Source organism: Podarcis tiliguerta (genome assembly GCF_965153285.1).
Source record: "Podarcis tiliguerta genome assembly, chromosome: 8".
In the NCBI taxonomy this organism is placed as follows: domain Eukaryota; kingdom Metazoa; phylum Chordata; class Lepidosauria; order Squamata; family Lacertidae; genus Podarcis; species Podarcis tiliguerta.
The window spans coordinates 33782550-33904445 of record NC_139541.1 but is presented as its reverse complement, the minus strand read 5'-3'; the positions used below and the strand labels follow the sequence as shown (position 1 = coordinate 33904445).

General features: G+C 43.9%; 2 protein-coding genes and 2 long non-coding RNA genes across 23 annotated transcripts; 3 read left to right on the top strand and 1 right to left on the bottom strand.

The window, feature by feature from the left end:
* Positions 1-2710: 2710 nt before the first annotated feature.
* Positions 2711-11629, bottom strand: LOC310685023. Its single transcript, XR_014515028.1, has 3 exons — positions 11264-11629; positions 7575-9409; positions 2711-7447 (listed from the first exon to the last, which is right to left on the bottom strand). It is a non-coding gene; the product is annotated as an uncharacterized lncRNA (long non-coding RNA).
* A 1461-nt stretch (positions 11630-13090) lies between these two features.
* On the top strand, positions 13091-15822 carry LOC310685022. The gene is made up of 3 exons (XR_014515027.1): positions 13091-13344; positions 14348-14461; positions 15653-15822. It is a non-coding gene; the product is annotated as an uncharacterized lncRNA (long non-coding RNA).
* Positions 15823-24230: 8408 nt separating this feature from the next.
* Positions 24231-40291, top strand: WFDC1 (WAP four-disulfide core domain 1). Its single transcript, XM_083456555.1, has 6 exons — positions 24231-24775; positions 34540-34735; positions 35741-35824; positions 37370-37510; positions 38190-38231; positions 39577-40291. Exons 1-6 carry the CDS (start codon positions 24650-24652, stop codon positions 39633-39635), a joined length of 648 nt encoding a protein of 215 aa, XP_083312681.1. The 5' UTR covers positions 24231-24649; the 3' UTR covers positions 39636-40291.
* Positions 40292-46584: 6293 nt separating this feature from the next.
* Positions 46585-81013, top strand: CYLD (CYLD lysine 63 deubiquitinase). 20 transcript variants are annotated; one of them, XR_014514693.1, is made up of 18 exons: positions 46585-46698; positions 52238-52924; positions 53651-53818; positions 55174-55279; positions 58206-58301; positions 60063-60179; positions 62160-62539; positions 64684-64849; positions 65909-66050; positions 67637-67759; positions 68378-68469; positions 69744-69810; positions 71266-71398; positions 71492-71600; positions 73204-73322; positions 73503-73719; positions 74926-76539; positions 76841-81013. XR_014514693.1 is itself a non-coding variant. In XM_083454591.1 (17 exons), the coding sequence occupies exons 2-17, from the start codon at positions 52451-52453 to the stop codon at positions 75108-75110; spliced, it is 2694 nt and encodes an 897-aa protein (XP_083310717.1). In that variant the 5' UTR covers positions 46585-46698; positions 52238-52450; the 3' UTR covers positions 75111-81013. The 20 variants fall into 20 exon arrangements, 12 of the variants coding, with proteins under 12 accessions (XP_083310717.1, XP_083310723.1, XP_083310720.1 ...); XR_014514694.1 differs by having other exon boundaries at positions 53651-53953; XR_014514695.1 differs by having other exon boundaries at positions 46624-46786; positions 53651-53953.
* The last annotated feature ends 40883 nt before the right edge of the window (positions 81014-121896 follow it).

Here is a 121896-nt window from a genome sequence, read left to right as displayed (position 1 = left end):
ACCTGCACCTGCTGCGTCCCTAGGGGCGGTTCACACTGCCCTTCGGGGCACCGCCCCAGGTGCCTGAGAGACTTCCTCCGCCCCTGGTCCTGTAAACACAGAGAGAAAGAAAACAATTCTGGAGTAAATTAAATATTGTCAGCTGTAATGCAGAACCTGGACAGGAAAGTTCCCACTTGTCTGAAGAAGAACAAAGGTAGCCACATACTCGCTCCTTTGTTCTCAGATTATAGCTCCAAGGTTACCTCTCTCATCTTGAAGTCCAAGAGAAAAAATGTGAGGAGGAGGATGCAACCTAAGATGTATCATTCTAACATGAAAGAGTTAGGGAGATCAGCTCAAGAAGTTAAACAGGGAGAGTCTGAAGGTCTTAACTCTTTGTCTGTTTTAACCCATGAAAAACCCCTCTTCTACAAGCTAAGTTACGCCCCAAATTCCAACGTGTTGCCATCACACCTATCAGAAGCATAGTTTGTTCAAAATTCATCAACATCTGTTGGAATCCTTCAGAATATAGGATAGTGCTTCTGCAACCAGGACAGATTCAGGTCACCTACATGTACCCTCAGTTGTTCACCCTAACCTCACCCTTTTATAGGGCTTTTAAAGGAAAGAAGCTGTAAATAATTTGTTATTTGCCCCTGTATTTCCAAGAAAATCAGTTACGGTTATATTCAAGTCTGATGGAGGAGAGCCATTGGGTGGTATTCACTGCTAGAGTAGACCTGCTTAAGTTCAGTGACATGACAAATTTAGGGCCATTCATTTCAGTGGGTCTGCTTTGAGCAGGACTTAGTTTGATACAATACACTAAATTCAAATTTAAAACTAACAGAGGAAAGAAGAGCAGCACATACAAAACAGTTTGGTTCTGTTTTTAAACCAGTAACTCAAAAACACATTTATATACTCTCTGCCTCTCTTTTCCTTGCTGCCCTTGTTGATATCTGGGGACCAATTTTTCCCCATTTTGTCAAATTGTTTTCTAATGCTTCTTATGGCTCCTGAGTAGATTATGGCTTTGAGCTTGGGAAATCTCTTTCAGAGCTCTCCGCGCGCCTGACATGGACTCAGTCAATTTAATCAGAATCTGTCTTCTTCTTTCTCCCCCCTCCCCCACCCCGGCAACTTTCTCCATTCACACGCTCTTCTCCCAGAAGTGGTTCGCTGCCCCCTTGCCCTGCACTGTATCTTTAAGGAGAAAAGTTATGTGATGTATCCTTGGAAGGTGGCAGGAGGCACGGGTGGTGCTGTGGTCTAAACCACTGAGCCTCTTGGGCTTGCTGATCAGAAGGTCGGCAGTTCAAATCCACACAATGGGGTGGATCTGTCCCAGCTCCTGGCAACCTAGCAGTTTGAAAGCATACCAGTGCAAGCAGATGAATAGGTACTGTGCGGCAGGAAGATAAACGGCATTTCTGTGTGCTCTGGTTTCAGTCACGGTGTTCTGTTGCACCAAAAGCGCTTTAGTCATGCTGTCTACATGACCCGGAAAGCTGTATGCAGATGAATGCCAGCTCTCTCAGCCTGAAAGCGAGATGAGCACCACACCCCATAGTCAATTTCAACTGGACTTAACTGTCCAGGGGTCCTTTACCTTTACCTTGGAAGGTTATCAACAAAGTGACAAAATTCCCACTAGTCTGGAAAAAGAACAAGGAAGAATTTCAATTCAGTTCACACTGAAAGCAAACCTCCCTAATTCACACTTTCTGGAAGAATGCACAAACCAGAATACAGCCTTTCCCCAAAATTTGCTCTTCTTTTAATTTTGCTATGCAGTTCTCCCACCAAATAAAATGTGCATACAAGTTCATAGTTCCAGTGAAAATAAGGGGAACTCAGATCAGTTGAAAAACTGTTGGATGAATTACGTAAGAAAAATGAAATTCGGATCTAATCAATGGAGTCATTTGTTTTGATTACAGGTTACAAAAAGCAATGAACAGTGTAAAAGAAAAAAAATAGTATTTACCGTATTTTTCGTCCCATAGGACGCTCCGTCCCATAGGACGCACCTACTTTTTTGGGGGGGAAATAAAGGAAAAAATTTTTTCCCTTTATTTCCCCCCCAAAACCAGGTTGGGGAACAGTGGGATGGCGGCGCTGCGCCTCCCCGCTGTCCCCCGAGCTTGTGGGGCTGGCCGATGTCTGCCCGGCGCGAGGGCGCTCTGCTTCAGGGCGCCCCATGCGCCGGGCGGCAGGCTGCCGCCCGCAAGCCTTGCGCGCCGGGGGGAGTTCTCCCCCGGCGCGCAAGGCTTGCTGACACTTGCGCGGAGCACGGGGCGTCCTCCGAAGGGCGCCCCGTGTTCCGCGCTGCAGGCTGCCGCCCGCAAGCCTTGCGCGCGGGGGGGAGTTCTCCCCCGGTGCGCAAGGCTTGCTGACGCTTGCGCGGAGCACGGGGCGTCCTCCGAAGGGCGCCCCGTGCTCCGCGCTGCAGGCTGCCGCCCGCAAGCCTTGCGCGCCCAGGGGAACTCCCCCCAGGTGCGCAAGGCTTGCGGATAGCTTCCTGGAGCCTGGAGAGCAAGAGGTGTCGGTGCGCACGGACGCCTCTCACTCTCCAGGCTTCCGCGAAAACCTGCATTCGCCCCATAGGACGCACACACATTTCCCCTTCATTTTTGGAGGGGAAAAAGTGCGTCTTATAGGGCGAAAAATACGGTAATAATATAGTAGAACAAATATTATGTTAGACAGAAGATTCTTTTTTCACTTAAGATTTTTATTAATTTTTTGTAGCTTTAACTAATTACAGTAAATTAGACAGAAGATTATTTACCCTTCATGACTGAGCAGGGATTTGAACGTGGATCTCCCAGGTCTGCTCTAGCCACTACACCAGGCTGGCTCATGCTGGAAAAAAATGTTTTCAGCAGCTGCCCAAAAGAGGACCGTGTCAATAGTGGGTGCTGCCACACTAAAAGACTGATGTCTTACAAATGCAGAAAGTAGTTGACATTTAGTGCGCTACATAAAGGTTAGCCTTGAAACCATTCTCCAGAGTATTTCAGCCTAAGCATAATAAAAACACTGCCTCTACATACTTTTAAAAATGGAAAGGGGCATATCTTACATTTCAAATGTGTGTTTTATGTTTTAAAAATCATGCAGAATTCATGCAATTTTGATGTGCCTCTTTCAAAAATAAAAATAAAAATCAGCTCCAAACAGCACAGATTAGAGCTATGAATGAGGGCCAGGAAGATTGAGCTGGAACTGAATTAAGCCACCCAGACCATCCCTATTTCCCTGTAACCTAGAAAAATGCAGATCCTGAGCAAATGTCCTCCTCCCACCTCATCAAGCCGCCTTACAAACTCTCGTCTACCGCTTTCAATCTGGCACCTCCAAAATTAGACTGCGTGTTCTTTCAGAAATGGGACCAGATCTTCTTTTCCATACTGCAGAAGCCTCTCTCACACTTTTTGGAAAAGGAGATCTGAAATGAAATACTTCTCCCTCTTTCCAATCAGATATACATATGCTTCTATCCAAATGCTTTATTTATTGCAGCCTGGTGCTTTCCGTTCAATGTGTCAATGCTGGTCAAGAACTCCAAAAGACAGGACTTCTGTCTACACAGCCACCTTTTATATGGCACTATTCAAAAATAAAATAAACGTCTCATGTGAATGTGCAATGATGGATATTAAAAGCTACATGTCAGGCTGCTTATTCTTTTTTTAAGGATCAAATGTGTTTTACTGTAATGTAATTTTACCTTACTTTTAAAGTTTTCTCCTGGGCCACAGCTATGCTTATTTAGAGAAATAAGGGAAATCAAAAAGTTTGGTTCGATGGCCGCTCTTGGAACACTTTGAGGAAAACTTGTTGGAGTCACAGAAGTGACCTGGGGTAACCTGTAGATGGCAACAGACCAAGAAAAAATGGCATAGCTGGTTTTAAAATGACCTGTCTTGCAGGAATTAGCTGGTGAAGCTTTTTACAAGGATGAATGCTGTCGGCTGCTAATTGCTACAGAAGCTAAGAGAAAAGTTGACAAGCCTAGCCAGGCAGAGGATGGTGAGTAGCAAGCTAGAAATACATTCATTAAGAGAGAAAGGGTGGTCAGCAGCAAGAACAAGAGAGGGGGAGGGGGGAGAGAAATTAGCTTTAAACAAATAGAACCTGCAACAAAACGTTGCAGAAAGGAACGTGCCCATTGCCAGAACACTCCACTGCCCAGGAGTACCAACTTGGACCCGTGACCATGGGTGCCCAGGGCCGTGGGTGCCATGCAGTGTGCATGGCCCTGGCATCAAAATTTATGGGTGCCCAGTCCCTTCATGGGGAATTGTGTGGGTGCTCGGGTACCCAGGTCCCCTGGGAGTTGGCACCTATACCATTGCCCCTCCCTTGGTTTTCTAGTCCTCTACTCTCAACAAGGTCCCCTTTCCTTCTACTGAAAGGTTGGGGGTGGGGTGGGGAGGGGAGCAGGGGCTTGATTTCTAAACACCTCCCTGTTGCATACCGATGGCGACATCTCAGCTACATCAGCAACAGCACTCAAATCCTGCACGTTGGAGACAGAGGGAATGCTTTCAAAGCTTTTGCAATTGTATATGGGAAAAGGCTGTGGCCAATCAAGACTCAAAGACTTAATTCTCAATGAGGTAGGAAGCCTGTCCCTTTAAAATGTACCACTTTGGATTGCAAGGCTTGGGGGGCGGGGCGGGCAGCCCCACATAGCATGATCCATAATAAAAGATTCTAGGAGATGTAGTAGGAACCTGTGGAGAGAACCATATTTGCCACCCATGGCCTACATAAGAAAAGCCTAACTGCTGGATTAGGCCAAAGGCCCGTCTAGTCCTATTTTTCAGTGTGTCCAACCAGATGCCCTTGGGGAGCCTGCAAGCAGGACCTGAGCGCAACAGCACTCTCCCCACTTGTGAATCCCAGCAACTTATATTCAGATTCATACTTTCTCCAACAGTGGAAGTGGATCCTAGCCTGGCCATCACGGCTAGTTGCCAACAATACCCTTATTCTCTTTCAAAGCCATCCAAGTTGGTGGCTGTAACTACCTCTTATGGGAGTAAATTCCATATAGTTCAACCATGCACAGTGTGAAGAAGTATCTCCCTTTTGTATGTCCTAATTTTTCCAACATTCAGCTCTGGGTTCTAGTATTATAAGAGATGCTGTTATGTACTGAGCTGAATCCTAGAACAATAGGATCCAGAATGCAGCAGTCTGGTTGGTCCGCAGGAGCCACCCAATCCAGCTCCAGGTGGAAGTGAATCAGCGACCTGATTGGCCTGCAGGAGCAGCCAATCAGGCTTCTGGAGGAGGTGAATCCACAACCTGATTGGCCTACATTAGCAGACGGAATTAGCCAATCATGCTGGGCCCATTGTGTAAATAATGTATATATAGCTAGAAGTTTCATTCTTTACTACTATGAGCTGAATAAAGAGCATGAAATTCACACTCGATTCTGAGTATATTTCAGATGCCTTTTTAAGGTGAGATGACCAGGACTGTACACAATATTCCAAGTGTGGTTGCACCATAGATTTGTATAACAGCATTATGCCGCTGACAGTTTTATTATGAATTCTAGCATGGAACTGACCTTTTACACAGCTGCTGCACACTGGGTTTTCAGTGCATGAAATCCATTGCAGGTAGCCTGATTTCAACAGATAAATCTCGCAATTCACTGTGCATATCCATATTTGAAGGTTAGGGGGGGTAATGTGTGGTGTCACTGCCCTCCACGCATGGATCAGGCTGAAGAACCGTTCAAGTTAGCTGTAGAAACTGAACCAATTGAAACAACAAAGACTCTTCTCTTGGAGATCAATAGTTTGCAATCCTTGAGATTGAACTCAGATGCTGATTATAGGAACTGGTGCCCTCTTGTGGAATTCCCACAGGAAATCACCAGGTTTAAATGTGCTGAATGGGATTGGACTAGAGCTTAAATGAAGGCTGCCTCTTGTCCTGATAGTATTCATTTGCTAGTCTAAGCAATGCTGACACTCAGCAGACGAGGACACACTACCCACAACTGAACTTCCTAAAATGCAATTCTAATCGGTCAACAACAGAAGAGGCACATTTTCTCCAGTACTATCCCAGACGTCTACAGCTCAGAAAAGCCACAATGAAAAGGCAACAGGGTATCCTTCCCAAACCTAGTGCCCTCAAGATATTTAAGACTACAACTTCGATCAGCCTGGTCAACATGGCCAATGGTCAGGGGTGATGAGAGTTGTAGTCCGACAACAACTGGAAGATGCTAGGTTGGGTAGCAGTAGAGGCTGCAGTTGAGATTAAATCTATTTCATCATTCCAGATTAGGTTTGAGGAAAGCCAATGGTTGTATTCTAAGTCCTCCTCAGAGTAGACCCATTGAAATAAATGGATCTGAGTTAATCATGTAAAATGTGTGTCCTTTGAGTAAGACTAGCATTGAATACAACCCAATATTTTTCCATGTGCTGATGTTTATTTGCGGCCCCTCCATATTTAGTGCTGAGAAACCAAATAATTTTCCTAAGGTACTGATCTCTCTTGGAGGGCAATGATTTTACTTGGGTCCTGCTTCTGGCCTTCCTGTGGGACACCTGGTTCTCCACTGTGAGGACAGCCTGCTGGGCTGAATGGGCCTTTGGTCTGATCCGACAGGGCATTTCTTACGTTCTTATGGTTTTCAGCTGGGGACCCCAAGTGAGTTTGACGTGCATTTGCTCTTGATAACTAGCCCTGCTGTGTTTATGCCTCCACTCATTTCCCTTTGATTACATTTCTCATTGCCGTGTGTGAGCCCTGTTGTTAATTTGTAATCTTATGTAAAGTGCCATATGGGAAGTGATTTAACTTCCAACTCAATCGGAAATGAGAAGCCTAAGTCTGGTTTCTGTTTCACTCGTCTGCAAATCAGTTTCGCAGGCATGCTCTGCACACCGCCATGGCCTCCTCAAATTCTTCATGACCCTGGCAACCATTTGAGGGGTTGAATTTAAATGCACTGTAGTGAGTCAGACAGACAGCTATCTTGGATCAATAGACAAAGCAGAACCTGTAGGCTAGAGTCTAGCTGTGTGTTGTGAATCTTTATACAAGAATAGGGTTGCCATGTGAGGAACATCCCAGACCCTGAGATTTCCAAACCTAAGACCTAGGGGCAGTCCCTGGAGATGTCATAGGGTTGCCCTAGCTCAGAACTTTCCAAACTGTTTGTCGCAACACGTTAGTGTGTCAGCTACAGTGTGTAGGTGTGCTGCGCAAACACTCCCCGCACTCCTCCTGGAGCTGGAAAGAGACTAGTTTTACCTCCACTTTGCTAGTAAAACTGAATTCCTGATGCATGTTAAAAAGTGTGTCACCAACATGAAAAGTCTGTAAAACTCTCCCTGGCTTATGGCCCAAGTGGAGGCCCCGGAGACAGAGGTTAATTGGGAGAGGGGAGCAGAGGAAGGCAGACCCCACCAAAGTTCTGTGCTATTATCTGTAGCCAGCTCCCATTAGGTTGAAGTTTGTGAACTGCATGCACAGTCTTCTTAATATTTTATTATTATTATTATTATTATTATTATTATTATTATTATTATTATCACTATCACTCTCACCCACCGAGAGAGTCAAGGCCTCCACCTGCAACTTGGATGCATAAGACTGTGGTCTAACATTCTTCTTTCCAACGGTCTCTAGGTCATGTGTGATCTCATCCACAGTTTTGCTGTTCCTCCATTCAACCGGTCCCTTTCTCACATACTACACAATCTTCTGTTGGTGGGCATCCGTCTATCTTGGGAGACTATGAAGGAGTGCACCTTTGAGGGTGAAATCAAGTCACTGGAGAGTTACAGCGCTTGGTGTGGCTGTAGAGGCCAATACAGGAAAGACCTGTTCTGTTGCAACTGGGGCAGATGAATGCATCCAGTTGTGCTGGTACATGGTACATCTGAGCAGTCATTCTTCCTCTGCTCATTGCTGTGGCTACATGACCTGACTGATTGTCTCCAGATACTGTGGTCATCTGCAAGGGATTCTCACACATAGGGTTTAACGTTGCCAACCTTTATGTCACATTTGCAAACATATTTGTAGCACAGAATTGGTCTCTTATACGGATACATACACAGACAAAAGGCTGTCTCTTGCAGAGAATGAGCACTGCTCTGGATAGAATTTGCTGATGCTCAGCAAAATGTACGTAATCACTCTGGTGGGAACTGGAAATACAAAACCACATCATTGTCATTCCTGCCAGCAAGGAAGTCCTTCCGCACACTGTTCCTCACCTTTATTAGGACTGATTCGTAAAATATTAATGGTTTCATCGGAACAAAAAAAAAATCTCCTGGGGAAAATGAGTCAATTAGTACTCTATGTATCATTTCCACCATGAGGTAGAAATATTTCATCCTGAGCACCCAGGCACTGTGAATTAACTATGAGCTGTCCCCTTCAGTGCAACCCAGATTCTCTTCTCCCTCTGGGAAATGGGAGGACAAAACTGCTGCAGGTTCATGTTAAGAGGCCTGCCAGGGAATTGTATAAACACTCGTCATAATAAACTAGCTCCTGGTAGAGCCTGAATTCATTTTACAGACAACACACTGCACAACACCAGTTCACTGATGTAAAGTTCTCCCTTTCTTTCTTTTTTACCATTCTCCTTTAATAGGTGAGGGGGGGGAATTAAAATTTGAAAATTAGCAAAGGGAAAATAACATTGGCAACAGAATTTGGGGACTGTTGGTTTTTGTTTTTGTTTTGTTTTTTTAAAGCACAGAATATAACATACGCAGCTGTTTGGCCTAGTTCCTGGGACCAGCTGCTGAGATGCTTGTTTGAAGGTCAGGGCTATCCCAAATTCCTGAAGTGTTTATAAGTGAGGGCTGAAGTCCAGCTGCAGCCAAGAAGGCTGAATTGCTGTGACAGAAGGCCATTGGTTCCAGATGCCTTCTACCAAGTCAGATACACTAAGAGCAACAGTAACTTCCATCAAAACTGGATTATTACAACCATGGGCTGATTTGCTGCCTCACAGAGTTTCTGTGCTAGTATGCTGCAGTGCTTTGAAGAATACTTTCAGTATGCTAGATAAATATGCTAACTATACAAGTACTGTATGCATTCTTTGGCATTGCTAAACTTAAACAACAGCTAAATGGTCTGCTTCCACAAGAGGGAGCTACAATCTAATTTTATTTATCATCAAAAAATGAGTTTTCAGAGGAAACACTGTGCTTAATTTCTAACAGAAGACATCTCATGGCTCAAATGCATTTAGAAGCCATGGATTAAACCTAAAGACTTTTGTTTTAGTTAGTGGTAAGAGGAGGGTTCACCGCACATGCTCAGATGCCCTCTTCTGAATCATATTCTGCATCACTACAGAAAAGAGGTTGTGAATCTAATAGTAGTTTAGCTTAGGACGGACCGTAAACCTCTCTGAAGAGAATTTCGGTCTGAATTTGGGAAGGAGTGAGGAAAGAGAACAAGGGTGAAGGGAAGGGAATTTCTTCTTAAATTTGTGTCTGGTAAGTGGTTGATAAAAGAATATTTATGGTCTGCCTTTTCTGGACAAAACCTTCTCAAGACCCTTTGAGAAGATTCAAATTTAACTTGGTACTGTAGACTGGTTTCCTACCTTCCAGAGTTGCCAGAGCTCAGGGACACATCATGCAATGCATAGTGAAACTATGGAACTCGCTCCCACAGAAGGTACTAATAGCCACCAACCTGGATGGTTTTAAAAGACAATTAGAAAAATTCTGAGAGGACTGTTGTTGTAAGCCAAAAATAGCTTATCTCCTGAGTTTATGTCAATAAAAAAGTCAGAAGCACGAGTAGCTGGGAGTCCAACGTTTATTGCAAAGCAATAGGTTACAGTCGGATAGTTCTGCAAAACTGCAACCCCACCCAGTGGTCCAGGTGGTGATATTTAGAACATTTCAAGCAAAGCATTTCAATGTTCACCAATCATATACATCATTACCTAATTTCATGTTTTACACATACGCAATAACTCTGGCAATTTATGCTGATTCAGGTTTGATTCTCACCATGTTTTGTTACATTGTGGTACTGTGCAAATTGGGAATCTGTGTTACTTGTAGCCATTTGCACAAAGTAGCAACTTACATTCTGGCTTTGAGTCGTATCTTTGTGATTCACACATTAGCTGTATTTCTGCCCCAGTTGGGGTGGGGGCGGCAACTTGCAAAATCATCAGTTTCATAAAGCAACAGGTTACCATAACTTCTCTATTAGAAGCACACTCAAGCATTTCCAGGGGTACAGATTCTCACATTTATTGTGGCCCTTTGGTTTGTTATGTAGGGATACTCATTCCTAAGTTCTTTTTCCTCCCCAGTGAAGTAGGAGGTCAGCTGGCTGTCCTGTATAATGATCTGAGGCACAAGAGATCGGCTGAAGCGTCCTTGATAGGAGGTACCCAAACATGGAAAACCCAGGAATGGCCCCCCACTCATATCATTAAAGAATATGGCCCAGCCACTTGGCGTCAGGATGGTATGCAAGGGTACCCCAGTATAAGTCTTGAATCGCCTTATCCGCATCCAAGCAAGTGTAGAGATAATTACCAATTGCACAGCTCCCAAATGAAATAGGCCATCTATCAAAATACAATGGCCCTAGATTATCTGCTGTCTGAAGAAGTAAGTATGTGCAGAAAAATAAATCTGACCGTTTGCTGTCTGAAAATTGATGACCGTGAGCATTGACTTTCAGTTTGACACCATCTCAGTCTGCAGCCTAGGAGAAGACGAGGACATACTTCTGAGTGTCCCAGCACCATTGGGTGCTGCTGAGCCCAGTGGCATTTTGCCGGAGGGCTTCAGCCAGGAAGAACTCCAGGTCCAGCTAGCTTCTGCCCTGCAGAGCTGGAAGAAAGAGGTCCGCAGCAAGACTCTTCAGAAGTTTTCAGGCCTCCTGTTGGAAGCAAATAAACACCCTTCTGTAGAGCTTCTAGAATCCATCCTGGGCAAGATGGTGGCAGTCCTGGGTCTCTGTGTGCTAGAGCCAGATGCCGGCTGTGATCATGAGACAGCAGAGACACTCTGCAACCTCCTGCCTGTCATGCGGTGCAAGGAAGCCATGCTGAAGGAAACAACCTGGGGCTGGGAGGCAATCCTTAGGGCTTGGTGGATCCTTAACCCAGCTGGAGGACCTTCCCCAGAGTTATTCCTGCATGCTCTTCCTGCATGCTCTTCCCATGGTCTTTGGTGCCTACCTGCCTCCAGAGCAGCTCCTGGAGGCAGTGTGTTACCTGACCAGGGACCTTGCGGTCAAGGGCATTTTCATGCCACTGAAAATCCATGCCCTGCTCCATCAATTTTTGGACAAATTCAGTGGGAAAGCTGTGCAGGTCGAGCTGCTGCTGGAAGCCTTTCTCCAAAACCCCAAGCGGCCCTCCATGGAGCAGCGGAAAGTGGCACTCTTTGGCTTTTCTGTGTTGGCAAAGCAGTGCCCGGAGAGCATGGTGGGATACCAGCTCCAGTTCCCTTTGAGTGACAGTGGCAAGATCTGGTGGTCTTTAGCTCTGTGGATCGCCCTCACTTGATCCATCTGCTGAAGGGCCACCTTCAAGGAGTCCACCACCACACTATCAATGGCTATTTAGCCAGGATGAATATGCTGTGCCTCCAGTAAAGGTAAAGGGACCCCTCACCTTTAGGTCCAGTTGTGGCCGACTCTGGGGTTGCAGCACTCATCTCACTTTATTGGCCGAGGGAGCCAGTGTACAGCTTCTGGGTCATGTGGCCAGCATGACTAAGCTGCTTCTGGCGAACTAGAACCGGAGTGGTACCTTGCACTTTTGACGTGCTTTCGAACTGCTGGGTTGGCAGGAGCAGGGACCAAGCAACAGGAGCTCACACTGTCATGGGGATTCGAACCGCTGACCTTCTGATCAGCAAGTCCTAGGCTCTGTGGTTAAAACCACAGTGGTTAAACCCACTGTGGTTAAACCCACAGTGCCACCCGTGTCCTGTGCATCCAGTAAATGCTGCTAAATACCTGTTGCTGTAAACCACAGGAGGGGAGAGTGCTTGGATCCTGCTGGAGGGTTTCTCACAGGCACTTGGTTGGCCACTGTGAGAAGATGCTGGTTTGATGGACCATTGGCCTGATCCCGCAGGCTCTCCTTATGATCCATGCGACGGTCATCTCCAGGCTTGACTACTGTAATTCGCTCTACGCAAGGCTGCCCTTGAAGCTGTCCCAGAAACTCCAGCGGGTACAGAATGCTGCAGCAAGGCTCCTCACGGGGTCTCTGCCATGGGAGCATATTCACCCAGTGCTTTTCAAGCTGCACTGGCTCCCGGTAGAGTACAGGGTCAGATTTAAGGTGCTGCTTTTGACCTTTAAAGCCCTTCGTGGCCTAGGACCCTCGTACCTACGGGACCGCCTCTCCTGGTATGCCCCACGGAGAGCCTCAAGGTCCATAAATAACAACACCCTAGTGGTCCCAGGCCCTAAGGAAGTTAGATTGGCTTCAACCAGAGCCAGGGCCTTTTCAACTCTGGCTCTGGCCTTGTGGAACGCTCTGCCTCATGAGACCAGGGCCCTGCATTAATAATAATAATAATAATAAGTATTATTATTATTATTATTATTATTATTATTATTATTATGTTCTTACATTCCTGGAGGGTGTTGAGCAGGTCTGATGATGTGGGAATTAGACTCTAGTTTCCATTTGCTATGGAATGCGGAAGATAGCCCTAGCTCATTTGACCCTTTAATTAGTTCTCTTTTCCCCTCCTATAAAAAACTATGCAAGACACGCTCTTTGAAAGTTTAAAGAACTATTCAATTCAATTCAAAATCCTTTATTAGGCATAGCACACCGCACATTAACATACAAACATCGTATATAGACTGTATAAAATACGGGCTCAGTGAACACAATTTATTCCAGTCCTAATCTTAACTCCAAAAAATAAATCAATGTACATATTAGTTTAAAGAACTAATAACTTGTACTTGCAGATGCAGATTAAAAACACAAAGCAGGTAGATGTTTCTTAAATATGTCTTACATAGGTTAAACTCTCTCTGAGGCAGACAGCGGCACAACACAGCGCACCTGCTGCTCTAACTGTTAAGACTGTTCTCCTAACTGCCATAACTGTACCAACTGCCACAACTGCCTCAGATATATGACATCGCAGAGTTCTATAGTTCTTGCAATTGAGCCTTTACTTATGCATTTTGGATGCTAGCATCCTACAGCTGAGGAATGAGGAGGGATGGCTGTCTGAGAGTGCCAAGGGCCAAATGGATAGGACTTGAGGGCCACATCTGGCCCATTGCTCTGCGAGGCCACAACTGTGTATTAAAGTCTGTATTTGTTCACCGGTGAGTTTTTTAGACCTGGTTGCTGTTAGCATTTCAACCGGAGCCTGCCAAGGATCTGGCAGCTCCTCACTTGAAGCCTGGCCTGTGTTTTCTTACCACCTGGCCAATCTAACCCTGCTCAGTCATGTGGAGTGGCAGTGCACAGGGCGGAGCGGAGCCTTCCAGTTTACATCTTGTTTAGTCTGTTCCTTCAGCTCTGCCGCTTAGCCTTCCTTGATGGATGCCTTGTTCCCAGCAGACTCCACCGTGCCTAATTGGAAGACCTCGCAACAGGCACGCAACAGAGAAAGAAATTGACAAGGCAGCCGAGCATCAGAGTAATGAGCCTACGGGACTGTAGCCGGCTCATGAGAAGTCGGGATAAGGAATGAGTGCGAGCGAGTTTTAGAAAATTATAACAGAGATTTTGAAAAATCACATCCCTATCTCAAAGCCATATACCAAAGGACTGCATGTTTTAAACAATCAAATCAAATACACATGATTGTTATGGTTTTGGTTTTTTTAAAAACCCTATTACACATATAAAAACAATTGCATATACAGTATAAAACAATTTAAAAACATAATCCATTCCAGAAAACCATTCAACTTCTGAAACATTTGAAAGCCAAGGTGTAAAGGGCGGTCAGCAAATTTACAGAGAAAATTGAGAAAAATACAGTGGTACCTCAGCGGAAGCCTTTTGACTTCTGAGACACATTCAAAAATGGAAGCATTTACTTCTGGGTTTTTGGCGTTCGAGTTCCAAAACGTTCAGCAACAGAGGTGTTCAAAACCCGAGGTACCACTGTATATTTACAGTGTTTGGGTGCAACTCAGTTTCTTGAGAGGGGCTTGCATGGAGGAGAGGACTGTTGATGGTTACTAGCCATCATGGCTAGGCTCTGCCTCCACAGTCAGAGGCAGGGATGACTCTTAATGTCTCTGAATGCCAGTTGCTGGGAACCACAGGTTAGGAGAGAACCGCCACCCTCAGGTCCTGCTTGCAAGCTTCTCATAGGTATCTGGTTGGCCACTGCAAGAACAGCACTCTGGGCTAGATGAGTTTTTGGCAGGATCACGCAAAATCTCCGTATGTTCTTATTGGCATAGATATTGAAACTCTAGCAAGCAGGTTTGTTATCACTCTTCTTCTTTTTTTAAAAAAAAGCAACAACCAACATATATCAAGCTGAGTTGAAACCCTCAATTATGGTAGGAAATTTTGCAATGATACGGTTCAGACATTTACTGACCTCCTGGCCCCTGAGCTGCTGTAAGGTCCTGTCTGAGATGTTTGCCTGTTGATTGATGCATTTCCACACAAAAGCTGAGGTTACAGGGAGGGCAATGGAAAGAGAGGCCTCCACACACAACCTTCCACTCCATCCCTTGCACTAAAAACAGATGACATTTGGTTGCAGCTTTCTAGCTGCTGCCGCCTTTCTAATTCATCACCTTGATGTGCCAAAGCATTTCCCTGACTGCCCTTCCCTTTAAATTCCTCCTTGAGTCCCACTTCTCTTTTAGAGAAGTCTTCCCTGGCCTCACCTTCCATTCCTCTCCTTTCCAGGTTCTCCACACACAGTGCAATCCTGTGCAAATCTACTCCAGAAGCCATATTGCGATAAACGGGAGGGTGAGCTAAGTGTGTACGAGATTGCAGTCTAACTTGCTCTCGTCTTCAACCTTCTACTGTTAATATTCCATCAGTTTTGGACTCAGCTGCTTTGTATTTGCTAGTGGGCTGTTAAACATTAAATGCATCATTAGCCTATAGAAGCATTAACATAAACCCATTTCCTACTTTCCAGAAAGGAAATAATATCCTTTTGTCCACAGTTTTAAATGTGGAAGCGGGGGTTGGGTGGGAGCTATTGGTTTGGTTTGTTCTGTTATTCTTATTACATATTTTGTGTTTCTTATCTCGTATTTTTATGCTGTGAACCATCCTAAGATCTTTGGATGAAGGTATACAAAATTAAAAAATAAATGTAGGTCTGCTGCACCTGTTGTACTTCTGGCTGCCAGGCATACTGGAGCTCTGCTGCACAGGGGCGGAAGAGGTGTTTGTTCAGTCTGCATGCTAAAGTGAACCAGTCTTATTTGCCTGTCCTGGGTTTAATTGAAATGCACCCCTGAATGGATTGCACACAGCTCCAAACTCTGCAATATAGTTTCAGGGTGTTGTGTTTTTTATGTATTGAAAAGCATTTCCAGTATTTGAAAATGCCAAGTATTTGAGGCAAATAATGCATGAAAATGAAAACAAAATGGATACAATTTAAACGTGCATTTTTCATGTTGTTGTTTTTTAAAAAAATAGGAACAGAACAGTCCTATGATTGAGCACATGAGAAACTGACATGGAAATGGGCTGATCCGCCAATTACTGCTGCTGGGAGGTAGGGGGTTGGAGTGGAAAATCTACCACCACCCAATTACATACATAAAATAAAAACATAATATTTGCTGTCATTAACAGCATTGCTGGAATGTCCTTGGCTTTTTAATTATTCTAAAGGCAAGCAGTTCTGCACATTTGCTCCCTCCTCTGTTTTCCAACCACAGCCATGAAAGGTTTGCTTCCTAAATTATGCATACTGTGGGTGCAGTCAGGAGCGATTAAGGGCACTGGGCAATCTCCCCCACCACCTTCCTTTCTTTTTTTTTAAAAAAAAAGGGGAGGGGGAAGCTTTCCTGGGGAATCAATGCTTGCTAATCTTTAGAAAATTACTCTAACAAGCTCCAGGCCTGAACAGCTGGAGTCTAGCTCACTGGCCTCTGAAAGCACGCACAGGCCATTAGCAGAACAGGACTTTAATGAACCAAAAAATCTGTCCCAAGCCATGGCTTTCAGGCTTCTGCATCTGACATTCTGATTAAATGTCAAGCAGCCAAAGAGGAAAAGATAAGCAATGCTCTGGGCTCAGGCAAGAGGCAGCGCAGCAGACTTCAGAAATCAACAGGTACCAGACTATCTCTAACCCCAACCCAACAGTCAACAAGGGAGGGATGGGGGACACCAGAATTGCTTTCTGGGATAGAGACCCTCCAGACTGTGGGTTGTATGCAGGGGTCCATGGGACATCTCCACCTGACCCCCAGCCTTCCCTCCTCACACGAGTGGTTTCTTGCACATTAGATAGATGATATAGATGATATAGAGATAGAGATATACTTATTACATTTATATTCTACCTTGTCTCCAAGGAGCGCAAGGTGGTGTATGTGATTCTCCCCCATGTTTTTCCTCACAACAACCCTGTGAGGTAGGTTAAGCAATGATTCTTTGACATCAACTTCGTTGGACTGGTCATGTTGTGCGGATGCCTGATTATCGTCTTCCCAAGCAGCTACTCTATTCCGAACTTAAAAATGGAAAGTGTAATGCTGGTTGTCAACAAAAGAGGTTTAAAGACTCTCTCATGGCAAATCTAAAATAAATGTAGTAGAAACATCGACAACTGGGAAACACTGGCCTATGAGCGTTCCAATTGGAGAACAGCCTTTACCAAAACAAGCTCAAATTCAGGACGAAAGGAAGAAATGTCCTAAGAAGAAGGCACGCTTGGCAAACCCTCACCGTGATCAACTCCCACCCGGAGGCCCCACTGTGGAAGGACGTGTAGATTCAGAATTGGCCTCCACAGTCACTTACGGACTCACGGTTAAAAGCATGTTCATGGAAGACAATCTTACTTGGCTATGAGTGATTGCCAAAGAAGAAGATGTGATTCTCCCCCACCTTTTTCCTCACAACAACCCTGTGAGGTAGGTTAGGCTGAGAGAAGGTGATTGGCCCAAGGTTATCAAGAAAGCTTCATGACCAAGTGGGGACTAGAAGCCCAGATTCTCAATTTTTAGTTCAACACTCTAACTCCTACACCACTTGGGCTTTCTCTAACCCACTACATCACACTGCCAAAGAGGACACATTTTGCTGATGTGCATGTGTAGGTGCAAATTTAGAAATATTTGCTCTAACTGAAATAGAAGTACAGTATATATCTCCATTGTGGGGAAGGTGATGACCAGCTGAGCTATTTGCCAGTTCAGTCTGCTTCTCAGCTGCTACCTGTTTCTTTATTTGTTTATCGAAATTTATATACCACTTTATTACATTCAAGACGTTAAGCAAGTTTTACAAAAGTATAAAATAAAACATTACAATTCTTGACTGAAAAACCCCCAGTTAAAAACATGTACTTAAGAGATAAAACACATATAACTTCTACATATCTGGAGAGGTGTGCCTAAACAAAAATGTTTTAAGCAGGCGCTGAAAAGAGTGCAGCAAAGGCACCTGGTTGGAATCAAAAGGCAAAGGTGCTACCACACTAAAAGATGGATTTCTTACAAGCACGGAATGCCTATTATGTGGTAACTGCAAAAGTGCTAGTTCCTCAGATCAAAGCAGTTGAGTGGGCATATATGGAATAAGGTGATCCTGCAAGTAAACTGGACCCAAACTGCTTATATACCAACAGTAACACTTTGGAATTGACCTAGTAGCAAATGAACCAGTGCAGATCTCTGAGCAGAGTTCTTACATGTAGACAGCGTCTCACTCCTGTCAGCAGCATTCTGCACTAACTGCAGCTTCCAGGTCAGGTGCAAGGGAAGCCCCACACAGAGAGCATTGCAGCAATCCAGCCTTGAAGTCAGTGACTCCCATGTGGTCAAGCTCTCCTGGTCCAGGAATAGCCGTAGCTTTAGCACCAGGTGCAGCTGGTATAAAGCACGCTATTGATGAGTGATTTCAAGGCTCCTGCTCTCTGTGCTTTGGGCTGTATGTTTGGGCTTTGGGCTTAAGTCATGTTTAGAGTAAACTCGTTGAAATTAATGGATATGATGACCAACTTTTGTCATTAAAGCAGGCTTTGATGGGACAGTCCTTCAAATAGAGAGCTCCTATAATGAACTGTTCTCTGTAAAGCAGGACATTATCACCCGAGAGAGAGAGATTTTGCTTTAAAGCCATATCTGAAAGAATTTGTGTTCCTTGGCTTGCACAATTTCCATATGGAGTCTTTTCTCAGAGGGCTTTTAGGAATCCTGCCCTCTCAAGCTGTGGTCACTTCACAGTCTTTATACTTGGCAGTATAGATGGAAAAGAAAGAAACAAAGCACGCACACAATCTTGGGTTTGATTTTGGGGTGGTGGTGATATAAGGTTTAGTTGTCTAATCTCTCAAAGAAGTTCTGGCAGAAGGTAAGGCCTCCCCCTGTCACTCTGGCAGCCAGCTCAGCTGCCCTAGATTGAGAATTATGTTTTCATGTTTGGAAGCAACTCCACAGCCATAGCAGCAACACAATTTTTACACCCACCATGCATACATACAGCAAAGAAAAAGGAGGGGGAGGAGGTATTTGAAGAATTTGCAAAATATACGTCTACTGGCCATAAGCCATGACAGCTAAAACAATATGCCTTGCAAAAAAAGCAAGGTTGCCAAATGATCTGCGGAGAAATGCTCTGGCCTGCTCCTGTGCTTTTGACAGTGGTTTGATCTGTCAATATCTGCAAATGACGCTTTTTGCAGCACAAACGTCACTTGTATCCTTGACTAACAGCTGGACATTAAGCCAATGTTAAAGGCTCAGCTGCAGAGGGTGGCTGAAATGTTGATAACCTTACCACAAACCAGGGGCAAAACTAGGCTTTATTTCACCCAGGTCAGAGACCCAGTTTGGCATTCACCCATGTACATTTCTGTACACACACACACACACACAGGCTGGGAGCCTCAGTGGTGGCCCTCTGGAGGCTTCACCCAGGGCAAAAAAAAAAACCTGGATAGTCCTGCCCCATCCCATAGCTACGGCTCTGCTCAAAGGATGAATGCCAGAAGTAAAAGGTGTATTGCATTCAGGAGTCCTGGCAACCCATCCACATTCAATTCCCCTGTTAGGCCCTAAGAAAGTTGTCTCAGGCCTGTGTTGGGAGTCCTGCTAGGAAACTGTATAAAGCCTTGCAGATAAAAACCTTCCATAGTTTAACAATGTGCTGTTTGAATATGTACTGTCTTTTATCTGCCCTGACTCTTCCAGCATTCAGCTTCCTTGGATGTCCACAAGCTCTAATGTTCTGAGAGAGGAGAAAAACTTTTCCCTATCCACTTTCTCCATGCCATACATAATTTTATAAGCTTCTATCATGTCTCTTCTTGCTCAACCAGAAGGCATGAGGCAGGTCACATTTGACAGGAGATATTGAACTTGATGGAACTCTTGATCTGAGCCAGCAGTGCCCTTGCATTGTTTTGAGGAACCTGCTTGTCTCCAGAATGAGCAGAAGGCTCCACCCAGCACAGACAGTGTTTCATCTGGAGCTCTTGGAAATTCCCATCTGCCAGTTTTATGACTTTCCAGACCTGGTCTCCAGCAGTAGCCTGACTATAACCAACACTATAAATCAACTAAATACACACAGGGAACTCATTCTTTCAGCAGAAACCATTCTTAAGATAGAGAGTAAATTCAGTTTACTTACTGCTTAGAAAATCCCAGAGGCCCAGATCTTCTCTTCCTGACAGTTCAAAACATACCTCAGCAGCTGCAGTGTGTCAAATGTTAGGCTGTGCACTGCATTGAGCTTTAATGTTCATGCATGCAAATTAACATGTATGCACAGGGCCGGATTTTTGGTGGACTACAACTCCCATTATCTAGCAGGATGGCTAGCAGGACCAGTGATCAGGGATGATGGGAGTTGTAGTCCAGCAATATCTGGGGACCCAAGGTTGAGAAAGGCTGCCTGGGCCTGGGGGGCAGGGAGCTGTGCCTGTTAAATGGCCATGAAACCGATGTTAGTTTATAGAGTTTATATGCAGAAGAAGAAATTAACTTTAGTTACCGTAAATGGCGCCTTGCGTAGAGCAAGCATCTAGTTGAAAGGCTTTCAGAGTCAGACTGACTTTGTATAAAATAAGAAAGCTTCTATTTATTAAAGGAAGTACATTATTGAAAGGAAAGAGTTCTATCCTAATTAATTATCTAATTGGACAAACAAAAATGCCATGCTTGCCTCTTTGTTTTCAAAAGATAGATCCACAGAAAAGTGTGAGAGAAGGAGTAGGAAGCTGAAACAGGATGCAGCCTAAGATGTATCAGTCTAAACATCAAAGAGAGAAATCAGCATAGGTACAGGGACAGTCTGGGAAACTGTCTTACACAATCTGTCTTAACCCATGCAAAACTCTCAGTTGGACTCTGTGGTGTAGATATGCTCTTACTGTCTCAATCTGTCTCCCTTATTGTCAAATAAATTCTGGGTGATTATATTACCCATGCATGGAGTAAACAGAAAAATTCCAAAGTTAATTCTAAATTTAGATAAGTTGAAATGTTTGCCTGTAAGCATCTTTAAAAGGAAAGGAATCAGGCATGTGTTGGTGACAAATGTTTAAAAACATGTGCATTGATAAAGCTTGGCTGAGTGCTCTGTAGTGGATAAAATTCACATGGCGTGAGACTAGAGGAATGAATGGCTAAATGGAGAGGCTGGAGTTTGCGTTCCTATTGTGGGTTTTTATAAATGAGGATATGGGGTGCTTCCAGGCCGTCACTATGTTGCTGATTTGGAGCTGTTGTGGAACAAACTCTCAAAAGATCATAGAACCTCCCTGCAGATGCATAAAGAGTAGCTAATCATTAAATAGCCAACATTATACAATGTCTCTGCACATGGTTCAGGGGAGATGCTCAAAAGACAAGTCATCTGCAACAACCCTCAATCACATGTTGGCAATTTCAAGTTGCACAATTCCCAGAGTGGTTTAACAATCAGTTCCCTCTTCCCAAGGAACCTTGGGAACTGTAGTTCTTTGAGTGGAATACGGGTGTCCTAATGGCTCTCAGCACCCTTAACAAACTACCCTTCCCAGAATTCTTTGAGGCAAGCCATGATTGTTTAAAGTGGCATGTTATGGCTTTGAATGTGCCTACTGTGTCAAGAACTTGGTGCAGAGCACACCCATGAGAAAATGCCTGTTTGCAGGGACACTTAGGAAGAACGCCAACAGAACTAACTAAATATGCAACAGTACTAAGATTATTCAGTTTTACTGTGTTTATCTTGGTTATTTTTATTGGTTATATTTTATTGGTACTGCCATTCATTCATTGGTTTATTTCTATGCTGTTTTGTCGAAAGGCTCCCAAGGCAGTAGACAGAATAACACAATATTATCACAAGAAAATTACAGCAGATACAAATGCAAGAGTACAATAAATCAATAAAAAATGTAAAATAACAAAACAACAACAACCCAGAAGCACCATCTACCACACTTAATACATTCATGAGCTTCATATGTGCTCACAAGTGGGGTGTGTTCATCCAAGTGCTGTGTGCTTGCTTGTTTGTTACTACTATATTTTCTGTTGAAATATATTTGTTAGTCACCCTGGGCTCCCTTTTGTGAGGAAAGGTGGGATATAAATTTGTGGAAAGAAGTAAGCAAATAAAAAAAAAATTATGGTGGTAATTACGTGGAATGTTTGAAAATTTCTTCCTGAAGACTCCTTAAGCTTTTTTGCTAAGATAGAAATATTAGCGAAACAACAATGTTGTTAAAAAAAAAAAATGGGATGCCTTCAGAGATGCATTGGCCAGCCTTGGCAGGAGTGGAACGTGGCGGTGAGGACATTTTCATAATGCTCTGAGGAAATGGAGGGCAGGAAGGAAGATGAGAAGATGGATGAGGCACCTAACTCCAAGGCAGGCTTTGCTTCCATTGAGTAATTCCATGGTTGGACATGACCTCTGGACCCTTGGATGCCCTCAGAGCAAAACCCTCGACAGGTGTCATTGACAGAACGCTTTTGTCTTCCATTCGGGGTGATCGACTGCAGTGAAGTTCCCATTCCTGACAGGACCAGGCTTCTTGTGTGACTTGCTACCGTTGGGTCAGTGGTGTACTGTACTGTACCACCAATGCCATTTTCCACATAGGTTATTTGAGGTATGCGGTTTTTAATGTTTCAGCACAGACGTTTCAGAACACTGGGCTGTATACCTTAGTGGTATCCTTGTTCCATTGGTGAATACCAATAGAATAGGGTTGCTCAAGAGAATGCATAAGCAAGTCGCTGGTAACTTTGCTGCAAAATAGATTGCACAATCTCTTACACAATGGGCTTCCACATATTATATGGAAGCTACATATTATATGTATTATGCATGTTAGGTGCATATTACAGTGGTACCTCGGGTTACTAACACTTCAGGTTACAAACACTTCAGGTTACAGACTCTGTTAACCCAGAAGTAGTACCTTGGGTTAAGAACTTTACCTCAGGATGAGATGAGGATGCGGCGGCAGCAGAAGGCCCTATTAGCTAAAGTGGTACCTCAGGTTAAGAACAGTTTCAGGTTAAGAACGGACCTCCGGAACGAATTAAGTATGTAACCAGAGGTACCACTGTATATGTAGCAGCAGGACAAAGAGCCAGAAATCCTTGTTACTCTTATCTATCTTTCTGTAGTTTTCCCCTTCTCTCTCTCTCTCTCTCTCGGTCTCTCCTTTTCTTGTTCTTCCTACTTTCTGACTTTGTGCATCCAGCAATACAGTAAGAAGGATGAGTGCTGGCTTACCCCACTAAAAAATGAGCATCACAGTAGAGGCTAACTACCAAAGGCCTGGGTGTCTTAGCCTGATTCCTAAAAACTGACAATGATGGCACGGGGTGCGTTTCACTGGGGAGGGCATTCCACAAACGCAAGGCCAACACTGAAAAAGCCTGTTCTCATATGTTGACCCTCTGCATCTCCCTTGGCTGAGGCACACAGAGAAGGGACTCTGATGAAGGCCGCAGGGTCTGGGCTAGTTCATGTGGGGAGAAGTGGTCCTTGAGGTATTCGGGCCTCAACTGCATAAGGCTTTGAATAATTGAATAAGCCCCAAGCAGCCATTCCACAAGGAGTCTTTTTACTGCTTGACATCTGTCCTTGCTCCCTTCCTGGCAGCCCAAAGGGAAAACAAGCTCATTGGCTGGCTCTAGTCTGGTGTTCTTGGGGTTTGGGGGGGGGGGCTTTAAATCCTTCCTTCTACTTTTGAGACAGCTTCCTCTTTTCAGCAGAATAATGCATTGCCCTATTCGACATCTTTGTGCTAATTTAACCCACTAGGCACTTTCTGGGTTTATGGGAATACCTCCTTAATAAGACACATATGGCTTAATTCGTTCACTGCACGGCTGCATAAGTAGAGACAGGCAAGGGCTCTAAACTTTTCAGTCTGGTCCTACTACACATTTACTGAGGAGCATCACTGACTTTTCGCCAAGAGTGGTGGTGGTGGGGTAACTCTGTGTCTGGGCTGTGCCATTGCAGACCACATGTGACGGGGTTGAGACAGAGGAGAACTTGGAGTCAGGTCACATTTGAAGGTGAACCTAGCTAATCTGCATTTTCTGAAACAATGCATGGACCAAAATGCAGGCACCCTTTGAAATCTTGACTTCTCTGAGTTTTTGCAATGCTGTTCTCCCCCCCCCCCAAGTGATGTGTTCAAAAATGCATGTACTAGGGTAAAAATGCATATACATCCATGAAAAACAACATCCAAAAATGCATGATCCTAGAGGGAATCGCTTTGCAAAACAGGTATATTCGAAGATATGTGCATGTTAGGAGAAAAATGCAGAAAAATGCTTATGAATTTTATTGAGGACTTTAAAAAAGATCCATTAGAAAACAGATGCAGAGAACCAAACACAAGATTGGAAAAATGAGAAACTGATCGAAAGAGAAATTGACTACACTAGTCATGGTGAGGAGCCTTGCCATGGGAAGACTTGAGAGATTTTGCTTGCGCTTGCCCTGCCTATTCCTTGGAGACCTTTAAAAAACAAAAAACAAATTCGGCTAACCCCCCCCCCCATTCCCTCCTTACAGCAGCTGTCATCTGATCCTCTCGTTCTCTCTAGCTTTGAATGGGCCTCTCTCTCTCTAGGAGTGCCAGATGTTGAAACAAAGGTCTAAAAATAATCTTTCCATCTTTTCAGGGAGGTGGGGGGCACAGCCGTTGGAGCAGCTGCGAGATCGGACAACCTGATCAAACTTGGAAGCACGAAACTTCTCCGACAACGTTCTCAGTCGCACCCAGAGCTCCTACAGCCTTCTTTTAGGACTAATAGCTGTGTGGGCTTGCATGCAAGGGGCTGGCTGAGCTGGACTTTTGCCTGACCAAAACCAACCTCCTCTTTCTGCTCGAAAGAAATCTGAAGCCAGCCTCGTCCTTGCTGAATTTGGAGTCGGGGAGTTGTTAATTGTTCACGGTGTAAGGAGAAGAGACTGGTCTGTGCGTTTGTCAGAATGGGGTGCAGACAGCATTTCTTGGTGGTCACTTTGTGCTTGACGCTTCTCCTATCCCCACATTGCTGCTGTGGAAAAAAGCGCTGGAGAAGAGCCTCACACCTGAAGCTGGCAGAGAAATACGATGTAAGTAGATTTGGCTTGGAAGGTGGAGGGCAGGGAAACCAGAGGTGCGGGGGGGGGGGCATAGTCTAGTGGTAGAATATGCAGAAGGGCCCATGTTTAATCCTTGGCTTTTCCGCCTGAAACCCTTGAGAGCCACTGCCAGCCCGTGTAAACAGTACTGAGCTAGATGGACTTAGTGCGCTGACTTAGTTCAAGGCAGCTTCCTGTGTCCTGAAGAAGTGTGTTGCATTTGGGGATGGATAATGCATTGGGTCTTCCTTAAAGGAAAAACCAGAGGTGCACAAGCAAAAGAAATGGGGTATCTTTAGAGGTTACCCTGTCATATGCAGAGTAGATCAATGGATTTGGGTCTATGCTATGAGTATTATTTGCCAGGAAATAACTCCCCCCCCCTTTAAAAATCTTGTAAACCACCCCCGTTTCAGTTTCGGCAGCTCTCCTCTCTGCAAATAAGTGAATAAAGGGGAGAAATAATCTATAACACAGGGCTAAATAACCAAGAACCAGAAGTTTGATTGGGAGTATGCAGACAGGGAGTAAACTCACACCCTAAAGGTCCCTATTCAATTCTAAGGGACACATAAGACATTATTGGTCCCTTAGAATTATTATTTATAACCTGCCTTTCATAAAGAGGATCTCAGCACAGGGTAGAAGATACAGATTCCACAAAATTACGCTCTGCCTCTACTTTCAGTGGCAGTAATACTTTATGAATGCTTGTTGCTGGGAACCTCAGATGTTTGTGAGTTTCCCACAGGCATCTGGTTGGCCACTGTGAGAACAGGATGCTGGACTAGAGGGACCATTGGCCTGATCCAGCAGGGCTCGTGTGTTCTTACATAAAAATAGCCACAAATCATTTTTAAAGTCTAAGATGGCAACCTTACCCTTTTTACCTGGGACTAAACCCCATTAAATTCAATGGGCTCTAGATACATAGAGCAGCTGATTTTACTTTCAATAACATTTAAAAACAGCGATAATTAAGAGGGACATATGTTTATAATTTTACTAAAAAGCCAGGAAATTATATGAGCAGAGCAGATTCAATGCAGCCATATAAGTGAAAATAAAGTGTGAGGTCAGATGTTGTCTTGAAATGGAATACTGTACACATTTCTTTAAATTTATTAGGGGTTTGCCTTCTCTGATGATTTCTTGTTTGTTTAATTGGGAATGCTTATATGAAGCATTGATTCTTTTGTGCCTGCGTGTGTGATCAATTGTTTTCAAATTATTGAATTCTTTGGGTTGACTGCATCCCTAGTATTTCTCCTCTATGAATCTGTGCTTTTGATGTGACACTAATACGGATGTCTTGATCATTACATTAACTGAATGAGTATTTATGTATGCTAGGCTGGTCTGACTGCCAGTTAGATGCTGGAATAGATGGGCCTTTAGATGGACCCCAGAAGGGCTCTTCTTACTTTTGGTCTTGTCTTCTGGTGTATATATATTATTCTTATTTTAAAATTGGAGAGAGGGCTCCTGAAGTGACTCTTTTATTTCCTTTGTTTCTAACCCACCTTTCCTCCAAGAATCCATGGTTCTTCCCCTGCTTGCCATTTCATCCACAAACAAGCCTGCAAGGCAGGTTAGAGTGCCGGACTGTGATTGGCCCAAGACCAGCTAGTTTCATGGCCCAGTGGGGATTTGAACCCTGGTCTCCCAGCTTCTGATCTGACACTCTAACTTGCCATCTTCTCTCTCTTCTCTTGTATTCTGGAGATCTCTCTGGATTGGTGTGTGTGTGTGTGCGCGTGCGTGTGTTTAGGAAGCTTGCTGTTACTTGCCTCTCCTCTTCCAAAGATGCCTTCATGGTATTTGCACTTTGGGCAAGCTGCCAATCATGCGATATGCTGAGCTGGCAAGGTTCATGATTCCTCTCCCTTGCTGCCCACCCTCCTGCATGTTGAAGGACCACTGTCTTTCAATATACCCCGAGGACAAATGTAGACAGGTCTTCTCCAGAGGGTGGGACTTGGTTTCAGTGTAGGAGATAAGCAGGCCCCATAGTATGAAAACTGCAGGGTGGGACATGATGGTTGATTTATATGCCCTTTTTTGACCCAAAGGTCTCCAGAGCAGCACATTAATGCAAAAACAGAAACAAACAAAACAAAAATGCAATGACAGTGCAAGCCTAACTGAGTCTACTTAGAAGTAAATCCCATTGAATTCCATGGGGTTTACTCCAGGAAAGTGCGGCTAGACTTGTAACCTAAAGTCAATTATCAGACGCACATAACAATACATCAGCTCCAAGCATGACATGCACACACCCACATCTGACTCCCAGAAGTGGGAGGACTCATAGCCACATTCATCTGGATCCATGGCGGAGCCCTTTCTGTCATTGCTTGCATCAAAGCAGCAAGAGCACTGGAGGTTTCTATGCCTGCAACAGAGAGGCTTGAGAAGATGGGCTTAACCTTAGGGAACATTCATCCATCTAGCTCATAATTCTGGCCCTGACTAGCCAGGCTTTGATATTGCAGAGAGAGGCAGGATAATGACCACAGAGTTGAAAGAAAGTGGCTGGGTGGAGAGAGCCAAACCTAGGATGGGCCTCATCTGCACCATCCCCCCCCCCCCAAATCATGCCACTTTCACCTGTCATGGCTTCCCACAAAGAATCTTGGGAACCATTGTTTGTTAAGGGTGCTGAGAGCTATTAGGAGAACCCATTTGCCCCCACAAAGTTGCAATTGTTTGAGTTCCCTGGGACTAGGGAGTGGTTGCTAAACCACTCTGGGAGCTGAGGGGAATAGGGATGCATGGGTCCTGGTTGTGGGTTTCTCTCAGGCACCCAGTTAGCCACTATGAGAACTGAACACTGTATTAGATGGGCCACTGGCCTGATCCAATAGGCTCTTGTGTTTTTATGTGCATGTCTACATGGCTGGTAAAGAACAGGTGTGTTGCCATAGAGACAACTGGGTGGTGATGCTTTCTTAGGAGATGGGTAGCCCTCCATCCTCCACACTCTCAGCTGGCTGGAACCTAGCTTTTAGTCTGGCTAGAGCTGAAAGCTAGAAAGAGATGCAAAGGTTTGCCTTGCTGTGTGTGCTTAATCCACAACTATGGCTTTGGGATACCAAACTTAATGGGGAAGCATGATATGATGGAGTGTTACTGCTGCCTTTCCATCTTGTGCTCAGGTTCTCTCTCTCTCTCTGTGTGTGTGTATATATATATACACACACACACACACACACACACACACACACACATATATGACACCAGAGACTTCATTGGCCTTCAGTCTAAGGAAACTGAGCCCTTAGGGCAGTGATGACCAAACTTCTTGGCTCTCCAGCTGTTTTGGGACTACTACGCCCATCATCCCTAGCTAACAGGACCAATGGTCAGGGATGATGGGCATTGTAGTCCCAAAACAGCTGGAGGGCCAAGTTTGGCCATCACTGCCTTAGGGTCTCTTGGTGCTAACAGATTGGGGTGTGTGCAGTGATATATACTGACAGGAGCAGAGCTTTTTTTCCTTAAAAAGTGTTTAGGGGTACTCTCATTTTGACTCAAGAAAATCACCATTTTATACATAGTTCAAATTGGGGGAAATAAATACAGTAAATGGACAAAAGTACAAAGATTCACAAAATGTTTAGGGGTATGCATACCCCTGCACTCCCCCCCCCCCAGAAAAAAAGCAGCACTGGACAGGAGCCAAGTGGTATTGGGTGGGGTTGAGCGTCTTCAGAGAGGAAATCTACTGTAGGTCAGGTGGAAGTCAAAAGGGCCTCAAGTATTGTTTGAGGTTGAAAAGACGAGGCGTTTTAATCGCCGTTTCCTTGAAAGCTCATTTCCTATTATTGTTAGCAGGAACTCTCTAGGATTACTAAGAACGGAAAGTGATCAAAAGGCAGCAGAGAGGGCTCTCCTTGAAAAAGGAAGGCGTTGAAAGGGGTGATTTCAGGGGGACTTAGGTCAGGAAATTGATTAGTTTTAAAGTCCACTCATAAATTAGATTGGAAGGGAAGGGAGTTGTTATTAGTAGACAGGTTCTGCACAATTTTGCTTCTATGTGGTCCATTAGGTCAAGAACAGACACACTCAGGTCTGAAACACACTTATTCAGAAATAGGTGGGAGAATCTGCCAGTTTCCATTTCTCAGGTCCCCTCGCCCACCCCCACCCTGGAAAAAGAATAATCAAAAACATCTAAATTTCAGTTATCTGAATTTCCCTATCAGTTTGTGATTTATTTATTTTTAAAAGGTCCTCTCAAAAATTCACCAGCATTTTAATGATCAATCCTCCTAACAGACATGCTTCTGTATGAAATTTTGTCTAATATGCATGCATTTTGGCAAGTGCTTTTCTCTAATATCCATTTCTGTAAGTTGTTTTCATTATTATATGGATTTTTATGCACTCTTTTCTCTACAATGTGCATTTTTGCACACGACTCGGGTGGAGAACTGCACTGCAAATTCAGAAATGTGCAAATAAAGGATGGCTGTGTTTTGGGAGCTGGGAATTAAGTGGGTTCATGCTGAAATGCAAGTCAACAGGTCCCAATGGCTTCAATACGTTATTACTAAGAATACGGTCGGGTAGCTTTTTTAAATTAATAATCCAACAAGAATGATGTAGAGAGTTACTATGAATTTAGATACATGCAGATAACATGGATCAGAAAGCATTGCACGAACCATCATCTGTTCTACAGATGTGTTGATGGCTCCTTTTGTTTAGTTCCCCCGCCCTGCCTGAAACTTTGAGTTCACTTCTTCAAATGAATTTCATTGGAACTCAACATCACACTATTTTGATCATTCTGTTGAAATGCTTTTATAAATGCATATACCTTTCCATTCCATCCTCCCCCAAAACCCCACATTACACACCCACCCACACCCACACATCCCATTTCATTTGGAGAAGAAAGAGTCAGAAGGCCCACTTTCAACTCAAAACTCAACCATGGGTTCACCTAGAGGCCTCTTTTCTAAAACATGAACTCTGTCTGCATGGGTGAACACATGGGAGTTTCTGGTGCTACCTGGAGCAAAGAATTCCTGATCCATGTGTTAACCATAATGAAGCAAAGCAATTTGTCAAACAGTGACCCCCTAGTGGCAGAATGCAGCAATAACCTTCTTATGCTGGGAGAAACCATACAGAGTGACACCTACTGGCAGAACATGGTATTAGCCCTCCTATGATAAAGTCAGAGGTGGAAATGAGGGCGCTTACCTCCAGATTTATTAATGATAAGGAATGGAAGAAACCTAACTGGTACCAGAAGAGCAGACAGATTGAAGGTATTCAATACAAAGGAGCAATCCTGGGAGAAACTGAGAAACGATTAAAATTGCAACAGATTATTCCAGAGACTGCAGGGACCTACAATAAGCTAGAAGTGAACAGACAGTCATCTTCTAGAGGTGTTGTTTGCATACTGGAACAATGGGGCTTTGTCTCATAAACATAATGGCAATCAGATATAGTTTGTCAACATCATTTATATCATGTACTATGATAAAAATAGAGCTTGGTGTGTCAGTGGATTTTGTGTGTGTGTGTGTGTGTAGCTGCATAATCTCAGCCCAGAGGGATGACACAGTGGAACAGGAACAATGTTAACAGTATGGTAATACATGACAATTAGGCTCGGTGCCCAAACCCTCCAGGATATGTTCTTTCCAGCTTACCTGTCATCCAGGTGCTACTGAACTGGAAAAGACCCCAGATGTTCTTAGATTAAAAGGATCTGTGAGCAAAAGTGGGTGTACCAGGAGGCAAAAATGAAATACCTGCCTCGGGGGTGTGGGGCAAGGAGCTGGTTGCCATTAAGGTGGGAGATGGAGAGGCTAGACACAAGAGACACAGTCTAGATCATTTGCACACACACACACACACACTCACAATCACAATCACACACCCCCTTCCCACATAAAAGTGTTGCCTCCCCACCCCCAACCATTATTTGTCCATTAATAGGATAAGAAATTGCATCAGAAAAGTATCAAAGGGAAGACAGCATTGCAAAGGGCCACAGGTGAGTGGAAAGTCATCTTTTTTGCATGCAGAAGGTCTTAGGTTTAATCCTCAGCATTTCAAGGTAGGGCTGAGAGAGACCCCTGTTGAAACCCTGGACAACTGTCAGTGTGGAAAATACTGAGCTAAATGGGCAGGTGTTCTGGCTCTGTATAAGGCAGCTTCCTGCATTCCTGTTGCATTGAAATGCTAATTGGTGGGCCTCTGGGGTTTTGTTGCTCTTAAGGTAGCCAAGGTGTGTTTGTGAGTATGCTTTTTTCCTAGCAGTCTGCACTCTGCGCTCTTCCTCGACACATCCAAACAAACAAACAAACAAACAAGCCATGTCATTCTTAAACAAGGGCAGCCCAGATTTTTTAAGGCTCAGTAGGGAGTGACCCCTGGCTCCTTTTGATCAACGAGAGCCACCTCAGGTATGTCAGGTATCTCAAATATCTCAGGTACGCTTTTTGTATTTGACTAGAACTGGTTTGGGGGGAGATAGTGACTGCTGGGCATATGAGACATGGTGGGGGCAGGAGGGGATCAAGGCCTGTCATCACAGAGAAGAGACAATTAACTTCATTTGTGATATAAACTTGCATGAACTTCTTCTAGGCTCAGCATCTGACTCTGCTGTCTGCTTTCAGAATCCACACCACACCAATACTTTTATCCAATTTTAAAAAGTGGGGGGGGGGGTTGCAAAGAGTTTGTGCCCCCTGCAAAAAGTTTATTAGGACTATTAAATGTTCTTCTTGTTAAACAAATGCACTTCATTTCCACGAGATGTGGGAACGACTGTTAACTTTGATGACTTAAATAGCACTGGAGTCGACACATTCCTGGAAGATTAGTCTATGAATGGCTATGAGCCATGATTGTTACAGAGGCAAAAGATCTAGAAATGTCTTGGCAAATTTTCAAATGAAAGGGTGGCTTCCATAACCACAACCTAAAGAGACTCAAAAAATTCAGGCAGCTGTGCTGATTTCTATCTTTATACCCCACAAAAAAGGACAGATCATAGCATAAAATTCAGATTATTACAATCAGCTTACAGTCCCAGATCAGGGAAATGGACTACCTCAGAAGGTAGTGCACTCTCCTTCACTGGAGGTTTTTAAACAGGTTTGATTGTCATCTGTCGGGGATTCCTTAGTTGTGATTCCTGCATTACAGAAGTTGGGCTGGATGACTCTGGGTGTCCCTTCCAACTCTGCGATTCTATGAGGGGTGAGAAATATTTTCTGGCCGGCAGGCCAGATCTTCATCTCTCCACCCTCAGAGGCCCAATCTGACAGGTGGGTGGGGCTGCCCACCTCTCAGTCACCAGGCATCGTAGTGATGTCAGGTGATGCAATACTTGAAAGCCCTGACTTTTGACACCCCAGAGCACAGTGTGGGGCTGTTTGAAGGCCCTTTTGCAAACAGCCCCATGCTGTTTTTTGAACTGCTAGGTTTTTTTAGGTTTAAGGCGTTGGATCTACACTGATCTGTTTATATCTAGTATAGTTCTAACAACGCTATTGTTCTAAAACGTCACAGGGCATACTTGTAAAATGAAGTGTTTCTTACCTTTTTTTTTTTTTTTTTTAATGAAAAAGCTGTTTCCCTGCTGCCGGTTGCTGGTTGCTCTGTGGTGCCTTCAGTTGTCACATTTCAATAACGCATTATGAAGGTTAAAAGTCCTGGGTCCATATGGTTATCAAAACCATTCCTTAACCCTTCTTTAACTTTAAAAACCATGGGTGTAGGTTCACCCCAAGGCTGCAAGTGCCCTTTCCATTAGCACAGGCTTTCTCAACCTTGGGTCCCCATATGTTGTTGGACTACAACTCCCATCATCCCTAACCTGGCTAGCTAGGGATGATGGGAGTTGTAGTCCAACAACTTCTGGAGAAGTTGGGAAAGGCTGTGATACAGGAGGGAAGCAGCACCCTGTAGGAATGAACTCTCTGCTCATCAGCTGGTAGGTGGGGGCTTCAAACCTGCTGGCTGCACTGTTCTACCTTGCCAGCCTGTTCCCCGCACAGAATGCACAGACAAATCAGATCTTACCAGGATTCAACCTCCTCCTGTGACATCAGCTGAATGGCCTTTATGGAGCAATCTGGACTCCCTGGTGAGCCAAGATTGGCCCTGGGGCTGGATTTCACCTCCTCTGGAGTAGATAATCATGGCATAAAAATAAATACACCCTGGAAAACACTTTGAGATATAACAAAATCTTCAACCGGCTGATGTGCAACTTTAGCTTTCGAATAGAGGTGCAAACAATCTTTCACTAGAAACAAAATGCATCCCACACCACCCACATGGAGATTTAAAAGGGTGTACCAAGGTGTGACAAAGGAAGAAGGAAGTGTCAGTTTAAAATGTAGCAAAGTGTAATGGGAGGATTACGAAAAGTTTTTGAAAGCGCAATACATGTTAATGGATGGCCCCCTAAATTAAGGGCTCTTCATAGCTATTATCGCTGCCAGCTATCGCCATCTGCTGGACCATCTGAGTAATGCAGACAACCCCCAAAATCTTAATGGCTGAAGTTAAGGCTGCATAGTTTATTGGGGGGGAAATATATATTTACACTTCTAATTAAAATGTTTAACAACATCTCAGTTACATTCAGTTGATGGTTTGGAAGTAGTTGCAGGGGAGAAACATGTAAAATCCTGAACTGGGAAGTTTCTACCTTGGATAATTATCTTCAAAAATTAGGAATCCCCCCCCCCCTCTGTTTTACAGTCCTCTGTTTGAAGGAGTCCTCTATTTTAAGGGTTGTTTGGTCCAAGTCTGGTTGAAAGATAAAACTCGCTAAGAAGAGAGAACAGGAGCCATACAGCTCACCTGGACAGAGTCGTCCCTACTTTGGAGAGATGTATTATATTTCTGTTTAAACTATAGTCATTATTTTTAAATTCATATACATTAACCAGGACATGTAGTGCAAATCTGTGTCCTCTTTTATCTTTCTTTATTGGCAATACCTAAGGAGCCACCCTACCCCCTCCTCCAAAAGTGCCCCCCTTTTAAAGTAAAAAATAAAAAATAAAGCATGGTGTTTGAACATGAATTATGAGACTCAGTGTGGCTTCCCTGGACTTTCTAGAACTGAAATTATTTTGGAACCAAAAACATATATCAGAATTCCATGATTAATGTGCAACATAAAATACTGATACATTTTGTTCTAAGGCCACCTCCATACCGCCCGCATTTTGCAGGAGGGATTCAAGAATATACTAGGAAAATTGAGTTTGTGAATGAATGTGTTCTGTCATCCAAACACAAGAAATCCACTTAAACAAAAATCAACAATGGGCTCTTGAAGGTGGGAAAGTGATGGGGAAATGCATTGAAAAATGTGGAATGAAAAAATGATGAACAGGAAGCTGTATTACCACCCCCACAAGCAAATCAGGATGAGTGCGCAATAGATGATGTCCCCATAATAGTGCCCACCGGGACTGGCAAGTTGGAAAGGAGGAAGATCAACAGTAGGTGGCGCCAGAGCCAATGCTAGCCAAAGCCAATGAGAGGCAGAGCCAACTGATTCTAATTTTGAGACTAGGGAGGAGGAAGTTAGCAGGCAGTGCCAACCCCTTGGACTGCTTGTAAGTATGAAATCAGACAGGTGAGGAGTGGCTGGGGGCAGAATGAGACTGTTGGGGCAGTGCCCTATTTCCCCCAAGTACTCCCCGCAAACAATCAGAATAAATGCTCAATAAAGACTGGATATGTTCTATCTCTTTTAGGACTACGAGTACCCCCTTCATTCCCATGGAACGCCTTACCAGAAGAACGACCGCTGCCCCCCTCCACCACAGACCCTGCCTGACCGAGCGTGTGAGGTGCCCAGCTGTCGCTCGGACTCCGAGTGCGAGAGACACAAGCGCTGCTGCTACAATGGGTGCATCTATGCTTGCCTGGAGTCGGTGCCCCCACCTCCAGGTATGCCAGCCCATAATATGTCGTGCTGGATCAGATGAGGGGTGAGAGAGAGAAAGGGTGTTATTGATCTCTAGCGTAAAATATTCGATCAGAGGAATACATAGAGGTCTGCCTTTGGCAGATCGAAATATGGTAAGTGCTGCTTCCAGGTTCAGCTGCACGGTATCAGATGTTGCGTGTTAAGGCTGAATTCCCACAGCAGTTTATTCCGTTTCCCCAGTGTTTCCCCAACTGTTAATTCCCACTTTATATTTGACCCTGGGATAGCTCAGTGTGGTGCTAATGATGCCAAGGTTGCAGGTTTGATCTCTGTAAGAAGCAGCTGCATATTCCTGCATTGCAGGGGGTTGGACTAGATGATTGTCAGGGTCCCTTCCAACTTTGTGATTCTATGATCTATGAGATTTCAAATGACAAAAGTCACTTCTGGAAATCTAGCAGAACATAGTGGAAGCTTATCACTCAGTTCTGTGTTAATTACTTCAAGAAAATATCCATTTGGAAGCCCATTAACCCAGAAAACCATGGGAGTAAAGGCCTTTTCTGTTTTTTTCATTGGGGGAATAATGGGGGAACAGAAGCACGCATGTGCTGAAAGGGTGTGGGAGAAGCCATGTTGTCCAATGGTGTGTGTCAACGTTGTTCGTCACCATGTGAATGACATTTAGCATGACCTGCAGGTATATTGATCAAAAAGCCACAGTTCCCCAATGCTACAGGTACTGCCATATGAAAGCAACGTTAGAAACCAGAACAGAAGCACTAGCATTGTAATCAGGAAAACTAGTGCAATGTTCTGCATGTCTGAATGCAGCCAAGGAGGAAAATACCACCACCATCCCCCTGCTTATGAACTTCCTTGGAGTATCCATCTGCCCACTGTCAATTGACAGATTACTGATTGGCATCAACCAATGATGCATCATAGCAAAGCAATCCTTGAGTTCTTCTATTCACTTTTCAGTGTTCTCATTCTCCATAACAATGTCTGGTTTCTTGGAACAGTTTTGGATTGGTTGGTTCAGCCCAAGCCACGCTGGCTGGGTGGAAATGGCTGGCTTCTCGATGGACCAGAAGAAGTTTTACAAGGTGAGAAAAATGTGTGCATCATTTGGAAGGTGTCAGAATATTGATACTGCTCTACAAATATGTTTCCCAATTTAGTTGTAGCATTGTAGGATGGGTGAGGATTCTGGTAAAATGGTCAGACCAGTCTCTTTCTTAAGGACTCGAGATAGGCCTGCAAAGTATTTATTCGCATGTCTAAACAGTACAAATACTACTAGCTAGAGCAGGCATCCCCAAACTTGGCTCTCCAGCTGTTTTGGAACTACAGTTCCCATCATCCCTGACCACTGCTCCTGTTAGCTAGGGATGATGGCAGTTGTAGTCCCAAAACAGCTGGCGGGTTGAGTTTAGGGATGCCTGTGCTAGAGATACTTCCAGGAGACAGGGCTTCTCCCCTCACCTGTCTGGAGGTGATGCAAAAAACAAGTGTAAGACAACAGACCTGAGCTGGTCTTGACCAGAGCTAGGAAGACACAGAGGTCCAGCTTTGCTCTCTGTGCTGAACCCCAAGCTATGGCTTTGGGGCACAGACACCCCCCCCCCCCCCGCAAGAAACCTAATGGAGAAGCAAAATCTGTTAGAATTTTAATACTACGAGCTCTTCCATCTTATGCCCAGCTTGTGCATATGTGTAAACAAATAAAAATATACCACCATCTCTGGTGACCTTCATTCCAAGGAAACCTAAACTGCCCTATGTGCTGGAACCCCTGAAATCTCCACTTGGAGAGTGGAGTGTGTGTAACAATAGGAAGTTGCCTCCCATCCAGACCAGTAATGTCTACTCTGACTGGCAGCGGCTTTCCAGAGTCTCAGGCAAAGACTCTGTCTGTTCTCTGGTCCTTTTAAGTGGAGACACTCTGACACTGTGTGAGGGTTCTCTGCTATGGCTCCCCAGAGAAAGGCAGCAAAAGCTAACTTAACCTGGTCTCTTTTCTAGCAAGATTCTGTCTCTCTCCCTCTCTGATGTTGCCAGCTGATCATGAAAAACTGAACTGGCATGCTTTTGTGCTTTTAAGCACACTTCAGTATGCAGAAATCATCTCACAAAACTTTTCACAGCACAGAGAGAAATGTGCTCACCTGCTAATGCCCGCACACCAAGCAGCTGTTAAAAAGCAGAAAAGGCTGGAGCAGGATGAAAGCTGGCAACCTTGTACTCTTGGGCCAAGGCTTTGGACTTCCTTTGGAAAAGCTACTTTAATTCCCATAGCCTAATAGAGATGAAAAATCAGGGTTATCTAATGACTAGGAAAAATGCCCCCCCCCCAAGCCAATTGATTTGCAACTGTCCCGGGTAGAGATCTGAGTTCAAGGCTCAAGGGAGGAACATTGAAAAACATAGTGGGCCAATAACTGAGCAGAGAGGTTTTGTGGGCACATAACTGCATCCATGTCATGTTCTTGTCACCTTTGGGCTGAGAAGGCAACCAGCAAACCAAGCCAGCAGGGAGCTCCCTTGAGCATGGCTTGATCAACTCAGCAGCCTCAACACGCTAAGCCAGATGGACCTTTGGCCTGGACTGGTGGGGACCTTCTCATGTTCTCCTATGACTCTTTCCTTAGCCGAAGCATGCAGCACCACAGAAGATGGAGACGAACCTCTGCACTGCCCAACAGGATATGAATGCCACATCATTAATCCTGGCAACGCCGCTGAGGGCATTCCTAACAGGGGCCAGTGTATCAAGCTTCGTGGGAACTCTGGTAGGTCTACACCTTCTGGGGATCACATGCCCTTGACCTTCTGAGGGTCAAGAGATGGAACAACCACAAATGTGACTCTTGTGTACAGCAGGGTACATTTCTGCCACACACAAATCAGAGGTTTCTATGCATGCACCTCTCCGTTTTGGCAAGTAGGATGGAAGACACATTCCAGCAAAAGTGCTTGAGAAGAGCACAAATGGGGGGTGGGGTGCCACATGGCCTGAGGTTCCCCACCTCTGGTCCATATACATAATGTACGAGTCAATGCTGGTCTGTTCTGATTCTTATGTACTTCTGGCTTCCAGACACTAGGTGTGACTGTAAGTGTTCTGCAGATCACTGAGAAGGAAAAGCCAACATGGTGCCCTTCAGATTTTTTGGGACTGCAGCTTCCATCATTCCCAGCCTGCATGACCAATATTCAGGGATATTGGGAGTTGTGGTCCACAACTTCTGGAGTCCACTGCATTGGCTACACACTGGTATAGAGGAAACTGGGTAAGCTCCCTATAATGTCCAGAGTTCAGATTTGTTACTGTCTCATTTCTAAAGGGCTGTGCAACATAATGGTTTCAGCAAAGTCAGGAGAACATCCAGCCAGCATGTTGTGGTCAATGCAAGATAGTCATTCCAATTTTACTATCTGGAGCTCATTTTCATTTGTTTTTCTCCCCAGATGGGTGGAATCTAAGGCCTAAATATTACAAGGAATATTTTGGTAAGACTCCACCATTGCGATTTGGATCATGACAAATTCAGCTTAAATGCATATTGCTGTTTGTTTGTTTGTTTGTTTGCTTGCTTGCTTGTTTGCTTGCTTGCTTGTTTATATATTGCTTTTTTGGTCCTGAAAAGTGCCCCCAAAGTGGGTTACAATAGAATAATTAATGCACAATAAAAGTCAGTTTAAACACACACACACATATAACCAAGAGCAGAATGAACTAACTCAGACATATTAGCAATCATCCAATGGTCCACTTGAACCACCATGAATTTCTTCCTAGGATTCCAAGCCAGTTGCTGGAAACTACAAGCGGGGAGAGGGCTGCTGCTTTTGGGGTTCCCAAAGACTGGGCCCTATGAGAACAGGTTGTTGGCCTAGGTTGGCCTTTGGCCTGATCCAGCAGGCTCTTCTTCATGCATTGCATGGTTAAACTATGGAACTCATTCCAGGGGAGGCAGCGGTGGCCACTAACTTGGATGGCTTTAAATGAGGATTAGAAAAAATTATGCAGGAGAGGTCTATCATTGGCTATTAGTCATGGTAGCTACGCTCTGCCTCCACAGAGGGAGGCAGCAATGCTTCTGAATACCAGTTGCTGGAAACCACAGGCAAAGAGTGCTCAAAGAGAGTCTCTTGTGCTCAAATTCTGCTTGCAGGTTGCCCACAGGCATTTGGATAGCCACTGTGAGAACAGGATGCTGGACTACATAGGCCATTGGCCTGATCCAACAGGGCTCTACATATGTAAACAGCTGCTATTCTCTTCCTATCCCACTGTCCTGCCCATGAAGCAGGTCTTCACCTTGTAATTCTATAACCCCATTACACCATCAGGAGTTCAGCCTACACTTAAGTAGGACCTTGGCAGAGACACATGCCTGTCTGGCATGTTCCCTCCCTCCTGGTCAATCGTTCGGGAGCTTCATAAGCTTTCTTCTGCCGGAACATCACAGTGACACTGGCACACTTAGGGATCCGCAGAGTTTGTGCATCATGCATGTGACAGACCTCAGCAACTCAGTATGTTGGCTAATCTACTTTATTTACATATAAACACACATGGAGCACTGCAACATGGCTCCCTCTCTCTCTAGCATCAGACAGCAAAGAGAAAAAGGACAATAGTCCCGCTTAATGGAACACAGTAACACAAACATCCTGTCTTCGTCACTTCCCACACTGTGGAGTCAAAACATATACCGTCATGTGATAGACAAAAATCCCATGACTGCAATCATGGAGAGGTAATTCTAAAATACACCATGATATTCTTGAATGGATTCACATTCTTAAATGTTCGTGTTTAACATCTATTCTGCCCATTGTTGTTTTACAGGAGGTAGTTCCAATAACGTGGTGGGCTACGTCAAACAACAGCAGAAACACCTTGGTTAACTCCGGCAAAGCCTTCAGGGGGATTCTCTCAATAAATGGGGACACGGCATGAAAATGCGCGACGATGCCTCTGCTTTCTGCTGCAGCTCTCAGGTCTTCCCCACAATCTAAGATCCAGAACAAAACAAAACAACATGGCACCTTTGAGATGTCGTTGCATTAAAGCTCCCATCAAACCCCAGGTAGCCTGCTCAGCGGCCAAGGACCATGGGAGTCATATCCCAACATCTTATTGAGGGCACTGCATTAGATACCCCTGTCCTGAATTCCTGGTGGTGCCCTAACATTGTTAGACTCCAACTCCCATCAGCCCTGGCCAGCATGGCCAATAGTCAAGGAAGATGGCAGCTGTAGTCCAAGTACATCTGGAGGGTCCATCACTTTGGCTACCGCTGGCCCCGACCAGTGATAAGACTCAGATAGGAAACCATGTCTTGTAGAGAAATGCTGAATAAACACAGATCTTAACTCCTAGTTACCTTGATCACACTTTCACCTGTCACTTTGCACTGCGTTCTTAAAAGCCACTGTATTCTTCTCTGTGTTTTCTGAGCTTGACTTTTCGCTATCATTCATATTTTGATAATAGAATTTCTGATTGGCAGTAACGTCTTCTCATTTGCACACACAAAATAAATGCATCTTGTCCAGTGAAACTGCCTTGTCTATTTATTTCTGTTGGTGTAGTTCAAATGGAGCGGCCCTGTATGATATAGGAGAACAGATTTCCGTCCCCCTGCCCTTGCCCAGATGCCAACTGCTTTGGAAATACAGCTAATCTGCACATGCCAAGTGTATTATCACCATTCCTTCTATTTCCAGTGTCCAGACTGTGATGGCAATATAGGAACAGGTGGTATGGTGTTATGGACTAGGACTAAGAGACCAGGGTTCAAATTCTGCTCACAGGGTGGTCCAGTCGTTGTCTCTCAGCTGAACAGGGTTGTGAAGAAAGGATGGGGAGAGGGAGGTCTTGAGCTCCTTGTGGGGAAAGGTAGGGCAATAAATGTTAAAATAAATGCAAATAAGATCAGCAGCATTTGCACAGAAGAAAGAAGTTATCAGCAAGCTTCTGGAAATTCCAGATTTATGCAAACATACATATAACCTTTAGGAAAGGTTGGGGGCAGCAACAATAGCCCAATGAGGACTGAGCATGCTCGGTAGCCTCCATGCTGATGGACTGTTGGAGCAGGGCAATGAAAAATGGTGGAGAAATGGAATGGAATGGAAGGATGAAATCCTGAACAGCATCATGCCCCACTGCCACATTTTGTGTCGATGACCTGTTTGCAAATTCAATCCATTTGTATGCAGATGATTCATTTATAAATGAGGTGGATGTCAAGCACCCACTTTGCTTTCTCCCAGCTCCTGCCAACCTAGCAGTCTGAAAGCATACCAGTGCACGTAGATAAATAGAGACCGCTGTGGTAGGAAGGTAAACAGCATTTCCGTGAGCTCTGGCTTCCATCACTGTGTTCTGATGCACCAGAAGCGGTTTAGTCATGCTGGCCACATGACCCAGTAAGCTGTCTGTGGACAAATGTCGGCTCCCTCGGCCTGCAAGCAGAGATGAGCACCACACCCCATTGTCGAATTTGACTGAACTTGACTGTGCAGGGATCCTTTACCTTTTCCCCAACCAAGGACCCTCCAGTGGTGGCTGGTGCCCACTGAGGCTGGTAGGGTGGCAGGCAGGGAGCTGAACAGTAGATGGCACCAGAACAAATGAGAGGCAGTTTTGTTTCCATCCTCCCTGCTGAGTTCTATGAGGGCAATACTGAGACTAGAAGGAGGAGGAAGCTGACAGGTAGTGGTGCCTCTCAGATTGGGTGTAAGTAAAAAGGCAGACAGGGGGAGCTGCCCAAGGACCCACTGCTCACTGATGGCTAGGGTGGCTGTGTGCCCTACTTTGCAGAGGACACTCCTCCGTGGGAAGACATCTCTGTTTGGAGGGCTGTTTGATGCTGGGTACATTTAAAGATAAGCCTAAGAAAAAAGGGCTGCAGCTCAGCAGTAGAGCTGCCAGTCAGTGTAGACAACACTGAACTAGATGGACCAACGTTCTGATTCAGTATAAAGGCAGCTTTCTGCTTTTCTTCTAAGGGAAGACAGAAGCTTGGCAGGATCAATGCTGGATAAAGTTTCCTACAGAAACCTTTCAGGACGATATTTTATGACCCATTCTGCGGCATGCCTCATCATTTTATGGAATGACTTTACCTCCTTAGAGAATCTTCTCTTCTGTGCCCAGAGGGAAAACGCCTTTTGTGCAGACATAAAGGAAAATGAGGGGCAGTGACCTTTCCCTTGCCTCCTGCAGCTCAGAAAACCTGGTGAAGTCTTGTGGCATCTTGTTCAGGTTCTTAACTAGGAATGCAACCTGGTTTAGCCAATGAATCGATCAAATATGTTTGCAATCAACTAAAAATTACAAGGACCATTTATTAAATCTGTTAGATGGTTGTTATGCAAAAAGGTCTCCAAGAGTTGTACACAATGAAACACACAATTACCAGAAACACGTGCAATTCATAAAAATAAATGAATCCCAAAGCAACCTCCAATTAATGGCTACTAGCCAACCTAGCAGTTCGAAAGCACATCAAAGTGCAAGTAGATAAATAGGTACCACTCCAGCGGGAAGGTAAATGGCGTTTCTGTATGCTGCTCTGGTTCACCAGAAGCGGCTTAGTCATGCTGGCCACATGACCTGGAAGCCATGCGCCGGCTCCCTCGGCCAATAAAGCGAGATGAGCGCCACAACCCCAGAGTCAGTCACGACTGGACCTAATGGTCAGGGGTCCCTTTACCTTTACGCTCTACCTCTGCCCATTCCTCAGTCCAATGGACACATAAATTGCTGGAGAAAGGAGAGTTGCTTTATCCTATGTAGTGAGAGTGTAAAGGCAGCCCACACTCCTTGTGTCTCACCCAGATCCCAGAATCATAGAATCATAGAGTTGGAATAGACCACAAGGGCCATCAAGTCCAACCCCCTGCCAAGAGCATGCTGGTCTCCTACAACTCTGATCCTAAACTTCCAGCAGCATGAATGCCAAGCGTCTAACCCCAAGGTTGGCAATCACACACACTTCAACGCTTCAATCAGGAAATGTTATTAAAAATTAAAAAAAAAATACGAGGAAAAGCAGGAAAAAGTTCAGAATACAAAATAGGCCAAAGAATTGCAGCTCTAAAAATCTACTAATGCTAGCCCATTTACTATACCCTTGTTGGTCTGGTTTACTCTCAAGGAAGCTGTGAGGATAGTCAGCTTCTTACAAAGTCCATTCTGGATCCCTGATGGTGGTGGGAAAGGCAGCTATGAATTTTTTCAGGATCCAGACTCAGTTGCTCAGGTCCCTCACGTTTCTCAGGTAGGCATCTAAAGTTCCCTTTTTTCTTTGAAGAGGATGCCTGAAAGATACGTGACAGCTTAACTTGGAGGACATCAAATTCCTGTGTGACAGTAACCACAGCCTTTTCCTCTCTGACATTTTCCCTCTCCCTCTTTCTGTTAAGTGAGTAAAATACCTGCTTTCTCCTGAAACAACATTCTGCTACCATCTAGTGACAAAATGTTGTAAACGCAGCCTCTTTTTACCTACTGCTGTTGCCCTGTGACCCATTACTGTAAAGTGAAGTGGTACCTCGGGTTAAGTACTTAATTCGTTCCAAGGTCTGTTCTTAACTTGAAACTATTCTTAACCTGAAGCACCACTTTAGCTAATGGGGTCTCCCGCTGCTGTCGCGCTGCCAGAGCACGATTTCTGTTCTCATCCTGAAGCAAAGTTCTTAACCCGAGGTACTATTTCTGGGTTAGTGGAGTCTGTAACCTGAAGTGTATGTAACCTGAAGCATATGTAACCAGAGGTACCACTGTATCACAAAATTGCTTTCTCTGTTTACACGCTGCTGCCACCTGGTGGTACAGCCTCTTTTTACCCACAGCTGCCATCTGGTGGCATAATACTGCAAACTGCAGCCTCTTTCTACATGCTGCTGCCAGTTGGTGCTTGCTGGACAGGTTTCCCAAAAATGTGGCCCATCAACCAGGACTTCAAATAATGAGCAAAAATGTGACCCATGATTTTGTTTGTTTTTCAGCTCCTGCCCAGGCGGGTCACATTTTCACTCATTTTTCAGAGTCCTCACCCATGAGTCATAGATTTTTGGAGGAGTTTATTGCTGTTTTTTTTGTTTGATCTCAACACCTTTGCTCTTTCTATTTTTATTGTGTAAGTTGCTTTGAGACACCTAATAAATATTTATTTTTATTATTTGGGTTGGGTTTTTTAATTGTAGCAATGCAATTGCTATTAATCACTTCCCTGCTCCGCTCACATAACTGCAATGGAAGACCACGGAGAGCTACACACTTGACTCAGCAAGGATTTCTGCCTGAGAGCCAGTAAAGCACACTTCAATGGTCAAAAAGTGGTATATTTAACTGCTAGTGATTAAGTGTCCAAGCCTGGATTTAAAGTGTCCCACTAGGACTGTACTTACCAGTTAATAGGTAGGGGTTTCAAATCTACTCTGCTCTCACCTTGAAAATCAACATGGCTGTAGCTGAACTAAAAAGGTAACAGTATCTAGGGTTGCCATACATCTGGAATTTCCTAGACATAGCTGGTATTCAGCCCTCGTAAATGGGTATCCTGGTGGAAAATCAGTGAATGTCCAGGAAAATCCGGACGTATGGCAGCCCATGCATGATGGAAGTGTTGAAAGACCATGACGGAAGATGAACAACGAAAAGCTCAATAACTTTTATGCCCAGATTTCCGCTCTTTGAAATATGGAATAAAACTCATTATTTCAAATCTAAGTTGCATTGACCCACCTAGTCTTGCGAGCTGTTCATTATGTCAAAGATAGAAATACTTCATCCAACATGCTTTCCTAGGAGTAAAATTCGCAGAACCCAGTGGGGCTGCTGTTCTGAGTAAACATGCAGAAGATTGTGCTTCTCAGGGATATTTTAAACTGCGATTTAATCAACCTAAAGTAGGGTGAAGGGGAACTAGGGGCCTAGGGGCCAAAGGCACCCCTCCGGGCCTCTCTAGGTGACACCCCTCCTATTGCGACGGTCAGCAGGACATAGAGACCTAGGAAACATAGGGAGCCAGACCATTGGTTCATTGAACTGAAGTCTCTTCTAGACAATCTGTTTACTGAAAAATTGCCCTGATTTGCTTGCACAAAGTTCTCGGGGAGGTTAGGCAGCACCAGCTATTTTGCAAGCATTCATCCTGATTTGTTTAGATCACATTTGTGTTAAGCAAATATCATCCCACACTTTCCAGTACATCTTTCCATCACTTTCCTTATTGCAAAAGTCATTTTTTAAAAAAATAGGGGAAGCAGGTTTGTTGTGTAAGGAGAGCTCAAAATCAACTCCAGTTGCACAATGTGAACTTGCTGGTATGTGATTGAATGCCATCCGCAGAACAGCAGCAGTCTGAAAATGCCCTCAGTACTGGGACTTCCAGAAGCAGCTTTCTGGGGTTCACATAGGAGTCTTTTCCCAGTCCTACCTGGAGATGCCAAGAACTGATTTTTTTTCCATGCAAAACATTTCTTGAGAGACAGCTGTTCATTTGCATATAGGAAGCTGCCTTATAGCGTGTTACACCATTGCTCTTCTGTTTTTATTTTTCTGTTACAGAATTGTACACAAATCATAAAACACGACATTGACAGAAAATGGATCACTGGGGTGGGGATAAAATACTAAACAGTAAACCACTTCAGTGGATTCCTCAATAAATCAACTCTGAAAGCGCAAGATAATAAGAGTGAACTAAAGAGCATTGCCTGCTTATTTACACCATATTGCAATGTCAGTTGTAGGAAATTCTCATCCATGTGTTGTTTCATCTGTATATTTAACGAAATCATACCATACAGTGTAAAAATTATATTGTTTTTTCTCTCCCCTTGCCACCTCCAGTTTTTGCGACAACTTTTCCATTATGGCTGTTTGCTGGAACAGTGAACAATATTAATTGCAAGGTTTTCCAAGTTCTGGCTATCCCTATTCTAGCTGAAGTTAATAAATGTGCCTTACTCCATTGTTCTCTCCAGCTCAATACGGTCAGCAGTGACTGGCAGTGGATTTCCTGGGTTTTAAGACACTGTTTTCTCTCAGACTCACCTGGCAATCTCTAGTATGGGACCTGGGATCTTCTGCATGCAAAGCAGATCCTCAGCCATTCAGCTACAGCCCTTTGCAGTGTGTCACATTGTCTAGGGTTGAGAGATGGGCTGTGGGGAGGAAACCTGGGCATGCAGCGGCATGACAAACCAAGTTATTCGTTTTTTGTTCTTTTAACTCTCATTATTAGGCTACTTGGCTCGTTCTTTTAAAGTACTATGTTCAGATGTAAAGAGTATTAAATGCTTAAAAAGAGTATCTGCAAACTTCTTTTTTAAATCAATCTCTCTGCTTTTTTTTCCTTTTAAAGTTTGGAACTGGAACAAATAAATAGCAATCCGTTTTCCTGCCTGTCCATCAAGAAACCAGCAGTAAGTCCGGGGGGGGGGGGGAACGGTACAGACGGAACCCACCAGCCATGCCCTTTACGTACTGAAAGGCTTTTTATGTCTCCATACTGCAGCCAATCGCTAGCGGGGGCTAGGCCACACTTTATCCAATTAAAACCCATCCTCGGCTCCCCACTCCCCACCCCCGCCACTCTGACAACGACTAATGGCAAAGGGACGTAGGCGGGAGCACGGATGATTCAGCCAATTTAACCAGCGCATCTCTCCTCTTATAGGTGGGAGAGGTGCACCCGCCTTCTTCCCAAACAACCACTGAGCAGGCAGGAACCCGCCGACTCAGCCAATCCGCGGGGGCTCTTTGGTTTTATTTATTTATTTTGCTGCGCCTGTAACCAAGCTTGGCCTTGGAAATTCCCTCCGTCGGCGGAGAGCAAGGGGCGGGGGTTGGCTTGGGCCAGGCAGCCAATAGGCAGGAAGAACCGGCGGCGAGCGGCCAGGAGGCGGGAGGGAGAGCTGGAATGGCAGCATCAGCGGTGGCAAGAGCAGGGTAGGGTGCGCGCCTTGAAGCCGCTGCCTGCGCCTCTGAGGGGACGAGGATGGGGAAGGCGAGGAGGTGGAGGAGGCGGAGGCGGCGGGTGAGGAGGAACCCCTGAGGCGGCGGCGGGGAGACGGGAGGGGCAGCGGCGGCCGCTGCGGCCTGAGCCGCGAGGAAGCAGCAGGAGGATGGTAATGCCGGCAGCGCCGCTGGGCCGGAGGCGGAGCAGGGGTTGGGGTGGCGGCGGCGGCGGCGGCGGCGGCGGGGAGACGATTGCAGCCTCTTCTGGGGTGGGGCTCCGGCGGCGAGTAGCATTCGCGGAGAAGGAACGTAATGGAGCGCCCATTGCGGGTCCCGGGAGGGAGGGAATACCTGCGCTGCCTCCCCCTTCATATTTCCTTTCGCTTTCTGTATTATCCTTATTATTCTTAGTTACGGGCCAATGTTGGTCCTACTCAGCGTAGGCGCATTGGACGCGGCTGGCAGAGGGGCTGGCGGACTCCCGCTCTGGACCAGCCTCTGAGCTTGAATTTTAGCCAAGTGCAAATGTTTACCCGTGATGCTGTTGATGATGACCATAAAATTATTATTGGCTTAGCTAGACGGTCTTAATCCTACTTGGCCTAGCACTAGACCATAAATGGCCATGGTAGGCATAGCAGGTTCATTGATTTCAGGGAGTCTTCTCTGGAATAGAGAGTGGTTGGGTACATATACTGTACAGTGCTGGCCATTATTGTTATTTTATTGTTAACAGTATAAAATCATCATTGGATGTAGACTAGCCTAGTTTTACTCAGAAGGAGGCCCATTGAAGTAAGTGGCCATGACTGCCTTAAAGGGTAAAGGGACACCTGACCATTATGTCCAGTCGTGACCGACTCTGGGGTTTATCGCTTTATTGGCCGAGGGAGCTGGCGTACAGCTTCTGGGTCATGTGTCCAGCATGACTAAGCCGCTTCTGGCGAACCAGAGCAGCGCACGGAAACGCCATTTACCTTCCCGCCGGAGTGGTACCTATTTATCTACTTGCACTTTGACATGCTTTCGAACTGCTAGGTTGGCAGGAGCAGGGACCGAGCAACGGGAGCTCACTCCGTTGCGGGGATTTGAACCGCCGACCTTCTGATCTGCAAGTCCTAGGCTCTGTGGTTTAACCCACAGCACCACCTGCATCTCTATGACTGCCTTAGGTTTGTTAATTTCAGTGGGTCCATTCTGAGCTGGAATTGAATAGTTGGGTGTGGATATTATATATTACAATCAAATTATTATTGCTTGTAGACTATCTTAGTCCTGTTCAGACTTGTCCCGTTGAAGTAAGTGGTCATGGCATAGGTTCATTAATGTCAGTGAGTCTACTCTGAGCTAGAACTTGGATACAAATACTACCTATCATTCTCACCATAATTGGTTATAGACAATTCTAGTCTTATTCAGAGCAGATCCATTGAAGTAAAATGGACATGGCTGACAAGTTTATTAATTTCAGTGGATCTGCTCTGAATAAGAACATAGTTGGATACAAATACTACTCACTATTATTAAGTAATTAATATTGGTTATAGACAATCCTTCTTCTACTCAGCCTAAACCCATGGAAGAAAATGACCACCAGTGGCATGAAAATTTAGTTGGATACCTCAACTCCCACTTCCCTTCCGTAGTGTTGAATTTTTAAAAATTGTATTGTATTTAGCATATTAGCTGGCCGCCATGTCAACAAAGGCCTCTGAGTGGTTCACACAGGCTTCAGGCAATGTACAATTATAGCATTAAAATGCTAAACTCAGTTTTAATTGGAGGCGTCTTCAGGGCATGCCATGCACACTGATGTTGCTGCTTCATGATCATTGTAGTAGTAGTAATAGTATTGGCAACAAATATTTGTTTCTGTTCTTACTTGATTTTTATTTGGGGGAAGTAGTTTCTTATTTTTTCTTATGTAGTTTGGCAAATGTGTTATTATTTTCATGTGCTTTTTGGGGGGAGTGGGTATTTTTCATCAGTCTTCTACAGTTTTTAGTTATCTTACTTTGGTGATTCTTTTACATTTAATTCTGATATCAACTGCCAAACAGCTTTTTCGATACAGCATGCATAGTTAACTTGTTCCAAGGGGGTAGCCATGTTTGTGTGTGTTGCAGAAAGCCCACAAAATTGAGTCCTTTTTCACTTCAAAAGTCTGACATACTTGTTGTGGCAGAAGCTTTTGTGGACTGGTCCGGATCCCTCTTTCTAAGATGTGTGAATTGTTTGCCTGATTTATTTATTTAGTTTGCATTTATATCCCACCTTTGCTACAAGGAATTCTCCATTCTATCAGCACAACAACCCTGTGAGGTAGGTTAAGTCATGGCTGAGTGAGGATTTGAACCCTGGACGTCCAGGTTCTAGTCCAGCACTCTAGAGCAGGTATAGCCAATATGGTGCCCTTCAGATGTTGTTGGGCTACAACTACCATCAGCCCCACCAATCTGACTAAGGGTGAGGAATGTTGGGAGTTGCTGTCCATCATGTTGAGAGATGCAGACAGATGCTGCAAAGGAGTGTTTAACAATGTGCCCCAAAGGTCAAGAAATTCATTGGGTACAGAGACTGTGTACCATTTCTACACAGAAATCAAACATGTACAATCACAGTAACCATTTCCCACAGAAATATCTGGCCGCAACATATTCCTACCTTTGATGCTGTGTTATGGCCAGATCCTGGCATGTTGCACTATTGCACTATCACTGTGCTTCTCCTATGCTTTGCATAGAAGTACCACAGACAGTACAAATTTTGAATATTATAGCCTATGGGGCTGTGTGTTTCCATCCTTTCCAAAGGCGTGCGCCTATGTATATGTGCATGCATGTTATACATTTACTGATAATGATACTTCATTGGATACACAAAGTGAGTTATGCTGCTATACTACAGTGGTGCCTTAGTGTTACAGCTCGGGCTGGGGAGACCTGGGCTCTGATTTTGCCCTCAGCTGAAGAGCTGACCTTGAGACTGAGCATCTTTCATGCCAACCTACCTCACGGGATAAAATGGACAGGTGGCCATGTTTGTTGCCTTGAGTTCTTTGGGGTGGGGAGAAAGAAAGGTTATAAATGTAGCTAAAAAAAATAAATAGCCAAAGTGTATGCCACACAGTAAATTTTCAAGGAAATAAGAGTCTGAGGAATTATATCCCACAAGGTGTGGTGATGGCTTGCCTAAGTGGTTATTTTTTAAAATAAACAAATAAAAATAGAATTAGGCATATTTATGGAGGAGGAGGGTAGATTTATAACTGGCTGTTAGCTGTAGTAGCTAAATAGAGCCTCCATGTTCAAAGGTTGTTTACCTCTGTATACCAATTGTGATACTAATAAATAAAATGAGGGAGGGCTATTGCTTTCATGCTCTTGTTGTCAAGTTGCTCTCTGGGTAATGTATGATGTAGCATAAGAGAACAACGAAACCACAGTACAATTAAACATGATACCAAAAATAAACGGAATAAAAATCATAACATTGTAAAGCCTGCATAAACATCAAATTGCCAGCAAACAAAACAACCCCAGGTTATTAAAATGTAACTTTGCTGTGCACTCCCAAATACCTGCTGAAATAAACTTTCATCAGTTTCATAAAACTAACATTAGGGCTGGTCTGCTAAACTTATATAAGGGAGAAAAATCTATAGTGAAGGTGCATCTGCCAAAAAGCCTCATTCATACCCCACCCCCTGTCACTTGTGGATTTTTATTTTTTTAAAAAAGCTCTTCTAACATACAAGACAAGGGCGATAAATAAAGAGTCTACTGTACTCATTAAACCACTTCATCATCAATATGAGCTGCCCATATGTCCTAAATGCTCCCCAAACGATGAGAGAGAGCAAGTCATAGGTCAGAGGCAGAGCACACACTTTGCATTCAGAAGACCCAAGGTTCGTCACCTGGTGCAGCTGGGGAATATTTCTGTCTTAAACACTGGATAGCTGTGGCCAGTCAGTTTACAGCACTGATGGGGGAACTTTAGCCCTCCAGATGTTACTGATCTACAACTCCCATCAGCACCAGTAAGCATGACCATGCTTGCTAGGGATGATGAGAGTTGTCGTTCAGCAACATGGGGGGGGGGGGGCGGGGCGCCGGCACAGGTTCCCCATTTTTTGTACAGACAATATTGAGTTAGATGGAACAGTGGTAAAGGGCAGTCTCCCTGTTCAGAAAGAAACACACAGTTGAGTAGTATTTCTGCTCTAGATTTTCTCTGTTTCTTGTGTCAAAAGATTAAGAACTGTCTTGCTGTATCAGACCATAATTAAGCATCCTCCTTCCAACAGCAGCCCCACCAGATTCTTCTGGGTCAATCAGAAGCACAGTGATGACCTTTCCTCATCATTTGTTCTCATCCTGCAGCCTTCAGTGCAGTATCATTTAACCACCATGGCAAATAGGTGTTAATACGTTTGAGGGTGCAACTTTCCCTCATATAGCTTGCTTTAGGTGTGTACATAAAAAATAACCACCCAGGGACATTTTTTGGGGAAGGAGCAAGTTGAAGGGCCAAATTTGACAGGTGGATGGAGCCACCCACTTGTCAGTCACCAAACACCATAGTGACAGCAGGTGATGCTGCCCTTTGAAACCCTGACTGTTAGGACTTCAAAGCAAAGCATGGGGTAATTGAAAGCACTTTTGCAAACAGCCCCGCACAGCATGGGAAGAGTCGCATAGACGAACTGAGCAGTTAAATAAGCGTGTGTATATTATTTATACGTGGTAGTGTTTGTTTAATGGTCTTGTAAGTTGGGGGTGGGGATTCAAACCTCCCTTGATTCTCATCTTAGAGGATCCTTTTACAGCCAGTTTAGCTGGAAGGCACCTATAAAGAACTTTGGTGCCCTTTTCAATCTCTAATAGTTAAGTATTTCGTCTCTGATTTATTTTGTTCTGTGCTTCTTTGGGAAACATGACATACTAAGAACAACTTTTGACTCAATCTGAGGATGACTATTGAGTACATTGCCACCAAGCTATTTCTGGAAATGGTTAATCCACTTGCTGCTTTTGTGAAACTGTATTGTGAATTTCTTTTGTGTGCAAAAAAAAAATTGAGCTGTACTTGTGAACTTGCATTGTAGTCCTCTGTGCGGTGATATATTTCTTGTTGTCTGTCTCTTTCCAAAACAATAAGCAAATGAATCCTGTATATTGGGTTCATTCTTCTTAAAAATGGGGAAACTATTCTAGTCTGCAGTAGCAAAGCAGAAACAGGTGTGCACTTGTTCAAGTTTTAAATAAGGATTATATAGACCAGATATCTCCAGTCACAGTGAAGGTGAGGCTGCAAATATAGCATTAGCTCAGTTTTATTATGCAGATGAAATCTTCAGCATGACCTTTGTGGCTACCCAAGTATCTCTCTCTTGCCAGCTGGTTGCTGTCATAGATCTATAAAAACCTGTGTTGTTTCTTTTGAAAGTGGTTTGTTTTCTTTTGCTTTGTTCTTACTATGACATCCTTCAGCTGCCACTGATACTATCTTTTATTTTTGTGTCCAGGTCATCCGTTCTGGATTTAGCTCATTAGGACATGGATGAAGAATCATTAACTCACTATGGGAAATCGAACAGGGGCCTTTTAGTAGGAGCATCTAATTCCTTGGCAGTTATGTTGGCAACTTGGCTTTCTTGAACGTTTCTTCTTTGTACTCATACAAAGCTTGAACCATATTGAATCTAGGTTTGTGGAGTTAAAAAAAAAAAAAAGGCAGCATGTCCTATTGGGAAGAGCGTATATTTTATTTGCTTCTCCAGGAATGCAGCATTGTAGACAAACAGACTCAAAAACTGTTGAAAGTACCCAAGGGAAGCATTGGCCAGTTCGTTCAAGACCGTTCTTCAGGAGGACACACCAGAAGCAACCCTTCGTCAAAAAGCAAAAAATTGCAGATAGGAATCAAGATTTTGGAGCAGCCCCATGTGGTCCTCTTCGTGGAAGAAAAAGAAGTTGTTGATATAGATGAGAAACGAGCAGAACTGCTGTTGGCAATTACCAATTGTGAGGAGAGATACAGTATATTTAAAAGTAAAGGTAGACTGAGCAAGGGTCTGCACATTGATGTTGGCTCACCAGTGAAAGTACAGCTGCGATTAGGTGATGAGAAATATCCTGGAGTTGTTCGCTTCAGAGGACCATTAATACAAGAAAGATCACTCTCTGGGATATTTTTTGGAGTGGAGCTTCTGGTAAGTTTTCTTCTTCCAAGGCTTTATGCATTGGGTCAAACAGACGCTGTGTGTTGCTGTAGAAACATTCTGAAAAGGTGCATAGTACGAGTCTTTTTACTTAGTATAAAGGTAAAGGTAAAGGTACCCCTGCCCGTACGGGCCAGTCTTGACAGACTCTAGGGTTGTGCGCCCATCTCACTCAAAGAGGCCGGGGGCCAGCGCTGTCCGAAGACACTTCCGGGTCACGTGGCCAGCGTGACATCGCTGCTCTGGCGAGCCAGAGCCGCACACGGAAACGCCGTTTACCTTCCTGCTAGTAAGCGGTCCCTATTTATCTACTTGCACCCGAGAGTGCTTTTGAACTGCTAGGTTGGCAGGCGCTGGGACCGAACAACGGGAGCGCACCCCGCCGCGGGGATTCGAACCGCCGACCTTTCGATCGGCAAGCCCTCGGCGCTGAGGCTTTAACCCACAGCGCCACCCGCATCCCTTTTACTTAGTATATTTGTATCCTATTTCTCCTCTGAGGAGCAGAGGCCAAAGTATATTGATCCCCACACCATTTTATCCTCTCAACTAACTTGTGAGGTAGGTTGGGCTCAGAGTGTTGAGCAACCATCCTAAGATCTGGATGAACCTCATGACCAGGCATAGGTTTCAACCTCGGTCTCCCCGAAGACCAACATTTTAATTACTCCTATGACAGTTCTTAATGATCTATGTTTTTTTCTCCTGCAAACCTAGGAAGAAGGCCGTGGTCAGGGTTTTACTGATGGACAGTACCAAGGCAAACAGCTGTTCAGATGTGACGAGGACTGTGGAGTGTTTGTTGCACTAGACAAACTAGAGCTGATGGAAGATGATGACAATGAGCTGGAGAATGACTATGCAGCTCCAGTTGACTCAATGCAGGTAGAACTTCCTCCTTTGGAGCTCAACTCCAGGGTTTCTGTGAAGATAGGAAAGAATATAGAGTATGGGACAGTTATATTCTGTGATGTCTTACCAGGAAACGAGAGTTTAGGATACGTTGTTGGAGTGGACATGGTAAGAAATTAACCTGATTCTTAACTTTTTGCATGTGTGTTAAATAGAAGTACATGCAATAGTGGTGGGGAGAGATGGAATATTGGCAAGCTACTTATGGCTCTCGATTGCTATGTATAATTGCCACCCAGCAGCTTTTTTTAGCATTGGGTAAAAATGTATTGAGTTAGGCTTGGGAACAGCCACTTGCCTGATCGTGCATGGCAAGAAATAATCTCCTCCAGGGGATCAGATGGTGCAGCTTTACTAAAGTTTTATTTCTGCCTTGCTGAGCCATAAATGATTGCCCATGTGTATCCACATTAGGCAGGCTAGTAAATTTATGGTATGCGCTAGTAACTTATGTGGGCTTATTTACAGGGCCTTACTAAATCTTACCTGACACTAGCCAGGCAAAATACCCATTTTCTTGCTTCTAATGACCAGCCTGCTTTGCTAAATAATGTTCCAGGGTTGGCACTACTGATCTTTTATAGTTTTACTCTGAAAATACAGCCACGTCAATTTTTGCCTGCAAGGAAAATGCGAGGCTCTGGCGTAATGTAATTCTGTATGTCGAGTGCAATTCTCAAGCACTACAGTAACATATGCTGATCCTCGTCTTTCTCCTACTTGTGTTTTGAAACCAGAAGACTTACTGAGGCTTGAAATAAAGAGAATGAAACTGAACTATTACACCCTTAGAATATTAGTAGGCATTAAACATGAAAAAAATTGCACCTTAATGTACTTGTTCACCCTTGCTCTTTAAGGAGGTAGGCAAGTCTTCCCAGTGCTGGAAGCTGCCTCTTAATGCCAGAGAGATGAAATATATCCTTCAGGCATGAAAGCCATTTATGTACCTGTTGTGAATGGCTTCAGTTGTGAAACTTCTGTGCTGCTGACAAACTTTGCTTGGCTTTTCTCCCACCACTTGGGAGGAGTGTTTTTTGCTTTTGTTTCAATGTTGCCATCATCAGTGTATTAGTGTCTGTGGCACATTTGTAACCAAACAACATTGCAGAATGCAATCTGTTTCTCTAAATGTGGAAGACGAAATGACAACACTACAAGTGTGACACTTGAAATGTTGTTGCAGAGCAAGTGTTTGCATTTCTTGTGAAAGCTCGTGCTTCCTGTCTGGGCTGCATGTAGCCAAGAACTTTAATTGAACCATGTAGATGGTTTCTTGAGTATCTTCACTTGGGCAACGTGTAATAGTGTTTTAAAACGATTTTTAGGATAATCCAATTGGAAATTGGGATGGAAGATACAATGGACAACAGCTCTGCAGTTTTGCAAGTGTTGAAAGCACACTTCTCTTGCATATCAATGATGTTATCCCAGGTACAATTTGTATATTTTGTCTATAAAAATGAAAAGTGAGCAAACCCCAGTTCTTAGCACACATCCTTGTGTCTAATCATAGTTTTAGTGTTGCTCAGGATTCAATCATTTTGCTTTAGTCTTAAACATATCTGGGAGTGGGGTGGGGACTCCACTAAACTATTGATTGGTTATATTATTGCTTTGCTGCCTTGTCTTGCTTTATTTCTGGATATGCTCCTGTGACTCCTACATGCTTCTATATAGACATCTCCCTTCTTTCCCTCTCACTATGATGTGCCATAGTAACATAGTGCTGTATTTTGGCATTGGTGGTTCCTTGGCCCTTTCCTGGTGTTAGAATTTGAAGGTTGAAGGCTTATGGTCACTGCAATGTGGCTCTGGGTTTTCTCAGTTGATGAATTTTACTGCTGTATTGTAGTACAGTCATACCTCGGGTTACAGCTGCTTCAGGTTGTGTTTTTTCGGGTTACAGACCGGCAAAACCCGGAAGTACCAGAATGGGTTACTTCCGGGTTTTAGCGGTCGCGCATGCACAGAAGCGCTAAATCGCACTATGTGCAGAAGTGCCGAATCGCAGCCTGCGCACAGATGTGGGTTGCGAACGTGCATCCCGCACGGATCACGTTCGCAACCCGAGCGTCCACTGTATTGTTTGTGGTAGGGAAAAGGCAAAACCGTTCTTATTTGCCGCTAATAACTGAGTCTACATAATTACTTGTCTCCCAGTCAGTATTTTAAAGGCCCTACATAGATAGTGAAAAATATCACATAAATGCCTTTCCAGGTGGTTCTGCATTTTTCATGCAGTAATATTTGCTTAATCAGAAGGGGACTGTGCACTGGATTGTTTTCTTACACTTTCTTCAAAGGAATATGTTCCAGCGATGCCCACATATGCTCCAACAAAAGAATTGGCACTTGTGAGCAGTGCTTGGAGCCACAGGCAATCTGTTCTTTCTTCCCTGTTATTAGAGTGCTGCATTTTCTGTTCAGAAGCTCTTGCTGCATGGTCACTTCTATGCTGCATATGGGGCTACAATATGGAAGCTTTTGCTGCTTGGCTTTTTGGCTGTGTGGCAGGGTTAACAAATGCCCTCCCTGAACAGGGAGAGATTTGGTGGTTTGCCCAGTCAGGATCTACTAAGTTGAACCACAGGGAGGAATAAGCATAATGCTAGTTTGTTGGACAGATCTTGTTTTGACCCTTGCACTAAACAGAAAAAGTCATGGCTAGGCTGCCGGGGTGGCTAGAATTTTGTACAGCAGTCTTGTGAGATGATGGTGTCAGAAATCTAGAGTTTCACCAGGGAAAGGGGAATTGTAATTGGAATTTAAAAGGGAGGCCAGGCTGCTGTCCGAGGAGAGTTTCTTTCCTGCAGCAGGAAGTTCCAGGTGCAACTAATGCTGTTACATTTGAGCTAATACCGCTTTGAGTTAACTGAGATGGATGGGTCCAGTGGCGTAGCGTGGGGGGTGCAGGGGGAGCCGGCCTCACTGGGCGCAACATCTGGGGGGGGGGCGCTCGCACTCGCAGCTCTCTGCCCCTACTAAAATCTACGGGTTAGGGGGCGCAAATTACTTGCCTTGCCCCGGGTGCTGACAACCCACGCTACGCCACTGGATGGGTCACTGCAATGTATTACTCAAGGGATAGGATGCAGCAGGATCTGTGATGTACAGTACATGAACTTTAGAGAACATGAGAGCAAATATTAACTTGGAAACAACACACTCTTCAAAGTGGTTTTTTAAAAAATGAAATAGGACTTTTAATTGTAAGGAAGATGCTATAGACAGATTGCCATTTTAAGCATAATTGGCATATTGTACAAACTTGAGGCAGTGCTTTGCTCCTGCTACTTCTTTCTTAAAGAAACCTACTAGGACATTTTTTCTTGAAGGATCAGTTTTTCAAAAAGATGCTTTCTTCACTGTCTGGCTAGAGATGAGCTCCAGTGAAAGTAACTGAAGTGTTTTAATAGAGTTATTCCACAGGGGCAACTTGGTTAAAATGCAATTGAACAGCTATATTCCGATTATGAAACATGAAGACACATTTCATTTGAACTCTTTAGTGAATACATGGCATGGTTAAAAATCCTCAGATGTTATGCAGAGTAAATGGCAATCTTCTGTGGGTATGATAACCATACTATTTTGGTGAGGAGTCTAATTTAGCAAAAAGCACAATATTTTCTATTTGAATTACTGCTTTTTTATGCATGCCTAGCTTTCATCTCCTCAATCTTTTTCTTATTGTTGTTGCTGCTGCTGTTCAATCACATCTCCAGCAAAAAGATTTTTTTAAAAAAAGTTTCAGTGATGGGGGCTTTTTATCTTTTTTTAAGTTTGATAAGTATTTGCTTCTTCCAAACCACGTATGAAGCAAATAAACTTACCATAACATGAAGCCAGTGATCACTTTGGAATTTTTCTTTGGCTGCATTATTTCTCAATACAGCATTTTACAAGGTTCACCATAATTGATTGGTGCAGTGTGGGAGGAAACATATTCTAAAACTTCTGTGAGAGCAAATCCAGCTTTTTTGCTTCAGTGTCAGTAAAACGGAGCTGTGCCCTGAGATTTTGGAAGAAAAAAAAAGGCTAGGCTAGATGTCCCATTGTGTTTTAAAAAGTATATATTAATAGCTATAGTCATCCTTATTTAACAGTTTTGTATGGGTCCCAAGGGAGGCTACCTTCCATATTATGGTTTCTACTTATGTGAGTGTTCCTGCAACTGATTAGTTTTGTCCAAGTGACTATCTGAAAGAAATTCTGGATTTCACAAGTATTACTGTGACTTGCTTTATATCCTAAAGGTGCGTCTATTTTGTACTAAACTGATGCTTTAAAGCTAAAGCTATCTATACTATGTACTGTGTGGTGGTGTAAGATATCTTAACCTTCTACTCTATTTTAGAGGCTGTGTCTCAAGACAGGAGACCTCCCAAACTTGCCTTTACATCTAGAAGTGGCTGTGACAAAGGATTCAATCATAGTAAGCCAAAGTCTACAGGTACTTTTACTCAACTACTATTTAGCAAAGTGCCAGGTATTTCTACTGTCCTTGTACATGAGAATTGCAACATGCAGTCCCTTGGAGTTGTGGGTTCAGAGGTGGGTTTCCACAGAACTGATCCCACATGTTTTGTAGAACAGTGGCTCCCCAATAAGTGGAATGTGTAACAAGATACTACATTCGCTTGCATAGTTAGCGTACAAAGGAGGTTAGATTGTACATCTTGTGAAACATTTCTGAGGATTTTCCTGTCTTGCACTTGTTTTGTAAAACTGTGGGAGGGATTTCTCTTCCCCCAGACTGAGTGCACGAATAGCCTACACATGGCTATGGAAGTAGAATTTTTTGCTTGGTTTCAGTTGGCTCTGACCACAGTGACATATGCCTTAGTTACATATTGTTTGTATTACTGTAACACGCTACCTGTGACTGCCTTTAAAGAGTGTTCAGAAATCAGCTGATTCAGAATGCTGCAGCTCAGCCTGTTGACCAGGGCTGGGTATAGGGAGCATGTAATTCCCATGCTACAACAATTTTGCTGGTTACTTGACTGTTTCCTGGTCACAATACACAGTGCTCGTTGCTACATATAAAGCCCTACTTGACTTGGGGACCAGATACCTGAAAGACCGTATTTTCCTATTCAAGCATGCCTGGTGTTTTTTTTTAGATCTTTGGTAGAGGTCCCTCTTCCTGTCTTACCAACATCTTAAGCACGTCCGTTGGTAACTCAAGAGAGTGCTACCTTGGTGATTGCTTCTAGACTCTGGAATTCTTTGCCAAGGGAGTCCTGACTAGCCCGTCTCTGATGACCTTGTGCTGGGAAGCAAATACACTTTTATTCAGACATAACATTTAGCCTCATAAGTTGACTGTTATAGCTAAGGTAAAAGTTGCAGTTTGGGCAACTGGCTGTTGTGTGTGTTGGTTTTAAGGGATGTTTTTAAGCTTTGTATTTTTTCTTTTAGTCACCTTCAGCATCTTTTGATGGAAAGGTGAAATATTAATTTAACAAATAAAGATAATAAACGGATAAAGCACTTTGTTCCATTGCTCTGGAAAGCATTAAAAGTGGTTATTACTGCAATTTGCAGCCTGTTAAAGGCTAACAAATGTATTATGGCAGGAACTTATGTGGGCTAGAGTCCATTTCATCAAATGTGTGAACCTTATGGAGGAATCAACAGAAGCTGATCCATTAAGAAATGTGTTCATCCCATTGCAGCAAAAAAACCCACAAAACCTTGTAGCATCTTAAAGACAGCTACTTCTCTAAGAGCAGAAAGGTCAAGTAATTCTAACCTAAAGTGGCCAATTAAATCCTCCATGTACGTTCCTTTGGAAGTAAACATTCTGAAGTGAAAGCTCCATATTTTTGAATTGTTCCTGCAAGTAATAAAGGGAACAGAGTTCCACTGAATAGGAGATGGAGGAGGTTAAAGAGGTACAGTTAATTGTTTGCAACTTGAAAGGTTCTCTATGTGTAGCTTGAAAATGCAAGCTGAGAACATTAACAATATGGGTGCCAAGGGGGTTATACCTTTGTTGCAGAGATTGGACCAGATGATTGGCAGGTTTCTTTCTTAAAGTTGTACAAGTTAGACTCTGGTAATGACATTTTTACAGACCCTACTCTTAATAAGCTTAGCAGGAAGACTTGGTTTAAAGGACTGTAAGGCTTGTTTTTTTCCATAATGCAGCATTTTTTATGTTTTTTTCCTCCCCTTTGTCTCCTTTATGACATGGTTTGTGTCTTAGGTGCACTCTCAGACCCTGGAAATAGAAACAGATCAGAAATTTTCTACACTTTAAATGGCTCTTCAGTAGATTCCCAACCACAGATGAAATCAAAAAACACATGGTGTATTGATGAAGGTAATGAGAGACTAGACATTAAGTTTGATCACAGGCGTAATAACAAATTATATGATGATTAAATATACTGCCTTCAGATTATTCTGGCCACATTTTGTGTGTACTCCCTAACAAAAGACTTTTTAAAGGGCTTACTTCAGTTGAGATGTGTATTATTATCCTGTGTAGTGGCCAGAATCCAAAGAGCTACTTAAGCTCACATGAGGGGGCTTGGTGCTAGCCCAGGGGAATTTATTTTACTGTCTCATTTGCACAGCTGACCCCTATACAAACTGCTTTTGAAAATTGCCCTCTTTTTCTGAAGCAGTTTGCTATGGTTGGGGGCTCTGAGAAAAATGAGTGGGCTCACAATGTTAGTTTTCCTTCTTTGGATCCTGGCCTAAGTTTATTGAATAACTCAAGGCATTTTACTTGGCACATCTCACATAGTAACTTGAGCTTTTCAGCCATAATAGATAATTCCTTAGGCTACATTCTGTGCACATTTGAGCCTAGTCTTCTTATTAGACCAGCTGGACTGTAGGCACAGGATGCAAGATGCTTATAAATAGTAACTTACCACTATCTCAGCTTGTGATCTCATATGCTGAGCATTGACTCATGATTTATTTACATATCTTCAGGTAGTGTTGGTGACTTTATTATTTGGAACCTCTGAGTTGACAGGTCCTGCCTTTGCTAGAATTAGGTTGGGGTGCAAACTTACATTTTTGAATTACAGACTTTTCCATTACAGAGTGGCAGCATTCAGGTTTTTTTCAGACACAGGACCCAGCTAAGTCAACATGCATCATGAAATTCAGTTTAAATCTTTCTGTTGTATATGTTTTCCCCAGTTCCTTCATTTTCTTTTTCTGAGAACATTTACACTGCACACATTCTAGGTTTGCTTCTCCCCAGGGAACTTTGGGAATTGTAATTTGGGGATGGAGGAAAGAGAACAGTATTTTCTAAGTGAATTCTTGTTAGCTGTGCTGAATTACAATTCCTAATGTTTTAAGCCACAACAGTTAAGCTAGTAGTGTGTAACCAGGGTAAATCTGTAGTACAAATGCATTGTTTTCCATCTCTCCGCATATGGGATTGTAGTTAATGAGTTGCCCAATAGTCTTCTTTAATAATAATAAACTGCCAACACAAATGCAGAATGCACCCTGGAAGTTACATTTTGAAGAATACAGAACAGTGGTCTCCACACTTTCTACGTTCAGGGAACCCTTTCCGTGCCAGCTTGTCTCCTGAAGAACCCATCTGCCACAGGAACCCTGTGCACTGGAGAGGAAACTAGAGGAAAGCTTTATAGGGTGTACATACAGTTTGTACAGAGCAAAGGCCAAACTTGTATGGTACTTCTGATGCCTGCATGAACTGAAAGCATGCAAGAACCCCAACAAACACAAACATTCAGTGCAGGTTGGGATCAACGCAGAAGACTGGTAGCAAGAACACCAGTTTCATAGAATTTAGTAGAAAAACCACTCCTTTAGTTGTAATTAAAGTAACATCCTTACATTGCAGCTAAACGTTCATCAGTTTTGTTGACTGGCAAATTAAAGAAAAATCTGATGTCCTTCTGATCTTTCTGCTTCCTCTGAAGATTTCTGTCAGAGTAAGAGCATAGATATGCACTTGGAAGTAGGTCTCATTATGTCCAATGGGGCTTACTCCCATAAATGTGTGTATAGGATTGTAGCCTGAGTCTCTTCGTTCTCTCCCCCATCCCTCCCTTGGAAAAATGATGGGGAAAATGCCTGTCCCTTGTTACCTCATCTCGCTTGGCTTTTTCTGAGCAATTGCCAGAGTATGCTGTTTTAAATATAAGTAGGTCATTCTTTCAGAATAGAATCTAGTGCAAGAGAGAGATGCCATGCATATTTTACTCCTTTTGTGTAGAAAGCACACAGCATTAGTTCAGACACTTAGTAAATATTATTCTAATTCATATGCTTATTTACTGTTTTTCTAAAAACAATTCAACAGTTGCTGAAGATTCTGCAAAGTCCCTTAACGACTCCTCTACTGGGTTTGGGCACTCTTCGCCGCCGCTGCAGCCTCCCCCAACGAACACTTTATCTGCCGAAAACAGATTCCATTCCCTGCCTTTCAGTCTGACTAAGATGTCCAGCGGCAGCAATGCTATTGGACACAGTCCGCTCTCTTTATCTGTACAGTCGGTTATTGGAGAGGGGAACGCAGGGGCCACCCAGGAGAGCACACCGCCGATGGTAGCGCCCATCAACATGCATGGGCTAGAAGCAGGTTCCTTGGCGGAAGTAAAAGAGAACCCACCTTTCTACGGAGTAATCCGTTGGATTGGGCAGCCTCCGGGAGTCAACGAAGTGCTAGCGGGGCTTGAACTGGTAAATAACGTTCGTTTCAAAAGTTTGCCACTCCTGCCCATTTTATGTCTGGCTACTTCTTCTTTTCTTTTAAGAAACACCTGAGCCCTATTCAGGTGTTCTCCCCTCTGCGCAGTTACCATCACATAGCGATTGGGAGAGCAGGGCGTGCTTCTTGTATCGCAGTCACCACTTCCACAGTCCTCCAGATCATAGTTCTAAACTGCATGTGGAGCCCTCATGAACAGAAACATCTCCCTGCTGCAGAGGCTTGGGGGCTGTTGGCAGAGTGGGGTGGGACACAGAAGCACTCCCCTTAAAAAGGTTGGTAATTGCGTGGGGAGGGGGACGACACCTGCAGAGGGCTCTTGTTCTGCTGAACTTTGTAGTTCAAACTTGTGGCATCAGTAGAATCTGATTCTTAGCAGTGTGAAAAGTTGTAGCGTGGTTCACAGCACAGATTTACCTTGCCCCACTTACCTCTTCAAATAGATGTTCAGTTTACCTCTTGCCTTCCTTGACAGAGGCAAGTAACAATTGTGTTTCCAGGCAAGCAGAAAAGTGGCAGAATTGCACCTCTCCTTTCCGTGCTGCCCCTTTGGCTTTGACTGGAAAGAGTAGCATGGAGATACTGTATCCAGGTCAGTTGCAGTGATAAAGAGGTGAATGAGCAGCTGGAATAGTATGGATCCAGTGTGTATGTGTGTACATACACTCAGTGATTCCATGACTATTTGAAAAGCTGAGATTCTTGCCTTGTTTAATGGCCTTGAACCTGGAGTTGTCTGACCTTTTCTGTTCATGTGGCAAGACAGTCTCAAAGGAAGTGCTTTCTGCCAGGAATTCTAGGTTAAAGAACTGCATTTTAAAAACTTTTCTACTTGAGGGATCCCTTTCCACATCAACATTGAACCCCTTGCATGCTGCAGAAGCTTCTGGGAAAAGGCACTCAAGAAGTGTATGTGCAGGGTACTGGTGAGATCTGTTGGGCCTTGCTGCCATCCTGCATCCGCTGGGCATGTTATAAGGCACACTTGCCGAGTCCCCTCTGTAGCTTTATATTGCTGGGGAATATAAGCAAGCTGTTTTCCAGAGAAGCCTCTCTGCCATTATTGGACCTTCTCCTTCCTGAAACTGTTTGAAAGCCACTAAATACCAGCAGGATGATAGTATTTTAGATGCAGGATACACTCACAATGTAAAACTTGTTTAATTATCGTAGTTTACATGTACTCAGTATCTGCTTTCTCCCTGTAAAGAAGCAAATTACAACAGGAAATGTAAACTGGTGTTGAAACCTGTTGCTTGTATATGTATTGCTATATTAGCTAGTAAGCTATTTTCTTAGCAAGTGGCAAAAAAACTTTTGGGCATAATGAATTGATGTTGACATTAGAGAGAGATTGTACTGCACAGCATCCTTAAAATCATTGCACTTAAGAATTAATAGCATGCATGCTCAACTCCCGCATGGCTAAACAAATGATGGTACCTTTGCATACAGTAATTCCCCATGGAACTTGCTGTGGGCTGATGTGTTTTGTGGGAGGGAAGCAGAACAATCCATCATCACACTTGGGGAAAATTTGGGGTGGTGAAAAATAGAATGCACTCATATTTTCATTTTCCCCTATCACCTACAATGGGCTAGCAGACTAAAAATGAAAGTTTTGAGCTATTTATTCAAAAGGTACGCAAAGCACTTGGATTTGCTCTCTCCAAATGCCTATGTTGAGCTGTCCATGAGTTTTGAGTGTTTAGATAGGTGGTCTCTTTCTCCGTTGACTTAGGTTTTCCCCACCAAAATAGTTTTACAATTGTAAATAGAATTTTCAGAGAAGATGGCACTGCTTAATGTGGCTTTTAGCATGATGTTGCTGTGGCTTAATCAGGTCAACCCTTTAGAGCTGATATGGCAGACTTGGCACACACAGTGCAACCTTGTCAAACACTGCTGTTGCTTGACTGCCATTTCTTTTGGCCGTTTGTCGGCAGAGGCTCTTGGGGAGACTGGACGATGCTTACAGGATTGCACCCAGATCATGGCTTCATAGCCAAAAAACTATTAGGTGCTTCAAATATGATACTAAGGAATAGCTTCCAAGGTGCTGCATGTGTTAGTTTTTCCATTAAGGCAGGTAAGTCTGCCTGTTTGCCTTTTCCAGGAAGACGAATGTGCAGGCTGTACTGATGGAACATTTAAAGGAACTCGATACTTTACCTGTGCACCCAAGAAGGCTCTCTTCGTTAAGTTGAAGAGCTGCAGGCCAGATTCCAGATTTGCTTCATTGCAGCCTGTGTCCAACCAGATTGAACGCTGCAACTCCTTAGGTATTGCTCTTTTCTTTCCCTCTGTTTCGTATTTCTATCTAGCCATGTAAAATTAAGTCTCTCTCGATTAGGAGTAGATTTAATACATTTCCATATCAATTTATTTATAGTTACCACCTTCAAAAGGTTTTTTAAAAACAAAACAAAACCTAGTTCAAATGGGTAACAAATGAAAAACTCTTGAACAAGCAGATTATTGTTTTATTGTTTACTAAATTCCCATCCTGCCCTTCATCCTGAAGGAGCCCAGGACGGTAACAATAGCTCCAGCATCCGGGCAGGCTGATGTGGGGAAAAGCGCTCTGTCAGGTATTTCGGACCCAAGTCAAGTAGGGCTTTATATGTCTGTGTTGAACACTGGGCTCAGTAGCAAATTGGCAACCAGTAGACTTTATTAAGTAAGAAAAGACTGTAAAAGAAATGCTAGTTTTCATGCTGTTGCTTCCTACACTTAAGGCATCTGCAGTATATTTGAAATTAGTGTCAGTTATAGCTAGTATTTGGAAGGATCAGCACGAAGATGGCCTCTGTGGTTTTAGATCCTTGTTTTTTATGGATACTGAAGATGAAAAGTACTACAGGCTTGGGACACTTGAGCTTTTTGACATGTATGAACTGTCCTCCTTAACTTCACCCTAGCATCTTCAGTGTTGGTTTGTTATTGCTAGCAGGTTACCTTTGTTCTGTGTTGGAAGAAGTTATTTTCATGATGCACAGCCCCCTGCCCTGTCCGAGGGCAAAAAAGTCTGGCGGGGGGAGGCACTTGAGAAAATTGCAAGAACGTCCAGATGCAAAGGGAGGCAGGATGATCAGATATGGCTTGGTTGTGTATGTGGGAGAAATTAAACCGCCAAAGCCAAGGGAGTGAGGTGGTGAAGGAGGAGCAGGTAGCTACTTCTATGCAAGCCATACCAGTCAAAGAACCCCTGAGGCCTCACCATCTGCTTCTCAGTTCCTCCAAGGACAAACACTGCCACTTCATTCTCCCTTGCTGCTGCAACTCTTGGATCCACGAAGGAGTTTGAGTCCCTTACTTACTCTCAACCTTTTGTCTTTAAGCTTTTGGGGGTTACCTAAGTGAAGTGGTTGAAGAAAACACTCCCCCCAAAATGGAAAAAGAAGGTCTAGAAACAATGATTGGAAAGAAGAAAGGAATTCAGGGTCACTATAACTCCTGCTATCTGGATTCCACCTTGTTCTGGTAAGTAAGGAGCTGTCCTTTGAACGCCTAGATGAGGGGAAAGGACATGAGTGCACAACAAACAGCGCAAATATTTCAGATGAAAGTTCAGTAGAGTGACAGCCGTCTATTGTGCTTCGCTGTGCAATGAATGGAGTTCACTGAAAGTAGCTTGACCTGGAAAGGTGAGGAATTCAGTGTGGGTGATTTTCTCAGTGAAGCCATTTCCTGATGCTTTAATCTTGATCTGCTGTGTCAGATTTCTTTTTGGGGAGGCTGGGAAGCACCTCACTGCCTCTTGCATGGCTGGATGAGTGGATGAGGAGGAGGAAGTAGTGGCAGGTGAAGGTCCATGGGGAAGGTTGTGAATGGATCAAATGAGGTGACACTACTGGGGTTCTGCTGTGGCCTTGTCCACAGTATGGGATGTAACACGACCAGCCTCTGTATTTATATTGCACTTACAGAATACCTAGCTCTTTGTGATAGATGGCCATTACAGTGGAGTCTGAAGTAGCCAGAAATTGCAAAATTAACTCTGATTTGTTGTGCTTCCTTGGCACAGCAAACACACCTGTCTCAATAACGCAAAAATACATGTTTACAAAAAACAAGCAAACATGAGAGTAGCAATAGCAGCCAGGCAAAAAAGCACACCATCTACATTACCAGTTGGAGAGCACCTGATCCTTCCCTGTCATTGTCTCACTGTCTTCTACAGCAAGGATGGGGAACCTGTGGCCCTCCAGAGGTTGTTGGACTACAACTCCCATCAGCCCTGGTCCTTATGGCCAGTGGTCACAGATGATGGGAGTTCATCAGCATCCAGGGGCTGCAGATTCCTCATCCCTGTGCTACTGGCTTAAAACTTTCCATAGGGTTTAGAGTTCTTCCCCTCCACTTTCATGTAGGGTGGTAGTAGCAGAGCCACATCTGCTTGCTAGATCACATAAAATTGTGATGTAGCAGCCAGCCCCTTAACCAGCTGTTCTCTCCAGGAAGTAGATGACTGTGAGTTCTCTGCCATAAAACTGTCAATAAATAAACATAAAAATAAAGGAAAAACCCTCTCTGAAGGCTCTCATTTCATTGTATGACAGTCGTATTGAGTATCATAATCTCTTGAGAGTGGGATTGCACTTCTGGCTGCTGTTTGACAGCTTTGGCTGAATCTCACCCTGGCAGCAAGCTTGCATTTTCCCCTCGAGAAACTGGGAGGGATGGTATGCTTCTGATGTCTTTCAATCAAAATTGGCTAACTTCATCTTTCCTCCTTCTAGTCTGCTCCTTATTCTACTTGCTGCTCCTTTTAATATTTGATGGTAGAGTTCACATTCTGTATACTATGCAAAGTGGCTCAAACTTCCTTTGTAAAGTGTAAGGTAGTATGCATAGTAGCCTCAGCTTTTGGCAAGACTGGAACAATTCCCTGCCAAAACTCAGATCCTCTTGCTGGCAGTAAGGAATAGTTCTAGTTTCTTCTGTTAGTAGCAGCAGTCCATAGTGGCAATGCAAGAGTGAGATGCCCTTCACAAGCACCTCAGCTTTAGGGTATCCTCTATTGCTGCTGTGTTTCCAGATTGAAATTAGCTTCTCCCCTCTTTCAGCCTGTTTGCATTCAGCTCTGTTTTGGACACAGTCTTGCTCAGACCAAAAGAGAAAAATGATGTAGAATATTACAGTGAAACTCAAGAGCTTCTGCGGACAGAGATAGTCAATCCTCTCAGAATGTAAGTACGGGCAAATGAATTGTTTCAAAATTTTCAATAGTTTTCAAAATGTATTCCTTGCTTACCATTTCTAGTCTTCCCTGTACAATGTATAGATAGGTGAAGAGCCGAGTGTATTATTGGCAAATATAGGCAGATGGTGAAGGCTTAGATATGTGGCCTGCACCCTAGAGCGTGATCCAGAATCCTATGTAACATGCGGGTATTTCTTTGGCAGAATTCCTTGAAAGCAGAAAGTTTGGAAACGACTTTGAGAAAATGAAAGGGCCCTTTGTTTTCATTCCTAGAAGAGCAGTTGGAAGAATGTTGCATATATTCAGAATATGTATGGAGGCTTTGAAACAAGCTGGCTCTGAGTATAGCTGCATTGCCCTCAATTCAGAAAACCGATATACTTCTTCAAAATGTGGGGCTCAGAAACTGAGAGCCCATTATTAGGTTACCTTAGCATTTTCTTTGTTGCTTGTTCTCATTCTGCTCTACTAATGTGTGAAACAAGGAAGTTTTATAGTTACCCATTCTGCCAGTTCTGTGTATCCCCATGTGCCTTAAAGCTCCATATCCCTCTGAGGTTCACCATTACTCTCTCTCCTCAGACTCTTCATCTTTTTATTCTAGATATGGATATGTGTGTGCAACAAAAATAATGAAGCTGAGGAAAATCCTGGAAAAAGTGGAAGCAGCTTCAGGGTTTACCTCTGAAGAGAAAGGTAACTTGATTTATTTCTTTTTATTTAAGAAGTTTATATACTGCTTTTCATTGTATATCCCAAAGTGGATTACCAAAAATAAAACACAATTTTATTTGAGCTTTACCAAACTCTATAGCATTGGTGAGGGAAAGGGAGTGAATAGGGATGGGTGTTTCGGTTACAAACTGAAAGTTCTGAATTGTGAGTGATACTGAGAGAGATGGTTCTGAGCTGGTGCCAAAGTTATTAGTGACTGTCAGAACGTTACTATTTATCAGCAAAAAATCTGAAATACCACCCATTTCAGAGTTAGATCAGAAAAGTTTGAAACATGATGCTCCTGACTAAATTAATGTATTTTTCCAGGAGCTATTATAGAAAGCAAGCGGATACGTTTATGTAAATATGCTTCTATATATTTATTATGCTTTAGAACAGTCTCCAAGATCAGGAAGCGGTGGATCCAACAAAGTGCAAGGATTTCCATTTGCTCAACAGAACTTCTCATTCCTCTCCTCCCTGCTGTCTGACGCTACCTCCAATCTGTTCTGGAGGTTCCCCAGTCCTCCAGAGCTGGTTTGGGATTGGTGCAGGGGGCATGTGGGAAGAGGAGGGGGAGGTTCCATTGCGCAGTCCTTGTGCTTATGGAATGACCTGATTGGATACAACCCAATCTGTTTCCGCCCTCAAAGTTTTAGTTTAACTCTCTTGTGCTCTGATACTCTGCTTATACTATATTTCTGGCTATATGGCTTTTTAAGAGCATATTTTAGAGACAATCCACTACATGTTTTGGAAAGTTGTTTGTTAGCTATGCATTTGGACACGTCTTAAGATATTGCAACAAAAGTTCCTGAAATCATTTGGATACCATTGGGTGCCATTTTGAATATTTTGAAATGGCACTTATTTCAACCAGTGATTTCATAACAGCTGGGGTTTTTTCTGCTTAGAATTCCTGAGTGATGTTGGGTATGAGGTGGCTAATGCTTAATATAGCTAGGTTAATGTACTATATTCTTTTTTGTGCGCATAATAATGTCATTAGAATATTGGAGAGTTTCAGCTAAGTTTGTATTTTTTTTTTAGAATGATAATGGAGAAATTGAGTCTTGATAATCTTGACTATTTAACTGTTTTTATAAATCCTTTTGTATTCAACCGTTTATAAAATATGCTCCCTGCTCTTTTCCAGTTTGGTTAAAATGATTTTTTATGTGAACATTTATTTTAAAATTATTTGGGTCTTACATATTAGTCTTTGTTTGATATACAACTCTCTTTTCCCCCAGATCCTGAAGAATTCTTGAATATTTTGTTTCATCATATTTTGAGAGTAGAGCCACTGTTAAAAATAAGGTAAAATATTCCTCTGCTTAAGTCATGTTTCAAAATGAAGTTTCGGACTTCCAGGAACATGAGCGTTCAGAGAATGTTTGGTTGAATTCAAACCTGCTTTTTTGGAGGTATAAAATTCTAGAAGTTTGACTGCATTCAAGACATTGATTTATGATGGAAATGCTGTGAAAACTGAGTTGAGCTTAATCCTTTGCCTGGTGATCATAGGCAACAAGGAACTTTACACAGGCAAGTGGGTTACAGGATGCCGGGTGGGGGGCAGGACTAAGCACTCTGCCCCTCCTTCTGGCAGCCCCCTGCATTTCCATGACTGCCTTGTCTACACCCCACGTAAAATCACAGCCTACATATTTAGTTTGCTATTAAAAAAATAACAAAACCCACCACCAGCCCCTCCTATCACTAAAAGCAGACTAGTAAAAAAGAGGGGGGCATCTAGTAACTAGTGGTCTTCAGTGTATGGGCCTTTAGTTGTGTATCTCTTTAGATTTTGTACTACTGTTTATGACATTGAGGATCCCCCCCCACACACACCTCTGTTCCAAAAATTGCTATGATTTTGGGAAGGGTGTCTGTGTGTTGTACTGTATACAATCCAGTTTTTTATACATGTTCACACTGGGCCAAAAATTTAGCTCTGCCTAATAAGCACACAAAGTTGCTCACCTGATAAACTAGTAGCTTGAATTTCCCCTGCATTGAATTCCTGATTGGCTATGACTACCAGGCAAGTTAGTAAATATAAAGCAGTTTTAGTTTCATCCTTGTCATATTGAGTGTTTGGGATGCCCGCACAAGCTCTCATATCCATTCCTTCTTCACAGTCATGCAAACTTTCCCTTCCCCGGCTCTCCCTTGTTAAGTATTAAATATGATTCAGCAGTACATCTGCTTGGGTACAAATGACCCTTGTTAAACAGCGGTTACAATCTGTATAACTGAACATTCATTTCAGAATTATGGGAGTCAACATTACTGTATTCGTTTTGTTATGAATGGTCTTAATTGATACATAATAGTGAAAGCGCTGTCAAAAAACACTGAAACCCAGGTAATCCAACAGGTATTTCTATATCTCTTAGTTGGAACTTCATAGCTGACAAACCGGTGGTAATCTGTTGAGAGGATTTAAACACTGTCTTGAACACCCATGTAGGAAAAGAAGGTTGGATTAAGACTAAATTAGTTGAACTTGGATCCCACAATGTGACAAATCATGACTTAAATCCAGTTGAAAACAATGGGACTTGAGATCAGCTAACATAATCTGGATCCAGCTCTGTTTTTTAAAATAGCCTTACAAAATGCTTACTCTTTCCCAAAGTTATTTTTTAGTTTTTGTAACAGAACACATTTGTCCAAATGGATGAAAGAATAGTTAAATGTCCTCTTGTTCATCATTAAGCCTTATCATTTTTTATCAAAATCTGTTTTGAAAATACTCTCTTTTCTTAGATCAGCTGGTCAAAAGGTTCAAGACTGCTACTTCTATCAGATTTTTATGGACAAGAATGAGAAGGTTGGAGTTCCTACAATTCAGCAGCTACTGGAATGGTCTTTTATCAACAGCAACTTGAAATTTGCAGAGGTTTGGAGGATATTATTTGCTTTCATAAAATTTTTACCCATTGGATATATAATTTCACTAAAACAGCCGCATTTTTTTCTTGGCTCTTGCTAGGCACCCTCATGTCTGATTATTCAGATGCCTCGATTTGGAAAGGACTTCAAAATGTTCAACAAAATCTTTCCATCACTGGAATTAAATATCACAGACCTACTGGAAGACAGTGAGCATAAAAGATTGTTCATGACACTATGGCTGATCATAGAGTATTTAGAAATAGTTTTATTTCTTCTGGTATTTGGTGGTGTTTGGCTACTGCACAGACTGGTGGTGCTATGAGCCACGTGAATCATATTTTATTTGGCATATTTTATTTCCGTTAACAGAAATTTTGTCTAACATTCTGCTCACAAAATATTAGGAGAACAGCATATTGGTGGTTGACTGTGGACAGGCTTTAGGGGTGGTCCAGCCTTGACCACAATGCCTTCTGCCTTCATTCTCTTTTTGTCAGGATAGATGACGTTTATATACATACAAAACTGGACCCATTTTTCCAGACCTTGTTTATTACACTGGTAGTCTTACCCGCCATCAGGAAACTTGGAACATATACAGCAGGACTGGTGAATCTGTGGTTCTCCTGATACTGCTGGCCTCTAAACTCCCATTAACCCCTGGACAATAAACAGGGATGCTGGCTATAATTTATTATCCACTCTCCGCCCTAAGGTTCTGGGTTGCAACCATTAAAGCACAACATGAAAAAAACAGTTTAAAACAACTTAAAATCACAAAAATAAGGTGGGTTCTAAAGATATGCACCTCAAAAACACGTAGAGTTTTTTTTCTACAGTCAAGTTGTATATAAAGTTTATGAAATAAAACAAGTGTCAAAAGGCAGCATAAAGTGCTGTTTATTCAGCATTCACCAAAAGCTATATAATGAAGATGCCATTTGTGGGGTGGAAGTATCACGACTTAGGGGCAGCCACTGATAATACCTTTTCTTGGGCTGCCACCTACCCCCCCCTCTTTCAAGCTTTTGGGAGTGGTCAAATGACCAATAGGGTCTCTCCGCTGATCTTAACACCTGATTGGGTCTGTAGGAAATGGTAGTCCTGCAACATCTAGAAAGTCACAAGTACTTCACTCTAGGTGTGTATGGAGTTCCCTGGCAGTCTCCCATCCTGTCCATTCTGCTAAGTTTCAGAGGTACTTTGGGGGCCTTCAGGTTCTTCTTCTTCTCCATCAGCTTATCAATTGTTAAATAGAAGAAGAACTCAGCTTAATTTCTGTGTGTAGCCCTTTGGAAAAGTATTTTCTTTTTCTCATCAAAATTATGAATGGAAGCATTCTATCCATTTTGTTCACCTTCCCTCAACCAACCATGAGGGTTGGTGTGTTTTTTGCATGAATTTAAAACTGAAGGAATTCTTTATGGCTTGTGTCTGTAGAGTAGAGATTTATTTCACTGATGCATTTCTTTTATAAACGTTCATGAATGAAATATATGTGCTATAAACAGGGCTGTTGCTTTTCTTTTTGCTTCAGTCTTGGAGAAATCACTCCATTGTTGGAGTGTAGGAGTGTCGCCTTGTTCGGTTTCAACAGTATATCAAACTGTGTTAAGTCTTTCACCCAATTTTTGTACACAAAATCATGATTTGCTATAAAAAGCACCCCTCCCCCCCTGTTTATATTAAGGCATGCCTATGTTGTCTTAACATGTTCATGCTGACTAACACAGCTTTGAAGGGATGGCTGCTTCCACCTGCTTCCACTGTTCATACACAATTTTGATAGTTTCATCTTGCTAAATACAGCTCCTAGGCAGTGCCGTATCTGTGGAGGACTTGCAATGTATGAATGCCGAGAATGCTACGAGGATACCGACATTTCTGCTGGGAAGATCAAGCAGTTTTGCAAAACCTGCAACACTCAGGTAAGTTACTCTTTCAGAATGTCTTGGGACTGGTGTCTGCTCAGAGCTCAGCGCCAGGAATCTCTCCAGGGGCAGTGGGTGCCTTCTCAGAGAACTGTGAGATTTGGTTTCCTTTGAAAAACAGTAAGGCAGAAGATGACCTTGCAAAAAACGTATTCTAACCCTCCTTGTCAATTACAGGTTCACCTTCATCCCAAAAGGCAGAGTCATAAATTCAATCCAGTGTCTCTCCCTAAAGATCTACCAGACTGGGATTGGAGACACGGCTGCATACCTTGTCAGAAGATGGAGTTATTTGCCGTTCTTTGTATAGAGACAAGCCACTATGTGGCTTTCGTTAAATACGGCAAGGGAGACTCTGCTTGGCTCTTCTTTGACAGCATGGCTGATCGGGATGGTACGTCTGTTCAATTGGCCTCATTTCCTTCCCTGGGGTTCATGTAACTTTGAGTAACCTTAACCGTAACCTCGGAAATACACTTTCTCCAAAAGGTTTCCACAATTTTGGCCACTAGTGTAAATTGAATTAAACTTAACGTAGTGAACCTTCTCTGTTTAATAATATGAATGAGCAGTGTTAATAGCAACCCAGAATATAGTAAAAATAAGCTTGAAATAGAGTAGTGAGTGTCAAGACTAGAGCTAGGGAGACTCACCTTCAAATCCCACTCTGCCATGGAGCTCAGTGGGTGACCTTGAACCTGGCACTCGCCTACCAATCCTACCTCACAGGGCTCTTGTGAAGAGACAAGAGAGGGCAAAAGTACATATACCACCCTGAGCCTTTGGGAAGAAATGTAGGGTAGAAATGTGATAAATGAATGGATACTGGATGTCAGATCTTTGAGTCCAGCATAAGACATGCACAGAATATGTGCCCTTTATAAGAGCTTACCTTCAGATATAAAACTCTTTTTTAAAAAATCCAGTAACTGGAAAAATGACAATTATAATAGGTGGAATATACACAGAAGGGCAGTTTGTATACTACGAATGTCTCCTGAGTGGATGCAGCACATCTCTTCACCCGGCAACCTTCCCTTCCAGTGAAGAAGCATTTGTTTACAGGGGAGATTTTTTTAAAACAGCCACAATCTTCTCTTGCTAATCTGTTGATCCGGGGTTGCCACTGCTCCCTGCTCTCAGTGCCTCCACATGCTTAAATGTTGAGCTTGCTTCTCTCTCTTTAGCTCTAAGATAGGGAGGCTGTGGCCCTCCAGCTATTGTTGGACTCTCAATGCCTGTCATCCCCAGTCACCAGTAGGCAGGGTTAATGGGAGTTGTAAGTCTGGAGGGCTACAGGTTGCCCACCCCAATTCAGTCCTATCCATTGTCTTCATTCCTTCATTCCCTGGTCATGCGGAGTGGGGACCTGAAGTTGAGAATTGGCATTTAAATAGATTTATAATTGAATGTCAAACTGATTTACAACTTTTTTTAAAAAAATGACATGGTGGAGATTTAACTGGCATCAAGGAGAACTCATGCTCCTTACCATTGCACACCAATGGGAGGCTATAGTCTCAGGACTGCATAGTTGGTAATGAATTGTGTCCCCCCACCCCCTTGAATTAACCTGTCTGCCCTCTCCTTCTCTCAAAAGGAGGACAGAATGGCTTTAATATCCCTCAAGTGACTCCATGCCCAGAAGTTGGCGAGTACCTGAAAATGTCCCTTGAGGAATTGCATTCGCTGGACTCCAGAAGAATTCAAGGCTGTGCACGAAGGCTACTTTGTGACGCTTATATGTGCATGTATCAGAGCCCAACCATGAGCTTGTACAAGTGAAAAGCTGTCGTCTGGAAGAAGGGAAGCAGCTTCCCAGCAACTTGACTGTGGCCCAAGAAGATTCAGCAGGACTGTCGGCGCACTTGCTCGTGCATCTGTTGCCGGCAATGGATGCTTCAAAGGGGGTGGAAAGCAAACGTCTATGGCAAAAGAAGTGCATATTTTAAAGAAGGGGTGGAAAAAACCTTACAATGCAATGTTCTGTTGCTAAAGTACTTAATAAGCATTTTGCACTCTAGGAAGTGCGTGTGTGTGCGTGTGCGTGTAGGGTTTTTCTAAAAAAATAAAAGAAGTCTAAATGAAGCTATTAAAATGTTTAGGCTGCAATTTCAGAGGAGTTGTGTACATGGAGTGAAGTTTTATGTGTTTCAAAATTGCCTTGTGGAATTTTCTGCATAGACCTCATCCAGGGAACCACAAAGCCTAAGGGAGAGGACTGTATTAATATGTGTGTTTTCTCCAGCATTGTATAGGTTGTACAGTCAAGGCACTTCACCTCTGTAATACACTGGATGCTGGCCTGAATCTTGGCACTGAGGCTTTTGTTTTGCTTATTTTGACCTGGTATAAGTTAAATCACAACAGGAACAAAACATCTTTATTGTGTTGAATGAGTGTGCAAAACGCATTAGCTGTCTGTTTCCTCCATTGTATTCCCCTGGACCAAGAATGCTCAGTGTTCCCTTTGTAGCTAATGGTTGCCTGCTGGAAAACGGCGAAGATTAAGCTGGTGTAAATGTTTTGTAGCTACAAGTTGGTGTTTAGACTAATTCCCATAGCTGGAAGCATTTCGGTATTTTCCTTTATCCACACAACTCACTCAGTCTATTCTGTGAACTGGATGGTGTTTGCAGGATCATCTCTGAGCAGGTTGTGTGGATGACTCATTCTGATGTCATGCTTCCATAATGGGTGCACCCACATAAAATTCTTCTGAAAGGTATTTCCATTACATTGGCACTGTGTTCAAGCTTGACTTTCAGTGGAAGTTTGCTTTTAAAAACTGCTTCTTATACTCTGGCATTCTCCTACGTTTGGAAAACTCCTTAGCAAACTTCCCGCATGTTTGCTTTCATGAATTTTCTAATCCCCCTGCCCTGACACTGCCCAGTCACTTGGAACTTCTGACTCCAGTGTAGTTTTACTTCTGAGAGTCAAAGACCATCCTATGACTTGCAGCTGTGATTGGTAAAAAGAAGGTGGCAAAGTTGATTTAGAAAGGTTCAAAAACAGCAGGGATGTTAAAGAGCTAACCTTTTTAAAGTATCTTTTTCTAGTGTGTGTGTGTGTGTGTGTGTGTGTGTGAAAATCAAATCTAGGTCACATAAGGAATTCAGCCGTGTAGTATATGCACACCGCAGTCTTTCTTTGAGGGGAAACAATGTCTCCACTGCCCACTATGCTAAGGCATTACTGGTGAGGAAGTTCTGTTGCTGTGGTTTTCCCTACGGTTGGTGTGATTGCCAATCAAGGTAGTACAGAATAATAGGCTGGGGCAGCCAACCTGGTGTCCTTCAGGTGCTGTTGGACTGCAACATCACCTGTCACCATCGGCCAGGCTGGTTGGGGCTGATGGGAATCCTGATAACAGTTGAGGTCCACCATGTTGGCTACCCCAAAAATAGTCTTTTGTCCTTATTCTGCTTTCCTGTATGGGACTATCAGGTGCACCTTGCTTGTGAGGTGGATTTGACAGTATTTTATTTGAGAGTGTGATACATACCTTCAAGTTGTTGGGATAAAATATCCTCTCCAGGCACCCATGCATAATATTAAGGTTCAAGGCACAAGGCGGCATCCTTGACAGTATGTTCAGCTTTTTGCCTCAGGAAACATCATTGGCTCAGAAGTCTGTAGTCTATAAAATGGAAGCTGATGCTTTAGACTGAATTTATTTTCTTTCCTTTTTTTAGGAGATGACTTACACATTTATTATATTAAAAGGATCAAGTAAGGTCTGTGTGTAGTCAAACCATTTGAGTTGCTGCTCAGTACATATGAAAAGTTACTTGTTGCTTTCAAGTATCTTGTAGTGTATTTAATATTTTTATGAACTGTTGAGTCTAATAGTTCTCTGCAGTGGGAAAAATATCTCCTGTTGTAGTTGCCTTAAGTATTTCGTTTTTAAAAAGAGCAGCTAAATGCACATCCAGTACGAACAAAATTTGAATGTGGCAAGGAGAAATTGTAGTGTCTCTTTTTTTCTTTTTTAGCTTGGGGTGGGTGAATGGGTAGATACGTGAATTGTCTTAGGTCAGGTTGCTGATTAGAAATGGGAGAGAGTAAGACACACTTAGGGTTGCTTTGGATGAATTTTTGCTGCAGTGCAGGCTTGCACCCACACACCTGGTTGCCTCATAAGCATCCAAGCCTGCTAAACACTCACACTTGGGATGCAGTATATGCATCATCTACATAGGACTAAATTCCACTTGGTTTGGGATGCGAACTGTGTATTAAGTCGCATAAAATGAAATGTGTTGGTTCACTTTTAAGTTGCCACTTTGTTTTGCTGCAATATAGCAGAGGTGGCAAAAGCCCCTGGAGCTATGTAGTGAAATGGCTGGGACTCCTACCCAGCCCCCAATACCTGCCACCGGCTTTCTCAACCCCATGACTACTCCTGCCACTTATTTTTTCCCTAGTCCGCAACTGTCTCACAACTTCTTTCCTGCTACTTTGGAAGTGGCTGCTGTTTCCTCATTGGCTGCAACCCTCTGGGTGAGGGCATAAAGGAGGATGAGGCAAGTCTTCATCTTGAATAAGACTTTTTTAAAAAAAAAAGTTCAGTTTTAAATTGCACTCAATTTACAGACAGTGGCTCTTAATTTGGAAGTAAAAAAGACCTACAGGCAAGTAACGGTACAGGCTCAGCAGCAGACACAGGGCTCAGGCATCATGATCCAGGAGTAGGATTCAGAAGTGACAAAAGTTGCCCTAAGCTTTTGAAGATGAGGAGTGATTTGTTCCCTTAAATGCAGAGTTTTCAAGTTCCTGCTCCGTTGGGGCGGTCATCTCTCACCCCACCTGCAAAGGGGGCACCTGGTTCTGACCAGGAAAGGCTGCACCTTCCTGTTCGGATGTTGTTCAGTCCTCACCACCTCTTGTTCAGCCTCCCCCCCCCCCCCCCCGCAATAATCAAAGCCTTCCTCTGCCTCTACTGAGACTTCATGCACCAGCTAGCATCCCTGCTCCCCGTTCCAAAGCAACTGAGATCAGAGTGGGAAGGGGATATCTTCCCTCTTTTGGCCCAAGTTCCCCAATTCCTCTCTCCCCCTGCCCCCGTCTCTTCCACTTTGCCTGATCCTGACTCTATATAGTACCCAAGCTTTTTGAAAGCTGCTGTATTCTTTAGTGCTATTTTGGTAACCCTAATACAGATTTTGGGATATTTCTTATAGGCCAACACCGCTACCGTTTATACTTAAACATTTTCTAGTGTTTGTTCTCATTCATTTAGAACGAGATTGCACCATTCCCCCTTTTGCATCTATGCTGCTGTTATCTGTAAACTATTAACTGTGGCCCTAAGGTTTGTGTGTGTCCTTCCCAGCTTCCCTGAAGATACCCAAACAGTTTGCAAAACTACTGTTTCCAATAGTGAGAGAAATTGATTGACTTATAGAAATCTCATTTTATACACTTTCCACTGTATTCACAATGCTTAGGGCAGCTGACAGTAAATCTAAATAATTTAAAACAGTGCAGCAAAGAAAACCACCTTTGGCAAATGTTTTCTTGGAGGTCGTTCTTACTTGCTGCAGGCTGTTGAGCAGGTAGCCTATGCTAGAGGCATGTGTGAATAGGGCCTGGCACAACACTGCTTCCTGGTCTCGCATCAATTGCCGTAGTTTTCCGGTCTTAAATCTGAGGCCAGACATAAAATTGAATCATGGTGAGACAATGGTAAAATGTTAACTGACAAAAGTGAAGTGGATAAAGCATTTTAGAGCAGAAATGTATTGGATACATACTTTAGGCATCTCTCTGATGATTCATATTTTTGAGGGAGGGAGAACTTTCCACTGCAAAAGTACACAGGGTTTGTTCCTGAGACTTGTGGATGCAACAAGCTACAGATTTAAATGCATGTTACAACTGTACAGGTCAAACACCTTTCATAAACCTTTGGGAAGGAGATTAAACTATATGTGGGGGTGGGCTGTTGTTTTTTTGCAGTGGAGGAACTGTGACCTTAAATTGTCCAACTTTCTGGAAATCTTTTAAGTTTGATCCTGTTTATAAAATTCAGACTACTTATGCTGCAGCCACACATAATGGTTTGCCCGGTTAGCCCCTTGATGCAAAGCAAACAAAACTTCCTTAGGAGGGATTGCTTTAGATCAAGGGTAACCTGGCCTTCGCCAGTGCTTTAAGGACCTGTGTTTGCTTTCAGGTATACTGCTCTGGGACATTGGACGGAGCTGAGAACTGCTCCCCTTCTCCCCTGTTCTGTTGCAAAACACCTTCCCAAGTCTGCTTTGCAATGGAGAGGAGATTACCTTGCCAGATATTACCTGTGGCTTGCCATAGTTTGGCTTTTGCAAAATATGTATGGGCCACTTGCAGGAAACAATCGGGGGCTTGGCTGCCCCATTTATCCCACCCCACCTCACATGGTCTGTGAAAGGAGTAAAAGACCCCTTCTTTTGAACCTTTGAAAAACACCCTCTTCTTCATTTGTAGCATTTTCTGGTTCTGTTGCTCGTAATCCTGGTGTTTTGATACTTGTGTTCTGAATGTTGTTGTGGCAATCTTTCCCACTTTGCTTTTGTGGCTTCTGTTACTTGACTCTATGAGAAGCCTTAAATATTTAAAATAAGACCCTTGTGGAAATGTGCAAGAGGATGAGAGACGCGGTTGAGGTGGCTAAGTCACTGCTTATGATCATGTAACTTGTGGAGCTTCTGCTCCTGCTCCTGCTCCACTGGCTGGGTAGTTGGTGGGGAGTAGCAAAATCGAACGTATCTGTACTTTAGGGGCCTTGTTCCTTATGCCTTTCTTATTTTAAACTCAATGAAGCATCGAGAGCTGGCATTGTGTACAGTGATACAGCATGCATCCCAATACTTGGGCTGCCTCCATTGAAAAGTGCTGTGTGTGTGTGTTGAGGTGGTGTATATAATAAGCCCTGTTTTTTGTGGTGGTTTTTGATCTGTGGTGGTGGTTTTCCCATCTTCAAATCATCATCACTTGCTGTTGCAGTTCCTCCCTAGCAGTTATGCATCTGTGAACTCTCCCTTCTGATTGTGATGTGAAGTAGAGAAGAAGAAGAAAAAAAAGTAGCATCATCTTTACATATCTCATCCCCTCAAAAACAACTAAACAAAATCCTCACACGCACCCTGGTTTCCTTCCTCTTTTGTATTGCGCATTGTAGTTTTGGCATTCTGAAACTGTCCTTTTAATCCTCTCATGTCAACTGTACAAAGGTGAACATTTAAACACTCGCATATACAGAACGAAATGTCTACGGATGTGGAATCATTTTGTTTCTAGGTCGTGTTTCAGGTTTTCCCGCAGACGTTGCAACGTTAGCATGGTGCCCAAACCCTGGTGTCATGCTCCCAGGGCTGAGATGGTTACAGAAGAGCTGCGTTTGTGTGAACGTGAAGGTGGAACTTTTTTTTTTTTCTTCAGACTGTCTCTCTTGAGGTTTTGGGTTTTATTTATTCCGCAGTTGTAACAAAGCGTGTTTTGCATTGGCCTGCACAATTCCTGGTGTTTTTGTTAAATAAACATCCTGTGCTCGAGTGCAGTCATCTCCTCGGTAGATTGTCTCCACCAAGAGCTTAGAGAAGTGTTTTATATCGGGTTGCTGTAATTAAGCCTTAATTTCCCAGAGAAGAGACTGTACCATATCCTATTTCTGTATTAATATTTATTAAAACTTATCATTTTTATGGCTGTCTAAATTACTTGGGGGAGCTTTGAAAGGCACTTGATCCTTGCAAGGGGTTTATTCTGTGGTGTTTACATGATCTTCATTGGGTGGTTTGTACATGGCAGAGGGGCAGAAGGGGGAAAAATGTGATAATGTATAGCACAGATGGGGAGTCCTGGGGCCTTCCTGAGGTTCCCCATTCTTCTTTGACTTTTGGCATTGATCACTTGGGCTTACGGAAGTTGGCATCTAGTAATACTGAAGGACCACAGGTTTCCCATCTGATGCATAACTTCATCAGTCTTGAGACCCAAAAGTTTGCACATGTGACTCTTCCTGTGTGGAGTCCCACGTTTGAAATGTGCTCTAGCCTCTGTGCATTGGGTATAGCATGTTAAGGGACTACCTTGCACCAATCCTTCCCTCAACCCACACCTTGGCTCTGGTATTTTGTAATTTTATTTAAAATACGTTTAGCTGTGGAACCATTGTTTCATTATATATCTTGAACTTGGAATGGCAAAACTTCTGTTTTTCAGTTTTGCCACCAGCTAGCTTCTGGCTGAAATACATGCATCAGGTGCCATCTTGTGGCGAAAAGACACAACTGCTGCCTGCTTCCCTTCTCTGCTGAGATGCTCCGTGAAATGCAACTAATTTGCATTAATTTTTCTTAAGTGCCAATTAATTTGTTCACATTATCCCAGTTATTTTACATACTCAAGCTGAACAGTAGTTATAATTGCTTATATATATTTTAAGCATGTTTAAATAAGGTTTTAATGTGTATGAGTTAATCACATTTTAATCCCATGCTTTCCTACCCTGGAGCATAGGGTTGCATAGTGGGGGGGGGGGGGGGGCTAGCTCATATTATCTTCATAACAGTTGTGCAGAGAGACAGAGCGATAGAAGTAGAGTCCCGCTGTATCAAACCACAGGCCTTAAGTAGATCCATGTGCAGTCCACTTCTTGAACCAGGGTTCTGGGGCATAAACTGGATGCATAACTCTAGTGGACCTCCATAGCACAACCCAGTTCCTGCCTAAAGAATGAAACTTGCTATAAGCGCTGAACAATGCTTGCAGCAAGTCTGGCAGGGAAAGGTTGCCACGCGGGCCAGTGGATGCTTCACCTGACGTTCTGATGCTCTCAGGTGATTGACAGGTGGCTGAATCCAAGAGTCAGAGAACAGGGGGATCTGGCCTGTCAGCTGGCTCCAACTCCCCACCTCTTGTTGAAGCATGGATGATTTAATATGGGCATGGAGGGAGGTGGGATGTACTTGGGATTAATCTGGATCACGGTGCTTCCCATACCTTAAATGTGGTTTACAGAGTTTTGCAGTTTTGTGCAAGAGCTTGTGGGAAGCAAAGCTTGCCTCTGCAGAGGGGCATCCTTTGAACTTGATGGTTCCATCTCCATCCAGAGATTTTGTCTGTTGCCCACCAACAGATCGATTAATTGGCACAACTCAGAAAACTACCTAAGCTCCTCTGGATTTTGAAATGTAGTTCTCAGACCATAACATGGAGGGGCGGGGTGTGCAAAACAGTGGGGGAGGGGAGTGTGTGCAAAAATGTGGGTTGTTTTTTTTAGAATAACACATATAAATATGCCCTAGAAAGGTGCACAAATGCTTAAATGAGCATACAGTATTAGGAGAGATGTGCACAAAAGTGGGTGTGAATTTTTCATGGTGATTTTTAATGTCTTGAAAATGGGATGAACCGAAGAGGTATTGCAGTTTTTTTGGTAAGGCATTCTCCTTCCTGGCTTGTGCAAAACTATCCCGTGAGTTTTGTAGGACCTTGTTTGAGCCTGAAATGGCTTCATCCAGACCTAATGTTCTTTTCACTATTCCATGGACCTCTTACTTCATTTTGGTCAACAGCAGCTGAACAAAGATAGGAGGACCAACACCCCATAATTCTCGCTGGATCTCTTGTATTTCAAAACACAGGACTGGGAGTCCCAAATATTGGCTGTTTACAACTCTCCCCTACCCCCCACAAATGCCATTACTTGGCTCAACTTCAGAAATTTCCTGGGTTGTTTTGTTTTGTTTCTAAGAGATCCTAGAAAAGCACCGGCTAGCTTTTGAACTCTGTGATTATTTAAAATAGGCCAATTTTGGGTGGGGGTGGGAATCCTTTTGATGTGAGCTATATTGAAGAGTTGGGCTTCAGGCCAGCTGCAGGTTTCAAACAGTTCTTTAAACAGGAAAATTGGGACACTGCTTTTCCTTAACAAGACCTGCAGCGACAAAGCAAAATGTTAAAGAGAGTAGATTTACAGGTACATTCACCCATTCTCTTCTGCCGGGTGCCAGGGACCCTCAAAGAGCGGGGAAGAGGAGGCTAGAGTCTCCCTAAGGTGACTTAGTGCGGCAATGGGTGAAATTTTACCACCATGTTCAAGCATAGGAGCAGCAGGCCGAAGGACCACTGGTGCAACTTCCCACATCCAGCAATAGAGAGCAAATTTTGATTTGTGGGGCAGGAGAAACCTTCCAAACAACAAGCAAAAATCCTGTGTGGATGGCCTTCAAACCTGCCATTGCCTTTATGAAAAACTGGCGTATTACCAGCTGTGTTTCTATATAAAATGCAACCTAACCTACCTTAAAATTGGGTTTTGCTCCACAAGCTTTTTTTTTTTTTGGGGGGGGGGGAGTCTTGTGGAGTGATGACTGACTTTTCAGGCAGCACCATTTAAACAACCCCCTTGGCCAGACAAGTGACAATTATTTTTGGAAGCTGGCACCTGATAGAGCTTTCCCTAAGGAGTCAGAACTCAACCATCAGTTGCATGAACTTGAAAGAGACTCATTGCTGCAACAGACTTGTACCGGTGATCCGTAGCTGGTGCTTTGTAGCATTCATTGTTTGGGATTCTGTATAGGTTTGCTTTAAATAAACAGCATTTCCTCCCAAACCAATACAAAATCCCAAATACCACAAATGCTGTGAACCACCGACTATGCAGAAACTGGCTGTTTATCAATAATCCAAAGAGTCTCAAGTTCATGCAGCTGATTATACCGTTAGTGTAATACAGAAGCCGTTTGTATATATTTGAGTCTCTCTCTTCATTGTGGTGGATTTTAATCTGCCTGCGGCAGCAAAGAAAATACCGAGCCCGTCTTGCGGCTTGGCATTTTGGTTTCTGCGGACCCAGTTATGGAAGTATTCCGAGGCTCTGCAGTCATTGGCTGGCCCAGGCTCACTGGGCGCTCTGTGTCCCCTGCTCAATGGACATTGACAGAAACATTTGCTTGCTCTCCGAGTGTCTGGCAGACAGGAGCGCTGGGATGGTAGCCAGCTGGCAGTGATTCTCCTCCTTAAGACTCGAGAAAGTTGGCTAATTAGCCAAAGGAAGGGCTTTGAAGAAGTAGCAAAGGAGACGGAGGGAGCTTGCTCAAGATGAGGGTGTAAGGACATGAAGTCGCTTCATGCTGGATCAGACATTTGCTCCACCGGATGCTCTTGTTTGTGGTTGCTCTCCAGGTTGTCATGAGTCCTGCAGAGATGTCCTGGAGAGAAAGGTCAGATCCTGAAGAGACGTGGGAGGAGATTGTGGAATTTGGGACTGGATAGACATGGAGAAGGTCCTAGAAGGTTGGGGAGGTGAAATCAGGGCTTCAGGAAACTTCAGAGCTGGAGGAGAAAGCCAGTGATCAAAGGGAGGGACCACAAGGTGTTCTGCCCCTGTGTTATTGGACCCCTGCCCCTGGTCAGGCATCTCTTACAGTAGAGGCACTAGCCTTCCCCTTTTGGGGTGGTGACTGGGAGTAAGAAACTGAACTGGTACTGAGGACACCAACAAACTTCACAGGCCCAGCCCACTTAAAGGAGTGCCTGACTGCTTGCCTAGTCCTGCGACCTAAGTCGTTTGCTGTGTGAAGAGCTGTGCCCATCCCATTCTTCGAGAGGAAGAGGAATTGCTGTATCAAATTGCAGCTGCTGCATCTTCTTCCTTTGGCTTTCTTTCCGAACTTGGATCTGTTTTGGTCATCTCTCAGGGAAGAGCCATAGCTCAGTAGTAGAGCATCAGCTCTGCACTCAGAAGGACCCAGGTTCAATTCCTGGCATCTGTAGGTAGGGCTGGGAGAGAACCCAGCCAGAAATCCTGGCAAGCTGCTGCCAGTCAGTGTAGACAATACTGAGCTAGATGGGCCAGTGGTTTGACTCTGAATAAGGCTATGTCTTATGTTCACTCAATCTTTTTCCTTCTTTTTTAATGACAGTTGTGCCTGCCCTATTTTTTGTGTTGACTGCTGCACATCTGTGAAGCAAACTGGAAGCTTACAGTGCATGGATTGGTCCTCAGACACAGTCTCTGCAAATGCCTTTGACCTTCCAAAAGTTGCAGTTTGCCATCCTTCCTGAGGTTGATGGGAGTTGTAGTTCAGTAACATCTAGAGGGCTAAAGGTTCCTCACACCTGCTGTCAGGCAAGCTATGAGGGTTGCGTGAGATGATCATTTATGAACCTCTGAGTATACAAGTAATTAAAACCTAGTGTATATTAATGCGCAGAGCGTGTGTCAATTCAATTCATAGCCAATTACACTAGAGCTGAAAGAGTATTAGCCCAAATTGAAAGGGAAATCATTTTATTGAAACAGAAGGCTGAAGATATGCGGTCTTGGTCGTGAAAACAAGAACGGGCCTATAATGAAGTTGCAGCAGTGGTGACTCTCGATGGCCACACATCGAACCTCATTTGTACCTGCTGTGATAATATTGATTTTCCTGCAATTATTTGACAGTCATGCCTTTTTTGTGTAGCTCTTCCATTATTGCATGTTCCTACTGAGAGGGGTGCCTGCTGAACTTCTGTCTGTGATGCACCTTTTAAAAAGCAGGGGTGCTCTGCCAGGAAAATAGGTTTTCTATTTTCTATTTTCTATTTTTCTATTTTTGCATGGTTTGTATAACTTAGGTTTTCCATTCTTTTGTTGCCTGATGTAATCAGGATTGTATGCCCTTAATGCAGGGATAGCCAAGATGATGCTGTCTAGATCTTCTAGGCCTACAGCTGCCACCATCCCTGACCAATGGCTGTGCTGCCATAGCCTCATGGGAGCTGTAGTCCAGCAACATCTGTAGGGTACCTAATTGGCTATCCCTGATTTAATCTGTTAGGAAGCAGGAGGAAGGAACTCACTCAAGTGTGCTGCATGCAGAAAGTCCCAGGTTTATTCCTTGGTGGAGCAGGGACAGCCCTCTGCTAGAAATCAGGGCACACACTTACTAACTGCAGTTGCATCTAGCATACCCTCCAACATTTCTCCGATGAATGGCCTTCTGATATTTGGGGGACTGCAAGGAGACAGATACCTGCAGGATGCATTGGGTGTGTAAGGGGTGAGGCAGTCTCTCATGTAGCAGGTATGTCAAGACTGCTGTTAGTCAGAGTGGATCATACCTTGCTAGATAGACCGACAGCTTGGCTTGGTGTAAGGTGACTTCTCAAATAAATTTTTGACCAAAGTTCCATCTGTATGGAAATTAAAGGTGAGTAAATTTAAGAAGGCAGAAACTACATAAACATAGATTTACATGTGCAAGGTCTTCTTGTAAATGAGCTGGCAGATGGGAGCCTTAACTTACCCAAATGTATCCCAAAAAGCTACCTTGGGGTTGATGCTCTGCGCCATTTTCTGCTGTTATATATTGCTCTTGCTTTTGGGGGAGAACATCTGCTCTGCATGCATAAACTCTCAGGTTCAATCCCAGGTGCTGTGCTTGAAAAAATACTGGGGGGGGGGGGGCGCTGTGGTGTGAAATCGCATGAGATCACGGCAACCAAAATGGCCACTATGCTCTTGCGATAGAAAAGCGGGAACATAAAATTTAGAATTGGAACCTGTGGAGGAAAGGAAGGAGGTCTCAAGGTTTGAAAGAACCCCCTTTTTTAATGTGTGAAAATGTTATGTTTATGGTGTATAACCTTTATGCAAAACTAATAAAAAATTATAAAATAATGAAAAAATGAAAAGGGGGGACATGGTGTCTCAGATTTTGGCTTCAAAGTGTTGGAACCTATGCCATTGGACATGATGGCTGGGGCTGGTGGGAGTTGTCGTCCAAAATATCTGGAGGGCTCCAGGTTGGGAAAGGCTGATCCAGTTCATTTATTTGCAGCAGGGATAATGAGGCTTTCTTGCCACATTCCTTTCTGGGGACCATGTGCCGGTGGCGGGTGGGACCAGAGGCAACAGTGGGTGGAGCAATGAATGTAAAGCTCATCTCTGTGCAGTAGTGGAGTGTCTACATACATTCGCATACCCCTCTCAAGGGCCAGCCCACCCAGGAGGCAATGTGGGGCGACTGCCTCAGGCAGCAGGGGCAGCAGATCCTGGTGTAGATTATTATTCTCCCCGTTGTTCCTGATGTAGATCTTCATTCACCCCTCCTTCCCTGGTGGGAAGGGAGACGCCATTTTGTGGTTTGCTTCAGGTGCCAAAATGTCTTGGTCCGCCCCTCTCTCTCTCCATCCTCCATCCAGGTGTGAAAGGGGCATTATCAAAGTTGTGAGTGCCTCACAAATGCACTCATGGCGGATGTGAAGTGAGGCCAGTAAGAAGGGGAAGGCGTGGTCCTGAAGTGAATCTCAAAGGCCTAATAGAGAGACCTGAAGAGAATCATTTGGCCCCTGAGCCTGAGATTCCCCATCCCTTGTCTAAAGTAACTAGCAGGGCCTCTGCACAGTTTCAGACAGCTTTTCTTGGAGGTGTTGGGTATTGAACCTGGGATCTTCTGCATGCAAAGCAGATTCTCTGCCACTGAGCTACAGCCCTCCCCCATCTCCATTTGAAGCACTGGCTTTAGCTGTATAAAAGACACTTATGCCGGCCATTTGGACTCACCATGCCTATCATCGACTGGATTCTCTGTGCTGTTTTGATCTCAAGCCTATGGAAGCAATTTGCAAAGGTACCTCTATTCCCAGCTCTCAATTACAATAAATTAGTGAATAAGTGGCGCATAATGCTGCATTTAAATGTATAATGATATGGGCAGCAGCAGCTATTAATCAATGCAGAGCAATATGCCCAAAGGTGGATAAACTCTTCCTCCCTACCCCCTTCTTGCAAGCCAGGTGATGATCTCTCAAGGACGGCGAAGCCAAGCAGCTGTTGTACATGTAAATGAACTCGCATGTCATATGGGTGCTACCCATAATACTCTTCTCCAGGCCACATTATCGCATCCATATCGGTTCTTCCACGCTTTCTTTTCTCCCTGAATAATCAAGATGCAGGAATTGGTAATTGATTGCCTTCAAAAGGCAGATCCCTTGGAGTGAGTTATTCCCTCAGAGTCTTCCACCCAACTCACGTTAGTAGATTTGCATAACTCCATTCTTGTACGACAGTTGTGGTGAGAGGCTGGAAAGGTAGCAAGACTAGGAAAGATGACAGCAATGGGATTATTTATTTAGTCACATGTATGAGTTGCTTCCCTGCTTCTCCCTTCTAAAAAAAGTCACCTAAATTGACTTACAAAACTTTTAAACTAAATATAAAAACCAAAACAAAATGAGAACCCAAAATTGGATCATTACATGCATGAAAATGTGGGGCAATATGAATTCAAGTTATTGCAAGCAATGTTGGAAGGAATTGCTTGAGAATGCAGGTGCAGAAAATGGAAAAAGAAAAGAAATGTAGTTGCATATTTTTAACTTTACATCCTGCCCTTTGTCAGGAGACCACGGGGCAGTTTACAACGTAGACCATAATAAACAATGTGACATAATTATGTAATGCAATGCAAAGAACAGCAAAATAATTTTATGGATATGATTCAAAAAAATAAGCCACACATAGTAATAGATAATACATAATGGTACATCATCCATAATGAGCAATACATGCTGAGCCACATATCAAACCATGCACATTGTCAACCTAGCAATAACCTCCACAACTCAAACCCTTCTGAAATACAGAGCCTCATAATGCATTGCCTACCCATCTCAAGCACAGCTATAAAACATAATACATATCTGAAAACGAGAGCCTTCTGAAGAATGAGAGAGTTGCAAAATCAGCAGCGGTGTGCCTGAAGGGCAGGAATGGTGTACACAAATCTGTACCAAAACTAGTTTTTCCTAAGTTTCAGCCAACATCTACACTTAAGCCCGTTAGGTCTAATCCTGTTCAAAGGGAGGGGGAGAGGAAAAGTGAAGCCAAACATTGTGGCTTCCCTAGCAGATATTTGCACTAGAGAAATCCTGGCTCTCACTCATGTTTGCCCAGAGGTTCCACTGGCTTCAGTGCATTCTGTCATAAATGTGCTTAGAATTGCAGCCTTGGCCATTGTGCTGTATCTGCTCTCAAGATGTGCGTAAGGATGCTAAGGGGAAAAAATAAGTGAGATGCTGAGTACAGTTTTAGCCCAGTTTAGAACTCTGATGGAACTTCTGCCCCACATCTGCACTCTCTGGCTGGGACTGTCTCAGCAGCAGAGTGAGATGGTAGAGTCCTTAGTTTGTACAGCAGGCCGTACCATTTCAGACTGCAAGTAGGGAAATATATTTTTTTTTAATGTTCCACATCAGGTTGGGGTGGGGAGCACTTCAGGAAGGATGTGCTAATCTCTAATGTGCTAATTTCCTACCTCCATGGAGTTGTTGTTGTTGTTGTTGTTTTTAAGCATTCGAAAATGGTGCCACTACCACCACCTGCCGTCCTGAAGTGGTACAGCCTCCTCTCCATCCCCAGCACTCTACCACATTGTTCTGCAGCACATCTAAATCTGGACTGTGATGGAATTTCGAGGCAGAGCGCATCAGGTGCAGAGGAATGAAACCATTACGCGGGGGAAGGGGAGGCGGAAGCCGCCCTCGGTTCAAAGTAAAGAGAACTATGATAAATAGATCTGTGCATATTTCTTTACCCTCATTCCTCACTTGCCAAGTCGGATGCTATTTTCATTAGGTCATGTTACCCAGCCGTGTCATTTTATGCCAAGCTGCCGTATATCACGACTGGGAGGTAGAGGTGCTTGTAGTCGGACACGAATGAGCTTGTAATGGTCCATCTGCTTTGATTTTATTTAGTGATCCCTCAAGGGCTGGGAGCTGGAGTGAGAATAACAATGCTGCAGCCCATCTGCTATTGTAGTATCAGCCCCAGTTTGAATTATCACATGTTCTGAGTGGCTGGCATATGCTGTCACATAAAGCTACAAGGAAGTGTTGCTCTCCAGCTGTTGTGTTGACATACTTTTGAGCCAGCCATTAACTTCAGCTCAATAACCGGGCTGGTGGGGCGGGGGAGGAACAAAGGGGGAACCGCCGCTAAAAGTTGGTTATTATTTCTTAAGGATTGCAATGCGAGGCGTTCGAGAACTAACGACTGTGTGGTTTCTCTTGTTTCTAACGGATGGTGTCAAACCGATGAATGAATGAAAAGGATGGGTCACCTGGTTCGACTGGCTGTAGGTGTGCTGATCGAGGTGATCACCTTCCTGTGAGGTGTTTGAAAATGGGCGGTGCTTTCAACAGCCAATGGCTGAAGTCCAAGGTTTGCATCTCCAGTTCCATGTATTTGGTCAAGGTCTGGAGGAAGAGGACGAGATTGCATTGGCTGGGCCCTGCTCCAAATGTCCTGGTCCTCTACTAAATGCTTGGAGCTGAAGGCATGACTTGAGATGGGCTGGATTCCACATTGGGAGCTGTGTGAGTTCATGGTCCCCGGTAGTGAGATTGTGCCTGGTGCATAGAGACTGGGAACAGAGCCCGTTTGTGGGATCCTACACCTCCTAGCGCAAGAGTCGCCAACCTTTTGAGGGCCAATGGACATATTTGCAAACAGAAGAAACTGGCCGCTCACTGCAACCAAGCACACATGTTCAATTGACTACAATAGAAAACTTCCCTCAAACCTGTAACTGGCCCACCTATAGTTGCCTCTAGGAGAGTTGCTTCTAGGAGAATATCTTCGAAAGGAAAAACACATGCTCAACTGATTTTCCTCTTCATTCATATTCTGCCTTTCCAAACTAGGCTCAAAGTAGCTCACAAAAGCATTAAGCAAATCAGCACTCAGGTGTATGAGTGGACCCCTGCAAAGTGAATGGACTGGAAATGGACTGTTCCTTCCTCCCCTCCTCACTTTGAAGATGCGCATTTTGCTAGTAAGATGTTAGTATGAGCTTTGGGGCTTAACATCTTTGGAAACCCTGTAAAAGGTGCCGAAACACTGAACCAGGTGGCCTTCTAGCCCGCTCCAGTCTCCCAATTTAGGGATTACTATCTTCCAGGAGGTTGTCTTGCAACAGTCCAGGAACAAACAAATGTACGTAAAGATACCAGTTTTGAAACAAATAACTTAAGTCACTTTGACTATTTAGCACTTACCTTGATTTGCTTGTAAAAGGATTATACAACGTTGCAACCATCAGTTGCCATCCCACATTGCCCAGTGCATTTCTTCATCACTTTTGTGACTGCAAAAACTCAGATTATTTTTGGAAGTGGGTTTTGTTGCCCTGAATTTCCCAGTTGGGCATTGGATTCCACCTGCAAAAAAGTAACAGTCTGAAAGTGCCCTTAAAGGACGGTAGTTTCCTAAACACCGCTACTAGTGATGTGCTTGCTACTAGCAACATGCTTTTCCTTCTTTAAGCCCTAGAGTTCTCAGTTGCAGGCCTCGCAGCCAACCAGCCATTTGTTACTTTACTTATTTATCTGCATCTATTGGCATGTCAAGATGCGACGCTCCTGCTACATGTGGGCCAAGCCTTTGAATCCTTAAATATGACTTATACTTGCGTTTGCGCTGCAAGACAATGGAGATGAGTTCATGTTGGCGTGTTGCAATTTGAGAGGTTTATGTTTCTTATTGTGTCCCAAGACCTGTGGGTACCAGCTGCCTTTGGGGCTGTTCCCGTATTCTGATCCCCTGGCTAGCATATGAATTGTTGATTAGATTCTCTTTGATTCAGTTGATTACCATGAATAATAGGGCAAGAAATGCTGTCAGCATTTTGACTTTAACTATAACTGTTACAATTAATTATGGGTTTAATTAGCATGCATGTCTGGCAGCAGCGAATATAACACTTCATAGTTAACAGATGACCCTGCAGCTGTACCAGCATGTATGATAGGGGCCCCCAGGACAGACAGAAAGAGTTATTAATAAATGGCTCCTATTGTTTGATGTCCTTATTTATACAAATTAGCAGGCACTACATAATCAACTTAAACTGTATAATTTATAATAATTGATTTCATTTTGACTGACCACCGGTCAGTCTCTGGAAGAAAAATGGCCCTATTAGGATAAGTTTAATCCTAAACATAGCTAATGAATCCTATTACTTTAAGGTCATATTTGAAGCTTTTGTTAATTGTCAGAACCATTTTAAATTGATTAGAGTTAAATTAAATCAATGTAATGTTTAGAAAAAACAATATTTCTAATGGATGAGGCCGAGCTGACCTCGAATAAACATATATATCAACCGATTTCAGCGAATGAGAAGGCTAACAGCTGGGCTCATAATTCACAATTGTCTATAATATGGGAAATGTCACTATCTCGGCAATTAATTATGTCAGGTTATAAATCTGTTGCTTACCGTTAACCATTTGCCAGTTGGGAAGGTTGACAGTCCTTGTAGCAAACGGATGATGTGTTATGACCCACACCTTGCTCAAACTTTACTCAAGAGAAATTTAAAACACACAGGGGTTTTGTTTTGTTTTTATAGAGCAAAGCCCCGGACTCCGCAATCTATTTTCCTGAAACATATTTCCCAAGCCAATAAGCAGCAGAATAAGGCAAGCCTGAGTACCATGTCATCAACTGTGGCCTTCCATGGTGTGAGAACCCAGCAGGTATCAGAGCATAGGAAGCTGCCTTATGCTGAGCCAGACCATTGCTCCATCTAGCTCAGTATTGTCTATGCTGACCAGCAGTGGCTCTCCAGGATTTCAGATACCTGGCCCTATCTGGAGATGCCAGGGGTTGAACCTGGGACCTTCTGCATGCAAAGCAGATGCTCCACCATTGAGCCATGGCTCTTCTTAAGTGGGGAAGGTGGCAAAGCTTCTCTAAGGGCCAGCCAAAGACATTGTGCCACTGGAGGTGAAGGACAGAGGCGCCATCTTCTCGGGATGATTGAGGGGGCCCAACGTGGCATCCTGATGTTGTGCACGCAATGTCATGAGGAACCAGGAGGTAGAGCCAAATGCCCTCTGAACATTGAGGGGGCCAGCATGGGGGGGGGGCACAAAAGAACCTCAGCCCTTAGCAGGCACTACATAATCAACTTAAACTGTATAATTTATAATATTGGCACCTCCATAGGAGTTGGCACCTATGGCGAAGGAAGAGGTGCACCTCCCTTTTATCCATGCATAGAAGCTGAGTAGATGGGCAGTTGAACGTAACATCAACACTGTTAATGGGCCAAGGTCCTCCACCATACTTGAGGGCAGCAGACTACTTTAAGGGGTGAAAGGCAGGCCATGTGGCCATTCTCAACTTGTGTGGAATGGACCTCCTGAAAATATGGGAATTGCAGGTTGCCCTCTCCTGTGATTAGTTGCTTTATCTAGGCGATGTGGAACTCTGTTAGGTATCCTGGTCCCAAACTGTGTTGAGCTTTGTACACCAATACCAGAACCTTGAACTGAGCCCAGTACAAGGTGATCTTGAAAATACCCTGGTGCTAGCCTCTTTTACATTGAAACTTCCTGCAATGGCTCCAACTTCTTTAAAATGTCTGTGTTTTTCTGAACCCCTGCAGCCCCTTTAATCCCCACAACCCAACCTGCAAAGAATCCACCAAACTCATCAAAAGTGTTGCTCAAGTTGTATCTATCATAAGTCAAACACCTCACGTTCCAGAAACTGATGTATTTAAAAAAAACACACAAATGCCTCTCCTCTTCAAGATCACAGATACGTTATTACAGTACTGGTCTCATACACAACAGTCTTGCATGTCAATCCACCCCCACTTTAACCTTACTAGAGTGGTCCTTGTGTTAATTATAGTAACTCCACACCACGATATTAAAGTGTTGGATTCTCAAACATATTCTTATTTATTTTAGGCCTCTTGTTTTTTTCTCCCTCTCCCAGGTAATGAAATGTCAGAACCCTACTTTTTCTGGTTTTGTAGTATGTTGATCAAAGTGACCTTTGCTTGGCAAGCAGACACAAATCAATATCACGCGCCCGCAACGTTTGACAGAGAAAGGTGCAACATATAATAAATGACAATCACTGACGAGGGGAGCAAGAAAATACCTGCCAACTTCAGTTCATACCGGCAATTTTCAGACAATGCCGCATGTTATGTTCAAAGCGAAATTCATTTGTCCATCTAATAACAGAGATGGGGAGATATTAAAGGCCTCGGTTTTGTTAAAGAAATGTTTCATCTCACGGTAATAATTCAGGGACCAGCCAGGGTCTGAGTCACTGACGTGCAGGTAAAGTTATTACGTTTTGAAAAGCAGTGGAGAGTAGCAATTTTCCTCCGGGTAAAGGGAAAGCAAACTTTTGTTCAGCGAACCAAATTCAACAGACAGTTCCCAGACCATTTGTGCCCCTGCTCCCCCATCTGCACAAACAGGCCAGTTAAGTCCTACTAAAATTACAATCCTAACTAAGTCTACTCAGAAGTAAGTCCCATTGAGTTAAATTGGGTTTATTACCAGGTAGGTGGGATTAGGATTTCAAGTTAGTGTATGCCCTACCCCCTCCAGATGTCCATTTTATTATGCATTATTTTTGTTCATGGTGGTAAGGGTAATTTTTAAAATGTTTACAAATGCAATATAGAAGTGGCACAACTTATTTATTTTTGCATGGATTTAGAAACTGAGTTGTAAAGGTAATGAACTTCTGCCTCTGCTGACACCCTCTTGTGTTTGGGACGATGTGCTACTCCTTTCCCCCCCTTCCTTTCCCTCCCTTTACTCCCCAATCAGCTACAGCTACAGCTAAATCCAAGGTACCTGAATTATTTTCTGTGGGGCAGCAAACATTTATCTACAAGGGTGTAGACCAGGGCTGAGGTATCCTGTGGCCCTCCAGATGTTATTGGGCTCAAAACTCCCATCAGTCCCCAGCCAGCAGGGCCAATAGTCAAGGATGATGGAAGTTGGACTCCAAGAGTTGGAGCCAGCCAGAGCTGGATCTGCAATGGTTGCTGCATTAACTTACCTGAAGATCTGTCCACAAAAAGGAAGCCACAAGTGTCAATGCAATGGATCATAAAATCACAGAACAGTAGAATTGGAAGGGACCCTGAGGGTCATCTAGTCCAACCCCCAGCAATGCAGGAATGTCAACTAAAACATCCATGACAGATGGCCACCCAGCCTCTGGTTAGAAACCTCCAGTGAAGGAGAACCCACCACCTTTTGAGGGAGTCCGTTTCATGGTCGAACAGATGTTTAGCAGGAATCTCCTGTCTAGTAACTTGAATCCATTGGTCCAGGTCCTACCTTCCATAGCAGGAGAAGAGAAGCTTGCTTCATCTTCAACGCGACAGCCCTTTTAGATATTGTGGAGTTGTTTATTTATTTCATAAAAGTTACACACAGCTTGACTGTAAACAAAAAAATCTTGAAATGGTTTGCAAAGAGAACGAAACAATTCAATTAAAACAAAACAAAAAACCCAGTTAAAAACAACTATTTAAAACATTTTTTGCACCACTGGTCGAAGTGGGTGCAAAAACTAATGGAATATGCCGAATTAGACAAATTAACAGAAAGAATGAGGCACAGGTTGAATCAAACCTTTACTACAAAATGGGATGTATTTAAGAGATACCTTAAAGAGCATTGTAACAGTATGAAATCCGTGACAGCTTTTGAATAGCTACCATGTAGTATTACATGGATTAAGTGATGAAGATAAACTATTAATAATATTTTACCTCTGACGACTGATACGATTGTGCACTATGTAAATACTTGTTTAAACCATGTATGGAGAAGACGGGAAGTTGATTCGATGCTTAGAAGACCTAGCTTAAAATGTATTAGACAGTGACAAACTTTTACGTTATTTATGTTATTTGATTTTGTGTTTGTCGTTATAGGTTCAATAAAGCATTGGGGGGGAAATCATTTTTTTAAAAAAATTTAAATTTTAAAAATTTTAAAAAACCAAAAACAGATGAAATACACACCAACCTTCTATATGTCTGGGTAGGCTTGTCTAAAGGTGCACTTGTCTGATTTCAATAGGCAGGGAGTTCCACAGTGTAGATGCTCCCATACTAAAAGACTGATGTCATACGAATGTGGGATGACTATTATATGTTGCACCCGTCTCTGTTTCACAGATTGAAGTGGTTGAGTAGAGTAAGCTGATCTTGCAGGTGAACTTGAGTGAGGGACCAGGTCTGCTCTTGTCACCCGCAGTGAAATACTCTGGTAGTGCTTGTCAACTTGAGATGTGTTATTTATGCACAACTGGCAACTTATTCACATGATTTCTGGGTGTCCAGAATCTATAGCTGCTCTACTCTGATCACGTAGGTTAGTTTACGTAAAGTCCATTAGGGCCACCTTGATCTAGGGCAGTTTTAAAAACCAAAGCAACACGCAGCCCTGTTTCCTTCTCCCAAACATCTGCTCGACTGATAGACAGTGCAGAGTGCATCTTGTTCTACCTGAGATCACCTGGGGTGTGCACCGCAGCTTGCACAGCATATGGCTGTGCTTATGACATCAATAGCAGAGACTGAATAATGCAATTCTTTTCCGCAGTCATCTTTTATTACTATCATAGGTCCGTCTAGCTCTCTTTGTTTCTCTCGGCCTCCTGTAGATCCTGCCCCTCCCCCCCCTTATTAATTATATTGACAGCATGATTGAATTAGCCAGTGGGCTTTGCCAAGAGATACCAGATTGCTAGCAGTTAAGGGCCTTTTCCACAAGAGATGATAACTTCCTATTGTTGTTTTTAAAAATTTACCCCATCTCTGTAAATCTAAAGAGCCACATGGTTCAAAAACAATGCGCATTTTTTTATGCTGCCCTGTGCTGCAAAACCACAAAGTTGTGTCTGGGTAGCCCACATTCTTCTACCTTGTGTACATCATGCAAACGAAGGATCTCTGCCTCTAACTTTTCTCTCTCTCTCATTTTGCACAACTTATACTCCAGATTTGATTAAGCTGCACAATTTTTGACTAATGTGCTAGTCAAGAAGATTGGTAAGAAGCTATATCCACCACTGAATCTCTGCCCTTTGATCAATTCATATTGTCATTAGCAGACATTAATCACATGCTTCCAAGTACATCTTTGCAATCATAAGGACTAGGAACTTACCATTTTAAAAGAAAAGAGAGCTGACATTTTTAGGTAATTCTGCAGCTAATGCCACTACAGCTTTTCTCTGTGTGCGTTTTACATTCCAGTTTCCCTCTCCTTATCTAAAGCCAGGGTGGGGAAGCCTGTGGCCTTTCAGATGTTGGGATCCAACCTCCATCAGCCCCTGCCAGCATGGCCAATGGCCAAGGATGAAAGGAGTTGGAGTCCAGCAACTTCTACTTTGCTGCTCCTGGTCTAAAGCAGGCTCTCTATTCCATTTATGTGCTTGAAAGAACTTCAAAGGCTGTTTCCAAGTGAATTTGTTTCCTGGGTTCCTGATCTATTCTTTCTGACGAAGGTGGTTAGACTTAAAAAGAAAATGTCGCTGGGGCTGGAGATGTGTCATCAGGAAAACATGAAAAGAACAGGTGGGCCGCAGGAAGAGGCAGAGAAGACGCTCTTTCTCAGAGCCTTCATTGACCAAGGAACTAGAGGTAAACTGACTCCATGGCTGAGGATGGAACTCATTCTGTCTTTGCACAGGTGTTTTGCTTTATTTCATTAGAGGTAATATTGTCTTTGGAAATATCAGAGCCATTCTGTTAGAAATTATGGAGAGAATTAATTTTGGAAGCCAAGATGGAAAGAATAAAAATAATAAGAGTAATAAAAATAGGGCGGGAGAGGGGGGCAAGAGGATTTGAATTACTGAGCTGGTGCATTAGTAACGTCACTGAGATTTGCCTCTATTTTGATGCCTCCCGCATCTTTGTGCATCTGAATGTCTTTAAAAACAGCTTGCTTGATATCAATTATCCTGATGTCAAATCAATTGTTTATGACACTCTCATGTCCGGAGGGTGGGTTTCATTTCTCCATTCTGGGATGATGGATTGTGACTTTTAAAAAGAAGAAGAAAAGGCTTGTTTTAATTGGGACTACTGATCATAAATGCCGCTGTTTTGCCATTTTCTCTTATGCACCTAAAAAAAGAAGTTTGTTTTAGACTTTTAGATTACAGACTTCCTGATGGCGGAAAGGCGCTGTGAATTAATGCAGCAAAACATCAGCGAGTCTATAAGAACATAAGAAGATTCTACTGAATCAGGCCAATGGCCCATCTAGTCCAGCATCCTGTTCTCACAGTGGCTGACCAGATGCCTGTAGGAAACGCATAAGCAGGACCCAGGCACAAGAGCCCTCTCCCTTCCTGAGCTTTCCAGCAAGTGGTATTCAGAGGCAGAGGATAGCTTTCATCATAGCCTTATGTTCCATGAATTTGGCCTATCCTCTCTAAGTTTCAAACTAATCCTGAAAGATGACGAGAGGGAGAGTTCGTATCTATGTACCTCTCTGCGGCAGAGAGGACATTTCTTCTTCTCATTATTAGGGATAATGACTGGTGTTCCTCACTGGCTTCCTTAGCCAATCCAAAGTCAAAGATTCCAAATCTTTTAAAAGAGGTGCACTCTCAGCCCCCATTTCTTTCTTTCTTTTCTTCTGCATGTGACATTAATGCAGCTGGGCCTTGTGTCAATCATATGGTATTGACTCTCTGACTTGTAAACAAAGACACAAGACAATTACAGGTTCAATAATATCATTGGCTCTGCCAAGGCTTGCCAATTATTCTTTATGGCTCAAAAGACAAAGACTTGCCCCGCAATAAAAAGGGGCTGTGCTAAGTAAATGAATCCATTTAGAGTCAAAGATGACAATAAGGGGAGAGAAATTAAGGCAAAGGGAAAGGCAGCTTTAAGATCAGAATAAATATGTGTTGTTCTGTTTTAAAAGAAAGCAATACTCCCTTCCTCTATGCTGCTTACTGGGTGTTTCTGTGTAAGATGCTGCCCTTTGGCCTAGCCCTGCCTCACAAGGCCGTTGTGAAGACAAAATAAGTTGATAATTTTTAGAGTGCTCTGTAGTCCAAAAGTCACTTTTGGAAAGAGGAAGAATGGTGGGTGAAGTAGGACTAACATCTAACCAGAGCCCACTCCCACAGGAGGCACTGATGGCTGCCAACATGGATAGTTTTAAAGGGGAACTGGACATTCTGGGAGAATAATGCTATCATTGGCTATTAGCCATGATGGCTATGCTCTGCCTCCATAGCCCAAGGCAGTAATACTTCTGAATACCACTGGCTGGAAGCCACCCAGGAAGAGGGAGTGCTCTTGCATTCATGTCCTGCTTGTGGGTTTCCCACAGGCATCTGGTTGGCCACTATGAGAAGAGGATGCTGGACTAGAGGGGCCATTGGCCTGATCCGGCAGGCTCTTCTCATGTTCTTATTGGCTGTGCAGGAATGTTGGATAGTGCCCCAAGCAGCTCTCTACAACTGCCAATTGCGGACTCCTTGGGGCAGGGATGTGTACATTTTTGGTTGTTGCTCTAAAAGCACTGCACACATGGACAGTGCTGCATCAAACACCATCGTTTTAGCAGATCCGTTTATGAATTCAAATGCTATGATGGAGCTATTGCAGATCTGCAATGTATGGATATGGGTTTTTTTCTCCTCTCCTCTCCCCACCCCCTTCTGGAAAGCATGTGATTTTTATGTGCAGTTTCCCTCCTCCCTGCATGTTTTAAACAAATTGCACAGCTGAATAGCTTTTCTTAAAAACTGGACATTCACCAGAAAGTTTGGCAGCAGAGACAATTAAGCTTTCTTCTTTTAACAATGCAGTGACTGACTGGCACATTTGAAATGCAAGCGAATTTTTTTCCCCTCTTTGTTCCTCTCTTCGCCCTTTGAGCTGATAAACAGGAACAATGGGAAACAGCTGGGACAGGGAAGCGTTTGAGTTTTAGATTTCCAAAGCCAGCAAGAAATATGCGTGCCAGATCGCATCTTCTGCCTTGGGGGTAGTCTACAATTGGGTTGCTGGGTTTTTTTTGGGGGGGGGGGTTGAAGTGGGGGAGGAGGAAGAAATACTATCCATATTTTTTAATCGAACATTACATATTTATTAATGTGCAGCTGTCCCATTGTTGTGTGCGATTGTTACACCCTCCACACCCATCGGATGTGGTGCGTTGTGTCCATCAGGCAAACACAGCTCTATAGCTGAGATTCATCTCTAAGAAACAGAGAGCTGGTCCGACTAGAGCATCCGACGGCAAAATGGCTCTTTTGGTATTATTTGAGACACGTGACGTGGGAGCCAGCTGAAGTCCATGCTATTTTCAAGTCCATTTTGGTGCACCTGTGATGTGGCAGACAAAACTGCATCTTCTCTACACCCCAATTTTGCAATCCAGACAGAAAAAAATGCATGCAGTTCTTGGAAAAAATATGTGTGTGTGTTCTAAGCAAAGCAAAATGACAAAGATCAGTTAAATTCAATCTCCGTCCCTTTTATTCAGATGAAACTTTCAGCAGCGCTTTGCTGGTAGTAGCAAAGGTTTGGCTGTTCATTAGTTGTGGGGTTTGGCCTTGTCAATTTCCATTGACTGTTGACTAAAAGGCTCACTTTATCATCATTTGTCTGCCACAGAGACGCTCTTTTATTCTGCCTTGATTCCTCTCGGGCCGCAGCTGTCATAACTTCATTGGCTTTATAGGGGCGAGTCCTGTTTCACGAGCCCCCTCGGTAATTGCCTAATAGACTTCGTTCGCCTTTTAATATTTGTTATGCTATGTGGAAAGCTGCTGACATGGAAGTGCACGGAGGGGAGGGGTATGCAGACCTCTTCGCTTCGTGCATCTCAAGCTTTCCTGCCTAACACGAAGGCAGAGGCAAGGGGGCAGTGCTTTTGCAAGGGAGAATCTGTGGGCAGCAGAGGGTTGCTTAATGCCTATGGTGGCTGGGGCCCAGTGGAAGGGATAATAGGGTGGAAGGCAGGGAGACCAGCAGTTGTGGGAGGCAAAGTTAACAGATTCTAGTGCCCATCCCCTGTCCCTGTGGAGATCCTCAAGGGCAACAGAGAGGCAGTGCTGCCTCCTCCTGGACTGGATGGAGGTAAGAAGGCAGGCAGGTTACTGCAGGCTGAGGTGGGTGGGGCTGTGCCCCATCCATCCTGATGGATCAGTCACCACTGCTTAATGCCTTCCCCACCTGTTGCTTCATTACCTGCAATATCTCTTCCTGGGCTGCTCAGTTAGGGATGGGAGAGAAAATCGATTCTGTCCTCACTTAAAGGTAAAATTGCTTATTGTTTCAGAAAATGTGAATTAGGTAAACTGAAATGCAGCCATCCCTTGAAATTCACACACTTCTGAAATTTGTAATGCTGTTCTCCAGATAGATAACGTGGACAAATATATGTATCCTATGGTAAAGTGTGCACAGAAATGCACCTATGTGTGAAAACAACATGCAAACAAATTGCATTCTGTTAGGAGGGATTGCGTTGCAAAAAAATATACGTGTTACCAAAGTTGCGTACAAAAATATGAGTCTTGGGAGAAATTCGCACAATGTGGAAATGTGGAGAACTGAACTAAAATTTGAAAGAATGGAAACGGGGGGAGCCAAAGGGGACAGATATGCTCATCCCTAGCTGTTCTCCACCTCTTGGGCTTCCCAGAATCTCAGATCCTGGCTGAGGTTTGTGGGGTGGGGAAGTGGCCAAGTAGAAGCATTTTGAAGCTTGGAAGTTAAGCCTCATTCCTGTTGCCTATCTGCTTGTTCCTTGTTAATGCAGGAGCCAAAGGTCAAGGCTGGATCCAGGAGAACCGTGGCCAGTTAGGGTTAACAACATTGTCTCTGAGCACTGCCCTGTCTATGTATGAACCTGTGTCTTGCAGTTGTCAGTCTTGTTTGGATGTCCATTTGGACGTATGGACTGCTTATATATCAATATAGATGTTTAATGTTAGGGTTGATGGGTTACTCTTATTCTTCACACCAGCTGCTGTTCTTTCTTTCTGTTAGATCTGCGTTTAAAAGAAATCAAAGAAAGAAAGAAAGAAATAGAGAAAAGCTGGAAGTGACACCTACATTTCTGGCTTGTTCCACAACACATAGCTTAAACTATGGAACCTCTTTCGGCAGGAGGTAGTGATAGCCATCAGTTTCAATGGCTTTAAAAGAGGATTGAGCAAACCCATGGAGGAGAAGGCTATCAATGGCTACCAGCCATGGTGGCAGCATACTGCCTACATTGTAAGAGGCATTTGAAAGCCACTTGCTAGGCATCACAAGTGGGGAGAGTGCTGTTGTACTTGGGTCCTGCTTGTGGGCTTCCAATGGGCATTTGTTTGGCTACAGTGAGAACAAAGTGCTGAGCTAGATGGGGTCTTCTCCTGATCCACCAAGGCCCTTCTTTCCTTAGTTCCTGCCACGCTTCAGTCTGCTTCCCATGGCCCAGCCAAGCCCAGGTTTCTCAGTGTCAAAGGAACGCTGTGATTTCCCGCTCACACAAACCATCCCCAGGCCTACTGCAGCATCACTTACCGTAAAAACCAGATTATGACATTCCTCCCCAGTCACAATTCATCCCATGTGAAAACAGCTGGAGCCTGCATACAATGGAGTCCACATGCCATGTTGTTAGCAGCTTTACCCCGAGACACCTTTGCCATTTATAATCTTTATTTTTTAAAGGATGCTGTATAATGTGCCACTGTAGCCAAAAGGAGTATATCAGGAGACAGCCCTGAATGGAGAGAGCTTTAAAAATATATAAAAATTATATTGGTCTGCACAGAATCCTCTTTTCAGGGAACTGTTTGAAGGGGGTGAGGGAACTTTTACAGACAGATGATGCATTAAAAAACACCCCTATTAAATTAAGGTTACGGTCTGAAGGGAAACCCACAATAAAGACATACTTTGTGACTGGATCCCCATATTCATGGGAGGAGATTGCCAGCAGGGACTGGGTATGTAGAGGTGGGAAGTGAGGAGCTTTGGAGTAGAGGTGGCTTGGGGGCTGAAGTTCATTGAACATGGGTCCTAGGGGCAGCTTCCTGAGCTTGCCTGGCAGCTGATCTGATCTGAGTGTCACTGAGGGAATGGGTACATGCAACTTTCCCCCTCCACCATGGTGGGCGATCTCAGACTCAGAGGCCAAAGACCCTATCTATTTGGCCCTGACATTCTCCCCAGTATGGAGGACAGTGATTCTGATAACATTTTTTTTTTTGGGGGGGGGGTATGGACACTTCTTTACCCCCAAGCCTTGAAAGAAGCAACAGCAAACATCCTGAGAAGGAATTGTTCAGTATGGTTACAATCAGACTCCTTTCACTAGTCCATGTGCAGACTAAATATTATTATTATTATTATTATTATTATTATTATTATTATTATTATTACCCCACCCATCTGGCTGAGTTTCCCTAGGTAAATGAGACCACATTGTCCAAACTTGCTTGCCCCAATAGCATTGATAAAAGTATAGGAGCTACAGTGTGTGTGGTGTGTTTGAGATTTTCATTCAGAATGCTGGCACCTGCTTTATACTGAGTCAGATCACTGGTTCATCTAGATTTGTATTGTCTGCACTGACAGGCAAGAGCTCTCTAGGGCTTAAGGCAAGGGTCTCTCCAAAGTCTACCTGGAGATGCGATTCAGGATTGAATCTCTACCATTGAGTTACACCAAGCACACTTGCATACATGGCTAGAACCAGTAGATTCTGGACCCAAAATTTAACACTCAGGCTGGTAGATGCTTTCAAGCGGCATAGAATAATATGCTTTTTTCAGCCCCCCCCTTTTTTTTGCAGCAAAGATAGCCAGAGACTGCCAGGCAGTTTTATGGAGTCCTAAATCTTCATTCAGAGCCCCTTTGCATCTCCAAATGAAGATTTAAAGTGCAATAAAAACTTGGTGGCGATGCTTGGCATGGCTGTGTGCTAATCAAAGAAGAGACAAGAAGAGAGTTCACCTTACGAGGAACATAATCACCAGTCAAACTTTCATTTTCCACGTCTAGTTAGTTGGCTTTGCATTCACTTTTTAGTGCCAATACTGAAGCAGATTTAGGGCCTTATCCTGGCTTTACGTGCAAACAATTTAAAATTGATGAGAGGGGAGGGTGGGGGAAAGAGGGGGGCAGTTTCATACTTCGGGTTCAGTTGTGGTACAAAATGAAAGAAACTCTGCTTCTGGGAAGAAGAGATGCAAAGAGTGTCCACGCATGCTGGCAAAGCACTTTCCGTGCCCGTCTCCCCAATCACAGCCAGTTTCCAGGTGGGGCTGGGGACATGCCCCATTTGAAACCCCAGAGAGCTGCTCCCAGTCAATGCTGAACTAGATGGACCAGTGGTCTGACTCCGTGTAAGGTACCTTGCTGTGATTTCCTAGGCAAGGGCCAAAGCTCATGGGCAGAACATCTGCTTTGCATGAAGAAGGTTCCAGGGTAAATCCCCAGCATCTCCAGCTGGGGCTGGGGGGAGGGGGTGCTCTGTCTGAAACTCTGGAGAGCTGCTTCTTGTGATCCAGAGCTGACTGTGAGGACTCAGAGCTGACTGCAGAAGATAGGGAGACCCTTGTGGCTGAGGTGGTTGTCTAAGAACTCCCAGAGGAACATCCCAGACCACCAGGGCCTACAGGGCCAGAGCATGAAGCCTCACAGGAACCTCCCCCTGAGCTGAAAGAACCAGCTGCCTCCCACCGCACATCACCAGTCTGGCAGCAGCGGGAGTACACCAGCAAGGGAGGCTATGAAATGAAGGAGGAGCGATCTTCTTCAGGCCAGAGGGTTGGCCCTTTAAGGCTCCAAGGTTCTCTCAAGTGGTGGAGCCTGCAGGAGAAAAGGCCTCAGTCTGATCCCAACTTGGTTGTAGCAAGTTGCTCACTTGGAGCTGTCCATGGTTCATCTGCAGGGTCTCCAGCCCTGCCTCTTTCCACAATCATACCAAAACGTGACACTACTAGTCGGTGTAGACAGTTTCTAAGGTAAGTGGACCAATGGTTTGACTCAGCCTAAGTCAGCTTCCTGCGCTTCTGTTTCATGCCCTAAACTTCAGAGAATACGTTTCATAACATACAGCCCGTGTTTTTATGATCCGTATCTAAAATGCACAGTGCTCCATACTTTGAAGGAACTTTTGTGCAAAATTAGAATGGTGGCTCTGAGACATTGGCAGAGAAAGGGGGTTGCCCCGGGTGTCATCCTTGAAGGGGTGACATTGCCGCGCTGCCATCCTGGGATGATTGCTGCGGGTGGCGGCGCCCCCATGCTTGCCCCACCCCAGGTGCACAGCATGTGTGCCATTCCAGGTGCTGGAGCAGCTAACTCCACCTCTGCTCTGAGATGCAACCGTCCCAGAGAAAATAGTCTGAAAATAGCCTGTCAGTGGTGATGGACACAGGTGCCCTGGCAGCTGCCCCAAGATGCTGAGTGCCAATGCCAGGCTTGCAGACAGATGCCTGCAGATGAGATCAACACGCCAGCAAGTTCATGCAGAGAAAACAGTCCTTTAGGTAAGAAGGGGAAGAGGAAGAAAAGGTCCAAAGCAGGGGTGAAGAACCTGTGCCCCTCCTGGTGTTGTTGGACTCCAACTCCCATCAGCCTCAGCTGGCATGGCCCAACAGCCAACAGTATCTCTAGAGAGCTGCAGGTTCTCCAGTCCTGGCCTAAACCTTGGAAGGCCACGCAGCTGGATAGAACACTTATCATTTGGAAATAACTTTTGGGGGAAGAGAAGGGGCTCTATATTGTTGGTTACCTAGTCAGAAACGTCTCCCCAAGCAACCTCATAATGAAAAAGCTAACTCTTATACACTGGAATTATGATCATATCCTTTTAGTGTTTTCAGGGAACTTCTTAAAAAAACCACCCTTCTCTACAAATTTTTTTCTGCAATGTTTTCCATTTTTCCTTTTTTGAGTGAGTAAGAGGAACCTATACCTGCACATCAGCTGTCCCTGGTTTTCAAGGTTATACAGATAGGAATAAGGCGTTTACTCCTAATCTGCATACTGTTGCATTGAGGATGCAAACACAGTCCTTTTCGTCGTAGCCTAGATGACGATAAGGTCTTAAGTCTGCTGAGTTTCCTGTGTTCGTGCTTGTATTTATCATACGATTTCCTTAAGTCAAGGATGAATATGTAAATTCCCTTCCCCTTGCCACTGCCTTGCTTTCGACGTAAGTGGACGCCACGCTTGCGCCGCGGCAACCCCGAGCCTCCCAAAATTGATTAATATTTGTTTTCAAAATGACACGGCGGTGATGTATGGATCCTTTTACAACTTAAATTAATACTTTAAAGAGATGAATGGTCTCTACAGAGAATGTGAAAGTTCAAGCTGGGTAAATTTGCATATTTATATTACAGCCAACTGATAATAATTGTTGAAACAGAATGTAATGTGGTTCGTTTTTCATTTTAATCTGGTTGTACTCAAACACAGGACCTCATTAACTTCCCACAACTAATACAGCACTATCAGCCCCGGTAAAACAGGTTTGCCTTGAATTTATGAATTTCAAAGACCGTTTTTCATCAGTGTTACGACACTTGGGTCGGTCACTGGCCCTTGTGCTTGTCGAGTGCATCTTTGCCACAGGGAAGCTGAAGTTACTGAAATCCAACACTGGGGAATCCTGGGGCCAGAGAACCTGGGATGACTTTTCCACATCTGTGAACTTGCCAGGATAGCTCCAGCCGCTGGCTGAGGCTGATGGGAGATGTAGTCCAAGACTGGAGGACACCAGGTTGGCAAACACTCATCTAGCCTTTTTACTTGGGTTGAAAGGAAGAAAAGTGAGCAGGCAGTATTCTACCCAATTGCTCAGTAAGCAGTAATGTGATCCAGTAACTTTTAAACTTATTCAGGTCTTATAATGTTGATGTTCTGGTGGTTCCATGACTAGTGAAGTTCCCTGTCCATAAAACCTCTGGCTTTCCACAGCAACCTCCTAGGAAAGGATTTAGTACACAGACTTCCTGTTCTTGCCTTGCCACAGAAAGAATATCAACCGCTACCTTCCCTGTTGGAATGCCAGATATTCCTGGATTGCAACTCCCATCATCTGTTGCTGTCTGGAGCAGAAAAGCAGACAGGAGCACAACATGGTACAGGCATTCCTGCCATCAGCGGTCCCATCAGTGGGCTGGGGGTGGGGAAGGCACCTATGTACATCAGCCCCTGCCACACTCACGGAGATGTTTGCACCTCTCCACTGCTCAGAATGGGATGTGAGGGTGGGTGTCCAATCACGGCATCCTGTGGGCATGTTTAAGTTGGCATGTTTATGTAGGAGAGGTGGAACCAGTGCAAACTGGAACTGAGCAGGAAGAGCAAGCAGCCTCTTGCACATTGTTTATTTTTTCAGGGGTTATTTCCTGAGACCGTTCGCATGTGTCATAGGTCAGAGTGCTGGTAGGTACATAGGTGGATGTGGCTGATTTTAACAAACTTTTGATGGGTTCTTTACTGAGACCTTTTGTGAGCAACCTCTGAACTAGAAGCATCGGGGAGGCAACTCTTTGAGAAAGGAACACACATCAAAACATATGTGCATATATAATATTTACTCTGAGAAGCTGTCAGAGGGTTGTTCTTCCTCCCTTTTCCATAGGCCACTCCACTGTGATACGCTGGAGAGCATCCGCATGCTCCTCCCAGCCCTCTCTTCCTGTCTTTGCCGAATCAATCAATAGGTACACTTAGGAAACCTGTTATGGCATGTCGTGCATCATGGATTTTGATCATATCAATCATAATTGGGTTTGATGTAATCCATCTGACTTTCACTACGCCAGGGTCAGCGGGGGATGCGATGCCTCTCTTCACATCAATTACCGCGTGGAGCAAGGAGGCTGGCGAGCAATTCCCTTTGATAGTTTCCAGCTATAAATAATTGTGTAGCGCCGGTAGTTAAGCTGGCTCTTGGGCACAATACAGTATCATGAATTTTCATTTACTTTCTCTTGGAAGCTTTTAGGCCCAGTGGTTGGGAATGGGGAAGTTTTATGGTTTTGTATCAATCCTTGCCGTTAAATATGGTTTATTTTCATGCTTGCTCTTCCTGTCATTGCAGTAGCCCTGGTTAAACTGGCCCTGAGTTGTAGCCTGAGCTGTAAAAGCACAAAGTATGTCACCATGTGAAGCTGATGGACAGAACGTGGAGAAAAAAAACCTCAAGCATAAACGTATAGAGCCCAGAGTAAGGGAATATTAGGGCTCAAACCCAAAGGCCTCTCCATCTGGCACTTGGAACTTTCCTCCAGATCTTGGAAGGCCCCTTAGCAAAGCACCTTCCATGGTCCCCCCCTACCTCAGTGAGCCTACCTCCTCATTTCAGTAGGTCCAGGTGGCCCTGGCAGTGGGCCTCTTGCTGAGCATGGGCCTTGGCCCATTTGTAACCATGCCAACCCTTAACCCTTGTTCCTGAGAGTCATGGCTGATTGTTGGCCTGCTGGTAAACATAGTTTCAGATCCCCCTAGACACAACATTCACTGGCTTGGTTTATGCAGCTGCAATGACTTCTGGGAAGAAACAGGAAAGCCTCATCTGAAATTATGTAGTGATGTCCCCACAGTTATACTTCTGGGCTCAGAAACACTGAGTCTTGTAGGGCTTGTAATACTTGTCCTAACTACAGTATTAAGCAGGTATTAATGATCCCCTTGTCACCCATTTCTTCCCTGGCTCAGATTTTCATCAAAGCTGTGGGGAAATGCCCTTCCACTGATATTTTGCTTCACTGTGCTCCCTTCCAACTCACCCACTGAGCCCTTTCCCATTCAACCCTGCCTACCAATGGCATGTGCATCACAGCAAGCCACAGAGAACTGTTCCCTCCCTCCTCTTCTCTCCAGTCAAAGAAGCTGTTGGGAGATGTTATTCCCCACCCCAAAATGGCTACAGACGGCTCAGGGACAGCTGATGTTATGCCCTCCAGATGTTGTTGGACCACAAATCCTATCATCCCTGATCATTGTTCATGATGGTTGTGGCTGATGGAAGTTGGAGTCCAATGCCATCTGGAGTGCACCATGTTAGCCTAAGGTAGGTATTTGACAAATTATATCATACCCTTACAGAAACAATGCACAAACCAAAACACAGCTGTCATTCAAAATTCACAGTTCTCTGAATTCTGCAATGTAGTTCTCAGGACAAATAATGTGCACAGAAGTGCAGAAACTAGGGAGAAGTGGCATGAAAATGCCTGCCTTAGTGAAAACAGTATATAATATGCATAATATTAGGAAAATGGGTTTTGCAAAATACAAGCATATTGGACAGCATTGCATTAAAAAAAGTGTTTGTTGGGAGAGATCTGCATTAAAATGTTGGTGAATTTTCATGAAGACTTAAAATAAAACTGATGTGGAAATATGAAGAACTGGTGAAAGGTAAAGAGTGGAAAGAGGAGAAATGGAGAGAACACATTTGCCCACCCATACCAGCCTCAGACCTGCCTGCCTTCCTGCCCCCACTTGACTTGATTCCAAGTATTGATTGATAAGGCATGATCCTAGCCCTTGGAGGTGTGAAGGGCATATGCAGGGGCAACAATACAGAGTGGGGATAATGCAGATTGATGAAGTCAGGGCTTCCAGACAACCCTGCCTACATAGCAAGCATAATGCAGATCACACCTACCCCATGTCATGTCTCACCCACCCCACAAATAAATCCTTTGGAACACAAGAGGAACCCTGCTGGATCAGGCCAGTGGCCCATCTAGTCCGTCATCCTGCTCTCACAGTGGCCAACCAGGTGCCTGTGGAAACCCACAGACAGGACTCTAGCATTCTCCCCTCCTGTGGCTTCCAGCAACTGGTGTTGCTGCCTTCAACCGTGGAGGCAGAGCATAGCCATCATGGCTAGCAGCCATGGAAGAGGGACAGGGAAACAGAGTCAAGCAAGGTCACAGGGCAACCCCACTAAGGTTTTAGCAGGAGATTTGTTTCACTGCACAATTCAGGCTGTGCACTCCACGAATGTCTTCAGAACCTTCCTTTGCAGAAACACTCGCTTTGCTCTAGATTTGCTTGCCCCACTTTTGCAGTCAGTTTATTTTGCTACTTACAAGTGGGGAGCAGAGCAGAGGGGAGGAGGAGAAATACAGTTACTGTATTTCAATCTTGCCTGCTTATGAAATCTCCCCCCCCCCCCACTTTTGTACAGCTTGTCATGTTTATTGAGCTCCACATCTGTGCTTGTGGATATTAACACCGACCTAAGGCAATTGTTCCATGCCTCATTTAGCATATAACACATACCTGTTGTTAAAGCAATGCTCAGCTGCCAGGTAAAGTGAAGAACAACCAGCTCCCTAAGCTTTTGCATAGGTACGAATACTTGAGTTAGTGAGTCGTGATGGCCAACTGATATTCTGAGGACCTGGACCATCAACATGCTCTAGAGATAGCCAACGTGCTGCCCTCCAGATATTGATGGATTACTGCTGCCAACATCCCTGGCCACTGGAAGTTGTAATCTAAGATCATCTCGAGGGCACCATATCGACAATTTCTGCCCTATCTTGCTAGGGTCAGAGCTAAAACAAATGCAGCAAGGAGGATTAAAAGAAACTGCCTACATAACTCACTGATGTCCCTTTGTAAACAAGGGCTCAGTCACACTATATGTTTAAAGGCCTATGATGCCACTTTAAATAGTCATGTCTTCCCCCAAAGAATCCTGGGAGCTGTAGCTTGTTAAGAGTGCTGAGAGTTGTTAGGAAATCCTCATTTCTCCAAAATAGTCTCCTTTTCCATAGGAAAAGACCATACATTTAGCAAGTTAAAAATGGTTTACTTGCAAACTCTCCAAAGGTCAGATTCATGTGTGATTCTATACAGTCAGAAATGTTGCACATGCAGTAAAACTTAGTTTAGTTCCAAAGTGATGAAAGTTCCAAAGTGGTTGAAAGCATAGGAACTCAAGAGAGGTTTGTAAGCGCCATGTGGTCTGAGCTGGAGCAACCAGCTCAAACCTCTTTGCATGCTGAACTTCTCAGGTGGGCTGAGGGAGGGAACAAATACTTTATTACCTAGTTCCTCCCAAGATGAGGGGAAGTGGACTTAGCTAAGCTTGGCAGGACAGCTTACTCTATGGTGTTAACCCCTTCACACATTAATTAGTCTTTAGTATATTGATTATATGAGGCTGGTTATCCTGGAAGAGCAATGAATGTGAAGTCTGCCATAATGTAGGCTAGGTTCTATACATACTCACACCTCCCCTTTGTGTCCTTCTTCCAGACAAGCAAGAGGCATTATCAAAATTCAAGGACACAGTCCTGTCAGCTAAAAGCACTCAAGGAGGGTGTGAAGTCTGGTGTGTGGCTGAGGAGGGTGTGTGTAGAGGCTGCTCAGTCCTCTTGTTGGCTTGCTCACCTCAAAGGGGAAGTGTAGAGCTTCTTCAAAGGGAACTTTTGCAAAGGGCTTTAGCCCCTGCCCATCAGCTGATGAGTGTGGATTAAATCCTGCTCCATTTGTTGTGCAATCCTGTTGCCTCCTGGAAACAGGATGTGCAGCCAATGCAGCGTTAAATCCTGCCCTCCTGCCCATCATCTGATGTCCCCAGTGATGTCAGCTGATAAGTAGGCGGGTGTGTTTGGGAAAAATGGCCTCATGGGCCAAACTGTACTGGCTCTGTGGCAATGATGGAGAACCTGTGGCCTTCCAGATATTGTTGGATGGCAGCTCCCATTACCCCTCAGCAATGGACATGCTTCTTGTGGCTGATGGGAGTTGTAGTCCAACAACTTCTGGAGGGTCACAACAAGTTCTTCATCCCTGTTCTAAGGGGGAGTGCAGCCCCTTCCAAAACAAGCTGGACATCCCTCAGCTGAGCAGACAAACCCCTAGCTAACTGTATCTCCATTTTGCCTAGATTAAGACACAACCTACTAGTCTCATCTGTTCCATTACTGCACCCGGGTATGGTTCAGTCCTGGAACAAGTTTCTCATGTGATCTGCTGCTATTTGTGCAGACTGACCCTAAAGCAGATCCCAAATGGCTGTCTACCTCTAAGTACCAAGTGCTGCCTACTTTTTCATTACGGATGTTCTCCTTTTAGCGATCATGCCCCATGCCATTTCAATACCTCTTGTGTTTATCTCTTGAATAAATCATAATGGAGGGCCAGTTTGAAGATCTGTCTGGGAGGCCTGGTGCCATCCCCTTCCATATTCATCAGCAATCTCTCTCCCCCCCCCCCCCAATTTTCCTTTTTAAAAAATCTTTTCTTCCGCTACCAGGCAAATCTTGCAAACTGTCATAAGGAACAAATAATCGCTTTTCCTCTCCCCCCTTGCTTTAAAATGAAACAAAGGGCCCCCCGAGCTGTGCTCTTTGTATAATAGTTAACATTGTCGCTAGTAATCAATTTATTTCACTGGTAGGGACAGTAGCCTCATGGCAAGTCAAAGACCTTTGGAAAACGGTACATCTGTGCCTGTTATTTAAGCATACGCAGACACAAAAGGGTGGAATACATTAGAAAACAAAAAATATGTCAGCTTACAGAATGGATCCATTGTTATCTCTGCCACAGAGGGGTTTGAGACATGGCATATGACACTAGATGTTCTCTCCTTGTTTGCCAGTCTCTGTAATAAAGTATTTGATGAAAACGCTGTAATTGATACCCAGAAGACGCGGGCATTAGCTACCCCTTCTCTCCCTCTCTTTCTCTGGTGACGCCAACCATGTCTGAGTCAAAACATTATTTCTATCAATATCAAGAACCTCAAAGCAGGATCGATAGAATCCTGTTCTAATGCCGTGGCTTTAACGGCAGCTCTTTGATGCGCTGCGAGATCAATGCTTGTTCGCCTGTGATGCGATGGGATCTGAAAAAAAATAATGCAGGCTTGCGTTGGAGAAGTAAAGACCCTTGGAGATGGGAGGTGTTAGCACCCACCATTTTGGGGCAGCTGCTAGAGGGCCACCATCAACCCTTCCCATAGGCTGTCATTTAATTTCCCCTCCCTCAGCCTGTGGCTCTAAGCATTGCTGGGTGGCCAACATTTAGATTTCCCACAATGTTCAGGGGTAACTATACATCATAGCAAGCTGCCATATCAAGACAGACCATCGGTCCATCTGGCTCAATATACTGACTGGCAGCAACTCTACAGGGTTTCACGTTTCTTGGATGAGATCAAGGAATGCATCCTTGAGGGGAAGACACCTAGATTTCTCCACAGCCAGTGCATGGTATCTTGTGCGAGAAACAGACTCTTCAGAAAGACTCCAAGGACATGTCTACACTATTATGGGTTCTATACCAGTTGAACACTCATGGCTTTCCACAGAGGCCCAGGACAATTAAGATACTGCTTATGTATATTTAGACAAAACTCTAAGCTGTTAAAGTTCACTTCTCCATGTCAGTCACTGTTCCCAGAGCCCTCAGGGGTAAAGGCATAATTCTTTGAGCAATCTGTATCTGTTGTGGAGATCAGCAGGTTGGGTTTGCTTGCAACTTCTCTTTACCGCTAATGGAGGTTCCCAACTTCTCTATAGACCCCCCCCCCAACTTTTGCTTGTAGTTGTTGCACTCGTTGAGTGAGTCCCATCATGTCACCTTCACCTTTCTTTTTTAATTACTTTCTACAGCTGGACTCGTTGTTAAAGCTGAAATTATGAGAGAGAGAGGAGAGAGAGTTAGAGAGAGTTGGGTGACACGTGTTTGGAATGCGGCTCCATATGCCCTTGTCAGGTTGTAATAGCGTCATTGCTTTTTGCGGGATGTCGGGGCTCTCTGAGGTCTAGGTGGAACCAGTAAAGGAGGTGGGGGAAATGATACAAACCGCGTCTGCTAACACAGTGATGGGTCCAATTTTTCACTGTCAAAGGCAAGTGTGTTTTCTTATTAAGCAGGCATGTTATAAGTGGAAGATTTGCAAGAACATGCTGCACTCCAAGTTGCCATTCGGAAAACTATCTTCATATTGAAAGCAGGCACCGAATCCTATCCTCACGGGGATCTTTAAAGCTCCAGATCTGTGATTAATCTCGTTGGCCAATGCGTGTCATATAAATGTTGTCAAAAGCTCAGCATGGATCTGGCTGTAAAAATGCCTGCCTCTTATTAAAAAAGAATAATAATAATAATATGGAGGAAGAGGAATGGGGTGAAAAGATGACGTTAACGCTGTGTCATTCAACACACTATTCACTTTTATTTCTTGGTCTCTCTCCCCTGGCCCCTCCAGTTCCACCCCTTAGCCTGGTACAGTAATTTAGTTATTTGGTTGTTTTTTTCTTCACATGGATTTTCACATCAAGTGAGCTACATTGGAAATTGTCAGAGGAGTCTTTTGTGGGATTGTTTACTTAGCTTAGGGTTAGAATCAAGGACCAGCATGCTTAGGTATCTGCCTAGGACATAAACGCAGCAGAGGGCTCACTGACTAGGGATGGGCATATTTGTCCATTTCAGTTTGTCTTAGTTTCTCACCCCCCCCCCATTCTTAAACCCTGTTCTGCATGTTTCCACATCAGTTTGTGAATTTCTTTTGAAATTTGCCAACATTTTAAGTGTCTTTGTAGGCAATTTTGCCTCATTCATACATTTCTGCAAAGCAGTGTCTCCTAACATGGGTTCTTGTGGAACAGATCTTGACAAACCTAATCATTTTCCAGGACAAACTGGAGAATTGTTTAGATCTGACCTCCCCTGCAAACTCCCCTCTCAGTTCTGAAATTAGGACTTTTCATGTTTCCAGTGACTCAGCATGGAAGAGGAGGGTGACAAAACTTGAACTCGCTGACTCTGCTTATTGTTGTCTCTCTTGCCACCTACCTCTGGCCTCCTTGCCTTCTGCTCCACCAGTCTAAAGGACACTAACCACCACTGTGCTCTCTGTCTTTGCTTAATGTGTCAGAGAGGTGAGATTTCCTGGTGCAAAAGGAGGGCAAATGGTGGGTTATGAAGGCATACAGCTGTCTTATTCTCACTAAATGAAAAGATGGCATCATATGTTTTTGTTGAGTCGGGGAGAGTGGAAAATATGTGCTTAGCTAATATGTGCCATAAAAGCTATCTGACTTTTAATGAGATATTTTTATGGCTCTCAGGTAATGTTTTACCTGTGTCCCATCACACTTTGTTGGATACAAAGAGTGAAAGAATCCCAGCCCTCTGAAGACAAGGTAGTTGAATTGTTTGCTGGATTGTTATACATGTTTGTTTATTATCTTCTTTTGATTAGTTTTTCCAGAATATTACAGGCATCTCTTTATGAATGGGGTGGGGAATGAAGGGGAGTGAATAATCTACAATACAAATACCCATTTTAAAGCAAAAATACAATTCAATTCAATGAGACAATCCCTCCATGAGGCCTGTATTCTTAATTCCTCTGTACAATGTATAGATTGCAATGGGGATAGAGAAAGAATTCTGTTGGGTTCGCTTTTTATGTGAACCTCACTATACATTTAAAGCAGCATCGTACCATTTTAAAGAGTCACGGCATCTCCCAAAAAATCCTGGGAACTCTAGTTTGTCAAGAGTTGTTTGGAGACTTCTAGTCTCCTGCGGAAGGTTGTTCAGATGGGGATGTGGCCCTCAGTTGCTATTCTTTGCTAATACTAACATATTAGTTTATTTTATGACATATTTTCATATTCTATTGGAAGCCACTCAAAGGCATCTGAAAAGGGAAAGTATAAATCTAAATTAACATATAAACATCCCATAATGCAAAAAAATCACATAATTACATAGTGCAAAGAAAAAAAAAGAAAAAGAAAGAATAACCATTGGGCATTTCTACCAAATCAAACTGCAATTAGCATGAAGCAAGCTGGTCTCTCCATTCATTTGGAGTGTGCCAATCACAGTTCCTACCTGCCTCCCGAAACACTTTCTTTCTGTCTGGAAGCCCTGTGGGTATCATGAGAATTGTAGCAAAACTGATTGGGGCCAGAAGGGAGGGCACCGAGATCAAAGCCAAGGTCATGTCCAGCCTCTTCAGGCTCCAGGCGCTCCCAGAGAGAATGTTAGGGCAAATTTGCAGCAGGCCAAGGAACAGAGGTGACGAGAGGGGAGGTCAGAGGCAGGAGCATGTTCGAAACAGCTCTGGGGAGCAGAGGGTGGCTGGGATGAAAGGCAAAACAAGGGCTTCCTCCAGAAATGAATGGAGGACCTTGGCACAAGCCTGCAGTGAAACAGGCACAAGATTCAGTGGACTGTATCTCCCTTCTGCTTGACTCAGGGCCCATTCTGGCTCAAAACATTTTGCTCCCTAGCACCCAAATGGCACCCTCTTCTCACTAGGAACTCCTACTGCACCACTGAGACTCCAATTCCTGCCTTCCACTGCTCATCTTTACTGTGAATCCTTCAAGACCTTCTTCTCAGGATACCTACATACTCCAGAGGTTGGATATTATTGTCTTGGCTGAACTGATATCAAATTTGTGCATGTTTATTTTTGATCTGATTATGACTATTGTGGGGGATCATTTAATGTTCTTTTATACATATTATTATGTTTCTATTTATTGCCTATGACCACTTTTGCCATATTTTCTGAAATTACGTAAATCTTTTTTATTTTATATTCTTTATTGAAAAATTTAAAAAGTACAAAATTACAAGTGCACAGAGCAAGACACAAAAAAGAAGAAACAAGTAATTGTGTAAATCTTTTCATGTTGTAAGCTGCCTTGAGCATGGTTTCAACTACAGTGGAACCTCGGGTTAAGTACTTAATTCGTTCCGGAGGTCCGTTCTTAACCTGAAACTGTTCTTAACCTGAAGCACCGCTTTAGCTAATGGGGCCTCCTGCTGCCTCCGTGCCACCGGAGCACGATTTCTGTTCTCATCCTGAAGCAAAGTTCTTAACCCAAGGTAATGTTTCTGGGTTAGCAGAGTCTGAAACCTGAAGCGTATGTAACCTGAAGCATATGTAACCCGAGGTACCACTGTATTGAGAAGGTGGCATACAAATGAAGAATGAAAATGTTGATGACCCCTCTTGGTGTTGCCTGAAACAGGCCACTTCATTGTCACATGTGGTGGGTCTGTCCTTGCTTAAGAACACAAAAAGAACCCTGCTGGGCCAGGCCAAAGGCCCATCTGGTCCAGCACCCTCACAGCAGCAAACCAGATGCCTTTGGGAAGTCGGGAAACAGAACCTCAATGCAAAGAAGCACACCTGCTCCTGCAGTTTCCATCACTTGGCGTTCAGAAGCTTGCTGGCTCCGACTGTAAGAATGGAGACCTGGAGGGGTCCCCTAGCAGTTATCAGCACCTGAGGAGACAGAGATGTCACCAGGTTGCCGCCGTTCCCAGTGTGGTGAGATGCATTTCCCCCCCTTTATGGTAATCTTTTTTAGATCTGTATCTATGCACATGAAAAGTTTATACAACTCTGCACCTTCCTTGTCTGTTTCATTAACAGGATTTCTATACCAGGATCAGGATGAGGTTGGTGGGTTGGTTAACCTCTTCCATTTGTGCCATGGTCTTGATGAAAACCAGCCCCTTCTCAAAGCTACTATTTTCATTCTCCTCCACAGGAAGCAGTTGGCCAGGGCCAATGGTAGGTGTCCTTCTGGGAGGAACGGCATGTTGGTGCCCCTTTGGTGGGGAGGTATGTTGTTGCTGCAGCAGCAGTGTGTATGTGCAAGGGGATGAGAGTCAGCATGGCATAGTGGTTAGGGCAGGCATCCTCAAACTCAGCCCTCCAGATGTTTTGGGATTACATCATCCCTGACCACTTGTCCTGTTAGCTAGGCATGATGAGAGTTGTACAGTGGTACCTTGGGTTAAGAACTTAATCCGTTCTTAACCTGAAACTGTTCTGAACCTGAGGTAACACTTTAGCTAATGGGGCCTCCTGCTGCCGCCATGCCGCTGCCGCTGCGTGATTTCTGTTCTCATCCTGAGGTAAAGTTCTTAACCCAAGGTACTATTTTTGGGTTAGCGGAGTCTGTAACCTGAAGCATCTGTAACCTGAAGCATCTGTAACCCGAGGTACCACTGCAGTCCCAAAACATCTGGAGGGCCGAGTTTGGGGGTGCCTGGGTTAGGGAGACCAGGATTCACCCCCCCTCACTTTGCTGCAAAGCTTCCATGGGTGACCCTGGGCAAGTCACCAGCTCTCACCCTAGCCTGCAGGGTTGTTGTGAGGGAAATATGGGGGGTGGGGAGAGCCACGCATACCACCTTGAGCTCCTTGGAGGAAAAGGTGGGATATAAATGGCAATGAATGAATGAATGAATGACACCACTCCATTACATGTCATGGTCCTGATTGTCTGCTATTTCAGAATACACACACACACACATACACACACAGAGATATTTTGTGTAGGGGGTTGGACCAGAGGACCTTTTGGGTCCTGGCTGCACAATTCTATGATTCTAGGGTGGTCCTTAGGATTGGCCTGCTGCTTGCTTCCCTTTGCTGCTGTCGTTTTGTCGTATCTGGGGGAAAGAAAGCAACAAATGCATTCTTTTCCTTTTCCTTCCTCCTCTTCCTCTTCTCCGGCCTCTCCTGTCTCCTCCCTCCCTCCCTTTCTCCCTCCCTCTCAGCTCCTAAGTCAGTGCCTTCCATCTCTCTTTCATGCTGCGACACCATTAGTGGAACCTAATCTCTTCTCTCAAGAAGCAGACAATTAACAACAGTGTAGGGTAGAAGGCACTTATGAGGTCACCCACTCAAACCGCACTTATCTAAAGTAAATGCCTTGTAAATAACCAGGGAGAAGTTTACACCCCCTTCTGCCATATTTACTCCCACTACACCCCTCCCCCCATTTGTTTACACTGTCACCATGGCCAAAATTCAACCACCCCCCTTTTCTTTTTGGCCCTTAAATGAATAGCCTGGACTTAGGAGGGAGTAAACAGTGAGGTAGGGGAGGGCTGGTCTGTGGGGAGGGGAAAATCCTTCATTTTTCTTCTTCAGTTGTCACAGCAGGAACAATTCTACCTCCCACTGACACCATTGTGTTCTCCAATACTTGGTGGGATTTCAGGCTCTCTTTGCTGCTTCCAACCCACCCCCCCTCCGCCCACCCAGTAAATGCCTATCAACCTCTTGCCTTTTGGAGACACAAAGGTGACTTGTTAATACAAATGTTGTTGCAGCTTTAATAACAATGAAAGCCCTGATGTGTTCAATGATCTTGCACCTTGGAAGGGAAATCCATCACTGTTCATGAATTCAGGTGCTGACTTCTCTGTGTGTATTTGAAATCGGGATATAAGCAAGAACCCCCTTTTATGTGTGTGTGTGTGGGGGGGTAACTATGCCTATATAATTTAAGACCACGTTCACATCCTTCAAACTATGATACCACCGTTTAGTCATTGCTTCCCCCAAGAACCCTGAAGAGTAGTTTGTTAAGGGTGCTGAGAGTTCTTAGGAAACCTCCATTATCCTCACAGAGTTATAGTTTCCAGAATGGTTTAACAACCAATCCCTCTCCCCAGAGAACTATGGGAACTGCAGCTCTCTCAGGGACCTCCTTCCAACAACTCTCAGCACCCTTAACAAACAGCTCCCATAATTCTGTAGGGGAAACCACAACTGTTTAAAGTAGTCAAGCTATCATTCATGTTTCAAGAGGCAACAAGTGGCTAAAGTATTCCAGGTAAATTCCGGTTTGCCTCTTCTAATACAGTGGTACCTTGGGTTACATACACTTCATGTTACATACGTTTCAGGTTACAGACTCCGCTAACCGAGAAATAGTACCTTGGGTTAAGAACTTTGTTTCAGGATGAGAACAGAAATCGTGCGGTGGCGGCATGGCAGCAGCGGGAGGCCCCATTAGCTAAAGTGGTGCTTCAGGTTAAGAACAGTTTCACGTTAAGAACGGGCCTCCAGAACGAATTAAGTACTTAACCTGAGGTACCACTGTATCACTACTTAAGTACAGTCCTATTAGCTTTCTTGGCGCTTGCAATCCTATTTTTGTTCCACTCTTGCTCCAATGGAGAGGGCACTATCACAAGCATCTGCCCTTTTATCTTCCCAACAGGCCTATGAGATCTGAACCAGGGAGCATGGTTGGTTTCACTCAGGATCTGTAAGCATGTTCTGTAGGCAGCCAAGGTTTGTTCTTGCCTTATTTGATTGAAGGTTTTGTTTTTTGGGAGTGACACAAGCCCCAATCCCAGTTCAGACAGAATGCCAAACCAAGGACTGTGACTTATTTCCGCCCGAGAAAGTTATGTTTCACAGGAAACCATTAACTACGGTTTGCTGTGATGTGAGCTGTTTCAGAAACAGTGGTTTGAATCCATATTGGTTCATAGAATCATAGAATTGTAGAGTTGGAAGGGGCCTCCAGGGTCATCTGGTCCAACCCCCTGCAATGAAGGAATCTCAACTAAAGGATTTGTGACAGATGGCCACTTAAAAGCCTACAGTGAAGGAGAGTCCACCATAGTTAATCTTAACCACAGTTAAGATTTACTACAGTTTGTCAGGAGCAGATCACACAAAAAGCTATTGATTACTACTACCCACAATGGCTAGGGACGTGGGTGGCGCTGTGGTCTAAACTACTGAGCCTAGGGCTTGCCAAACAGAAGTTCGGCGGTTCAAATCCCCATGACGGGGTGAGCTCCCATTGCTCGGTCCCAGCTCCTGCCAACCTAGCAGTTCAAAAGCACATCAAAGTGCAAGTAGATAAATAGGTACCGCTCCGGCGGGAAGGTAAACGGCATTTCCATGCTCTGCTCTGGTTCGCCAGAAGCGGCTTAGACTTGCTAGCCACATGACCCGGAAGCTGTATGCCGGCTCCCTCGGCCAATAAAGCGAGATGAGCACCGCAACCTCAGAGTCAGTCACGACTGGACCTAATGGTCAGGGGTCCCTTTACCTTTACCCACGATGGCGATGCTCTGCCTCCACAATGGAAGGCAGCACTAATTCTAAATACCAGTTGCTGGAAACCACAGGAGGGGAGGGTGCTCTTGTGGTCAAATCCTGCTTGTGGGTTTCCCAAATGAGGCTTCTGATTGGCTACTGTGAGAACAGAATGCTGAACTAGATGGCCATTTGCCTGATCCAGCAGGCTCTTCTTATGTCAGCATTTTAGTGTGAATTTCTCCTAATAAGGTCATTTTTGCATGTAATAAACACATTTTTGGAAGAAATTTTCCCCAATATAATGCATGTTTTGCATGTTATTTTTTAAAAAAATATTTGCATTTTTAAGAACACTTCCCCTTAATTTATGCAATTTTGTACCAATTGTGGGAAAATGGGAAAAGTACGAGTTTCAACAGATATTTGCATTTTGGTTTGTGTATTGGTTGGAGAAGTGCAAATTAGGCAGTTTCTCATTAAAATGCAAACAAAACTGAATTTCTCTTTGAATTCTATGAAATCAAACAAGTGGATAAGATGAATGCTAATTAAACAGGTCAACTGGAAACAATCACAGAAAGAGAGGGTGGGGGTGGGGGTTGAGTAGAAAGCTTTGGAAACAAGGAGAAGTAGCTTCTCCTGGGTGAAGAAAGAGATAGAAAGGGGTTTGAGAAGTGTCACCAGGTCTGAGCAATGAAAACTTCACGGCAGAATTCTAGACCGATGTCAGGGTGACTGGGAGACAGGCAAACAGACTTGGAAAAGAAGATTGTGTGAGTGGATTGGACTGGAGAGCTAGGCTGCTTTATAGAGCTTTATTGGCTCCTTCTGTCTGTTGGTGTAGGAGCTGCAGTACCACCTTCTGGCCACCTGCAGT

Excerpts from the sequence above, each read along its gene's own strand:
- CYLD (XM_083454597.1), top strand. The coding sequence starts at position 52,451 with ATGTCCTATTGGGAAGAGCGTATATTTTATTTGCTTCTCCAGGAATGC. Across the intron at positions 66,051-67,636 it reads CTGGATTCCACCTTGTTCTG|CCTGTTTGCATTCAGCTCTG; the intron begins GTAAGTAAGGAG and ends CCCCTCTTTCAG. Across the intron at positions 73,323-73,502 it reads GCAAAACCTGCAACACTCAG|GTTCACCTTCATCCCAAAAG; the intron begins GTAAGTTACTCT and ends TGTCAATTACAG.
- WFDC1 (XM_083456555.1), top strand. The coding sequence starts at position 24,650 with ATGGGGTGCAGACAGCATTTCTTGGTGGTCACTTTGTGCTTGACGCTT. Across the intron at positions 34,736-35,740 it reads GTCGGTGCCCCCACCTCCAG|TTTTGGATTGGTTGGTTCAG; the intron begins GTATGCCAGCCC and ends TTCTTGGAACAG. Across the intron at positions 35,825-37,369 it reads ACCAGAAGAAGTTTTACAAG|CCGAAGCATGCAGCACCACA; the intron begins GTGAGAAAAATG and ends CTCTTTCCTTAG.